This window comes from Notothenia rossii (assembly GCF_949606895.1).
Source record: "Notothenia rossii genome assembly, chromosome: 7".
NCBI classification, from domain to species: Eukaryota; Metazoa; Chordata; class Actinopteri; order Perciformes; family Nototheniidae; genus Notothenia; species Notothenia rossii.
In genome coordinates this window covers 75102352-75245407 of record NC_136905.1, presented here as the reverse complement: position 1 = coordinate 75245407, position 143056 = coordinate 75102352, and the positions used below count along the sequence as shown (strand labels likewise).

Genomic DNA, 143056 nt, shown 5'->3' with positions numbered 1-143056 from the left:
TTATGTATGTGAGGTCATGTGCATGTAGGCCTATTAGACATAAGTCAACAGGAAGTTGTGTTTTATTTTTGCCGCAGCAGTTGGAGCTGCAGCAGAGGCGGCTGTGATACACAGCGCATGGAGGCAATTAAGATACTTTAACCCCCCTTCGCGCCTGATTGCTGCAATTTGTGTCAAAAATAGCATCCCAGTCATAACTCAGTCAAATCAGAACACACAGACATGATGCCCATATTTTTTGATTCAGTTTGACTTGCACTCCCAGAGGATATAATTATTTCCCTGACAGGCATTTGTACATGCATTGGTGAATTGTTAAACAGACTGATAATAAGTAACTCTGTATGCTTTAACTGGTGTCACTTTAGCAAAATGTGATATTGTGGCTGGCTGTGTCCACGGTTTCCTGACTTTTTGCTAAGCTAAGCAAACCCTATTCAATCAGTGGTATCAATCTTCTCATCTAACTCTCCACCAGAGGCGAATAAGCCAATTTCCAAAATGTCAAACTATTCCTTCAAAGTGACACGGCTGAAGAAAAGATCATGGCAGTTCCTTGTAGTCGCATTGATTCCTCCCAACTCAGAGCAGAGAGGTCTGGGCATTTGGTGTCGACTCAGAAAGCTCTGTCTGCCAGAGACGAGGAAGCTAATTTATATAAGAATGGGATGGAGATTAAGACCTCTGAGGGTATTATGGATTTGGGGAATTAAGCATAATGGATTTCATGTAGGGCTTTCTTTTACGAGTCCCCCGTTGGAGAGAGGTACGCGGTCTTGAGAGCAGATCTGATTCATTCCACGGCTGGAGAACTGGCACATGCACGTACCAAACGCCCCTCATTCAGGAAAAACACACATGCACACACACACACACACACACACACACACACACACACACACACACACACACACACACACACACACACACACACACACACACACACACACACACACACACACACACACACACACACACTCGTGCACGCCTCTTTAAATGCCCGTTTTCATATAAACAGCAGCTCCCCAGGATGAGCCATGGCTCTAAACCCTCTGAACTAAAAAGCCTTTTGTCATCCCCAAATGTTTATTTATGAAGATGTTACACTTCTATTTCACACTGCTCTGGTTTTTCGAAACATGGATTGGTGGAAATGATCAAAATGACAAACAAATAAAACTCACAATGCGATCAAACACTGTTTGTAATGTGGCACAGAGAGGATTTTAAAACAGTGGAAAGTTGTCACGGCTGCAGCTATTTGATCTTTCGTCACAGCAATCCCAGGTTAAACCACGGAATGATGGCATTTATGTCACAAACCAGAGAGGAATAAAATATGGCAAGACATGTTTTTGTTAACAGCCTTAAAATTGTCTTCCCTACAGCTATTCTGTAGATAAAATATTAAAAGTACAAAGGGTGAACATATTGATATGAATACCTGTCACAAACTATGGCTTAAAACAAATGAATGTACTGCAGGTTTAGATGTGTATGGGTTTCACATACAAATATCACTAATACACTTTGAATATTACTATCAATTATGACTTTAAATTGTATTACAAACTAATGCATACTGATCATTATAACACCCACTCCCACACACACACACACACACACACACACACACACACAAACACACACACACACACACACACACACACACACACACACACACACATTCACACAGTACTCAGAATACAAGAGATAAGGGAGAACTTGCTTGGATAACGTCTCTTCTTCCCACCATATTATCCTCAATTCAAGGGTAACTCATGACTGTGATTTATTAAACAACTGTTGAGCTGTCTTATCACTTTTGGTTGTTTAAGGATTTGTTTAACAGTGAAGTTTAAAGCACTATTACATGTTTTTTCGCCTGTTAGGGGCTGAGGAACAAGCTGTGAATATATATATATATATATATATATATATATATATAAAGTTGACATAGCGAACACTTTACAGCTTATTTTACACATGCAGCAGACACTGGGCAACGTTTTGAGTTTGCTGTCTGGCCAAAAGTCTTCAGCCTAACAGAAAAAACATTTTAATCCTTGCACAGTTCATAGTGTTGCATTCAGTTTTATGCTTTTTATGGTTTTATGATTTCTCTCCTGAATTTGTATCAAACCTAAGTATTCATAGAGTTCCTCACAAGGCATGTGCAATATTTTGTAATTATGGTTTTATGACTTTTATGATTTCATTCCTTGTTTTTTATCATGCCAATTTATTCCTATCTTTTTTCCTTACAAGGCATGTGCAATATTTTGTAATTATTAGTCATGACTTTTACGATTTCTTCCCGGCCTTTTTTTAAATGCCAACGTATTTATATATTATATCACAAGGCACATGCAGTATTTTTATGTATTTGTCCTTGTTCTTACTGTGTCCGCTGTACTGTCTTGCTGTTTAAGTGTTGTTAGTTCTTTGTAGAGCTATTGCCCACACTAATTCCCGCCTTTGGAGACCATAGCATGTAACTGATCTTATATATCTCTTTACTGTCGGGTATTTTTATTATATGTAGCACTTTGGCTCGACCAAAAACCTTTTTAAAATGTGCTATATAAATAAAAATTAGATTTGATATTATCTCAGTTTTAACTCTAGTCTAGCATGAGGGAAATAGTCATTCTTCAGCTGATAATGCCAAAGTATACATATCTTTTTTGACACATGCACACAGCTGGGCGCTAACTTTGTCTTCATTTTATTTTCAGGTAGTGTTCAGTAGGTTTATCAGAGCTTTTTTTTTTTTACAGAAAACTGCTGCCTGCTGCCTTTTTTACACTGATGAGAGCCATAATAGTGAATCATAAGTAGTAAAATCGTCGGTCATAAAACCAAAACAATGAGCTGCGAGGCGCTGAAAGGGTAAAGCTCAGGGGAACTGCAGTGATTACTGTCCCTAAAATTACATGAAGTCAGTTGACCAGTTGTTAATATAAACACATTGATCGGTGCAGCTTTAAAGATTTAGTTTGTGTGTTTGATGGTCCACTAACTAATGTGAAGGGAGAGCTGCTGTACATAACTCCCGCTGATGTCAATATTTTCAGTCGATTCACTTGTTGTTATATTATGATGGATAGGTTAATAAAATAGCAGCAAACAAAACAACACTCTTATTGTACTCTTGCTCTGAATGCATTTTAAATATGTCCCTCAACGCCTTTGTGTCTGTGTGTGTGTATAAGAAAGACTTCTTGAAAATATCGACTTGTTTTGAAACTGGCTACATTGTCTTACTCTCTATTGTGTGCCATAAAAAAGTGAAGACCGAAAGATATATAAGAGAACCTTGAAATACTTTGATCTCAGTTTTTGGGCAAAGGTTTTAACACACAACCTTTACAAACTTTATATGTACAAAGGTTATATTACTACTCATTTCAGGGTTATAGTTCTGTCTTCCATGTTATTGTTTTCAGGCCCTGTACATTCTTGACAGCTTAGGTTCATCAGGGCAGCACCCAAAGACCTTTCTATAACAGATCTGGGAATCAAAATGTGTGAACTTTGCTTCGTAGCTGGGTAGATTTAGATGTTTGATGCCATCGCTCTGGTGATGAAAAAGTAAAAAGAGGTCCCAGAATTCCCCTCTGTTCACAGGACCCATAAATCACTTTTACGCCCCTGTACACACACACACACACACACACACACACACACACACACACACACACACACACACACACACACACACACACACACACACACACACACACACACACACACACACACACACACACACACACACACACACATATACACACACACGCACACACACAATCACACTCCCAGTTTCAGAGCGGCACTCGGAGGGAGAGAAGATGTTGCGGGTTATCTCAGTGAACGGGTGCCTTCCCCTGGCTCCCAGCAACACTCTCCAGATAAACATGTTGTTCCAAACACTGGTTCAACACACGGCGTCGGATGGAGATTAAGACCGACTTAAGTTTATCATAAATGAAGTGCAAAGTCGACAGTTGTGTGGCCCACTGCCTCTCAATACTAAAACCACCAGCTGAGGTATTTAGAAGGTGATGGGAGCTGAGCAATTGCAGCCACCAGGCTTTCCTGTGCTGAGGTAGCGCTAATCCTCCGCTGCTGGCTCCCTCCTGACGGGGGAGGAAACAAGTCCAAACAGCAGGGAGACACATTCACAAATCTGAATTTATGGTACGATCCACACAGTCTTATAGCGAGTTTAGAAAGACACTGATCCTGAGGCTCGTTGTAACTCAATTCAGCGCATAATTCTCATAAAGTGAATATTAAAAAAGCGGAAAATTGGATACAAAATAATCAATAATAGCATAGTTACATCCGAGTGAAAACTAAATAATTTCAGTGATGAATGATCAGCAGGTAATTTAAATTTCCCCGCATTTTTCACTGCAAAAAAACCTGAGGTGAAGGGTGGACACTTTTATGGATGTGCGTAGGCTTAGAAATGTGGGAGAATCTTCTTCTATTTATCCTAAAGGGTATTTCTTTGTGAGAATAAAAAAAAATCAAAGACTTTCATCCATACTCTCATTATTCTGTCTGTTCTCATTCTTTTACACACAAACCTTTAAACTCATATAAATGTGCCTGATATAAAACCACACACACACAGACACACACTTTGAAAACTGCAGCACAAGGCCTGTAGAGCTCGTGTGATGCTTTCAACGTCGAACAGGCCCACTCCCTGCCATCTTAGTGTCTCCACTACTGCTTACTGCAACGGCAGAATGACACAGACACATATCAGCTTACTATAATAACACCTAGGCAACATGCCGATTTATCTGCCATTTTGCTTCACAGCACTGTAAATATGTATTGTCATGTTACACTATGGAGGCACGGAAATCTTCCTCTTCTGACCGTAGCTGTTTGGCAGACATGTAATTGAGCTACGAGTCTTCTCAGAGATCATGTGGGTGGCGTCGTGTGCCGGAGAGCAGACACAAAGCAAAGGCGGACATAAGATGTGTGGATTCACTATGTCTGCCTCACACCGCATACTGTAAGTGCTTCCTTCTTCTCTGCGTCTCACTACCTACTCCAACGATCCCCTCGCTCACAAATTAACAAGTCCTCCGGCAGCCTTAAGCCTGGAAACACACGCTCGCTGATCTTTCTCCCCCTTCTTTTTATCTCCTCCCATCCTCCCCTTAAATCTCCCTCTGTCCTCTTTAGTCCCTCTTTTCCCTACCTTCTCATCGTCCTCTCCCTTCCAGAACCCTCCTTACCCTCCCCTCTCCATCTCACTCTCTCCCTCACACGCTCTCTATGCCTCTCCATCTCTTTGTAGGTATTCCCCTTGCTGATGTTGTCCATTGAGAGCCAGTGATTGTCTGTGGGTGAGAGCACAGCAGAAGAGTGGAGCCGATTACTGCAATGCAGAGCAACCAAACAACATCACGGCTCTGCACTCTGCAGCACCGCCGGTTTGCATGTGTGTTTGTATGTACATATTCAAATGGACTTTGTTTACTTGTGCATCTGTGTTTGTGTGAAGAAAGGGTGTGCACATCTGCAGCACTTGTGTTTATGTGTGTGTGTGTGTGTGTGTGTGTGTGTGTGTGTGTGTGTGTGTGTGTGTGTGTGTGTGTGTGTGTGTGTGTGTGTGTGTTTGTTTGTGAGGGATGACCAGCTCTACCACAACTATTTGTCATGCCCAAACACCAAAGCTTCTGCAGCGATGCACCATGACTTTTAAATAGATCCCTCTTCACTGACATCAAACTATGCCCAACTGTGCATTTTTAATACCCCACATATGTATGCAGAGAAGAATATGGTTTCATGCCTTCACACACAAACACACACACACACACACACACACACACACACACACACACACACACACACACACACACACACACACACACACACACACACACACACACACACACACACACACACACACACACACACACACACACACACACACACACACACACACACACACACACACACACACAAAATGGATCTGCTTTTCGCAGCCCAGGCAAAATCTATTATGCAAAATGACAGTGTTTTAATCAGGCTAATTGTCCAGCTCCTTGCCGTGTCTCTGCCATCACTACTTAACCGATGCCACAGCGGCACTGTTTTTTTTGTGTGTTTTTTTAAGGAATAAACGACACGGCGGTGGAGGAAGAGCGAGAGGCAATCTAAACCACAGAGGCCCACAGGCGTTTGAAGTCTAAAGACTCTTTCATCCTCGACTCTGGGAAATGAATGATTTTTTTTCACACAGTCACAGGACAGCTCTGACAGGACCCAAACACATGAACCATGGCAAAGCTGTCAGATAGTTAAACACCAGCCTAAACACACATACACACGCATACAGGGAAACACAAGTGCAACATTCATTCGCACACACAGTTGGAACGAGTCCAGAACAGAAAGTGTTGCAGAAATCGGGCGAAGGAAGTGAGAAGGAAGCGTTAAAAAGCAAGAACGAGAGAGAGGAGAGGACGGAGAGAATGATGCTATAATTAGTCGTTTGTTGCTTTAACTGGCATTTAGTTTTAACTGTGCTTCTTTGTCTGTAGACACAATGGGGCTGATGTGGCATGAGTGAACTACACAGCTTAGAGGATTAAGGCTGGACTGAGGCTGTGGCGCCACACTCACTCTCTTCGTCACGCTCACACACAGACACTCAACTAGCTGCACACTCACACTTCTTAAACACACACACCTACAAACAAAGGCACACCCCTCTGAATATACACACACAGTCCTGCATGTGCGCACACACACACACACCCACAGGGGGATTATCTGTGCAACAGAGATCTGAACACTGAGAGTGAGGAGGCGTCTGAAGAAGTGCACTCATCACCGAAGGATGGAAAGAGCGCAGCAGAAGGAAAGAAAAAAAATACACACTCTCACACACACGTAGACACACTTTAGCGCGAGCTACCTGTGTGTGGAGCAGCATATAGAGCAGCTTCTCTCTGCGTCTGTCCTGAGAGGCTGAGCTGACAGCCAGAGCAACGAGAGAGGAAGAGAGGGAACGGGGAAGCGAAGACAACAGTGAGGAGGAGAGGAACAAAAAGAGGAGAATATAAGAAGAGAGCAAATCAAACCCAGAGATGAAAGCAGAGAGAAGTGAGCTGGAGAAAATCATTAACAAGGAACAGAGCAAAAGGGAGATGGAGCAATTCACGACCTTGGCCTCGAGGCCACCAGCACCACATGTCCTTAATTTACAAATAGATTGTATTGATTCTATAGCATTAATGTGGTAGATTTCACACTATTAACTTATATCTCCGCCTTTTAGTGTGAGAGGAGCCCTGCAGGCTCAGCTCTCATCTGATCTCTGAACACGCTGCGTGGAAAAGCTCACAGGCTTAGCATACCTCAGGCGGTTTTTTTCATGTTCTTAAAAGCATGGAGACAGAGAGAGTGAGTGTGCATTTATGGGGGTCATGGCATGTGTGTGTGTGTGTGTGTCAATTTGTCACACAGAGCTACCATTGCAAGGTTTATTTTTTACGTAGCACCCTTTATTGTATTTCGTGGGTCGGCGGTAAGAAGGCTGAACCAGATGCAGAATCATCCTATACATTAATATAACATGATCCCTTACAGGAGAGCTTCAACACGCAAAAACTAAGAATAAATATATTCACAACTGCCTCTACTATTGGTAGGAGATGAAAGCATAAAAAGGTACCTCCGTAAAAGATAATAATCGATAGTTGATAGGAGTGTCTGTCTTTTTTTGGACAAAAAAAATGCCTTTGCGTCCTGCAGGTTTTTTTGTCCATTGTTTTTTTTTTGCCATTCAATTTTCCTCTGAGAAATAATTAAAAATCAATACAGTAGCGTCTGTGCCGTTGGTCCGATGAAAGAAAACGGGGAGCAGAGGTCCACGTGGCCTCATTAAGTCTGGCTGATTAAGAAATCCAAAATGCATCCATTGCCACAAAGTCCTTCTGTTTGTCGGCTTTCCATTGCCTTGCATTAAAAAAAAAAAATCTCTGTATCCTTTCATCCAAAAAAACAGAACCTTTTCAAAATGTCACACAGCAACCAACTATTCCTGGATTTGTCCCTCGTCTAGCCCTGTAGAAAATCAGCTGGAGAAGCAAATTAAGTTAACTGGATGAGATGAAAATGAACTGAACTGCATACAAACAACTCCAATAATTGACTGGGTATATTATTATTTTTGGCTCATCCAGGGAATGCAATTATTCGGCGACTTTGATTGGTTTCAGTCTCAGTCGTCCATCAGCGTCCCATCCGTTGGTAGTCAAACCTCTTTGTTTAGATAAATAGATCTGTATTCATAGAAAAATAAGCATTGACCACACTGCTGGCTGTTCATTGCTAAGGCACTTGGCTGTTTTTAGTCGTTTCTCTCACTCTCGCTTTGTCTCTGTCGCTTCTCCATCTTACTGTGCTCCACACCTTCTGGCTGTCACAGTTTATGACTCTGTGTTTGATGTTGCAAAGAGCCGATATCATGAACACTGACGCCCACCAGCACAATGTCTCCTGCTCATTGTGGCGAGTAGAAAAAAAACAGAGCCTCGGTACTTTACGATTGTGAGGCGTAACAGAGAGAAAAGATTCTGTAGTAGCTGCAGCTGAAGTTTGGCCTCCAGGCAGAGATCTGGGATCAGCTAATCCTTTGCCAAATACCAACCTATACGCCAGTAGTGGGGGGGGGGGGGGGGAATACAAAAACTGACCTCAGCTTGTTATCCAGGAATAAACACGTGTGTGGTGTAGTCCCGCTCTCCCACAGGCTCCTCTCAAAGCCACAGCAGCCTCTGTACAGGAGTCATTGTTACTGATGATTCATCGCCAGAGGGGGAGATGATGAAGAGACAAGAGAAGAGGGGTAGCAGGAAGAAGAGGAGGAGGAGGAGGACGAGGGGGGAGTTTTAAAACTGGTAGGACCTGTCCAGCACCTCCATGTAGTCGGGTGTGATCCTCAGTCTGGCTCTCTGATCTCCCACTCCCTGCTCGCTCTGACTGCTCCCGCCTGCCGTGGAGCTGCCGGTGGAGACCACCAGCGTCTGGTCGAGTCTGGCTTCCTGTTTGGAGTCTTGGGGGTGAGGGTAGCGGGGCGGGGGCCTCGCGTACCTGTCTGGCAGGTCTCTGAACTCGGGAGCAGGGAGTCTGAAGAGACAGTTCACCAGTTCCACCTTAGGGGTGGGGCCTTGGCTGTCAATCACCGTGGGGCAGAGCATGCCATTCCCGTGGAGACCGGGCAGGGGTCCCATCGCTCCTGTGACGGTGTTGATGGGGGACGAGGACGCCTCTAGAGTCCACTCCCTCTCCTTCTCCGCTGCCGGGCAGTATCTTCCCTCGCTGTCTTTGGAAGCTGCAAACTGTGGCCGCTGCTTCACCTCCTGCTCCTCCTTGTAGATGGGGTTGCTACACATGTGGGGGGCTGCGGCCGGGCCGGGACCCTTTGACCCCGCCTCCGGGGGAAGGATGGTGTCGTAGACGTGGTTGTTTTCGGCCGCGGGCAGGGGCGGCGTCTCCGGGAGGCCGTGGTGATGGTGGTGGTGGTGGTGGTGCGTCTGCTCGGTGAAGATGCCACACTCCATCTGGATGCCCGCCAAGTCTACCTCTCCCTGGCGGCGGAACGGCAGCTTGTCCCTCCTCCTCAGGGCGTAGGCGATTAGTGCCGCCGCTGCGAAGAATGCCGACACAAACAACACCAGCAGGCTGAGCACTAACACCGAAAGAGGGATTGAATCCTTCCCCGGGGGGATCAGGGGGCCCAGCCCGGAGCCGGGGTAGCCCTCCGACACGCCGCTGGCTGCCCCCGTGGAGGTGGCTGTCTGCTCCTCCAGCCCCTCGTCCTCCGGGGGCTCCAGCTCGGGACACAGCAGCTCCATGGAGAGGGAGCGGAGGTCCACTCCTTTGGTCTTCTCTGGGGAATGGCAGACCACCTCTCCCACCACCACCACCGCGCTGAGACCCTCCAGCCAACGCTTCAGCGACGCTGCCTCACAGGTGCACTCCCACGGGTTCTGCTGCAGGTCCACCTGGAGAAACACACAGCAACATAGCGCTTTGTCATTGTGTAATGCTCCACTAATTAACACTCTGCCGTGCAATGCAAATTCATGAATCACTTTATGAATGTAAACAAAAAAAGAGATAATATATCTGAGATGCTTGTGATATATCATGATGTAGAGCACAGATATAAGTAACTTTGTAACCGTCTTGCGTTGAAGAATAATCCAGCAGCTGGCCCTCTAATAGGACGACAACAAGAAAAATGATGTGTTCTGCTACCTTCGCTTTTCAGCAGCCAGAGTATATTGAAAATGAGTTTTTCTGCATTTGCATAATAGAGTACATCTCTCCACAACGGCCAGCATTTTTTAATTATTTTTTGAATAATGCAGGTGTGGTAAAGTACTGATTAATGTAAATAATGTCATTATAGGGTCATCAAAATATTGAAGTGGTTAGATTTCCTGAATGCCTGCGCACAGGCACAGTGTACTCTCAATAATGAACAACCGAGTAGTGACCAATTCAACTTGTACCACTACAAGTGCTCTCTTTAAAACTTGTTCACACATGGAGCGGGTTATAGGAATATTTCAGTTTAAAATAAAGGCCACTCAGAGTTTACATAAGTGGTTATTGACAAAACTGGCAGGCAGGTTTTGTGTGACGAGTATCACGGCACTTTGTTTTTAACAATAGACGAGATGTAATGATGCAACTCTCCCCTGTGCTATAATCCAATAGGTACGGGCGTAAATCCATTTCCTCATTGCAAGCTATTGATTGCGTGTCCTAAAAACAAACTCAAATATTCACTTTGCCACATTTTGAAAAGGGTAAAGTAGATTATGCACAAAGGGAATCACTCACATCTCATTGCATTGTCTGCAGAACTAATCTGTTCCATATCTTTAGCAACGACATTGGCAATGAAAGCTGATATTCTTTCTCTGTCACATTTCCAAGAAGCTTGCACAAATGTTGTCATGCTAATTTGGTTAGGCCAACTCCCAGGCTTGCAGAAATAGATGGATGCCTTTTGAGATGATTCAGCACTGCTGTTGTGGGAGCAACTGTATGACTACTTCCCCATGCATCACGCTGAACAACAGGACGCTCCTCCACTTTATTGGAGTAAGCCCACTGTGGGCTTTTGTGTGGCTTTGATAATGGCATAATTGCAACTGGAGAGTGAGTAGAAACAATACTCTGCCGCAGTTTTAACTCTTGAACACTTCCACTATATAATAAAAGGTCCATTGAAAGCGCAGTTTTCCGTGTTTCAGAATCATTGTGGCACTGTTAATCAGCTTGAATGAACACAACCAGACAAGGTGACATTTTGAATAAACAAGGTACGACCGAAATGTCAGCTCGTTTTAACTTTTATAACTTTCATAACGACAATCCTCCATCTGGTGGAAATTCTTGAAGCATTTTATTCCAGGTATTGTTTGCTTTCACATAGATCCCAGGGGCTCTATACCCCTTCTCTTTTGCAAGCATCTGTCCAACATGTCTAACACCGTTTACAATTTATACGCCTGGTCACCTAGTGTGCGATTTGCTGTCAACTTGTCAATCAAAGCTCTGTTTTTAACGCAAATCATAGACCCTCAGTTGGCCCGACAGGTGCTGGTGGAAGTGGGAAATTTGAGTGCATGAAACCATGTTTTTTGGTAAAAACTAAGCTTTTTAGTGAAGTCACAAACAGTATGTTAATGGCACTGTATCATTATCACAGTAAACATGACATTCTTGTGGTTAAAGCAGCCACATGAGTCTTGTTTAAAATGTTTTCGAGTTAAACATTCACTCTTGTGATGCTTCTTGTTATCATATTCAGAAAGAAATTCATGAGAAAAACATTAAAAAAACCTCTTTTGTCAGAAAATATATTCATGCTGATTTAAATAATGCCATCAATTTTGGATGGAAACTGCCATGCTTCAGCCGCTGAGGAGTACATTTAGCTCTTGTGGGTTCTTATCATTATGACGAGATCAAAGATCACGCAATAATTGTCCAAAATGTACTTGAAAGCCATAAAAAGAAAATCACATCATGAGAGAAATTCAGGATTTTCTCAGCGAGCCATCTGTCATATAATTGATCACTTTGCCCAAATAGCAATATCCTGTCAGTCATCAGAATTGCTCCAGTTAGTTCACAGAAATATAGTCAATATAAGCAGGTTTTGGAAGTTCTGGTGCAGGGATTTTGCTGAAGTCTCTGGTGAAAAGACGGCCCTGAGCTTCAGCTTGCCAAGCCTTGTCCATACTGATGAATGTGTTTCATTGTCTTCTGAATAATACACAGAGCCAAAATGAAAAGAGTGCATTAGAAAAGAATCTGCAGTATACGCTAAAATCTATTTTTCGAAACCAGTCTTCATGGGATACGTTATACATACGAAGCTAGAGAAACGTTTCAAAGCAATTCACTCACGGACCCTTGCTATGTTGGATTTCACCTGTCTCTGATGTTGAGTGCATTTTTCTATTTCTGAAGTGTTGTAATTTATTTTCATAGTGTACTCACGCTCCCTTTGCCTGCCTCGTCAGCTTCTACCTCAGATAGTGATTTCCCACAACAACCCCTTGGGAGGGGGCATGAACTTGTTCTATCCAGCGGTTTGTGTTTCATGTAGGTATAGAGAGAGAGAGAGCGGTAGTCATAGCAAAGAGCAAAGAGCAAGAGTTTCTGGTCAATTGAGGCTATTGTCAGTAGAGAAATTGGCATCTCTGCCTCTGTGTGATTGCCGAACATCAGTGCAACATGGCGAGTCTGGAAAGATACCCTTGATCTTTTATTCTGAGGGAAAACAAACACTGACTTGTAATGCTGCTGTATCATATATCTGGACTCTGTGTTTGAAGTGTCCCGAAAGATGCTTTGGGAAGTATTTAGACATGACTTGACAAGTGTGTATACCGTGTTATCTGCAGAAACATACACAACTGATCCACTAACAGAGGCCGGGAACATTTCAAAGTAATCCATTTTTCACAACTGCTATTATGTCGGTATAGCGCTGAACAATACGCTAATATTACAGTGTGTTCCTTCTGTATGCATGTTTTAAATACTTTATAGCATTGCTGTGGTAACCTGTTTTAACACATCCTAACATGCATTGACTAAAATCAGTCACAGCACTGCATGTGAAAACTTTAAATGGTTTTGTCATTGTAAAAATACAATTAGAAACATTTATCTCAGTTAAAATGCGTTCAACTTCTAATTCAACATATTGATGTAGAAATCAAATTGCAATACTAAGTGCAATATTAATCATGTCTATATTATGCAACCCTAAAGATAATTTAAAAATTATTAATTGAGGTTATTGCCATACGAGTGAGAAAAGCCTGCCTTATTTTGCAGGAAAAATCCTCTCATAGTGAAACATATTGCTGTAAACTGGCTCTATTGGCATTTACTCAATAATACCATCTTCCCTCCTGAAATAGAAAACACATTAGTATGCCTGCCAGATGACTGGTCAGATTCCTGCTAAAAGCCGGGTATTTCAGGGGGCTTTTATTGAGGTAATGTATTTAGGTCTAAACACCTGTGGTGGTCGGTTTTTGCTGCGCTGTGCACATTCAAGTGGAATACTGGCTGACTTTATGAAAAAATGTACGAGTTGTTTTCACTGCATAAACATATCCACTGGTTTAGAGTGTGTAAACAAACCGACTGAAAATAATGGCCAGATGTGAAGAGGCAAGGGTTGCACTGACAGGTAATCTCTTAATAGAATTATTAGATATGATCTGCTGAGGACGTTCACAGTGTTAATTAACTCCATTACCTGGCTATCAGCTGAGTTTCAGACTTGAATCAATGTTAATATCATTAAGCACATGCCCTTCTCAACGTCATTTGAATGTCCTGGCTGCTGGATTGCAACTTGAACAGCATTGCTAATGCTGAATAATAGCTTCAATAGCAAAACTCCTCTGCTAGTCTGATAACAGAAAGTAGAGTTTTAACTTTCACATAGTAAAATGTATTAAAACTAGAATTATAAACCAGTTTTGTCAAATATGCATGTCAAAGACTATAGTGTGTTAATTTTTAATTTGCTACTCCTTAATATTTGAGAGTTTAGTTGGCTGTTAGTAAAAAACGGGAACGTATCTATGTCCCCAAGATTAATATCCTCTTAATATTACACATTAATATTAACATCCTCTTAATATTACACATTAATGTCACATTTCAAGGGTCTTAGGTTCCCAGCAATGTTCCTTGAAGTTACATTTAAAATCACCAACATACTGCTTTTTTTTGGCATACTGATGTTACACTCCTTGAAACCTTTGGACTCTTGCAATTGTGATAGATTTAGTCTTTGAAGTAGTTTGGTTTTCTTTTGACATTGATACCTCCACAGTGACTCAGGCCATTTTCCCAATTGCTACCACACTGGAAAGGTCTATCTCCCTTCACGCATTTGAAATTCAAACTGCGATGAAAGCCCATACCAATTTATTTCATACAGTGTTATTTGATATCACGAATATGGGACCATGGAAACATAGGGATGACCCCCTGAACAAAGTAAAAAACTAGACGATTTAACAACAGTTTATAAGCTTAATGACTCAGCAGCCTTCCACGTGAAACTGACTTATAACATTTTTATTGTTTCTGTAGCTTTGACTGTCTTTCAATAAGCTTTTAAACAGGAAATTACGTACTATGCAGCTCTACTGCGGAAAGCCAATGACTGGGTGAGTGACATTGAATGAATGTGATTGAATTTAGTACCGTCTGTTTAGCGCAAAGATTAGGGAGCGGTGCATATAACCCCACATAGGCCCCGATAACAAGCAACATGATTTCTTTTTTTTCTTAACTTTAAACTAATTAGATATAATGTAAAGCAGGGTCTGAAATTAACATAGAAATTGCTTCAAAACACATTAATATTTCTTAATATAAAAGGCATAGGAATTACACCAAGGTGGCAGGCGACCTGAATATCTTTTTCCGGCCTACGTTTACCCTGTGTTCGGCAGGTGGCAGGTGTTAATTTCATTCCCTGATGTAAACAGCGATTTTGTTACCTATGAAAACAGCCGGGGTAGCTGTTTCACTGTTTCCAGTGTTTATGCCACAGTAATAAGCTGCTGGCTGCAGTCTCATATTGAACAGACAGATATGAGAGTGGTATCATAATTCTCATCTAACTCTTGTTGAAGAAAGGAAGATAATGGAATAATGTATTTTATTATATAAAGCTTAAATATGCTAAAGACGGTGTTAAAACTCTGAATGCCATAGTCATGTATCATATAGTTTAATGTTTTAGCAATATAAACGGGATGTATAACAGAAATCCTGACATGGTTGCTCATAAAGATCCATGTTGCAAAGTTCTCACTTCCTCTTTCGAGGAGATTAACTTTCTATGCACTTTCGAGGACAACATCTGTTTTGTATTTCCACGCTGGAAGTGAACAGTTAACCACAGCACACAGTGTGTGGGTCACACCTTTTATGCACAGTCTGAGTAAAAACCGTAACCTTTTAACATTCTGCAAGAGAGCAAATAACTGTTTGTTTCCAAAATGTCAAACCATTGCCCTTAAAGATTAGTTTGTATTAAGTCAGATTAAAACAAAAACGTATAATCGGGTGATTACGAGTTGTGCAGTCCTGTCAATCTGGCCCTCTGGTGAATCTGTGTTGTTTGTTGTCTTTCTGCAGTCTGCATTGTTTCTCTATCTGACATTATTCGAGGTGATATGTTGCTGTAGGCAAGATTTTTCATTACAGATGGCAATAATGAGAGTGAGCTGCTCTACACAACATGTGCATTTACTGAGAAAGCCTTGTTTATATGAAGTGAACATGTTTCTAGCATAGACTCATATTGTGATTCACCTTCATTTTGTAACATTCCCATTATTGTTGTTTTTAAAGGTAACACTATTTACAGTAGCTCTTGTGTTGCAATTAATTAACGCATTTCATATTCTCTAAAACTGATACAGCAACAGAAAAACAGCAACATTATGGAGGTCTTTTTCAAAATAACATGGATGTAAGTGGGTGTAGCTGATAATCCCGCTCTTGATGGTGGCTTTGACTCTAAGCTATATGAGCTACTGCTTTATGAGATTTTTTTTACCGCCCCTGTAAACTTCACCTTGCTCCCATCTGTGTTACTCTTTGATTTCACAGTGCAAACTCTGGCTCTAAAAACACACGTCGGCGCCCAGAAATCCCACTTTCCGAGCCTCCAAAAGGCCAGCAGTAAGTCACAGGTGATATCATTGTCACATTATTTTTCTACAGTCCATGGACTGCGCTAATATGGCTTTGTCAGAGGAATAACAACCCTGGTAAATGAATGAATTCAATTACCGTGCTGCAGATTTTGAGCTCAATGGTGATACAGCTGGGCTTTATGAATATGGCCCAGTGCACTTCCATTTGGTGAATGCTTTAATGCTCTTGGTCTTCAGAGGCGTATAGCGGCACAAAAACACAATACACTTCTACACGGTTCCTCCAGCTGCATAAACCACCGTCGTCCTTCCCCTGAGCAAACATTTAGAAACACCCTCTGAACTGCCAGCCTCACCCACACTAGCTGGGATTGGGGATTTTTAACAGAGAAAAGTAAAACCGGAATTCACAATGACATTCAGGCTAATCCACACCCACCTTAGCTAATTCTACTCTGGCTGCCTAAGAAAAGCCTGGTACAGTAAATTTGCTGAAGTGAGAGGAGGCAGGATGAAAAATGTAATACCTCGGTCCTTATCGGCGCATTGTGTACAGCTACAGTCCCATAATTCTGCAGTTAAGTGTGCGAGGTACGGTCTAACACAAACAGTGAATTTACCACAAACTATAGTATGAAAAATGTTTTTTACAAAAAGGTGCCTTAATTACAACCATGCTCAAAAACTTGAGGGGTTCAGCTTTCTCCAGTTTAGTTACTGATTTATTAAGACCACTTATGCAAATCGAGTCAATTGCAATTTTCCAATTAGAATACCTGAGGCGCAACCAGAGTCCCACATGCCACAGCAGCGCTCTCAAAACAACAGACGATGCATGATGGCTGAGGAAACTGCAGCTGTGCCAGAGGCCAGGAGATCAGGAGGCTGACAGAAGTTTCAGAAGATTGATTCAGCTTCTTCTGTTTAGTTCATCGAGCTGTGATAATATTATGTGTCTCGGAAATCTATTAGTTCTTTTAATCTCATCGGCTGACATTCAAAATAAACATACCCTTCTATAATTAGGCCTATTTCAATCATCTCCATGTTTCACCCTGCCACTGTCAGTCACTAATGAATGCCTGTTATTTGGCGTAAATCTGCTAAAAGCTTCACGCCAGGTATGTGAGTCATTTACACACCAGCAGGTTAGCAGATCGGGATCATTTCTGATTGGAGCATCCTCCTGCAGCCAAACCCCCTCAATTGCTCAGCGAATAAAGTTGAATGTTTGTACCGACCTGTCGCAGTCCGGTGAGGTGTTCCAGCACGCCCTCCATAGGAAGCAGCAGAAGATGGTTGTTTCTCAGATTGAGTCGAGCCAGATTAACTCCAGAAAACACACCGAGCGGGAGGCTCTGCAGCAGGTTGGCGTTTAGGAACAACAGCTGCAGGGACGGCATGGAGTTGAAAGTCCCAGGATCTATCTCATGGATCTCGTTGTACTCGAAATAAAGGTACCTTAAAGAGAGGAAAAGACAGTCACTCAAGATTAACTGTGGAAAAAGGAGGAAAAGTGGTGGAGATGTCATGTTAAATAAAACGATATCAGCAGTTCATGATATCTGACATTAGAGAGAAATCAATATAATATCACACATTCTTTGTGTTGTATAACAAAGTAGTTATTAATTGAAGCACAGTATGAATGTTCTCGTGTTTAAATCGGTTTGTTTTAAAGTATAATTTACCTCTCCTGCATCTCAGCATGATAATAGCATAATTGAATATTTACGTAAAGAAGTCACAACAGAAATGTGATTTAGTGTGCACTTTTCACTGCTGATTACCTGATCAGTGTCAAAATGAGATTGTATAATTTTCCACTGATGACTTCTCACACTAGTCTTGGCAGGCCTAATCATTATGTCCAATTTAAGGCCTTTTTCAATTTTCTCGAGATTTCAATAATAGAAACTCAGTGGGAATTAAGAGAGGCATTAAATATGACGGTAGACTTTTCTTTGCATGCTAGTAATCAAATATACTTTGATTGCTGTAATAAGTAATATGTTTAAATTACTTATAGAGTCCCTAACAAAGGCTAAGGAGAGATTAAAGGAAGACTTTTTGAACATCCCGAGGGAATCTTTATTATTGAGAAAAAGTCAAATGAATATGTCTGAACCTCATCTTGAAATAGAGAGACAGTGGAGCTGAAAGGCTAAATGATGTTTTTAATACGATCGGATTTGCCAACTAACCTTCTTTTTCTTAAGGATGAAAGTTGACCTGCTGTCAGAATCAAACACTCACCGCTCACAGAATAAATAGACTTACTGACAGATGATATTTGCTGTATACATTAATTGAAGAGGATTTAACTTTGTAAGCCTAATCTGACAATGATACATATATGCATCACTGTAAGCAAATTCCTGGCACCATCCAGACGTCTCACCCCCTTATTAACACTTCTGTATGCAAATAAGGAAAAAAAACATTCATTTTCCCGTTGTCACTCATACACCTCGAGTGAAGCATGCCATCAGTCAGCGTGACAAACTCCTAAAAGAGAAAGGACATCTCTTCATTTCAATCAAATCCCAGCACAATGGTAATCAAAATGTTCTGCTCCGTGCGATGCCTGTATCGCAGTGAAATCAATTTCCTCAGATTTAAAACAAATATCTAAATACCTGAGCTGACATGTGGTTAAGGTTTATGAATTACTTTGAAGTGCGATGAAGGGGAACGTGCTTGAAATGCTATGAGTGATGTAAAAAGACTAAGAACAAAGAAATCCTACCTCAGATCCTGCAGCCCCAGGAACATGGGGGGGCTGAGCCTCTCCAGGTTGTTCCCGTTCAGGTAGAGGCTCCGCAGGCTGGTGAGGCTGGAGAAGGCCCCCTCCTGGAGGTACGAGATGCGGTTGTTCCCCAGGTGAAGCAGGTCGAGGCTGGAGAAATTCCAGAAGTCCGTGCTATAGATCCTCTGGATTAAGTTTCCACTCAGGTACAGCTTGCGGCCGTTGAGGGGCCGAGGTGTGAGCTGGGAAACGTTGAGGAAGCCGCTCTCCTTGCAGTTGACGGTTAGACCCAGGTCGGAGATGTGCAGGTTGCAAGTGCAACCCAGGGGACAAATGATGGGGATGGGGGGTCGTGTCTGATAGCCAGCCACGGGGGGATTCTGGTTGGGCATCAGACCGCGAGCTGTGGGGGATGTCCTGGAGGGTCGAGGCCTTTTAGTGGGCCTCGGTTGCCTCTCTTTCCTCTCCGCTGAGGAAGAGGAGGACGAAGTGGAGGAGGTGTGCGTGTTCTGGCGGCCGTGGACCATGGAGGAGGGTTTAGTGGGCCGGACCCGCCCCGGATGGGAGTTGGGTTTAGAGTTTGGGGGTAAAGGTTGGGGCTGTGATCCTGCTGATGGTCCACCCACTTCGGCTTGTATCTCTTTATCCGGGAGGTCAGCGCACAGCTCCTTGCGGGGAATTTCCCTCAGGTCCTTGCCGTGAAGGTGAAAGGGATATTCGCAGGTAACGTCCCCAACGACAGCCGTGTAGGGGATCTGACCCAGCCACTGCTGGAGCTGCACCGCCTCACAGCCACAGTTCCAGGGATTCTCCTCCAGCTGCAGCTCCATCAGGGAGCGCCCGACGTACTCCAGGGTCCCAGCATATGCCAGGCTCTTCAGACGGTTTCCCCGCAGGTCCAGATGAGTCAGAGACACAGATCTAAAACAGAAGGAGGAGGGGGATAGTAAGCTAGGTTAGATGAAAGGACAATGTGATGTGTAAGTGAAAATAATAGTTTGACACTTTCCGCTGCTAAGAACTCTTTCTATCTGATGATTAATCCGTCTTTTATGATACGAAATAGTTTGCCACAGAAACATGAGTTCGACAAAAAGTACAGACTGGCTAATTGTGTCTGACGCAGATATTTCTACAGACCCGTCCCTGCATAATGTAATAACTTTGCAGAGAAATAATAAGGAATCTAACCTGAACAGATGAGCAGGCAATATGGGTATCAGGTTGTCGTTGAGGATGAGAACCCGGAGCTTGTAGAGGAACCTCAGAGCACCGCTGTCGATTCGTTTGATCACGTTGTAGTCGGCCTGCAGGTATAAAGAGAAAATGTGATGATCATATAATTGCTGCAATTGGAAAAATAGGCTGAATGCAGCAGGAAAAGCTGAGGCACTCTGCTTTTCGAAACTGCACAGATATCTTAAGAACCTGCTAGCGAATAACTCTCCTATATTATATTCTTATCTTGGGGCAAATGTGTCAATTATCCCGTCACTCATGTGTCCTCAACATGGTTTATCTACTCCAGCCTACCTGGAGGTATTCCAAGGCCTCCAAGCCAGCGAAGGTGTCGTTTCTGAAGACCTCCAGCTTGTTCTCGTGGAGGTACAGGCGTCTGAGTTTGGCCAACCCGTTGAAAGCTCCCACTTTGATGTCCTGGAGTGCATTGTTGCCAAGGTTTATCGACACTGCGTTGCCAAGGTGCTGAAACCCGTTACTATAGAGACGCCTCAGAGAGTTCCTCTGGATGTTGAGTTTAAAAGGGCGGACCCACGACTGTGACACCTGAATGATTAATTAGAGGTCTGATTAGTTATCTTATTAATTACATGAATCCAACAGTTAGAAACAGCCATAAGCCACATTAGAGACAGGATATTAGACTTGGAGATACGGTATGATAATGAGATAAATGTCAGCGCAATAAAGTGCAGAGCAGTGCAGTTCCACGTGACGGACAAGAACGAACAGTCGTCATACCTGGCTGACATTAGTGAAGCTCCGCCCATCGCAGTGCACGTGCAGCACGCCTTCTTTGACCTCGCACGTGCACGGCTCGAAGCACGGCTCGTCCACTTCCTCCTCCGAGTTGTCCACCAGAGGAGTGTGTGTGGAGGTGGGGGTAGGGGTGGGGGTGTGTGACGCCCGGGACATACACACACACCCTAGGGCCACTGTCAGAGCGACCCACTGCATCCTCCTGCTTCTCCCTCTCAGCTCAGCAGCCTGGGGCTAAAGCCCGGCATCGGCCCCTCACCGCACTGCGTGGAGCGACACGGCACATACATTCACACACACACACACACACACACACACACACACACACACACACACACACACACACACACACACACACACACACACACACACACACACACACACACACACACACACACACACACACACACACACACACACCGGTACATACATTTACACACACCCAAAAGACACACACATGCACACATGCACACACACACACACACAGACACACACACACACACACACACACACACACACACACACACACACACACACACACACACACACACACACACACACACACACACACAAGATGGGCAAAAGGACAAGGGAGGCAACAGCAAAAGTCAGTTCAGGATGAATCAGATTGATGATACATCAGAAGCTTACTAAAGCAGTCAGAAATAAAAGTTAAATGGCACAGACCCGAGCGCCACGGGGAAAGAATCACATTACATCGGAATAATGATGTATAGGCCAACTGGAGGCCACAGTATGCAGTGATATGAGCAGAGCCATGGTAAACATATGTAAGATGCATTAAGCATAAGAAAACAAAGCTTTGGATCCACAGGGCTCATGAATGTGTGGAACATTGATATAAAAACAACACGCTAACAATCCCTCAGCTTCTTCAACACTGCTTTTGCATTTCAAATTCAAATACTGACATTAAAAATCTCAAAACAAAGGTAAACATGTGGGCTAGGTCACCTGTGAATCACATGGTACCATTTTCAGAGTGGCTTTTTGGACAAGTGAAGGGGGGGGGGGGAGGTTGTAATGAATATATTCATCTGTACTCTCAAATGCCCGGTGAAGCTGAAATGTCACGCATGTGTTGTTCTAATGTATGCAATATGAATATGGGCAGATGCAAATCAGACTCATAATGCTTCTCTCTAATGAACTGCTCCATTTAATAAGATGAATGGCAATCAGAGAACAGAAGGAAGAGGCACAAAAAAAACCATATTATCAATCAGCAGAATATGCTAGGTTATCAACAGCCATCGAGTCCTGTCATAATCATTATTGTGGTAATGACAGTGGAGTGAAAGCGTCGCTGCGAATCCAAACTCTTCAAAATGTTCAAAAGGGCTGATGTGAAGGCAGCGAGATGACGGGCAGGAACATGAACTGATGCTGATGGTGATGGTGATGGTGGGGATGCCACTGCTGTAACAACAACATGAGAGTTGCAGTGCTCCGTGGAAACAAAAAACAAAAACAAAACTGAGATATGAGTCTTGCATGGAGTTATTTCCTCTCAAGTCTTAATGGGATCTAAATTGGATAAAGCATCTCGATCTGCTGTTGAACACTGTCATGCGAAACGCAATAATGATCATCATGGTATGGTAGCTGTAATCATACAGCAATAATCTAGCATCAGCGAGTTAGACAAGGAGGCAGCAGTGAAAACACCACCGCCCGGGAGAGGAAGAGCAATCACAGAGATGATTATGACAAGGAAAAAAGATGAAGGGGAGAGGTGAAAATTAGGAACAAGGTGAAGGAATGGAGCAAATGAGAGACAGACAGATAAAGGAAGAGTAACGGGCAGAGAGTAGGTGCAAAGGAAGAGGAAAACGGGTGAGGTGGGAGAGAGGAGTGGGATTGCATAAGCAGTAAGAAGTCAGTCAAGACTGCCACTCAGGATGAGAGCTCACAGTGAAACAGCTGAAATCTGATATTGATTACATCAAAGCCCTCCTCTCGCCCTGCACACAATGTACGCCTAGCTCACAGAGAAAACAGCGCCGGAGCCAAGTTACATGTGTGTGCGTGGTGAAAACAATGTGAGAAAAGGTCAAACCATATCTTAAAAGTGTGCTTTCAAAGCCTGCCAAGTACAGAAACAGGTAGCTGGACACGTGAGGATGAGTGTGAGCTTTCATAACAAAAACCAGAGCAGTGCTGCAATACTTGTTGGAGTTTACAACAATTAACAAGGAGAGGCATAACAAAAAACATGTTTCCTTCTTAACACGACAACAATACACCCAAGTGTTTTAGAGCATTTAAGCTTCAAACACAAAGAAAACAGGACAATCTAGGCCAACGTGCTCAATAGTGTTTGACACATTGGAAAACGATACAGAAAACAACCCATTCACAGTCCCAGTAGGTTTTCGTATTTGTCAAAGGAAATGCATTGTTTATTACTGGGCCCGAAGCCCCCGATATGGAGGAGATCAATAGTGAGTCCAGACAGACCACTGGGATCCCTCCTGTTAAATTCTGCTTTGGTGGATGGCTGTCTCTCCTTAATAAAAAGAAACAGTCAACACTCAAGGTTCTTTCTTCAATCAGCCGAGTGGACTAGTCAGCAGTCGGCATAGCTCTGCATCATTAGGGCAACAAGAAAGGAGAGGACTTATGTGTTGAGTGGTGACAGCACAGCAGAATGTAAAACTCGGTCCGTCCATCTGTCTGTCTGTCATGTCCATCTGAAAACAGGCCGGACACAGGTGTGGCTTCTCTCCCAGTGTTTCTTCAGACTTTTCCCCCCTCTCTCTTCTCCTCTAGACCTGCACACTGACGCAAGCGAACCAGAGAGATGACGGTCACCGCTTATTCAACGCCATATTATTCATGTCACATAATTCCAGTGTCTACCTCTCCGTCCTCTCTGTCCGTCAGAACACACAGAGCCTCAACCAAGCTCCACGCTTTTTTACATGGGCCCCTGCTCCCAGCACAGACCCGCACAGGCATATAGCAGCAGCATCACACATCAAATGCACGGGGCTATCAGCCTGGATAGCCCACAGCCCTCCAAGAAAATCAATTAGCCCCTAACATTACAGCACACACAAATTGTAATAGTTAGTAGAATTAAAGCATGACCAATTAAACAGCCTAGTCATTAACAGAAGCTATTAAGACATTTACCAGGCTATGTATGAAAATCCTTGGCAGAGTAACGCAATCCAATTGCATTCCCCATTGTCTGTCTCTCCCCGGCAGCCTCTCTGATCCACACAGCGACGCTTAGCAGAGCAGGGATGCGGGTAATACTCACTCAGTCCGCCGCCAAAGAATTAGGGAACGACCGAGAAAACACTTTAGAGGCTGACTGTCGACATGTCGTTCACATTCAGCCGCACTCTTCTCCCTCTCTCCTCTCCTGTAGCGGCTCAGGCGGATGGGGAGGGAGGGGGGGCAGAGCACGGGGAGGGAGGGGGGGACGTGATAAGACTGCAATGAGGTGGAGGATAAAAACCGGGAGAGAGAGGGAAAGAGTGAACAACAAAAAAAAGAACCCCGATTGGCTTTAGGATGCAGGTCCGCTTCTCCACAGTGCAGCCCGGGGAAGCTGCGGCTCTGGACCGCTGGACAGGCGGGCGATATACGCGGAGTTGTAGCCTGCGTGGAGAAACGGAGAAACCTCTCTTCATCTCAAACACAACTGGGTAATTCATAGAGGATAAAGGAGAAGAAGAAGAAGAAGAAGAAGAAGAAGAAGAAGAAGAAGAAGAAGGGGGGACAGACGGGGCCGGAATTGATCATGCAAGGCGGCGCGAATGTGTTTATAGGCTATGAGGCGCGGGGTGGCTTCCTCCAGTTACTTCCTCATTTTTAAACACATTACAGAAGACAATATTCACACACAATGGGCCCCATAAACTTTCTCCTCACGTGTGCAGTGCCCCGACTGTTCAGCTATACCGAAAATAATTTATAATCTCATTAGTTTATTCATCTCTCCTCTTGCCCTTAAGCAGCGACGAATTTCGTGAAAACCGGTGTGTGTTACCATGGCGACTCGTGCCAGCTGGAGCAAGTGAGCACGCAGTCGGGAAAAAGGTGGTGACTTTTTATGAAGAAAACAGTAGAGATTACAGGGACGCCTGGTCGGGTGCATCAAAACACCTATCTCGCCAAATGGAGGTGGGCGCAACAGATGTCGTGGAGATTTAGAGCAATGAAGCCCACCATCAAAACTGAACGCATGCTGCCCAATACGTGCCTGCTGCTACATCAATACTGCCTCTAAGTGGCAGGTATGCCCCCTTGTGAAGTCTAGGGGTCCCGGGAGGACCAATAGCAGGGTCTCCATCAAGGACACCATGGTGCCACGGTGTTAAAAACAAGCATTCAGAAGCGTTCAAATATCAGTCAGCCGGTTACATGGCTATAGGAAAAGATTTAATAACAACATGTCTTCCACATTACTCTGCCGAAAGTTCAATTTTCAGTTCAATTTCACATTGATTTCAGCGTGCATTAAGGTGAATCACCTTGAGGAAATGGAGAGGTGCATCTCTGCCTCACACACTCTCTCTCTCCTTCCTCTCACACACACTCTCTCTCTCTCCTTCCTCTCCCTCCTCTTCCTAAACCCCCCCTGTACCTCTCCCTGCAGCAGTGGAGGGGAAAGCTCTCCCTGGAGATTCCTATCTGAAACAACAGTAACAGAGACGGTTCCAGTAATATCAGGAAGATGTAGATGATGGTTATAGATTTCAGGGCTCTCAGGTGCATTAGGCTGTATTACAGCTTCCCCACAAGGCTACTTAATGCTCTCTTGCAATGGAAACAGGATGGCAGTTGCTGGGCATGTATGCACAACCACATGTACACATGCATTTATGTAGATTGCCTATACGGACAAATGCATACATTCAAGTCACTTCAAACATGCAGGGTTGCAGCTGATGTTTAAAAAATATTTTTTTTGGCACTGAGGTCAGCTCTGTGATTGGTGCTGCTTGATCTGTGGCAGGGGTAATGTGATCCCAGACCTGAGGCTATATCGTCTACAGTGGCCGTGACGGAGTATCTGGGAGAAAAACACTCTCTTTCCTCACCGTAGTGTTGTAGTTGAACCGTGGAAGCTCCCTAAATTAAGAAAACAAACGGAGAGGAACTGAGAGAAGATGGTTATCAGGCACCATCAGATACCTTAGCGTCTGTTCTCCAGGGGCATGAGGCGCTCCGGGCACATAAAGCACTTTTTTGGAGCATTGACGGCGCCTCTAAAGTAGGGGATCTATTTATACTGGCCTAGTGCTGTCTGTGGAGCTGTACAGTGCTGAAATGGATGGGGATTCATGCTGTTTCACTTCAGCCACTTCTCCTTTCTTCCTCCTCCGCTTTCTGCTTCTCCAAAGCCTTTTCCTTTCTCTCAACTGAATTATTTCTGTCAGATCATACGCAGATTTTTTCTGTTTCGTTCTCCTTTATTCCTTTCTCCATTCCCTTTTCCCCTCTTTACTTTCACTTTGATTCTCATGTGGGCTCTTGTCAATTCCGATTGGTTTACACGCCATTCTCTCTTTGATTTCCTCCCTTTTGTTTTTCTCCCCCTGCTCACTCCTTCTCTTCCACTGTGGACACATTGCAGGAAGTGGTGGTCATCTCGTTTTTGCAGCTCTCTCCAATTATGCTTTTGTTCCCGAGACATCCACCGGGACTGGCTTGCATGCGTGATTGCACACACACTCCAGACTTGAGGACAAGCAGACAAACTGACAAGAGCAGGAACGTGGTTTGCTCCACTCCCCTGCCAATGCATGGGTCAGAACATCTCCTTAAAGCTGAACGTTGTTCACATACTGTTGCGCTGTCCCTTAACACGTGTTTAGGTTTCTTTGGGGCCCTCACTGCCCCCAGTATCTAGTTACTCAGTGGGATGAGGCAATCAGAGAGGCAGACAAGGGCATCATGCACTCTGTGGGAAAGAGTAGAAAGCAAGTGGAAGAGAGGAGGCTGGAGAGGGAGGGAAGGAGGGAAATAAAAGGCTAGTTGTGGGAGAGAGTGAAAGGGAGACAATGAGCATTGGGAGTTTGGGGCTGGCTGAGATGTGTGGTGAAGGGAGAGGGGAGAGGAGCCAACAGATAGAGGGGGTAGATATGGGGGAGGAGGATGGCCAGGAGGGCAGGTGGTTCTGTCATTAGCTGCAGATTAAAGCAGAGGACAACTCCAGAGGACTCACCTCTGATTCACACAGTGGTACTGCAGGCAAGGACAAGCCTCCCGGGAGACATGAAACATACACACACACATGTGTAACACTTGCTCAAAACACAGTAGTGATTCACAGGATTACCCAGAGGCTCATGAACACACACGAAAACACACACAAGCATAGGCATACAACACCCCCTCCTCATTTAGCATACACACAAGATACGCCGTGACTCACAAGAACATGCTGACTCCCACACACATGCCACATACAAAGAGCCATGCAACATCGACATGCACATACACACATGCACATCGTTGTGCTCATTAATCAAATCCCCGGTTTTAATTAGGATTCAAATCAGTTGCTGTGGGAACCTTGCCCCCTTGGAATGGTAAGGTACAGACTCGATGCTGCTGCCTCTAAAGTCTCTCTCGGAAGCTGACTTGAAGGGGACAAATTCATAATACCTACTATGATTCAGCTGGCTGCATTCTACATTGCATTTTCACACAGACACATTTTTTTTTTCTAGAGAAGCCTTAAGGTGCATGATCTGAACTTCAATTTGAGCTCAGTCATAAAGAGGGGCACAAAAGTGGGAAAAAAAGGTGGAATTACGACAGCTCATGTAGCAGCCGCGACAATTCCATGTACATTACCATGAAAATACCATGTGTGTTGGCATTAAAGGGGCCCTTCATGGTTCGCAGGGGATGGCCAATCGATCACTAACACGAGTATGCCATTGTGCTCTGAAAGTTTTCACGTGGTGAGGCATGTAAAAGCACTTTCACACAGTTCTAATAGACTGCTTATCTTTGCTTTTTACCGCAGCCAGGCAATTTCAGCCGAGCAAACGACTCTGCACTCACACCAGGGCTGCTACAGTACACCGGGTGCAAGAACTTTGCTCTGAAAACATCATTCAAAGTGTTCTCACAAGGGCTCCATTAGTGATCAATAGGATATATTTGTGAGAATCAGCCCAGTACTTTCATTTTCTGTCTGACTCCTCTAGAGCTAAGTCTAGGAATCAATATGCTAACATTTCTGTTAATTTGAATCAGACTGAGGAAATATTTATTCAGTGACTAATCAAGCTCTATTTTAAGCAGTGTGGAGGTTTTAGTGATAACAGTGTCTCATCTTGCATGTTGATAGATCTACCATTAGCTTATACAGAATGCGCTCAAAGCTCCAACTGTAGTGGAAGCATGCCGCCTTCTTTCGTCCCGAGAGCCTTAAAAGCAGGTGAATTAAAGGAGGGGAGGATGCCAAGTTAAAGCCATTAGGATACGGGAACTCAGGCGGGTGTCTGGCTAGCCGGTTGTCATGGCTGCGGTGTTTATCACCTCTTTCTGCCGACAGAAGCCCAGGGGAAAATCAGATTGGCTTCAGACAGAGAGAGTTGGTGAGTGAGGGGGAGGACATATTGGCACAGCAGAGGGGTGAAATGCCAACACGCTGCAGAGCTGAGGAAGGGCACTGGACAAATGTCAATGTGGCTTATTCATGATAAGATTTCAACCATTTGACTATGATTTAAGGTTTACTGACATTTTCAGATGATCATTTATCAAATTCAGCAAACCTTATCTAGTTTTCGTTTACTCGCCTTCGGTTTAGCCACTTCTCTGTGCCTAAACTCAATTGTCATCTGTTTAAAGAACCTACCGTTTTCTCTGCAGTCCCCCTCCCAACCATTTTTCAACACCTGTCTTACTTTGATGTCTCAGGGGACCACTTTGAGTAAGGGCATTTTTACATTTCAAACACCAAATTCTGTGGAAGAAATGCAGATTGTTAGCCATTTCAAAAAAATACCTGGAAGCATTTAAAATTCTCAAAATATAAGTGGTAAAAATTTGCCTAACACCCCTCGTGGCCTATGTGTGCCACCTAGCGGACCCTAAACCTATTATCACAGCGTGGTGCCTCGTACAGGTGCACGCGGAGAGGTGGGGGGTACAATCTCACTGTGGCTGCCATGTGGCTAGCTGACAAGACAATTCACATCCAATCCACTTCTGACCTCCTATACTGGCTAAGGAGATGAGGGGAGAAATTACATTTACTGGCTATGACAAGTGGTCGGTTAAACATTCTCAATCTAGCAGTCATAATCATAAACAGATGGCTGGCAGCTGCTGGTAACATCAAGGTGGCTACTTGTCGCTGCCGCTATTTGTCTGTTTCTCTGCAGCTATCACAAATGAACCACTCCTGACTGGCCTGCGCGCACGTGTTAGCACCGAATCCACGCCCCATTGAGCTTAGAACCAATCGGAGAGAAGCCTACTGAAGCTCTGAATCCTCTCAGCCAATCAGAGTGTTCCTTGTTGAGGAGACACTAGTATTCACATACAGAGGCCCTTATGCTGTAAACAGGAGCGAAGGTATGGATATATTGTTGCCTCACCGGCTTCATGAAGTAGCTATTAAAGTTTCAGTTCGGCTTGCCTTGAAACAGACTGTTAACATAATGTGTTAAAGGCTATTTTAAAGAATATGTGTACGAGTTTGTTTGCACTAAGTTGTTTGGTTAGCCTGTACTGTCTGTAGCAAGCATTACTCTTTCTCTGTATGTATAGGATACTTCGTGGCAGTTTTTACTCTGCTTCGTGTTGGTTTTGTTTTGCTGTGTCGAGTCTTGCTGTGCATATTAGAGGTTCAGCATTAGGTTGGGCTGGTCTGCCTGGCTGTTTTTTTAGCTGACAATAAGCTGAATAGGGCGAAACCACCAGACAGCCTGTGTGAATAGCTGTATTGTGGGCGCTGGCTGCTGTGTGAGTGAACCGTCTAGTTTCAAACCTATAGGCCTCTTCCACAGAGGGGGTCCAGGTTACTCTGTGTTATTTCGGTCCCATTGGTTTCTGAGCTTTCATTTTGACGATACTCATCCGTCAGGGAGGCTTTTCACCATAGCTCTGTTCAGGCTGACACGGTGTGCTTCTGTGCTGAGGAGAACATTACCGGTTAAAGCGACCTGTCCTGTTGTTTATGGTCGCGCATTGCTGTCAGCCCGCAGTGCAAAATTCTCATCTTCTGTGCTGAAGATGCCGCAGACAAAGAAATCCAGAATCACCCCAGCCTCGGTCCAAAGTGGAGCCACCGTAGAAGATGCTGAGCAGGTGTCCCGGGAGCAGTGCCAGGCTGCAGGGGACGGAGGAGGAGAGGACAATGTTGGAGACAGCGAGATCATCAAGTCCCCCAGTGACCCCAAACAGTACAGGTAAAGCAACTTAAAATCATACTACATGGGGCTATCCTGAGTATTATTCATTTTACTTTAACGCTGCTAAATGATTATCTCCTCGATTCTGCCCTTTATCCTCCCTCACCGTTAGTAATATGATTAACATGCAATGATGCACATGCCAGGCTCAAATGTTCTCATTTTCATTAATGTAAAAGAAAATGACCCAGATCCACTAACCCAGATCTAAAAATGATGTCTCGCCTCTTATCCAGCTAGATCCGTACACTATTATTGTAGTTTGATGGGATGATTTCATGCTATGAGCACACGCCAGTGCCTCAGGCCTCTGTGGGCCATTCACAGAGAAATGTACTGTGGAAAATCATAGTAGAAGAGTGTCCTAAAGGATATGAGATTCACTCTGCAAAAAGAATCTGATTGAACAGACCCTTCAGAATAAGTAAAAACAATAAATGCTGTAACACTGGTGAAATAAACACTTTTGTATTGCTCTGTATGCTTTGAACTTTCTCCCTACAGATATATTGTGCTAGACAACGGCCTGCGAGCTTTGCTCATCTCAGACTACAGCAACCAAGCACCGTCCGAAGGCGACGACTCAGATGAGGATGAGGAAGACGACGAAGAAGAGGAGGAGGACGATGAATCTGGAGATGAAATGGAGGAAGAGTTTGAGGAGGATGACGAGGAGGGGGGCAGTGATGGAGAAGAGGATGGCGATGAGGGGAAGAAGAAGAAAAGATGTTCAGAGAAGCAGGTATGAAGTGTTTTATTTTGTCGGTTCTGTTGAATGGATATCCTTTCACTACTGTGCCTAAAACACCCAGGCTTCAGCTTCTTAAAGGATATGTTTTTTTTCATTGTGGAAAAAGGACACAAAAAAGAACAAAACAATTCATTTGTTAGTTTTATGTCAATACTAATTTCCTGCCCCGTCTGTAACCCTCAGCTGTATTCCCAATCATTCCTGTATAAAGTTTCATAAAGAAACGAGGCCAATAGTTCTTTGGAAAGCCTGGGCAGTTTCTTTTGTAACCAACATTAATAAAAGTAGCTTACATAGTGCATTTATTAGAGGCTATTTTTAGACACAAATTTGGTGTGAATATTCACAGCAACATAAGGGTGTATGTTAACCTGGTGCGCCAGATGGTTTGCTACACAGAACCATCTGAGAAGCCGTCATTGGAAACTGTTTTAAAAAGGTCAAGCACTTTCAAAAACTACTTGGCAGGTGATCGAATGAACCATCTGTCCATCAGCTTGTAGAGTGAAAACATCTTGCTCATAGAGTAAAGGCTTTCGTGTCGTTCTTCGCTCTTCTTTCAACAAATATATACTCACTAGTTATGATATAACTGATGCTGTTGCCACATCTACGCAGACCTCTTTAGGAGCCAGCATTGATGTTTTAAACACTCGACTTTCCGTGTCGTCACATCAAAGCGCAGCTCCTCACAGGACGCTGACATGAACCCCTTACTTAAAACCTGATGAGATACATTTTTGAATGATCTTGCGAAAATGTAGCTGCTATGCAAGGCAAAGTGTACAAGGAAATGATTCAAAGTTAACCACAGTGCCTCTTGTTAAGGTTTAGAAGAAGGATTCTTATTCAGATTATTGTATTGTCCATTCAATTTACATTAAATGGACTTAGGTAATGTCAACCAAAGCAACACTCACCGTATACAGCACAACATGCAGTTCAGACACAATTCACCCAAATATTGCATCATAAAGATATTCTTAATCATCTTAAACATCTCACACAGTGCTAGTGTTTGGCTCATCCATGTCTTTTTGACTGTTTTTAATTCACAACAAAGGGGTTTGGTACAGAGAAATAAGCTATATATATATATCAGACTTTCTAATCACCAGACTTAGGCTTTGAGTTCAGTGCCAGACTCAAACATGACTCTATATCCTGTGTGTGTGTGTGTGTGTCAGTCTGCAGCAGCTCTGTGTGTTGGAGTGGGAAGCTTCAGCGACCCAAATGACCTCCCTGGCCTGGCTCACTTTCTGGAACACAGTAAGTAATCAACCAAGGACGGTTTAAAAAAAGGAAATTCTGATTTAATGTTTTGCATCACATTTCAAGTGAAGTCCTTTGTCTTCTTTTTAATATCACAAATCAAAATGTACCTCCATATCATTTAACATATAAGCAGCTTTTGATACTGACAATAAAAACTCTCCTTTTTGATGTGGGCGGAAAAAGGAAACATCAGGGAAAGCGACCATATTTAATGCATTCCAGGAGTTGTTTTGTTATTTTAAATTATTCAGTTTACCCTCTTTTCCTTAACCTGATTTGTCTGCTTCTACTTCAGTTAATAATTTCTCACATTTCCCAGCAAACCCTTCACCATGCAACCTAAATTAGGTTAGGAAAGGAGTTTTTCCTTTGAAATGCAAAATATCCTTTGGGTTGCATTCCAGTCTACTCACAGTGGAAAAATGGTTGTATTCGTCTCTTCTTCTGATGTATTTGTTGAGTATTCATCCTAAATGTATTATTTAATAAAGCATTGGTCATTCTTTAATGGACTGTTTTGTCATCAAAACTGTCACCAAATGAGAAATCAAATTCACCGTGGGATATATAATGCAACACAGTTTTTTTTGGCCAGCCTTCCACATAAATAAGAAAACCACAAATGCGAGTCACATCACGGAGGAGCTTTGGTGGATTTCTTTGTTTTATTTACAACTGTTATCTTCCCTCCCCCCTACTGTTTTTTTCGTTGTGTCCAAGTGGTGTTCATGGGCAGTGAGAAGTACCCCTCCGAGAACGGCTTTGATGCTTTCCTGAAGAAGCACGGTGGGAGCGACAACGCCTCCACCGACTGCGAGAGGACCATCTTCCAGTTTGACGTCCAGAGGAAAAGCTTCAAAGAGGCTCTTGACAGGTGAGGGAGGTTTCCAGTTTTTATTATCTTCCGCGCAGTTGATCTTCAGAAGTGGACTCCTGGAGAACCGTCCGATGATTTTCAGATAAACCAAATACACAGGAGACTCAAACAGGGGAGAAAGTAAACTCCAAAGAACATGTTAAAACTGTTATTGCAAAAAGAGATAGCTTTCTCAAACTTCATGACGAAACCCTTCTTGGTAAAGTTGTACTTGCAGAGAAAACACACTTACCAGTTTTGAAGTCTTTTGGACAATGAAAGACTTGCTTATCATTATTCCATCCTACTGGGACATGTCTCCATGCTTTAATGTTCAAAAGGCTCTTTATTGTTCTCCTACTGCCTGTGCTGCAGCACCTCTTTTCACCCTCTGTCTGAAACCAGAGCCCAGTCTGCTCTGATTGGTTAGCTGGTCGGCTCTGTTGTGATTGGTCAAAAGCTTAGAGATGTCCCTTATCCTTATTATGTACAATTTGTTGAAGCGCTAGACAATAGAAGCCTGAGTATTACATATTGATGTCACTAAGTAACTGAAGTTAGGGAGGGGGAAGGGAGTGTGTGGGAGAGAACCTCCCTCTGAAGGAACTTTGGGATTTTAGCCTTTTCAGACCATTTACATTCACAAAAACCTATATAACATACTACAGGCAAGAGAACCCCCCCCCAAAAAAACTTAACAGGGCCCCTTCAAACAGCTGATTTCATGATCGATAGCCCAATAAAATGACAGTCGGCAAATGTATGTGTGAGCATGTATGAGAGGAATAGCTGGCAGGATGAAGGACAAACTAACTACAAGCGTAAAAATGCTAAAATCTGATTGAACTTTTACTAGAGCTGAATGAGATATCTGTTACTTTGCTCTGCTAAATTGATGCTGTAATGTTTCCAATACCTATAAAATACAGTTTAAAACAAATCTGCTGAAAACATGTCTCAGAATCTGATGAATCGCAGGATATGGTGTAACACGGACTCCTGATGTGACAAACAATACAGACTCAATCAGCCGCGCAGCATCCTGGAGTTGTCTTTATCTGTCGGCATCTGATTGCCTCAGTCTGACCTGTGTCCTTTATCTCTGGCCTGCATGAGGCCTCTGATTATATCCTCTCTGTGCTTTCCCCTTCTTAGGTGGGCTCAGTTCTTCATCTGCCCTCTGATGATCCGTGATGCCATCGACAGGGAGGTGGAGGCTGTGGACAGTGGTGAGTCTTGGTTTCTGAAATGTTCACCTTTTTGTATTTGGAGTACATCTTTGAAACCTCTGCGTAGCTGAGCTCTCCTCTCGCAGCTCTTCACGCACATCACCGTCTTTCTCTGTCGTCTCAAATGTTTCTGCCTCTCTCCTCCACCCTGTCAGAGTACCAGCTGGCTAAGCCGTCAGACTCCCACAGGAAGGAGATGCTGTTCGGCAGTTTGGCCAAACCTGGACACCCTATGGGCAAATTCTGCTGGGGTGAGTTGGTAAACACAACTACTGGGACACACAATACACACAGGGCCTCCTTGGGGTATGTTCAGCAATAGCAAACAGGAGTTCTAAGACTGACGCCAAGTTCCCTTTTCTTGCTGATATCCCAGCATTTGTAAACAGTTTTTTTGTATACAGTGTTTTAACGTTGAATTGATTGCTTACTTTTGACAACACCAGGGAATGCCCAGACGCTGAAGCAGGAGCCAAAGGAGAAGAAGATCAATGTCTATAAGCGGCTGCGTGCTTTCTGGAAGAAACACTACTCTGCCCACTACATGACTCTGGCTGTGCAGTCCAAAGGTCAGGAAAATCCATTACATTTATTATACGTGTAGAAGAAGCCTTATTAGAAGAATGACAGAAATTGAAATTGTTTTTTTTTAATAATCCCATACAAATAATGAGTTAATTGAAAAAGCAATCTGTAGATTAATAGACAATTAAAACAATAATTACTCGCAGCTCTAATAAGGATTCATCCATGTTCAGCCGACTGTGGTTGATCATTCCTGAATTAACTCAAATTGCGATATTTCTCAGAAACATAGTCGGAGACAGAACATCTAACACGTGTCTTCAGCCTTCACAGAAAATATCACACGGCTAATTAACTACTGCAGGCAACTAAAGCAATGACTGGTGTTGACATTTGTGCAGAGAAAAAAATCCTCCTCACAACACAGCTGACATATTTGCCTTCTTGTGTATTCCGATTGGGACCTTCTGTGCTATATAAAATCCGTCTTCAGCTCACAAATCTCAAATGATATAAAGGTGTTATTGTAATTAGACCACCACCATTTTATTTGTAGGTAATAAGGAAGTATGACAACTGACCAAATTACAACTTGACACAAGGTTGAACTACAATCAGCGAAATTTGAAAGGAACTGCCACCGTATACAGCAGTTACTGACTTGGGTTGCTCTCAGGCATTGCACCCAGCTGTAAACAACAGATATTATTATCTTTTGTGAAGTGGATACAGCAAACACTGCTTTTTTTTCAAATTAAGTGGACAAATCCCACTCTATTTTGGTCACCACTTGCTCCTGAGGCAACTCTCTTCCTCTTTAGCTGCTAATTGCTCCATTAAATTCACCAGCGGGGCGCTAACTTTGTCTTTCTGCCGTTCGATGCTAGGCAGGTACTGTACAACGTGTTTTTCTTTTATTCTGGCTCAGCCACGGCGGGAGAAAGTCCTGATTAGAACGGTGAGACTGCAGCCAAACGGTGAAGTTGCCAGCCGCAAAGCAAAAACAGTGAGCTGGACGACGCTAACACACACTCAAGTGCTGAGGGGAACTGCATTATTCTCTGTATGAGAAATTACTTTCACACAACCCACTCATTTGTTCCATTGTTGATATAGAAATAGTGATTTTTAGCAGCTTTAAGTTATTATTCCTTTAAGGGTTCAGCCCTTGTATCTAATCAACTAGGCATAGAAACTCCTTGAGCAATGTAAGAGCAGCCGCTGTATCCATTTACAGAGCAGACAAACAAACTGGGCTGAAAAGACTCATTGCGTCGCATTGTTTTATTAAAGAATAAAGTCAATAATTGGCCTTTTTCCATCATGCTGTGAGCTTTCGATCACGATCTGAACTCATGCTGCGCGCAGGGCGGGAGTGTTTTTCCTGGAGCAAAGAGTGTTTGCACAGAGAGCAGAGATCATTTGTTCAAAACATAATCTTGCATGAGACAGATCCAAACGACATATTGATATGGCTGCTGATACTGTTAGTATCGATAGCCCTGCTGTAGGAGAGTGCTCAGTAAACAGGGAGGCTTTTATCAATCAGAAACACATGCATGCATCCTCCTAGTAATCCCTGGGTGTGTAATTTGAGTCCCACGCAGGATGGAGGGACTGTACCAGTTACAATTAAACAGCTATATTGAATAACATATTTTTAAGTATGTTGGATTACATGATGTTTTGTAATGCATTGAATGGTTATTGCGTAAGAAAATGCATACTATCCTAATGTACCGTTATGTAAAGTATGTGAACCCTTTGGAATTACCTGGATTTCTGCATAAGTTGGTCATAAAATGGAGGAAGCCACTGCTTTCCAGAAAAAACATTGTTGCACCTGGATATATTCTGTGGACAGATGAAACCAAAGTTGAGTTGTTTGGAAGGAACACACAACGCTATGTGTGGATAAAAAAAGGCACAGCACACCAACATCAAAACCTCATCCCAACTGTGAAGTATGGTGGAGGGAGCATCATGGTTTGGGGCTGCTTTGCTGCCTCAGGGCCTGGACAGATTGCCATCAACGACGGAAAAATGAATTCTCAAGTTTATCAAGACATTTTGCTGGAGAACTTAAGGCCATCTGTCCACCAATTGAAGCTCAACAGAAGATGGGTGATGCAACAGGACAACGACCCAAAGCACAGAAGTAAATGAACAACAGAATGGCTTCAACAGAAGAAAATAGGCCTTCTGGAGTGGCCCAGTCAGAGTCCTGACCTCAACCCAATTGAGATGCTGGGGCATGACCTCAAGAGAGCGATTCACACCAGACATCCCAAGAATATTGCTGAACTGAAACAGTTTTGTAAAGAGGAATGGTCCAACATTCCTCCTGACCGTTGTGCAGGTCTGATATGCAGCTATAGGAAACGTTTGGTTGAGGTTATTGCTGCCAAAGGAGGGTCAACCAGTTATTAAATCCAAGGGTTCACATACTTTTTCCACCCTGCACTTTGAATGTTTACATGGTGTGTTCAATAAAAACATATTGTTTGTGTGGTTTTAGCTTAAGCAGACTGTGTTTGTCTATTGTTGTGACTTAGATGAAGATCAGAACACATTTTATGACCAATTTATGCAGAAATCCAGGAAGTTCCAAAGGGTTCACATACTTTTTCTTGCAACTGTATGTCAATAAAAGACTGCTTTTTCTTTCAAATGAATTGAGTAGTTTTTAAATATATGTACCGGTAAATCAAATTTGGCAGTTTAATGGATTTTAATTACATTTGACTACTTTCTTCCTTAGGTATGTAAAAAAGACACCAGTAAAAAGGTGCATTATTAAGTACATTAAAGTTTATAACACAAAGTGGTGGCCTTTCATCACTCCGTTGACCACAACAGATAATAGTTGGAAAAATAATAATGAATTGTGCCTTCGTAAATGAAGTCAATGCTTTGAAACAAACACACTGCATTTCAGTGAGAATTATTGAGATGCACTTGAACTCTAATTAATGCTCCTTCACCGGCTCTGTCCTTTAGAGACGCTGGACACTCTGGAGAAGTGGGTGAGAGAGATCTTCAGCAAGGTGCCGAACAAGTGAGTATAGGAGAAGAGGCTCTCAGTCAGCGTGATGATGGGCGGCTGCTGTGATGTAGATTGAGTCTGAAAATCCTTTGAGACTTAGCTCAAATTTAAATGTCAAGCCCTTCTCCGTCTCTCTCCCAGCTCCCCCCCCCCCCCCCCTAGCATCATACACCTGAAGGGTATAATTTCTCCCTAGAGTTTAATCATTTCGTTTTTCTCAGAGAAATCCACTTCTGTGCGCTTTATGAGTCACTGTCTGTGGCAGGTTATCTTTTTCAGAGAATTCCCATGCATATCACGGTGCTGCGAAACCGTTTCACCTGTTTGGGTTGATAACATTTCTCTTATCTATGCTATATATTTAAGCAATAACTCTTTTAAATGAATGCAATTTATCACGCTCAAAACAAATGAGAAGTTAACACTCAGGAGCAGAAGCAAGGTGCTTTTTATGTAAGTGTTAATTGCGAACAGTTTTAAACTAAACGTTTTAAATTATCTCTAGCTCTTATCTATAAAAATAATTGGTGTAATTACCAAAGTGCTCTCTGCTGGTTTTAAAAAAAATACAAGCAATTCGATTTTTAGTCTCATGAAAAAGCATTATGGTGCGTTAAGACGTATTAAGTGACATATTGGTGTTGTTTAATTGTGTAATTTACTGTTTCTGCTTCCTATAATAATTCTTCTTTTGTGTTTACAGTGCTTTGTCCAAGCCAGATTTCTCTGACATGCCTGATCCTTTCGGCACAGCAGCCTTTAACAAGCTCTACAGAGGTACTGAGCAATCCTGTTTTCTATCTATTCTTATCTCAGACTTGTCTCGGTTCTTGTGCCTTTTTTCTTTGAAATAATTGAGAATTTGACCTCTAGCCGTGCTGTCATGTTTGTTTTTGTTGTCCGCCTATCTATGTGGAAAATTAATATAGACGAGGGAATTTGACCTCTAAAAACCCTTTTTTAATTGGAGCAATCTGGAAATTATCATTTCTTTGGTTGAATGTGTGAACACTTGCAAACTAATTAAATGCTGCAGATTTAGTTTTACTTGTTTACAAGGCTCAAATGTTGAGGAAACACAACCGAGCAGTAATATATAGTAAGCAAAAGTGAAGTTATCCTTAAATCATGCTGTTTCCTGTTTGTTTGTAGTCGTCCCAGTCAGGAAAGTCCATGCTTTGAATATCACCTGGGCGCTCCCCCCTCAGGAGAAATACTACAGGTGAGCCGCATACTGTACATTTATAATACACGGTGCATGCCACATGAATGAAACATACCTTACATTTCATCAACGGTTTGTTTCTCTTTCCTTTCAATGTCTTCGGTCTCCAGAGTGCAGCCTCTTCATACTGTATAATCAGAATTAGACCAGCCATACTCTGCTCTGTTTGTAAAAGGAGTGCATCAATGTGTTTTTTGTTTCTCCTTTTCATGTTGTTCTTCCCCCCTCTTTTCAGAGTGAAGCCTCTCCACTACATCTCTTGGCTGATTGGCCATGAAGGCACAGGAAGCATCCTCTCAGTGCTCAGGAAGAAGTGAGTGTTTTTGCCTCTGTCTGTTTGTTTTGCTGATTTGAGGGCTCTCCAAAAACCCAATTAAAAGGTCTTCAATTTGCCGGGTATACATGACACTGGCTTTTCTGAGCTCTAAGTGCTCGAGCCCAATCTTCAAAGTATACACTCTGCCAGCCCACTCCACAATGCGATTCATACATCCTCCTCTCTGGATGTGGATGTACGAGAGCATTTCAGCCTCTTGCTGCTAAGTGGGAAAGTGATGCGACGAACCCCTCTGTAGTCCCACAACGCCACGATCTCACCCAACGCTGCCTTCACCATCGGCACCACTTGGAGAGTTTGATGGAATATTCCTATTCACCGTGTGTGCTCATTGCAATTGTTGATAAATGACAACATTGAAACTTGAGTGTACTCGTTGTGAATTCCCAGGCGCGCTAAACTGCGGAGGCAGTAGAGACGCTGGTTTTATTGAGTTCAGATAATCATAACGCCGAGGGCAGAGAGGCTGGACTGAAACTGGGCCATTGTTGTACCCTGCAGTAACGTTTTGGGGAAAGGTCTGCCCTTGTGCAGTATATGTCCATTACACACACTATTTGCTGCACTACTGAACAGATGCCTAAAAGTAGTAGTATGCTGTATATGATTATTTCATTGTATTCATGGAGTAGATCAAGTGGAAAGTGTAACACCATAAATGTAGTCTTTACCTGGTTTTGAAGGTTGCGTTACGGTAAAGTGATCACATTTTCAGAATTATTTTTTCTAGCTATTTAATTACTCAACCCGCTTGGTCATTAAATCAACATTACTGATGATTATTTTTTAGAAACCTCATTTTTTAAATCACGTGAAAGCATCGATGAACAACCTTAAAATATTTTCAAAATAAACATAAAGAAATATTTGCTGAAAAGATTTTGTACACAAAGATTTTCTTCATAGATTGAAGGCCAATACCGGTGTTTCTGCAGGATGGGATGAATTTATATAATATAATTGTTTACTACACAGCACTGGTTTGAGTTCATTTCAGTGCAGTCAGTGTGAAACTTTCAGAGATCAGAACTGGCTTGGTTTGATCCATTGCAGTAAACATCTTTTCTGCTTGTTTGGTAATGCAGTGCAGCTGTTAAAGTGCACCATCAAACCACTACAACATGTCTTTATGCAGATGGAAGCAGACATGATGTGACGAACAACCCAGCTCTAAAACATCTCAAACCCCTGCACGTTGTTTCTCATCCTTTTTTTTTAAATAACACAAACCCATAAACGAATGATGTGTGTTCTTCATTCTGGGATTTGTAAAGCCACGCTGAGTGCCTCAGTGGGATCGCAAAAGTGTTTGTTAAATTGTCTGCCATCAAGAAACATCAAGTGCCATATTTTCTACTTACTGGCCTCCTGCACATATTTCAACTCCTAATGTGCATTCTCTTTCCAGTTTATGGTAGTCAATAACTTATTTACTGGCAGTAAACACGTGTTTCTTTAATTAAATGCTGTGTGTCTGTAGGTGCTGGGCTCTGGATTTATATGGAGGAAACAGTGAAACAGGCTTCGACCAGAACACCACCTACTCCATCTTCTCCATCTCCATCACTCTCACTGATGAAGGTTTCCAAAACTTCTACGAGGTAAAGAAAGATCGCTTTTTTATGATTTGTTTGCCCTTTGGAGCCATGGAAACACTTTGACACTGAACAGCTAACAGTTTACACATTAATCTTCAGCCAATATCCCCACCACGGCCCCTCGTAGACCACCACACACACATATGCCCTTTCTCAATCACGAGGATGCTTGCGTGGTAGCACATGTCTTCCGAGTCACTTGCTTCAGAAGCTAGGTAAGAATCCTTCCTGGCAATTTGAAAACGAAGAGTGGAACAGGCGAGCAAGTGTGCAGGTGTGCGTCATATGAGAGGTCCAGCCTTACATTTTCCGCCACAGATTTGGGGAAATTGGTCCGTGCGCAAAGCATTGTGGGGATTTTAAGGACGCGAAGTCTACCCATGTGCAGCCTCGAAATTACCCCCAAACCAAGGACGCGGCCTCGGTGGAATTCCAAGTATGCTGGAGATTGGAACAGTCCTTCGGCGGCACTCGATGACGTAGCATCCTTAAAATATTGGCTTGGAAGCCAGTTTCCTCGAGATTGAGAAACGGCCACAGACTGTGCAATAATACTGCCTGTGAATAGAAAACTTTGTGAAATATACCCTCAAGCAATTTAAGCTTTAACGGTACCAGCTACTTCTATAATTGTAAATGGACACTTTAAAACATATATAAATACATACTACTGCTGCTGCTACTACTAAAATAGGCCTACTTTGTTATTTTTTAGTATGCAGGTCTATCCTCTTGACTTTATCTGCACTATACTTCCGTTGGTGAAAACGTAAATGTTCCCGTTGCAGGACGATTCTGATATTGCATGATCCAAACCATTTGTGGTCAGATCAAAGTGAGCCAGTTCTTCACACTGGTCTCAGTATAAGTTGCATGCACGAATGGACCCAGCTGGTTGTTCTGTTCTTCATTTATACAACAGGTATTCTAAGGGGAGCCATCTGTGTTATCAGTTGCTATGACAATGCATGTGTTAAACAGGCAGTCGCCTCTCATCCAATAGGAGCAAGGTTGTCTGATAAAAAATAAAATAAACACACTCGCATTGATGACTGCGGAATACACGCTGCTTAAGCCTTGAGGATGCGGTTTCCTTTTTATCTAAAGCACTTTAAAGAAGTAGCCCTGATTCACTTAATTGCCAGGAGTTGTATGAAAAGATTGATACCACTCACATGTCTCTATAATTACAGTTGTCTTTACTCGGTGACATCCACTCATCCATAGCAATTATTTTGACATGCGTCTCTTCCTCTATTCTCTGCTGACAAACAGGGAACTGTTGTTCCCAGTTAATAATAATGACTCTTTATTCACAAAGGTAGAGGTGGCATTCTCATTTACATGTTTGAATCTCTAAAAGGGGCAAATAGACACATTACTTCCTATTTAGTATTATATGTGGACACCTTTTCAGTGTAATTGTCCCAGCTTATTCTAATGACTGTAATCAAAAAGTCTTACAACAACTTTGGCAACTATCGGTGTTATCTTTGTGGTTTTTCAAAATGCAAAAATACGTTTCACTTAAGCTCCATTATCATGGTGAAAAAGAGGAATTTTACAGCCATTTTTACAAACAAAATAATTAATTTAAACTAAACGATATTCTTATTTATGTGTGTAACAGGTGACTCACCTGGTGTTCCAGTACCTGAAGATGCTGCAGACACTCGGACCACAGCAAAGGCATTTACACACACGCACACACACACACACGCGCACACACACACACACACACACACACACACACACACACACACACACACACACACACACACACACACACACACACACACACACACACACACACACACACACACACACACACACACACACACACACACACACACTCTATATTCTGGCTTTTTTGGTAGGAGGTAGTTAATACCGCATTATACCAGACAGGTTTATGTGTTTGGTTTGTTTGCTCTTTTAAATAATATTTAGCTTTATTATTATGATGTTGCTTTAAGCAGTATTGATGTGGTAACGTCTGAGCTCCTGTCTGGGAGGCGTGAAGGTAATAATTCAGTCTGTTTGTTCATGCGTTCAGAATATATGAGGAGATTCAGAAGATTGAAGCCAACGAGTTTCACTACCAGGAGCAGGTAAGAATCCAAACATCACGTGCTGCTGTATTTGAAAACGGTGGGACTAACAGCTATTTAGTGAAGGGTTTGTCTTTACCAGTGACAATGATCTCTTCTTTGTCAGAATGACCCTATAGAGTACGTCGAGGACATCTGTGAGAACTTGCAGGTGTTCCCTAAAGAAGACTTCCTGACCGGAGATCAGTTGATGTTCGAGTACGACCCGACAGTAAGTAGTTCAGCAAATGAATCCTTTCAGGGTTTTATTCTCAAATAGTCCTTACTTTAGAGTAGGGGAGAGTTGGGTAAGTTGAGCCATTTTTAGTTATGCTGTCCTCTAAGCAAGGAGAAATTACACATATTAAAAATGAAAAAAAAACACCTATAGTTCAGGATGTATAATATCAATGGCAATGATAATAATTAATATTTGATCAAGGGCAGTGAAAATATTACTTCTTAAAAAAAAAAAAGAAGTCTTGTGGCTCAAGTGTAGGGGTAAGTTGATCCAGGTCAGGGGATAAATTGAACCACGGTTCAAACCTGGGCATACCTGTTCAAACCTGGGCATACCTACAACAAATCTTAAAGGTAATTATAAACAATAAATAACAAAGCAAATACAAGCTTAGTCTTTCAAATATTTTTAATATAAATTCCGATTGTTTTTTTTTTAACATGTTGAAAGGAAAAGTAATCATACAAATGGTGATACAATTTCATACATCTTACCAATGAAACACAGGGTACATTCAACTTTAAATGTAGCCTACAATGAGCTCGTATTATCAACTTGGCCTACTTTCATTAATTTCTCCATTGGAAAAACTGGCTCAACTTACCCCAAGGCCCATGGTTCACTTTACCCCATAGCCACCATTTTAGAAAAATAGCCTAGCATTAAAATTCAGAGTCATCTTTAGCTTAATGATTCACATGGTTTAATACGCTGCCAACACATCAACACATACAATATGTGTGTTTAAACTTGGATACTTTTTTTTTTTACATGACAGCTGATATAGCTGACATCTAGAAAATGTACTTTGACAAGCAAAAAACGTTTACTCACCAGACCACAATGAGTATCTCTCTTTCACAGGCAATGAGAAATGTGGAGCTTGCATAATTTCTGGTCACTTGATTACAACTATAAGGCGTTGCCTGGTTACAGGGGGTGGTTCAACTTACCCACTGGCTCAACTTACCCCCTTCTCCCCTAGATTTTTTTTTTAATGAAACGCTTCACTCAAATGGAAAGAATAGTATGTTTTCTTTTTGATATGTTAATGATTTCTGAGCTAAAATTCTTTGTAAGCGGAAAAATATTTTCTAGAGTTATCTGTCTTTTATCGGTGATTTTTACTTTGCATCAAACGTCACTGTCAGAAGTTAATTTGCATATTTTTCTGAGAAGACGGTAACTTCTTACGTTTTTGGTGCTTGTTATGGTGATTGACGGCTAAAATTGTTTTCACATAAACATGTCATTTGAAAAAAAAAAATTCTACTTTTTCCTGGAAAGTTAACTTTACCTGTTTGTGTGTGTGTGTGTGTGTGTGCAGGTGATCAGTGCAGCATTGTCCCTCCTCAACCCTGAGAAAGCCAACCTGATGCTGCTGTCCCCAGAACATGAGGGCCATTGTCCCCTCCGGGAGAAGTGGTTTGGCACTCAATACAACGTGGAGGGTGTGTTTCTGTGTGTGTGTGTTTGTCTACTGTCGGTGTAACAGCTCCTTCCCACAACGTAGGCATTCAGTGAATACATTGTCTTTTTCCCCCTGTGTGGTGATATTCAGGCCAGCCGGCAGCAGAAATGCCAACATTTATCTCTGTCTTTTAGCTGGCGAACAATAGTGTTGGGACAGCGCTTCAATAAATAAATAAAAAACAATCTTTCATTTGAGTTGGAATCAAATGTTAAGGTCACTCAATTCCAAACATGAATGTGAACTTCATATAATATTTATTTTTATTGTATTATTTTTCCCTTCGCACACACAGACGTCCAGCAGGAGTGGATGGATCGGTGGACCGGAAACCTGGAGCTCAGCAGTGAACTCTCACTTCCTGTCGAAAACAAGTTCATTGGTGAGTGATCAACTCTCAGCACTACGGGAGGGGGGAGTTGTTGTGCCCCAAAACTGCTTTGAATATCTGAAAAAGTGTCCAATTAGATGATCATGAAGAATAATTGATACTGCAGTTTGTGCTTTTGCTTGCCACACACACACACACACACACACACACACACACACACACACACACACACACACACACACACACACACACACACACACACACACACACACACACATATATATTCAAACGCACACCTTGAGCCCCTTATCGAAGCCTCACGGATCCTTCTGAGGACATTCTACCATCACCTCATTTTATTGTACGTTACATTTTTTATTTTTAATACAACTGATATTTTAATGGACCCTAAGCGAGTGGAAGAGCAAACCACTCAGCACTTTTATTATTACAACCATTAGTCACTTTAAGAGGCAATTTCCTTCTTTTTGTGTGAATTGTATGTTGTTCTGTGCATGGCGAGTGCTGTTTTATTTGCCAGTGCCAAAGACACATTTTATGTAAATGTAGTGGAGTCAAATCTGAAAAAAATAAGAAGATATAGTCACCAAACTTGGAAGAACATCTCCTGGTACTAGGATGGGTTAAAAGCAGAGAACACATGTCACTGTGTGTGCTGTGTGCTCTGCATGTGTGACCATTAAAGAGGGTTTCATCCCTCCCATTCTCTCTCTATTGGGTCAATATATTCTGTCATGGTGAACTTGCTGTTCCTCATGTCATTTAAATCCAGTCTGTCGAGACATGTTATATTTTAGGGGGTCATCATTTCCGCTCAAACAAGGCACCTTTGGTCAAATCCTGGCCAAAAATGTAAGAGCCGATATATGTTGGCATTGTGCTCTGTTTCTACATTGTGTAAGGCCACAGCACATTGCCAATTCTGATCAAATGTGGAGAAATTATGCATGTTCACTCATTAGCCCCAGGGTTACTGAATCATTTATTGATGTGGGGACATCGTTGTACAGTTTTGACATCCAGCTGCACATTTATCCCAAAGTGGACGTGTTAAATTGTTGAACTCACACATTATTTATGAGACTTCACCGAGCTGGATTATGATGTTTTATTGTTTATGTGTATTTGTACAGCCACTGACTTCACCCTGAAGCCGTCTGACCGCCCAGACACTGAGTTTCCTGTCCGGATAGCCGAGAGCGACAGGGGCTGCCTGTGGTACAAGAAGGACGACAAATTCAAAATTCCTAAAGGTGTGTGTGTGTGTGTGTGTGTGTGTGTGTGTGTGTGTGTGTGTGTGTGTGTGTGTGTGTGTGTGTGTGTGTGTGTGTGTGTGTGTGTGTGTGTGTGTGTGTGTGTGTGTGTGTGTGTGTGTGTGTGTGTGTGTGTGTGTGTGTGTGTGTGTGTGTGTGTGTGTGTGTGTGTGTGTGTGTGTGTGTGTGTGTGTGTGTGTGTGTGTGTGTGTGTGTGTGTGTGTGTGTGTGTGTGTGTGTGTGTGTGTGTGTGTGTGTGTGTGTGTGTGTGTGTGTGTGTGTGTGTGTGTGTGTGTGTGTGTGTGTACTTGTGGGGACCTAAATCTGTTTACACAGTCACGTGTGGGGACTGGCTTCCCTTATGGGGACAAATTGGATATCCCCATGAGGGGAATCATTAATTTTAGGGTGAAGACTTGGTTAGGTTAAGGTTTAGGGTTAGGCATGTTTTGGTTAAGGTTAGGATAAGTCTCCAGGAAATGCATGTAAGTCAATGTAATGTCCCCTGAAGTGATGTATACATGGTGTGTGTGTGTGTTTTGACACTTGTTTGTTCTTGTTTTCCTGCTGCAGCATACATCAGATTCCACCTAATCTCTCCTGTAATCCAGCAATCTGCCAAGAAGTAAGTTCAGACTCACATGTGGTCTTGTGAAAGTAGTTAGTTTTTTGCTGTAACACTAATTAACACCTCTTTCTTTTCTGCCGTCGTCTGTTCCCTCTTTCTCTGCTCCTTATTTAAATCCCCTTCTTCTTTCCGTGGCTTCATTCTTCTTTTCGTGTCTCTATTGCATTTCTTCTACACTCTTGCTTATATCCTTCCCCTTTCCTTCCTTCCTTCGCTCCTTCTCTATGTTTTTGTTGTCGTTCCTCTTGATTCCCCTGCATCTCACCCTTCTCACCTACTCTACCGTTCACTCCCCCTTGCTATATTTCCCTTTCCCAATATCTTTTTCAATTTCTCCTTCCTCCTAATTACCCAATGACTCTTCTCTCTCTTTCTCTCCATCCTCACCCCTGTCCTCCCTCCCTCCCTCCAGTGTGGTGTTGTTTGACCTGCTGGTGAACATTCTCGGTCACAAACTAGCCGAGCTGGCTTATGAGGCTGAAGTGGCGCAGCTGGAGTACAAACTGTCGTCCGGCGAACACGGCCTGGTCATCAAGGTTAAAGGATTCAACCACAAACTGCCTGTAAGTGAATGCAGCTGGACAAACCCCACACACACACACACACACACACACACACACACACACACACACACACACACACACACACACACACACACACACTGCTCAGAGAACTGATGCTCAACACAGGATAATCAGATTTTCTATAAAGACAAGATAAAAAGTTGGGAATAATTGTTTTAGTCCCTAATCACACACACACACACACACACACACACACACACACACACACACACACACACACACACACACACAGATTGAAATACCGTCATATGAATACAACCAGACACTGAAACTGTCTTTCTGGCAGTGTACTGTATTTTGAAGTTTTAAATTGTGCAATAGATATACTATTTGATAGTATTATATATCCTTTGTGTGTACTAGATCCAGACTACTAGTCCATATGTATAATAAAAAATCTTATTTTGCCATATGCTCCATATGAACGACTTTTCTTGCCTTGTACTTGTTGGCTGCATGTTTATAACTTATTGTAGGTGGGTAAATTAGCTATTTATGCATCTTTTTTATTAAGCATAATTCAAGTGTCTCTAAAAGTGGCTTTTAGATCATCTTAACAGACATAGTCATCATTTGCCTTTTTTAATTAATACAATTGTGCATGTAGGATATTCTCGCTCTGATATGTGTTACACGCTGACAGACATTAGTTGGTAGTTTATTGGCTTTATGGGTGTCCATAAAACATTAAAGGAAAGGTTTACCTTTTTTGGGGTAAGTTGAATGAGAAGATTGATTATTTTCTCAAACATAAAACCACTATCAATTAATCTTTCTTTTAAATCGTGGCCGGAAACCAAATAAATGTATTTTCAAAAACTAGAACTATTCTTCCCAAAGATGTATTTCCAGCTACTCTTGCTCCTTTACTCTAAATCCACTTTTCAGCAACAGTTAGTCCGCTTGCACACAGAGGTGTTTGTATCGTTGTCACGCACTATGGTGAAGATGCTGATTCTTCATTCGTTCTGTCTTCAGCTGCTGTTCCACCTGATCATTGACCACCTGGCTGATTTCTGCGCCGCCCCTGATGTCTTCAGCATGTACATGGAGCAGCTCAAGAAAGCCTACTTCAACATCCTCATTAAACCGGAGAAGCTCGGCAAGTGAGTTGTTTACCTTCTGTCTACTGACATTTCAAGTTTACCTTAGGACTCAATTTCAAGTCTATGATGCCTTCTAGTGGTGAGTCGTGTGACGGACCTGAATGGTAAAAAGCTCCTGCCTGTGTCCTCTTTTCCCCTCTCTCTCTCTCTCTCTCTCTCTCTCTCTCTCTCTCTCTCTCTCTCTCTCTCACTCCTCCCCCTCTCGTCTTCCTCAGAGATGTGCGTTTGCTAATCTTAGAAAACTCTCGCTGGTCCATGGTGGAGAAGTATCAGGCTCTAACAGCCGGTCTCACCATCGAAGAGCTGATGGAGTTCAGCCGTAGTTTAAAATCGGAGCTGTACGCCGAGGGACTGGTGCAGGGCAACTTTAACGGCACTGTGAGTGGATGGCACACACAAGTAGATTGATTAACGACAACAATACGCTGATTAGCTAACAAATTGGTTAATGTCCATCTCTGTACGTGCATCCATTGTTTGCGAGTGTGCTCGACGTTGTTCTCGTGCTTTGTCTGATTCCGTCACCTCTTATCTCTCACCTGCTCATTATCCTTTATTGTGTTTCCTCCACAGGAGTCGGAGCAGTTCCTGCAGTATGTCACAGAGTAAGGGCGGCTATTACACTGAAAGCACTCCCTAATGAAAACACCAATACTATACAATCACATGGATTTGTTTGCCGCCATACAGAAGTCATTTTCATTAGCTTCGGTTGTTCACTCTATGAATCCCCTGTAAACTTTATCCTCCATTCCCTTCCTTCCAACGTCTGACCTCCTTCCTTTCTTCCTCTCCACCTCACCTCCTTTCTTTCTTCCCCCTCTTCCTCGCTCCCCTTTGTTCGCCTTTTTTATGTTCCCTGTCAGTAAGCTGCAGTTCTCCAAGCTGCCAGCGGAGGTGCCGGTGATGTTCAGAGTGGTGGAGCTCCCCATGAAGCAGCACATCTGTAAGGTCAAATCTCTCAATAAGGGAGACGCCAACTCTGAGATCACTGTTTACTACCAGGTACACACACACACACACACACACACACACACACACACACACACACACACACACACACACACACACACACACACACACACACACACACACACACACACACACACACACACACCCCTGCCGCTCAACGGTCCTTCATATCTTTCACTCTCTTCAACATGCTCTCATTTGTTTGACTCACGCTTGTTTATTTATTCTTTTGATCTAGTCTGGCCTCAAGCACCTGAGGGAGCACACGCTGATGGAGCTGCTGGTGGTGCGTTTACTTTTCTACATCCATGTGTTCTTTCACCGTCGTTCCTCCGAGCTTCTCTGAATCGTTGTTCTCTTTCAGATGCACATGGAGGAGCCCTGCTTTGACTTCCTCAGGACCAAAGAGACTCTCGGGTGAGGGTGGTTATGTTTTAAACAAAGCTTTGCCTCTTTTTAAGAACTGTAATTATATGTTTATACTTTATTTTAAATATTATTTATAATTTTTAAGAAATCATGACAATGTTTTACTGTCAATAGTTTCAACTGTTCATTTGGTTCATGTTTACATTTGCTTTTATTTGTGTCTTTTAAAAGAATAATTATATCGTTTTACTTTTCATATCTGTCTTTTTATGTGTTTTTGTTTTTTGTGAAACACATTGTAATCATTAATCATTCATTTTGCATATTTTGTTCAAGGCAAGAGTACAAAACGTGTACAGCAATTGTAATTCTCATAACTTTTTACATTTGTTTTGAACCATTTCATGGTTTTATCAATTCTTTTAAAAGTGTTATTTATTTATTTTTGCAAATTGAAGACATTTGAGTTATTTTGTGGCTGAATGTCTTTGTCTTTATAAGGGACGTTTATTTATTAATACAAAATTATAATTATTATGAAGGTTCAGAGAAAAACAAACCTCATCTGGTTGAAGGCGGTTCTTAGCTGATGTAAAACGCTATTTACATTTACCACATTTCAAACGGTATCTTCTAATGGTTTAAGTGTCGACTACCTGCTAGAGAAAGTCAGGTGGGACTTATCTTTTGGAAACTAATTCAACTGAACTGCCTGGTTAGTTATTTTTGATCCGTCTCTGTTCCGTTTTTGTGTTTCTCAACACCTTTTTATTTGTTTCCGTCTCCTTTGATGCCTCCCTCTACAGGTACCATGTCTACCCGACCTGCAGGAACACCTCAGGTGTTCTGGGTTTCTCTGTCACCGTGGAAACACAAGCCACAAAGTTCAAGTGAGTCTGCAACACAATCATAACCTTTCATTTGCCCGAAGGCAAGATAAGATTTATCTTAACCGCATTTCCCAAAACCAAGGTATAATTTATCTTACTGTTCGCCCAAACCCAAGCTACAATCCATCTCTCTGGTCCTGGAAGGAGAGCAGCGGTGGATCTGATGAACGACTAAAGGAATCAAACGCACCCTATAGTGTATTATATATATCTCTTACCTCTCGTGAACTCTTTTTCTCAGTACGGAGCTGGTGGAGTCAAAGATTGAAGAGTTTCTGGTTTCATTTGGGGAGTTGCTCGATGCGCTGACTGAGGAGGCCTTTAAAACGCAGGTGTGTGTGTGTGTGTGTATTCATGAGTCTGTTGCTCCTTTTTATCATGCAGAAGCAGAAAGGTAAAGAAAATCATAGTAAAAGTTTGAGAAATGACAAAAGTGTATTTACAAGTTACCTTGGTGATGTAATAACACATTTCTTTAAAATGTTAGACCCACTTGTACTTGCTGTTGTACTTTAAATGTTCAAATAATTGTGGAAGTCAAAAAAGTAAGTACAAACTGTAATATTGTGTGTGTGGCATGTTTTTTTGTACAGGTGACCGCTTTAGTGAAGCTGAAGGAGTGTGAGGACACACACCTCGGGGAGGAGGTGGACAGGAACTGGGCCGAGGTGGTTACACAGCAGTTTGTCTTTGATAGGCTCAACAGAGAGGTGAGAAACACACACACACACACACACACACACACACACACACACACACACACACACACACACACACACACACACACACACACTTGCCAAAGTAACTGTAATTTTTACTAATTTTACAAATGTTTTTAAATTGAATTATTATTTTATACAAATTATCGCCGTTTTCCATCGTTTTTCATATTATTTGTTTGAAGGCGTTCGTCCTTTAGTTTGTTCATTCTAATCTTCATTTATAACAAGATAAACAGACTGAAATGTGGGGGTGAAGAGTCATCACTATGAACGTCTCCTGGCACGATCACTTTATTCACTGTTGATTTAAAGTTGGCGTTTTTACCTTTTTAAATGAAAGGCACTTGTCATTCAGTCCAAGTGTTTGATCCATTGGTGTTTCTGTGTGTTTAGATCGAGGCTCTGAAGCAGATGACCAGGGTGGAGCTGGCGTCCTGGTTCAAAGAACATCGAGGGGAAACTAGCCGCAAGCTCAGCGTGCATGTAAGCAAAACCTTTGATTTGTATGAGGAGAGAGAGAGAGAGATGTGATTTGTATTGTATTTTTGGCGTAATGTCACAAAACATGAAATGTGTCCCTGTCTCCTAAAGGTGGTGGGATTTGGTGCTGAAGAGAACGATTCGGATGGTGGTGGTGGTAAGAAACAAGAGGGAAAGAAGGACAAAGAGGATGATGTGAGTGGCTCTACGTACGGCGAGGTGTCGAAGGTCACCTTCCTTCCTCCCTCGCCCAAGATGGCGGGTACGGCTGCCATCATGGACATCCCTGCTTTCACCGCAGGTCTACCTCTCTTCCCCTACCACAAGATACTGGAATAAACTCTGCTCGGACTGTGAGACAGACAGATGGCTGGGCTTCGCCACGTTCAGAGACTTATTAGTGATGCAGACACTTAATATGTGGAGGTGAAAGAAGGTTGAAACTCTGGACCGGGACTCTGGAGCCCAGCTGTAGTTTTTACCCACACTGTGTTTAGGCAAAAAGCCAAGAAATGATGGTGGTTTTCTTTTAGCTAAGTAATAATCTATTCTGCTTTCTCAAACTCAATTATTTTATATCCTAATACACCGAGTGTGTAGGGGCACTCTATCTATTTCTCCATCCCACTCTGACGGAAAATCTTTTCAATCAAATTTTCATTTATTCGGTTCTCTGAGCTCTGCTGCCATTACAACTCAGAATCCCTGTCTTAACCGCTGTTTGTGTAGAATTCCTGACTGAGTCTAATACCCTTTTTAAAAAGACAAATCAACTGTGAAACTGCAGAAATGCTGAGTCCTTTGAACTCCAGACGTGTGTGTTCGAGTGATCGTGTGCTGGATTTCAAGCTCTGCTGTGCCCTGCTGTTATAAGCTGACCTGAATCATGCCATGGTATAACAACTGCAAAGAGAATAAATCAATGAGTGATGAGTGAATGAATACATTAACATGCTCACTACAGAAAACACTTGAATCTATCAAGCAGAAAAAGTACACTGAAACTTGTGTAAAGACTCATTTTAATTGAATCATTTTCTTTATCGATGCAACAATGTGAGGAATTCATCAACACTGTTTTGACAGTTTGCATATTAACTTTTCTCTAATTGCCAGTTTATTTGACACTTCTGCCATTTTTTTTATGCAAATCTCATTAAACAACATCACATATTGATAGGATCCACTTTGTGACAAACATGGACGCTATTTTAGAGTGTTAGCATGCTTGTGAGTCAGTCTGGGGTCACTTGTTTAATTTATACAGGTTTAATTTACGGGTATATCGTATATTACTCACAGACTCTCTCTGCTTTCTTCTCCCTGAGGAAAAGGTTGTTGCAGCTGATATTGTGTTGGGCTTGGAGACACTCTGCACCTTCAAATGTAATTAAAAACTAATCTGTAGCCCAGCACAGCAGAGTGTGTTAACAGAATTGACTAATATGTCCACGGGGAAGACTCACACTGCAGCGAAGGCTTCACCTGCAGTGGCCCCCCCACATGAAGTGATAACGGTGCAGCTGTAGGCCTACGATGGGGGGGCAAACCAGCGAGTCCACGGACAAAGCTGTGTGGGTTCTGCAGGTTAACTGTAAGCAAAAAACATAGACAAAAAAACATGTAACCTATTACATACATTTTATCTAAAACCATTTGAAAAGTACTTATTTCCACAAAAAAATGGAACCTGGGCTCATAAGCATTAGTGAGGTCTACTGATGTCCTGCTTTCACTTCAGGGGGTTTCATGTTAATGGAAGAAGGGGCCTTGCTACAATGTTGACAGTACAATATATTGTCCTAAGTATTCTAAGCCCCAACAAACGCCATATTCTCTTAAACCTGCAGCAGAAGCGAGCTTTAAACACAACTTTTGACTTGTGTGCTAATTATGGTGAACTTGTTAGCAACCACAGCTATCTGAAGACACATCAAAAGCATATTGAGTTTAGTTTTTTGCCACCTGTCGAATGCAAGTGGACTCTTGGTAAGTTGATTCACTCGTATTGGTTTCTAACTACTAATGTTAATGCTGAGAAGAATAAACAATGTGGTCATTTTAGCTACAATATCCCAAATGCTAAACCGTGTTTGCTAACTATTTGTTAGCTTTGTCTCTGATGGCCGTTGGTCCTGGACTGCTAAGCTTGCAGTTTTTAGATGTTTCTCATTCATTTTTCAATTTAAAAGTAAACCAGTATCAAACGTCCATGGGGCCTAGTTGAAGGTAGTTTCTCCTTTTTGAAGTGTTTCCCTTCCTCTTAAATGGTGTTTCCTGTAGCAGTTCTGTCAGGTTATGGCAACGTTTCTCAAAGTGTTAAAAAAAGTAAAGTAAAAAAAATGCATGCCCCCGGACCCCCCTAGACTAGAGGATGTGAGGTCCACCCCCAAATAAAGCAGGATAAAATAATTAAATGAAATACATTTTCTTTTAGTAAACACTGAAAACTTGTCCCACAGACCCAAACAGCACACAAAGGTTAAAGGTAAGCATAATAATGTTAAAATGTGCTAAATATATACACTACATAAAAGAGGAGTAAAAGTAGCTCACGACTTGTTTTATTTTTTTTAAGTAGTTCTCATCCTAAAAAAGGTTGGAAACCCCTGTTATAGACAACCCGATATCACGGCAAGACGTGAACATGTGACGATTTACCATGCTGGGAGACGTGAAGATGTCACGATTTCGCCCCTTCAAACGTGACAGTTAGTTACACGGTATTGTTAACCCATGTTTTGTTTATCACCGATGTATTTTGTCATACACATATTCCTTCACATTTACATTTTAATTTGCATTAAAGTATTTCGCGAGACCTTCTAACATGTTTTTAAATATAACTACGATTGTAGTTATATTAAATTAACATGAACCGAAGTTGTTGCCTGGCAACTCAATCGCACAACGTCACGCCCGTTAATTCCACATCTACACCTATGTTCATGTCTTGCCGTGATACCGGGTTGGTTATAGAACGATACATTTGATAATTTTAAACTTGGCCTACCATTTTATTGGAGCTATGAGGAACAGGTGGGGCTTGAAAAGGCCCATCTGTTCAAAGTGGGGAATGACAGAAAAAGTTTGAGAACCACTGGGTTATGTTTAGGAGTTGGAGGTTAACCTACATTTTAACAAACAAATGTGGTTAGTTGTGGAATTACAGTTACTACTGTTTCTCAATGTACTTGAGTACTATTTTGTCATACTTGTACTTCAGTAAGTCCAATTTATTGCTACATATAAGTCTACTTTTTACTCCATACTATTTATTTAGCCCGCAAAGTTACTTTTTACATATAAAAACATACGTGATGCAGTATTAAATATTTAGCCTCCCAGTTTTTGAAAAAATATTTGACAAACTGCAATATTAAAAGGCTCTTGCTTCTAAGCAGTACATGGATTTTAAATTTATTTTTCAAAAGAGCCCTGTGCATAATGAGTACTGTTGATACTTTACTTGAATTTAAGACCATATTATTTATACTTTTACTTAAGTAGAGTATCTGAGTTCACCTCTGTATGTGGTTAAGGATGATAACATACTTTGGCCATATCTTGCTTTTGTGTTACAGCTGGAAACGGACAGAAAAAACCACTGTCTAGCCTTAATGAGTTATCATTTTGGTTTCACCTGAAGTCTGCTTCAGGGGCTAAAATCTGTAAATAACGTTAGCCGAGGATGACCTTTTAAATGTAGCTATTTTCCTCTGAGAGATGTATTAAAATAAGATGCAGTGAGTTATTAGTGCACTGTAACAAACATAAAAGTATAGAAATGGGCTTATAATGTGCTTTTCGGGCCTTAATGACACAGTAAAACATTAAGAGAAACATTAAAGGGAGCCCAGCTAAAAAGAAGTAAAACCTATGGTGGGATGGATGAAGGTATTACTCTTCTTAATGATACAAGGAGGAATTCACTTGACAAGTTCTGGGTATATGATAGCAATTTGCAGTAGTGTACAGTCCCTCAGAGCTTTCCTAGTGATGACAACCCAATTTAATTAGCTTTCAGTTTATTGTGATGTGAGCCTCAATGGTTGATCGGCTGCCTTAATCTCCTCTGTGGAGAATACAGGATATTAAAGAGAGGACACTTGGCCTGCAGTACACCCAAAAAAATACTGCAGTTTTGATTGACAAAATGGATTCTGTGAAGGAATAGAGACACGTTTAGTCCTCTTTGCACTGCCTGTTCATTTCTCCTGTTTGTACTACAAACATCATCAAAGAGGAAGAGGAAACGTGCATTTCTTTGAAGGCCGAAGAACATTCCTTCACTTCAGAATATCCCTAAGAGTTGTTTTGATGTTTCAATCTGGTGAGCTGTGAGGCCACTAAGCTAATTTAGTGACTTTATATACAAAGTCACATACTTTTTAATGATTATTTTGCCTTTTTGAGTGTGTGTTAAAGAGCTTTCAAACTTGATGCAAATCTGACATTCATCTTCGGTTTGTTACTTCAGAGTTGAAGCCTTTCTTTATGTGATATTTCCATGATTTTAATCCTTCTGTAGAAGCGCTGTATACAACAAAGGGTTTATTGAGGAATAAATCAGCTTGTGTTTTTACTAGTATACCAAGATTTACTGTAGCTATATTCTCCTTCCTGCCATACTGCAGCTGTTAAGTGTGTCTGTTGCTGGCAATAAAATATCTGGAGCTATTTTGACCACCTTCTGTTTCAGCAGTAAGTAAATAGATTTCCTCTAGCCCCCAATCATTAATAACCTGCATTATGTATTTGATTGCCCTTTCTGCATTTACAAAGAAACTATGGGGCCATGCTACAGTCTGAGGCTGTACTTAAATTAATACTTTAAACAAAAATGCTAAAGTCAGCAGGCTAACATGCTCACATTGACAATGGTAATACTTGGATGTTAACGTTGTAGCAGTACTTCAGTACAGTTGCAAATTATTGATGATTAGTTAATGTGTTGGCATCGGAAAAATAAAATGTTTAATTGAGAAACATTTACTTGCATCCAACTTCAGGGGATTATCAAAGTTGGTAGGATCTATCCTCCCGGAAACACGAATTATAGGTACAAAATGTCATGGCAATCCATCCAATACTTTATGAGATATATTGGTCTAATAAAAACCTTCTCCATTTGTAACAAAAATAGAAAAAAACAATGCATGGCTCATCCATACATGCCCTGCCGGTATCTGTTCTTTTGAGGATAATTAGATGTTTTCCTTCCCCCATTGTCTCCCTGTGTAAAAAAGCAGCAGTGTCTTGGCACTTGTTTAGCTCAGGAGTTCATAATTCAGCCTTTGGAGTATTTAACTCTGTCACAAGTAGTTTTGCGAGTAAATGAGTTAAGCATGCGCTGCCAACACTGGCTGGTGGTTCTGCTAAAGGAGGGGCACAGTGACTTTGTCCCAGGAACGAGTGCTCAAGCTGTGTTTTCCTGTCACAAACCATTCTCTCATTCGCTCTCCATCTCCATATCTTAGACAGAGTACATACGCAAAGAGGAAGTGTATCACAAATGCATGCAGACAAGCCTGGCCATGAATCAGAGCAGATTAGATTCATTCAGCGCGCACACACAGGCTCTCAACTTCACTCTGTGTAAACTTCCCACTGCTGCACTCTGTGTCATTCCTGTTGTCATCCTAATTTCATCTGAGGAACCCTGCCAAGGCAATAATGAACTCGAGTCATGAGACAGGGGCCATGCTGAGTGCTTGTGAGTCGTTGTGTGTACGCGTGCATGTGTGTGCTTGTGTTTATGTGTAGCCCAGAGGAAAGGTAAAGGAAAAGACGGCGTTAAGGAGAGGGGCTTGCCAGATTTTCGGATGTTGTTTGTGTGCTCGGTGTGTGTTTCTGTGTGGCGTGTATTACATCCTACTGGTTTTAAATGAACCAGTGCAGTGGGATGTATCCTCTAAGCTGCTGTAATGTGTCGACTCCTTTATTCAATTTGAGCGGTAATCTCAGAACCCCCTACAGGCCTGCCTTCATCAGCCCCCTGCTACAAAGCTAGCCTAACTTAGCCGGAGACACTCAGAGGTGGAGAAATGCGAAACAGATGAGCCCTTTTTTCTGGATCAAGATTATACTTAAACAAATGTAGCCAGGATTAATCTCCTCATTATATGGGTATTAGGGTCAAGATGGATCTTGTTTGCATGAGCAGTTTGAGAAGGTTGGCTCCAGCTGCTCGAGGGAATTAGAAAGATGAAGATATAATGTTGCAATGATTGGGGAAATAATCTTTTAGTTACATGAATCTGAGGTAAGGTGATGAGTGCTATTGTGTTTGCCCTTTTCTCAAGTGAGCTTCAGCACCATGGACAGCAGCTGCAATCACTTTCATTTCAGACCTTATGCCATAGATCACATGTGTCAAACCCAAGGCCCGGGGGCCAAATCAGGCCCTCGGTGGATTTAATTTCATCCCGCAGGATAATTTCTAATTACTATTAGAGCTGGCCTGCCGGTATATTGCACGCACACCTTCACTCAATCCTGAGGGTTTCCTCAGCTCAGAGCCTGAGCCCAAACATTGATGAACTTTCACCAAAGATGAGATGCCAAGTATCTGGCTTGAACTAGCATCACAGAGCAGCAAACTGAGTTTACATGGATGTTTCCTTCTGCACTTTTTCTCTCAAGACAACAGGGCATGTTTGTTTTTTTCTTTGAGGGAAATTGTTTTTTTTTAAGCTGTTGTTGGCCTGTGGAGAAATGTAATCATAAGAAATGACTCTGTAAAAGCTGCAGATAGAGCCATAAGAAATGAATGCAACTGATTGTTTAATCTTTAATGTTGTTTTTATAGGCAATAATTTAAGCTTTGTTAGTTCCAGGTTTAATATGTGCAATAAGTTCATTTCAATAAGTTTTGCAATAAACATTGAACCAGTCCGGCCCTCGACTAGTACCGATTTTTTTATTTTGGCCCACTGTGTATTTGAGTTTGACACCCCTGCTGTAACTGATCTTATAGAGACACAGATCTGTGTGTTTTAGAGTGACATCACTATGCAAGACTTGCCCATCTATTGGCTTATCTCAAACACATTGTAAATGATAGGCTAAGGGGCGGTACATATCTTTGTGGCTAACCAATCACATTATGCCATCGAAAAATAAAGCACTTTTTAAACATTAAACCATGTAAACATGTCACAGTAGAGGCAGGATATACAAATATGAACCTGAAAATGAGCACAATAGGGCCCCTTTAATGGGTCAGCACTTTCATCAGCTAAAGTGTCATCTAGAATTGTATATCTTTTAATACTATATTTTAATACTATAGTGGAAAAAAGGGCTGTCTTTAAAGTCTGCAGTAGTAAATGTTAATATAAATGCCCCTCAAACTTTTTCTTAAAAAGTCAGAGGTTAGCTCAAAACCCTAAAAGATGAAGTGCACGTTAAACATCTGTCGGAGAAATGTAAACATATGGCAACCTAAACCATGGCTGAAAACTGGTCTAAAGAGCATCTGAAAACAAACAAACATCAATAAATAAGACGTATTACTATTCTAAAGAATGTTATGTTTAGAATAAGCAGAGAAAGGCATATTTGTTTTGTTTTTTGCAATACCTTGGAGTGTGAGATGTGGGCATTTCTTCAACAGAGAGCCTGGTTCTCAGTGGCTTTGACTTTGCTTAGATTTTTATTTTCTAATATGAACTTTTAACTTTTATTTTTTAGTTGGTAACTTGAAGTACCTATACATTGGGATTGGGATTACAGTCATATCTTTAATTAACTTCGTATTTTTAAAAAGCTTCTTATACTAATAGGAGTTTTTAGCCTCCTTAAACTTATCCATTATCCACTAGTTCTTACCTTTACTGTTTTTTTTTCTTCTGTAAAGATATCTTAAAAACGCATGAAATAAAGTGATTTGCATTAATTTGGTTGGCAGGCTGAGAATTACCTCCTCTCTAAGACTTATAAAACTTACTGAGACAGGTTGCTCGTAGGGATTGCAGAGTCAAGGAATAGTTTAACTTTAAAGAGATCAAGGCTTTGGATGTAAATGTGGACATTTCCTTCAACAAAGGCACCACTACCGAGTGTGTTATTCCATCAGCTTTACGCTTTCATCTCCGGATGGTGACGACCCCCCGTGTCCACACCATCCACACCAGCACCATCCCCTCCCACCCTCCCGGTAAAGTGATATCACACGGTGTTAGGCTGTCACTGTCGCTCACACCGCTGCTTTTCCCACCCCGCCCCACCGGGACCGGCGGCAGCGGGGGCCACACCGCCCCCCTGGAGCCAGCCATGCCGAGCCGTGCCACTCTGCAGCCGGACTGCCGCCTCGACTCATCCGTCCCCAGCGCTTCACAGAAGAGGAGGAGGATGCCATGAGATTTCCCATAGGCCCTCACTGGCACCTGGTTGTGAGTGAACCGGGGGGAAAGAGGGGATAACCGACGGCGGATAATGACGCGATGGTTCCGGTTGTAGAGCGACCGCAGGGGGGCTCCGAGCGTCTTTAATGACCGGTGCTGGAGAGGATACCACCGGACTTCATTGTGTGCGGAACCAACCGCACTTGTAGAAAAAAAAGGTTCCCTAACAGGTTCCTGAGATTTCCTTCAACCAGAAAGGTAAGGCTTTACAATCTGAGCGACACTTCACGGCTCTGCGTATCAATTGATCCGCTTTAATTGAGTGTGAATGATGCTAATCAGATGCCGGATTTACCTCAAGCCACCAATACAGTTTAAACATCAGCTATGTTTATATGACAACAAGTATTCACTCTCATTTTAATCCGTCGATCATATTGTAGTTTCACATTGCTTGCACCGGTCATGAATTGGTAACACAATCTGGACAGGTGAGTATACATCGACTTGAGATGGTTTTATCTCAGTACTTTATTCCTATTCATGGTAATGCGATTCACAGTAAGGTGTTCATGATGTTTAAAGAGAAAAATAGAATAAATAAAATGTTTTAAAAATAACATTTTAGAGTTTTTGAGGATTCATAATATCTGTACTATCTTGCATTATGTGTATGGCTGCTTTTATACTGATTTACATTTTCAAATGTCTGCTTTTAGAATTGGATATATTGTGTTAAATGCAACTATGGATAACCTTTCGTAATGGTCACTGACTGAAAAGTAATGAGAGATATAATGGTTTACTGAATGAATGAGTGAATGAGTTTATGATTTCAAAATAAAGGCTAATTGACTGTAGATGCAGCTGACCACATCCCCTCTGGGTTCAGAGGCGTCTCAGGGTTGGTTACAACTGATGTCATGTCTTTTTTTTTTCATTTTCCCAGGGGGCTTTGCAGCACATTCGAGGATGTTCTCCCCCAGATGGTGACTTCTACAGGTAAGTGTTGCACTTGCTTATTTGTATTATCTCTCTTTATTCTCCCAGACAGGTTGCTCATCGTGTCTCTGATCTGTGCACCTCAGGGATATTGCTCTGGGCAAACTGTGTAGCTGAAAGTATTCACTCTAGTCTCAGCTCTTATATTCTCCACTGGGATCTCTGCAGCTCATTTAGATTTCAGTGGTTTCTCCCTTCTTTTTGGCATTATCTGCACCGAATTTAACCCCTGCTCGCTCCACAAATCGAGTTTCTCACGTATCCGACCATAAATCATCCAGAATAAAGGAGTTGAGTATGACACTCCAAACACAAGAGGAGACGGGGCATGTGTGTGCGTTGTCAGTCATAAGGAAGAAACGGATGACTGAATCCCGTTTATACTATTTGAAAATGAAATCATCCACTTTTCCTCCCCCCTTTTTCCTCTCACTCCTTGCTGTCTTTGTTCCCTCCTCCTCCGGCAGCGGGTGTTTCTGTCCTAGATGTGGATGTGTTCCTCTCCTCACACGCTGAGATGAGTGCTTTCAGAGGCAGACGAGGCAGAAAAGTCTCATTTTTACTACCTGGCTAAATTGCCCTGTGATGGAAAAATATTGTTAAAGGAATGATACTTGAATAATTGAAGAGCCAAGGCTTTAAAATTGCAGGGACACACTGTGATTTCCATCTGAAAGTTAGGGCCACTCCAACGAAATATTCATATCATTATTTAAGAATGGAGACACATTCAGGAGCCGCTCAGGTACTGCCACCCTCTCCCCCATCTCCCCCTCTCCCACTCTCTGTTATCTTATCTCCCTGTTTCCCATCCATCTCCTGTTGTAAAATCAGCTCCCAGCTTCTCTATTTCTTCCCTATGTAAACGGATTAAAACTCATCCGCATAATGACTCTGTCTCTAATGTCTTTTTGCAGCTTATAATGAGTTCCAGCTTCCTAGATGATGTTCTAAATACATCTTACTGCACACTCACAACGTTATTTGTATTCTATTTATCTGCAGTTACACTTAAAACATAGCGCTATTAACACGCCAGAGGGATTTCCAGGAGACTTTCTAATATTTATAACAAATTACAATATAATGGGAATAAAATTGCCGAATGGATAACCTAATTAGCTGATTGACAGAATAGTTGCCAGTTCATCTTTAAAGGCCTTTATCAAGAAAATGCCAAATATTTGCTGGTGCATGTTCTCTAGGTTTTTTTAATTTCTCTGTTTTATAGCGTTGTTAATGGTTTGTCAATGGAAACGGTAGCGAAGACAAACAAAACACTTTAAAACACCACTTATGATGGCCATGTTTCATTATTTTAGGACAAAGCTGGAGTCAAAGAAAACCTTGAGAGCATTGAAAGGCCTATATAAATAAAATGCATTATTATTATTATTATTATTATTATTAGCTCAGAGTAAAGATTGGAATCAAAAAGTTTAGTCAATCTGCTGTTTTGTGGTGTGATCTTTTGTCCAGGCAGCCTCAGAGCGATGAAAAGTCTGAGGTGTCCGCATATTTCCCCCAAAACTTTAATGATTCCTTATTTTTCAGACATGGTAGATATAGTTCGCTTTTTGATTAAGTTTTATTTTCAAAGCCTCCTCCTTTTTCCTGGCATGAGAGAAAAAAGCTCTTAATTCCAAAAAACGAAATCATCACCCCACGTCATCCCACGTGAACCTTTTAATAGAAGTTTTGTTTTACCTTTGATTAGGGATATTTTGGATGTGTAATTGTGAATGTTGGATGTGTGGGTGTATTTGAGCCCGTTGCTCACCCACACACGCCTTTGTCTGTTTCCGTGCGCTCGCATTTAGCTGACTGCTAGAATTGTTTCATTTCCCACAGAGAAAACAAATTAAAATATGACACCTCTCTCAGCTGCCTCTCATCTCCTGCTTTCACCGTGTCAAGAGATGACAGAACTGCTAAGTATAGTTCTGCGAGTGGAGTGTGAATCCTCTCCACCTCTCTCAACAGTTCCAACATGATAAAGGTTGGAACTGAATGATGTTGTGGTAGCTCGAACAATGAAATCATGACACCACTTTGTTGTACGTTTTGTGTATGAAAGAGAGTGAAGAGCAACAAGAAAAAGCACAACTGTTTATATTTGAGTTGTGTCCGGGTGGATATAATCACAATATTTATCACATAGAGATTTAAAAAAGATCTCTCATAGTTATGTTCAGTTCAGTTTATAGAGTAGTGTATTAAAGGTCCCATGTCATGGCCATTTCTACTGATCACAATTCCATTGTTGAGTTCTACTAGAATAGATTTATACTGTGCAATTTTCCAAACTCACATTGGTTTCTCATTCAGCATCTCTGTATAGTATGTGTATTCACTCTCTGTCCTAAACGGCTTGTTGGAGCTCCTGCCCCCCCCTCCCTGTGAGCCCAGTGTGCTCTGATTGGTCTGGACGTTGCGAGGCGGACAGTTTTCCGGGTCGGCGATACAGCGAGAGCAAGCGAAACTCATCCTGAGCACACACAAACACTCACAGCCGAAGTAAAAAAAAAAACTGTGGCTTGATATTGAGTCAGAAAAAGGTTTATAACGCTGTGAGAATGGGTCTGCGGAGAGCATTTCTCTGCGATCCCAACTCGTCTATTACCAGCGTTCAGGGAGCTCTATACAAGTCAATGGGGACTCCCTGTTAGTTAGCCAAGGGATCCTGGTGTGTGAGGTGCTCCGTCGATTGGTCCATTTGGGCCAATCCGGTCATTTGTTGTTGTTTGGGTATTCACACGTCACAGAACCCAGGAAGCAAACAATGGAAAATCTCCAACGAGGCGTTCTGGGGCAGCATAGACTGTGTTAGAGTTTTATTCGCTACAGGGTGTACTTTGAGGGTTTGTGACTCTGCAGACCGTTTACATGCATAAAAACCTTCATAACACACAAGGGGACGGCTAATAACCGGAAAAGCATGACACTTTTTTAAGAATTTTAAGAATAAAATGGAAATATATTCTCATTTCAAAACCTCCTCAGAAACACAGAAGCCTCCTGTAGGTTTACGTTATTGTGTTTATGCCACAAGATATTATTATTTTCAGACCCATTTCTTCCACCAGTTTGTCAAAATGGCGAATAGCTCTAAACACAACAACAAGGGCTGCAACTAGTGATTACTTATGTCAATGATATTTCTCCTTTTCTTACGTTTCTAAAAGCCCAAGGTGACGTTCATGTTGCTTCTTTTACGTTCAACAGTACAAACCTTAAAGGTATTCAATTTGCTTTCTTTCGAGTAGGAAACGCATCAAAGACTTACTTCTGAGAAGCTGGAACCAGAGGATGTTTGCCAATGTTGCCATGAAAAACATTCTATAATGAATCCGTAGCTTTCTAAATAGTTTCCAATTAACTTTTGGCTTGACTAAATGATTCATACATTTCATTCAGTTTTGTGGGCTACTGTAGCAATGATGGAACCAAAACTACTGATTGGCTGATTTTCACCATTCAAGAGTTGGAATCAGTAGCTCAGTAATAGCTCAATCAGTAATCACCGACCCCCCCACTTTCAAAACACTGATCAAAACACACCTCTTCAGACTGGCTTTTAATCTGTGAATTATGCTGTGTTGCTGTTTTAATGTTATCATGTTTTATCAAACCACTGTAAAGCGTCTTTGAGCACCTGGAAAAGCACTTTGAAATTAAATAATTTATTATTATTATTATTTAGCTATCTAAATAGTTGCTTTTGACTAAATGGTTCATTAATTTCATTTAGTTTACTGTGACACAAATGCTTCAGCTACCATTGCTATAAAGAGGAATGATGTAACCACAACTACTAAGGGCATGCAGCAGAAATCTAAGCTAGGTTATTGGACGATATTGACCGTTCAAGAGTTGTAGTTGACTGATCCTCTGAACAAAATGTTTTCCAATGCACATGTTCATCTTCTGTAATGGCACCAACTACCTCCACCCACAGAGCCACTCTCTCTTTCAACAAACCAGTGAGCATTGCTTTAGTGCTTTGAATGAAAATCCCTGCAAATCTCATGGATGCACATTTCCTTCAGCCTTTTCTCTTGTACATGTCCTTTACTCACTGTTGCTAGAGCTCACTGTCAGACGCTCTCTAACCAGAGTCTCCTGGCCACCTGGGAGGAGAACTCTTAATCACTTGGAGGAGTTGTTGTGTTGTAGAAATCAGATCCCTCCTCTGAGACTGCCTTCAACCCGTCTCTTTTCCAAGTCGGCATCTGACAGGGATTTACAGCAGATCCTCTAACTCCTCTCAGGCCGCAGTGTGGTTTTGTGGTTGAAGAGTTGTGCATGCGTTTGTTTTCGGAAAGCTCTGAACCCACTGAGTCAGATATGAACTGGGTTGGTTAAGATACTCTGACAGCGTTAGAGTTTCGTCTCCAGACCTCTGTCGCTTGGCGTTTCTGTCTTTCCAGTCTGTTGGTAACTCTCTATAACCCGTAGCTTTACCCCCACGTTCCCTTTGCAGCTTCACTTGGTTGCATGTTATTCAAAATCACCTTTTATTTCTGGTCCTAGAAAAGAGATTGAGATTGCTTTGTCTGTGTTGATAAGGATCAGCGTTTTTATGCATACATTTGCCAAAGTGGCTTCATGTTTGCATGTCATGAAAGGGAATTGAAATGATGTTCAGTGCGGTGAAAGAAGAGGATATGGCAAAAAGAGTGAAAGGGATATTGGCAGAGTAAAGGAGAGACGAGGCAATAAGAGGACTGAAGAGAAGATAGTGAGATGGAGAGATGAAATGGGGGACAAGAGTGACTTCACATCGCTTTTAACGACGTTATCGTGGCCCGTGGTGGTGTATATAATTTAGTACGGTGACGTAATGGAAGATACTGCACCGAGAGAGAGTGGCTCACATGCTCGTTTCAACACACACACTTCTCTCTGTGATAACTCTGTCTGAGATTCATGTGCATTCACTGGAAAACCTAACACTGACCTTATCTTATATAGCATTTTGAAGGGCCACGCCCCACTTACCTTGTGTTTTAGTTTTATTGAGAAACGAAAGAGACGAACAACAAAGAAACCTCAGGTTGGTTTTGACTGTAGATAAGCTGGGGAACAAAACCAGAACAAACCATTCATCCCGAAAGGAGAATTTGTTTCAACCTTTAGGCTGAGATTTTGCAATCACGTCAAAACAAAAAATGTCCCACTATATTTAAACCATTTCATTAGACAGTGAGACTAAAATCAACTGCAAATTACAGCCTAAGGAACCTCGCAGCTTTTGGGAAATTACATTGATACACTAGTAATGAGAAAGAAGCTTGTTCTTTTTTTTTATCATTTTAATTGAGGTGATTAAAATGTTGTTCTTGAGAAATAACTGGATGTTTTACTTAATCAACTTGAACAGTAGATAAACATAGGCGTCGAGAGTTGTAATTACTATAATGGCAGTGCTTAAAATGAATAATTCTGCCTGAGCTCAACCATATAAATGTGTCTAAATTAAGGTCAGAATCATGTATTTTATACTGATATATATGGTATTTCTCTCCTGTTGCATTCATATTCTGGTGGAGGGTTTATTCAAGGCACACGTATTTTCTGTCACACTGCTAATGTATTGCTTTCTGTGAATAGACCTGTTGATAGGCTCTATTTGAGGCTAGACACTACATTTGCTGAGTGCAATAGAGATAATTATGTTTGCAGACGGTTGACTTTGTTTCATTTACACCCTTTCTGCTCCTGTGTGACTCTGCCAATAAGAGCTATTTACCTGTGATGCACAGCAAACACTGGCAGAATGAAAGGATCCTAAACATTGTTTCTGCAGGCATCTTTTCTTGTATTTACTCTGGCTTAGTATCCAAGCTAAGTCTGTCAGACATCTTATGTTCTCACTACTCATCAACACAAGTTGCATGTACGTTTGAGTAAACCCATCTTTACTGTTTTGTTTAATTGCCCTATCCGTATCCAATCCAAGAGATCAAGTGAGGATAATTATCCATGCAACTTTGAAAGCTGCTTTTGAATCTGTCACAGTCAACAACAAATGGCAGCAGATGCACGTACTAACCAGATTCAGTATGCTGAATATGCGCTGCACATATGCACACATTATACCGGCCATATGGCGAGTGTTCACAGTAGCTGCTGCTGCATTCAGCATGCTAATCCATCCACGTCCTGACTGTCTGTTTGCCATCCAAAATGGAATTTAGTCACACTTTGCAGCTGCTTTTAAGATTCTTGTAGTGAACTTATGATGTATAATTGAAGCCTATATGGATCGATTACGTTGTATTACCAGATTCCATACCGCATGAAACCCTGGATGTAACAATTTATGAGGTTATTAGTATGGTTCCAGCTTCTTAAAGTGGACCTATCATGCTATATTTGAATAATATAGTGTAGGACCATACCTATATAAGGCATATTTATACTTTTTATTTTTCAAAATACCAAACAGATCATGCATTTGTGAGAACAGCACCATCTACAGGCCTGGCATATGTACTACAGCGTCTCCAGCGCTTTCGAACGGCAATGTCCGTGGCTGCCTCCTCCTGATTGGTGGAGTTGGCCCAATAGCCGTAGCGCCACTTCTGTGACGTCACAGAAGTGTTCAAATCTGGATCAGTCTGTATCAGATCCGTTGCAGCCCCTTTTTAAGAGATTTGGGTATGGAGGAAAATAGAGAGGGTTGTGTTTTCTGACACTTGGTGAGTTCCCTGGAACACCGGGGACACATATTCATGTATAAAAGACGTACAAAAGTGCATTTTGAATGATAGGTCATGCTCCTTTAAGTGTGAGAATCCTGCTCAGCTCTTTCATATATCCTAACAAATTGAATGCTTCTGGGATTTAAGACCATTGATCAAAAGCAATAAGCAGTTTGAAGTATGTCTCTTCATTAAAGCTGACAGTCAATGGAATGAATCACTGGTTATTCTTCACTTTTTATGAGCGTTTTAGCTGAAATCAAAGTAAGATCAATGACATACTGGGTTTATATCAAATAAAAGGGATAGTACAGTTTCTGTAAAGGAATGATTTGTGTGTATGAAAATAATCAGCAGCCCTTTAAACCAAAGATATTGAAGTGACTGTTATTTTGTATATATTGATTGTTGCGCTTGTAGGTATGTCTTAATGTGTGCATATGTATAAATGCTGATTGTGTATCTATAGGATATACATATTTGTATACATATGTTTATATATATTTGTATTCAGGATTGTGGGAAACGGTATTTTGATCTCTCTGTCTGTACACACAAACTGAAAGATTGACAATGAAGTTGACTTTGACTTTACTTCTGTCTTGACAGAAGCTTCTTCTTTTCCTACTGGAGTTCCAGTGAGAGGATGTTATGAGAGGAACACCGCTCAGGCTGACATGGTTTCCTATCTTCTCACACTCCTCCATCTCTGCACCTCCCGCTGTCTTCTAATGTAAGTGTGTATCTTATATCATCGAAGATCAGCTGTTACTGATACTGCTACGTGTCAAATGGCTCTTACACTAAGCTCATGTAATAATAACAACATATGTTAGCCACAAGGATAAAAAGAAGGGTGTGATACCACCGGCCAGCTAACCAATCAGAGCAGACTTGGCTCTGGTTTCTGACAGAGGGTGAAAAGAGGTGCTGCAGCACAGGCAGTATGAGAGCAATAAAGCATGTAGAAATATCATAGCAGAGTCACAACATACACATATGAGCCTAACATGTTCTCTTTAGTATACATTGTTGTAACTTGAGCTGATTTGCTTGCAGAATGCTACGTTTTGATTGTTCTCGGATTTCTCAGACGCTGAGCCAAGCCGTCTATCAGCAAATCTTGCATAATCATGATTGAATGATATGATAATAGAAATGGTTGCGCCACCCCATCATATCTTTCTGTCATCATGAAAACACCACATCATGGATGGGTGGAGGAGAGTTTCACAGACTGTGTCAGAGATCACTGAAGCTGTTTTGTGGGTTCACGGTTGTTTTCTACTTTCATTTATCATCCATCCCGAGGCCTTGAGCCATCTGATAACTGCTGCATGAGAACCATCTACTGTACTTACAACATGTTCCATCAGAGGAGGTTACATCAGACTTATTCAGCCTACATACATATCTTTGCGGGCATTATAGAAACCTGTTGTTTGCAGATTATTCTGCAGTAAAATTGAGTTGAATCTCGACCTGCACATTCAAAATCCTGAAGTCTAATAATCTGATTCACATTTATTTCCCGCCCTTACATCTCCCACCTTTTACTGCTTGCCTCTGAAGGGTTTGATGGAGAGCTGGTCGAATGTCAGCGGGAACTATCGTTATATCCGGAGGAATTCTCGCCGGAGTGATACTGCTGTGCATCGTAGCAGTGCTCTGTTACTGTAGACTCCAGGTATCCATGCGTGTGTGTGTGTGCTTTAGTCATTTAGAAGCAGGACTGTTCAGTATAAATCTTTATCCACCGATGACCTTTAAATAATGTGGTCAGCATTTCGTCATGAGAAATGTGTTGTGGTTGAGGAACACAGCAGGGATTCCAGCCTTAATCCTCCTCTCTCCTCTGCAGTATTACTGCTGTAAGAAGAATGGTTCTGAGGTGGACGTGGGCTCTGTGGCGGGAGCGGACCCTCTCTCTCATTTCCCCTGCAATGCCTGCAACGCCCTCGCCATGGACGGGGCCGCCATCACCCCGGTGTCTCTGGATCAGCTGGAGACGGGAACTCACCACAACCACTGCCCCACCTGTTCCCCCTACACCCTGCGCTCTGGACTCTCTAACAGCCTGCGTAACGGCGGGGAGCGTCTGGGCTTCCACACATACTACGAGAACCCATCTGTTTCTCTGCCGCTGAACGCCCACCCACAGGGCTCCTCGCCTGTGAGCTACTACAGTCCCACGGACGAGTTTCCTCCCCCTCCACCACCTCCACGCTCCTACAGCACCGATGTCTGACCTCTGCTGCTTTCTAAACTTACACTCACATAGAAAACCTTTCTCGGATGGATTGTGGAGGGTTTTGATGCAGCACAATGACAAACATTACTTCACATGCTCACTTCTGCCACAGATTTCCTCCATGGGGGGTGACCCATAAACTGAGTCCACTGACAGAGAGGTAAAACGCCCATGGGGAGTTTCAGTAAGCAGTATAAACCAGAGATAGTGGTACATTACTCTAGTAAAACCTCATTTTGTTTCACACAAGGCCAAATCACACGCGTTAATAAAATGTCAATGTAAGTGTAAAGGTACATGGATTGATGCGTAATTTAAGACACTTTTTAAGCTGGTCAGGGACATGTGTGACCATGCATAGAGGTTAGTGGGAACACACAATGGGCCCCAAAGGCAAGTCAATGTTCATATGTAGGTGCTATGGATGCAATTCCCCTAAGCCATGTTACTGACTTATGATTACAATTTTAACATTTCAAAATTGCACACTTTCCACACAAAAAAACATGTACATTAATTTGCACTTTTGCACCATATGATTGGGATAAAAAAATCTATGATGTCCAAATTAAATGTTTCTGGATCTAATTTAGTAGTTATCAAAGAAAACGGAGGGAATAACCTTGAAAGTGAAAATGCACATAAATATAAATTGGCTATTTATTATTAGTAACTTCATTCTTAATACAGAGTATGATTAATTTGATGCCTGTTCACACTTTTATTCATGTTCAGCTGCTCTACTACTAAAAACACTTCTCATTTACGCTCGTTATAAATTATGATCAATTAATTTGTGTAAAAAGTGAAGTTGAACACGGTGACTAACAACAACCAAACAATTTAACAAAAAATCAACACCAAATAATATGGATCTTTTGGGATACTTAGACAGGAAATCCTTATTAAAGAAGTGGAATTTACAGCTCCTGCTCTAATTGCTATTATTAACAAATGACACATAAGCATGCTGCTTAAGGCCTGATTTTATTTTTTATAAACTTTTAGACATTTCACAAGATAGTTTAGCCCATCTCTGTTAAAAAGCTTACAAATACCTTCATCAGTAGGAACATAGAAAAGGTGACCCTGTTCCCCCGACATCAAACTGTCTCAATCATTGATTGATTATCAGTTAACAGAATGACAAGCTTCTCACACACTGATAGATGATCCAGCTTAATACATAAGCATTATAAGTCAATAGCCAAGGTGGCTTGAATTAGCCACAGAAATCTTCTCTCTGCCTGTAAAGCATGAGACTGTCATTTGTATTTGTTATTGTTTAGAGCCAGCCATAGTTTTTAATATAAATGGAGATTAATAGGAGTTAGCTGCAGTCTGCTGGGTCTTCACAGCCTAACTACGTGTGATAACATTGCACAGAGAAGGACCCCTGCCTTGTTAGTTTCTGTTATTCTCCCCTGCATTGTTCCCCTCTCCCTGTGCCGGATTTAACCGAGAGGGTCAATGCTAATATGAGAACCCCCCCCCCCCCATCCCTACTGTACATGAGGGCTAACAGTTTTTCTATTGGGTGTTGTTGTTTGCCAACCACAGAAACTCCTAATGGAGCCTAAGTGTTGTTTATCTCCAGAGGAAACACATGGAAAGTGAAGGAGAAACTAGAAAAAGTATGAATTCAGTTAGCTTTTGTTTTCACTCCTGGTTAATGAAACTAGACTGCTAAAAGGGTTCTGCAGTGTCTTCCATTAAAGTCGATGTATTTAACCTTTGTCATGTTTACAGATTGAGACAAACAAAAGGAAATCAGATGTTAGAGGTGTTGTAGGCAGAGAGGATCGTGTACTATGCTTTGTTGATCTTGAAGCTTAAGTTTTGTATCTTATAAGTCATTGTATCTGCTATACAGTACAGTACAGTAACAAAATGCCGTGTTATTCCACAGTATATGCCTATCTATATATTTTTAAGGAGTGTTGTAGTGTTTGTGAGCAACGTCAGGGCTTGAGTGTGTTTTAGTGAGTTTGTACCAAATGTGAGTTTTCCATGCTTTTTAGTTATTCTGCCATCTTGATTTTTCTCTCTATTAATATCTCAGTACAAGACAGAAATTACACGATAAGAGAATGGAAATGTACATTTGGAACAGAAAATGGACTTAAAGTTAATTAAAATGTGTATTAAAAAATACAATGGTATTTAACAGATTATTAGTTAGAAAGGTATAAAATATAATTAATCTGTATTTTCTAACACCACATTGTTTCACTGAGCTGCGAGCTTTGTTACCACATCTCCATACTTTCCTCACCTCACTTTACCTTGTTATTCAGAGGTTTGTGCGAAATTATATAGATATAAAGTATATGTAAAAATACTTTTCTGTTAATTTAGACGTCCACCCAGCATTGGTGTTCACTGCCACTTAACAAATATACTCACTCAACAAATGTGGTCCCCATATCTTGATAAAGGGGGTTTATTTGTGTGACTACCACCGTTGCTGTATCAGAACTAAAGTGTTATTTAGATTTTCCCTTTTCTTTGTCTGACTGTTGAAAATTGTATTTTTCAGAAATTTTCTCTATGAAACTAGAACAAGTTTGGTATTCCCTGAATACAAAATCCACCACGTTTCACAATATCTTCCTTTTTTTTAATGAGGAATAAATGTTTATATCTGCCTGGACTTTTTTTCTGTTTGGTCTTTGCCCACAGTGACTCAGTCAATAGATGCACGTGATGTTGAAATCCCAGTTTCTGGTTAGAAATAAGAAAGAAAAACACCTCAGATGTAGCAGGAAGTGTTGAAAAACCACAAGGGAACAACACTTGAGTAAAATTCTAAGACGGAAGTGAAAGGTAGCTACACGCTCGAAGAAAGGGAAGTGTATAACTTGGAAAGAAGTGAAACTGATCTGTCATCAGGGGGAATTAGTGAGAGATTTCAGGGAGAAATAAGGAGAAACTGCACCTGTGAAAGTAAAACTAAGATATGGAGGAGGGGTGGGAATCCTCTTAGTTATTCTGCATTCATGTGCTGGTATTTCATCACTTTACCTGCTGGACCCGTTTGTTCTGCTGCTCAGCTCATGATAATAATAGACCGTCAGCTTTGTGTCGTGCACCTCAGGGTGAAATGTCCCAAATACCACATGATTAACTCCGTCATTAAACTCCAGAAGTGTTTACCTGGCAGTTTCACACAGCCTCTGAGCCAGCTAGTATGAAGAGTGTGGACTAGTATGACAAAATATTTGCATTGTGGGAGCTCATCATTGCCAAATAAATCAAAAATAAATCCTTTGAGAGGTCAGGATCATGTTTGTGTGTGTGTGAGAAAGAGGGAGAGGTATAATAAGAAAGGTGAGCACTTTGGGTGTGTCCTTCATTCACACACACACACTCAGGTCTTATATAAACCCTGTTGAACCTGTTACTGCCCATACACCTGTAACACACACTTCTTCACCTGCTGTAGGTGGCTCTGACTGCTCAGTATTAGGTGCTTGTCTGTAGCTACACTTTACCTGTGGGAGTATCTCTGTCACCATTCTTCACCTTTGGACTGTAAGCAGAGTTTATTTGTGTCTGGAAGACTTGGACTTTATCCTGATTATTTCCTGGTCATGCTCACATGCTGGATCGCCTGCATCACAGCGAGCAAAAACAACACGACTCCATGTTCCTGAACTCACTCTAAATCTCTGATTCACACAAGAGATAAAGCTGGATTTTCTATTTGTTTTAGATTGTGATTGAAAGCTCTTTACCTCTGAAGGTTGTGATTGTCACTGTGAGTGTTAGCGGCGCCTGCACATTGAGGCAACATGATGGAAGAGGTGTCCATGACGATGGCATACGATGCCGACACTTTGGAGCAACTGAGCGAAGAGGAGATCCTGGCCTGCCTGGTGGAAGAAACTGGACCAGAATTCACAGTAAGACTCACTTACAGTCACTTTTGAGATCACCACATCTAACCGTTAAGCAATTGGCTTTTTGGAAGTATGAAGAACTTTCAAAGTCAAAATGAGAGTAAGACTAATTTAAAAAATGATCCACCCTGCTGCTCCACCATTTATAACATTTCTTACAGATCCAATACACTGTAACACAAAACCCATTTCACTGCATGACAGATGTGTTATTGTAGATAGAAGGAAATGAAGCCTGAGTGTTCATTTTTGATATTTGAGATATGGAAATTGTCAATTGTCAGGCTCATAATAAATATCCCCCTCCTAATACTCCTTTATGTTCCTAAATGATCCCTCCCCATGTGCTCTATCTTAACTCGCACTTATCCCTATCTTGATCTCTTTTCTGTTTCGGGGGCCTGTTCCACGATTTGTCGCGCTCAGCATCCGACAGCAGATCTGTTTGAAGGAGATAGCTTTCTCCAGCTCACTCAAATATGACTTTGCTGTATTTCATCAGCCTCTTCTCTCTCCCCTCAGGTTCCCTCAAAGAAAGAGAGCCGGCTTCAGCTGATGGATGATGAAGAGCCTTTGGACAAATACCTCGTCAGAAATCCTTCACTCACCACAAACAGATACATTAAAGTCATTCCAGTGATAAAAATGTCAACATTCTGTTTATCCCTGATGGATTTCCCTGTGTTTTTGCAGAAGGAGAACTATGTGTTACAGCAGACGAGCCTCCGTCTGGAGCAGGAGAACGACAGCCTCGCTCACAGACTGATCACCAGCAAGATAGCCTTGAAGAACGCTCTGGACCAGGTACGATAAGACATTTCCCTTCACCAAAAGGGTAAAAGGGTTTGCTTTAAAAATGCATTATAACCTCCTGAAAGTCATTACTCACCCTCTCAGGAGACAGCCAGAATGTGACCTTAATAACACTTTCCGGCATTACGAGCAATTCAGTCTGCAGTCGTATTTATGCTCAAAATGTCAACCCGTCTCCAAATAACTGGCCAGCAGTACCAAGCATGCCGGCATTTTATCTAGAGATATGATTTCAAGATTGTTTACTTATTGCTTATTCTTCATGAAATGGTTCTTTAAAACCCTGAAATGGTCTAATGTGAAGATGTAACAATTGCAATGATTGTTTCATTTGCTTAAGTCTTCTAAATACAGCATGTCACAAAAGCCTGGAGAGAAAAAGAACAAGATGGACGATTTATTTAATTATCGTATATTTATTATCGTAAAGGGGGGTTCGTAAGTTGTCTTGTGAAAATGTTCTGTACATGAATATCTGTTCCATGGATTTGACTTTGGATTTTAACTGCTGTCCGTCAATGTCCTTTTAATCCTTTAATTTTATTTTGTAATCAGTGATCTCCAAACTTTGTGGAATATGCACAGGATTTAATGACGGCTACATTTTTTAATCAAATCGAATCCAGTTTTATTTATATAGCACATTTTTTGTGCATTTTTTGTGCTGTACATGCAATAAAAACACGTTACTACGATAGCAAACAGAAGACAACAAATTACAACAGCAAAAATAAAAATCACACACAGGGAAATGTCAGGAGTTATGCTCCGCTCTGACTTCAAGGCCAGAGAAGAAGTGAGTCTTAAGTGTAGATTTAAAAAACCCTAGGGTCTGGGCCGACCTCACATGGAGGGGCAGAGTGTTCCAGAGCCTGGGGCCAGCTGCTGCGAAGGCTCGGTGCCCTCGAGTTTTGAGCCTGGTCTTGGGCACTAACAGCAGCAGCTGGTTAGCCGACCTTAAAGCTCTGCCTGGGGTGTAGCGATGGAGGAGTTCAGCAACATAGGCCGGAGCCAGCCCATTTAGTGCTTTAAAAACAAATAAAAAGAATTTAAAATCAATTCTGAACCGAATTGGAAGCCAGTGCAATGAGGCCAGAATTGGGGTGATGTGGTCACGCTTTTTATGGCCAGTGAGAAGACGTGCAGCTGCGTTCTGCACTAGCTGCAGGCGTCTAATTGTCGCCTGGTTCATACCCACATACAGAGCGTTGCAGTAATCCAGTCTCGAGGTAACAAAGGCCTTATTAACCCTTTCTAGGTTTTTAACAGATAAAAACGACTTGGTCTTTTGGTCAATAGTTGTATTTTTAAAAAGCAGGTCTTGACTACGGTGCTGACCTGCTTATCAAATGTAAAAGTGCTAGTGATGGTCACTCCAAGGTTCGTGACAGAGGGGAGGATGTTTTCATTGAGAGAGCCCAGAATATCAACCGGAGAGGCTGGAGGTTGGGGTCCAAAACAGATGACCTCGGTCTTGCTCTCGTTGAGGTTGAGGACATTTTGGCTCAGCCAGGATTTGATCTCTGCTAAGCAGTCCATCAACGGCTGTAATGAGTTGACATTTGAATTGAAAGGCAGATAGATCTGTACATCATCGGTGTAAAACAATGGAAGGGGATCTTGTGTTTTGTGAGAATTGAACCTAGGGGCAGTATGTACAGTAGAAAAAGGATGGGGCCCAGAATCGAGTCTTGGGGAACCCCACAGGTAAAAGGGGCTTTAGCAGAGGAGAAGGTACCTAGCTGCACTGAGAAGCTACGGTCTGTCAGGTAGGACCTGAACCATGCAAGGGCAGTCTTTTCAATAGAGAAATGTATTGTTTTTGTTGAAAATCTGAAGGCCTGATAATCTAATTGTACTGTAGTTTTTAAATTGCATTTCTATTTTCGTTCCGTAATTGCATAGGATAAGCATTATGGATGAAGCCTGCATCTCTTTTGGCACTCTATATTGAAAATGATTTCATACAACACAATGACGTTACTTCCAACACAGAGTCTTTGCTGCTGACCAGAATAATGTTAATTTGCAGGCGGAGGACCGAGTGGACGAACTCACCAAAGACCTTCTTCAGACCAGACACCATCTGCAGGCGACAGAAGAGGAGAAGAGATGGACAGAGGAGGAAGCTGAAGTGGTACGCCTCTTTATAACATCACAGAGTCCTTACAAGGTTGATGCTATACTTGATATGCATGAGTAAAGGATTTCTTCTCTTCTTACAGGCGAAGGAAGTGTTTACAAGAGAGCTGCAGAAGACTGAGCAGGAAGTCAGGAGGTCGTCTGGTGTCATTGCGGACTACAAACAGGTAGAGAGAATCAGAAAAATGAGGCTGTTTGCATTTATGAGATACTTCACAAGAGGATATATTAATAAAGAGTGCTGCCTAATGCTGTTGATCCTCTTTTCTGCTCAGATCTGCTCTCAGCTGACAAGCCGTCTGGAGAGGCAGCAGGCCGCCCACAGAGAAGAGTTAGACTCACTCAAGGTGAGAATCAAACTGCTGTCATGCTTCCTAATTTTAAACCACCTTTTCCTCTGTCATGCTTCCACTTGAACATGTTGTGAGAATTAATTTTCCTACCCTCTTCTTCACTTTCTTATTTGGTTTTCATCGTATGTGTGGTAGGTAAGTCTGGACACTGTTTCACATCATGCCTATTCTTCTCCATCTTTGCAGAGTGCAGTGAAGGCTTGCTCACGCTGTCGACACCTCGTAGAATCAGAAGCAGCGATTGAACTCCACGGGAATACTGAACCAGGCCAGGAAGAGGACGGCACAAAAAAGGAAGAGCAGAGGAGGGTGGAAAAGGAGAAGGAGTCCCTCTGGGCCGAAGTCAAGGAGCTGGAGCAGGAGTTGGCCAGGACCAAAGTCCATATGGTGGAGTCCAAGTGCAAGATCCAGGTCAGAGCAGACCATCAAACCATCACCTATAAATACACACAAACACATCTGGTGAATCTAAGCAAGCCAAATCCAGGTCACATCAGTACAGTCTACCATGCATTGGCACTTTAATATCTAAAAGAAATGTGAATGAAACTTCAAGGAACATATTTAATGTCTGATAAAAAAAAACACCAAAAAAACCAAATTGTTCAAACTCAACTCAATAAATAGGGATCTGTATATTCATTAAGGTTTGCAACAGAAAATAATTTTGTATGCCTGACATCAATGTGACATCAATGTGAGGCATTTCCAAATAAATACAGAATATAGGGTTAGGGTTAGGCATGGATTCCTGCAAATATATGATGGACACTTTCATCCCATGTTGGGGCAAGGGAAGTGGTCAGTGCAATTAATCATTATTACTTTTGGCCATTTCAATACATACAAACATCTGTTTTACAGTACTAAAACTGCATGTTGTGTGTCGTTTTTCCTTCACCAAATACAAATAAATGTTTTTGGACGGTCTAACTAATGCACAATTAAAACAGATTTTAACATTGAGTAATTATTATGTTATATGATACTAAAACATAAATTGGAAATTAACTTATTTTATTAAAAGCACTAAAGACAAGACAAAATAGTGTACCATTATCGAACACATTCAATCAATTTAGTGCAATAACGTGTATTTTGTATTCAAAACTTAAGAGAAATAGAGAGAAATACAATAAATCAAACAGTATTGTTGCACAAAAAATGTATTTGTGATTAATTTATTTGCTGCATTTCTCACATTCTCATCTTTCATCCTCGTGCAGGAGCTGGAGCACCAGAAGGGAATCCTGGCCAACGATCTCCAGGAAGCGAAGAACAGCTGGATCAGCAAGGCCTTCACCTCCCTGCGGACGCCAAGCGCAGGGGGGCTTCACAGCATCAGCTTACCCAGAGAAGGAGCTCCCTCAGTGGTGTGGAACCTCCGCAGAGGCTCCCTGTCTGAGTGGAGCGCCAAGAAGCTGTCGTGGCCTCACAGAAACAAACAAGAACATCTCTAAAAGCTTGGACTGTGAATTTGCAGACTGTTAAAAGTGGAAACAATTGAAGGATCAGACCTCAGAGTATTTATTCACAATGTGATGTGCAATGTGTGGTCAGTGTGTAGCTGCTGTTGTGTACCATAGGGCAGTGTAAAGCATGAAGGAGTATCTGAAAGCACATGCAGGTGCTGTCAAAGACATTCTCTATATGTGTTGAACACTTTCCAACTATTGAACACACGAGTGCATTTGTTCCTTTGTAAATCAAATGTGCCATAGCCTATGAGTTATTTGTACATAATTATGTTCTTTGTAAAACAACATTAAAGCAGGTATGACTTAAGAAAATGTTTGTGTATGACGTAAGGAAACCTGACTCATTATTAGAAACGAAACACTTCTTTCTCAAATAGCTTTTTCCTGCAATTCACCACGATCGATGTTCCTCTTTCACTTAGACGACGGCTTTATAGTGCTGATACGCCGCTGCTCAAACACACAGAAGGGAGTCGGCAGCAGCAGCAGCAGCAGCAGCACTTCTTTATCTCTGAACTTTGACGTGCAGAATTATATACCTGAGCAGAGCAAAGAAAGAACAGAAGAGAGTAGGCGATATCTTGCAAACGAGGGTTCACTGCTCCATTTAGAAAGCTTTTTCACTCAGTAATATTGTTTCCCGCCGGAAGCACTAATGGCTGCGATTGCTGGCAGAGCGTGTGTCACTGTGGTTCTGCTCTTGTGTGTTCTTGGAGGCCAAGCACTGGACCTGCTGATGGAGACTACAACACCAGGGAGTGAGTACCAGTAACATATGCCACTTGTTATTTACTTGGTGGTGTGTGTTTGCATGTGCTTTCAACACATGTCATTTAATCAGGAGTCGTAAAACAGAAAGCATAATTACCCTTTTGTTGTTACTTTTACCAAGAGCTTTGTTGCTGCTATGTTGCACTGCACATGTATTTTTTCACATGCAGTGAATGGATATAGTCATTTTGTGAGGCTTAATGGGATTTTGTTTACCTTTTATTACCATATTTCCAACCCTGCAACACATTTTATTTATCATTCAATTGCTATAACCTTTTAAATGACTAACAAACTAACAAAGAAAAGAGGGCAAAGGCGTGCTCTTAAAACACAACTTTAAGAAGCACATAAATAAATAGTTTGTTTGCTCATTTTATGACTTTTGTTCTCTCAGATTCTCCCTCCACTCCCACAGTGCGCTGCCGGTGTGCGAGCTACCCCAACGTGACTCTTTGCTCCTGGCCTGAACCCCCCCATCACCCACCAACTCACTACGTTGCCACCTACAGGTAGATCTCACTGCTCTGCTCCTGTGTGCTGACCTGCACCACTGACACCTTTTAGTAAAAACAGACTCCTGTCGTTAAGTGTCGCTAAGGAGCTCATTAATATGTGTGTTAATGTGTTTGCCAGTGAGAGACACAGTCAGTCGGTCACCAAGCACTGCCATCTCATCCAACCCGGCTCTGCGTCCTCTGATGTGATTTCAGCATCGTCATCCTCATCTGATCGGGTACCAGCTTTATTTATTTACCTTTGCAGCAGACACACTGAAAAGGGTTTTTTCCAAAAGCCTGATTTTAGTCAGAGTGAAACTATCATCCATCAATGATTGTAGTAGAAATCTTACTGTAATGTTGATCCAGACACTTTTACTTCCATGTCCTTACTTGTCAAAGTGTTTTTTGGAAAAACCCCTCTCACCTTTTAAACAGAAGCTGTAACTCACTAGTTTCAAGTTTGTCTTGTGAGTCTGAGGTGAAAATGATGTCATTAGGGGGGAAATAGTTGGTACTGGTTTCTGGAAATCACGCATTTTTTGTTGTGGGAATTATTTTCAACATCTTTCTTGCACGAATCTACAGTAAATGTTATCGTATGTTTTTACCATTACATTTTAGATTTTTAAATGATACAAAAATAAGCTGTCAGTGTGCCAAAATGACTAACGTTTACTAATTGAAACATGAAAATATAGAAATATATAACCTTATGATTTATAATCTTTTGTTTTTTATTTATATTTTTTAGCTCTGGCACTGCCACATGCCCAGCCTGAAGCTGCTCACTGACTACATCATCAACGTCACCGCAGTGTATTCTGGGAGCAGCAGCTTCCATCTTTCAAGCTTCATGTTGGAGGATATAGGTGACAACTGACATGATTAATAATCCGATCTAAAAGAGAGTAGGGAGAGTGATGAATGCACCGCCGTGTGATACTCAATATAGCTTGATGTGCATATTGTGAAGACACTTGTGGTTAATGTTCAAGTCTCGTTCTCTCTGTAGTGAAACCGGACCCCCCTGTAGACGTCACGGTTTCCCCTCGTGACTCCAAACGCTTGTTGGTGCAGTGGTCTCCTCCCCCTACCTGGGCTCACCTGGACATCTTCCCTCTGAAATACCAGATCAAGTACCAGCGGGAAAGCAGGGGCATCCCACAGTCGTACAATGTAAGAAACACCATCATCAGCAGTAACAGCAGAAGTGTGAAACTACATTATTACACACACAACCACAAGGAAGTTCAATAAGGTTTTTTTAGGTAACCTCAACACGGTTTCAGAAAGTCCCTTCGTCTGAAATCCTTCTCATTTCAACTAAGCTGTAATTTTTTTAAATGTAAACGGTTTAATATTGAGGCAATAGCTTTTCAGTAGACATTCAAATAAAGTAATTATTTTAATAGTGTTAAGAATTGTGATTGAACAATTACTTTTGAATAAGAAATGCTGATTAAAACACATATTTCTCCTTGTTAGAATGATGATTGAATGAATACTCAAATAGTCAAGGACTAGTTTCCCTATTTGGGAAAAACACTTATTCATGTTTGTGTTAACTAGTGATTTTCAGAAATGGTCCAATGGTTAAAACCAAGTTTTTATTCTCTATGTGTAAGCTAAGGTAACCAAGGCTGTAGCTTCTTCTTATCTTACCCGATGTATAACTCAGCAAATTATTTTGTATCTTAAAGATGTCAAGAACGTAACCAGTTTATTTAAAAAGAGGCATTGTGTCGTATTTTTAAAACACTATGCATTTAACAAAGATTATTTTTATAGTAATATATCTTTAATTTCCTCCTCCAGCTGGGTCCGATTGAGAGCAACTGGGTGGTGCTGAAGCTGAAACCTGGAGCCTACCTGTTCCAGGTGTGTGCCAAAGAGCTGCTCAATCTGGGCGAGTGCAGCGACTGGAGCTCACCTGTAAAGATCACCATACCAAGAACTAAATAATAGAGACTCCTTCTCACTTCCTGTTCTGTTAAACACTCTCCTTTCAAGCTATGAGTGAAGTTAAGCTGACAAACTTTAGACAGGGTGCATCCAATGCAAATTCAAAAGTTATTTATATTTTGTTTTATTTATAAATGAATAAATGGACATCATTTCTATTTGAAATTTTATTTTTTTATATATATTTGTAATACTGTTGGTTTGAGATGTTTCCCTTTGAACAACTGATACTGTAACACTTTCTGGTAATTGGTTAATACGTTTTTTACATTAAACTTTTATGCATTATTTAATATTATTTATTTATATATTTTAGTCCTTACATGACAGCTCAACATTTGTATGAAAAATATAATAAAATCAACGCATTCATATTGAATCCTGTCAGTCGATGACTTGCACCACGAGTGGGGTGACGAACTCGGAGTGTCTGACACCCATAGAGAAGGAGGGGGGTTTAGGGAGGTGCACATTAAACTTTTCCGGGCTGTAGGTGCCGGGGCCGGGGATAGCCGAGGAATAACTGGGTCTCTTAGTCCGTTTGTGCATGGAGAAGGAGGGCTGGCGCTGGTGGTAGATGTCGGGGTTGGTGGCGTCGTATTTGGCGGGTCCGGGGCTCTTGGAGAGGTCTTCAGACGGAGCTCCCACCTTCCTCCGGCCTGAGAAGCTGTAGCTGGCACTCGAGGGTTTATTAGGGACCTGGCTGCCGAGCAGATTAGGGAGTCTGTAGCTGGAGTGAAGGAAAAACAACACATATTAACGTTGTGCTTCAGAGAGTTCTCATTTCAGCTATCTCTGATTTAAATGATAAGGCTTGCAATATTCTGTATCTCAATACCTTCAAAGTCCAAAGCTAAGCTCATTCGTTCCTTCTGAAGACGGTCTTTAAAAACAACAGCTATTTGGCAACCTTTGCATTGTAATTCTGAGCAGATGTTTCTCATACAGTGGGGCATTTGTTGTTGACGCATTTTCACTTGCTCCTTAATCACTTTGGGAAACTCTTTAGCATAATGTTTCAAGGTACAAGGTTATTCCTTCTGTGCTTTGGTGAATGTTGAACATGATCTAGTTTACATTTGTCTGTTATAAAATAAAGAACCTATAACTCATATAAAATCTGATGTTTAATAAAACATCTACTTCCTCTCTGAGTTTCCCAATGACACAACGCGTATTATATTATGTGATACAGTACGATCCGATGCGATACGATACAAATACTTATATCGCGTCACAATAATCTTCATTTGTTTATGGGCTTCCTCCCACATTCTTGTCCAGCCTCTCCAACCTTTTTTTGCATCGTACAGGGTAGTCCCATAGACTTCATCACGAGGGTTACGTTAAACTACTTCTCCTGACCTTCTCCTTTACTTCCACCATCATTTCTACCAACAGACGCTAGAGGGACTTGTGGAGAGTTAAAACCATAGTTTAAAGTGACAATATATGTGAGATTGACTCAAAATAAACTACCATGCCCATGAGTTCTTTAGCACAGAGAACCAAAATCATGTCCCACCCCCAGACTTTCCTCAAATGCCTGTGTCCTGCTGTCTTCACCTGTTGGGTGCCGGGACAGGATCCACAGAGCGGTATCTGGTGCGAGAGCCGATGGTGAATGAGGGGGGTCTGAGGTGAGAGTTGAGAGGGGGAGCCTTCTCTGGGCTGTAGGCCCCCGGCCCCGGAGTCTGAAACACCTCGCCTTTAAAACAGGAATAAAAGTCAGTTTGGAAAAAGTTCCTTTCTTTGTTTATTTTAATTATAGTGTCCATAGAAATCACAACATTCCATAATCCTGGTATGATGTTTGAAATAAAAATACCTAATTTACATGATTACACACGTAACAAATGAAACTACTTTCTGGACGATTTACCCAGTGTTCAAATGTATATATGGAGCTGTACATGTCCATACATACTAAATCATTGTCCATGGGAAAAGGTAGTTTCCTTGAGAAATGTTTGTGTGAATTCTGGATGTTGAAAAGGTGATGCCACACTGACTTAGTGGCTAACATGTTTAAGAGGTATACAGGTAAGAGATAAGATAAGATAGTACTTTATTGATCCCAATTTGGGAAATGTTTGCGTTGCAGCAGCATGAAAAGACACTGCATTGTACAATAAAATTTCAAGACAAGAAATAAGCAAGAACGTAGAAAATATACAGTGGGGCAAAAAAAAAATGTGTCAGCCACCAATTGTGCAAGTTCTCCCACTTAAAAAGATTTGCAAATAAATTCTTTAAAAATCAGACAATGTGATTTTCTGGATTTGTTTTTCTCATTTTGTCTCTCGTAGTTGAGGTGTATAAAATTACAGGCCTCTCTCCTCTTTTTAAGTGGGAGAAATTGCACAATTGGTTGCTGACTAAATACTTTTTTGCCCCTCTGTACATGTTGAATATATATTTTCTACGTTCTTGTTTATTTCTAGGTAGGAAAAGTTGGACAAATTGAAGTACGTTTGATTAGTGGGAATGTCATGAATAGTTGAATAATAGCTACAGTAACATCAACCTACATCACCTTTATTATCCCCTGTGCTCCTTCCCCTGCCAAGCATGGAGTAGGACGGGGTTTCCATCCGGCCAAAGCGGGTTAACTTGGCGTCAATGTGGTACCTCGGTCCTGGGCTGGAGTCCACAGAGACCACTACAGGAAACAGATTGCACTTAAGGTCATCCAAAGTCTTATTTAGTCCTCGTCAAATTAAGAAAAAACTATTCCAGACGGGTATCAAGCATAGAAAAAAAGAGACATTAAGGATCCTAAAAACTAGTGCACTTAGCAATATGACAGAAAATGAATATCTTACAACTCACTGGCGCTGCTCATGCGGCTGTGAAAGGAGTATGCAGGGCTGCTGGGCTTGGTGAAGTCATGGTTGATGTATCCCACCGTCGGGGGCAGAGCGTAGTGTCCGGGACCCGGGCCTCAAGGAGAGAGGAGGAGGACCGTGATGAAAATGATGCAACAGACCCAGCTCTGTGCAGCAGTATGGCACCCCCACCCATTTTTGGCTCGGTCTGAATTGTCTCTGATGATTTCCATATGGAGCTCTTTCTCTTATTTTCTATGGTCATGCTTTTTAAAGTTCTTCCTCAGCATGTTTGGGAATGATTTCTAAACAAAGTAGACATCTCAAACAAGTATGGAGCAACGGCTGTATAACGCTGTGAGAGAATTCAGAGCAAAAACCAGCTCAGCTTTAATGTAATCCATGTGGATGCACACACACACACACACACACACACACACACACACACACACACACACACACACACACACACACACACACACACACACACACACACACACACACACACACACACACACACACACACACACACACACACACACACACACACACACACACACACACACACACACACACACACACACACACACACACACACACACACACACACACACTGACCTCTTTCTCTTGCAGAGATTATCGGACGTTTCTTCACTTCCTGCATGCTCTGACAGCCTCTTTATTCCTTCTTCTTCTTCTTCTTCTTCTTCTTCTTCTTCTTCTTCTTCTTCTTCTTCGTCCCCTTGTCTTCCTCGTTGGTTCCTCTGTCACTTCAGGCACTTCCTTTTCTGCCTGTCTCTCTTCTTCAGGTGATTTGCGGCCTCCTGGGCTGAATTAAACATGACTGTGAGGTGAAAGAAACCCTACCTTCATCGAAGCCCTGGTTACACCCAAACTGCTCTCCACCTCCTTTTCCCCTCGTTCCCCTCAGGACAAAATGTTTCTACAACCAGGGCCAACAGTGGACTTTGTCCTAAAGAGGAGAAATAGAGATCTTTAACAATTCATGTAAAACTCAATTCAGAGCTAAAATGCTCCGTTTAAAGTCTAAAGCACTGCATCGACAGTCATGTCAGCCACTTGCAATGAAGTTCATTTGTCATCCCATTATGAGCATTAGGTTACTAGCTGACCCGCAGTAAGTGTGATGAACCGCTCAGCTATAATATGTATGCTGTAACTAATAGCATCTCCCTGCACATGCTATTAAAAATGAAAGGACTTGTTCTGATCTTGTGTTTCAGGAGGATATTTAACAAGCTCAACGCTGCTGTAATGTAAACCATGCACTGGAGATTATTACGATTTGGACAGCTTTTTTGCAGTTACATTTATTTTAGATCAGTGCAAAATCTCTAAAAGATGTATTTCCTGCCAAAGAAGCTGGTAAATGTAGTCACTGCATGCCAAATGACTTTTTCCAGGGAGGAAAACAAACAGGCTTTTTAGTATTGAATTAGCTCTTGGGATGTTTGTGCCTATTCTCTTCTATTGGCTGATTAATCAGGCAGAGCTAAAAGCCAACATGTATCAGCACTAAGTACATCTACTTTTCTCTTCAATATTACTTACTACCCTGTTGAACATGATAGAGACTATTTGAGAATTATTATTATTATTATCTTTTTTTTATTTTTTTTTATTATTTTTTTTTTGTACTTTGTTATAATTATTATTATGAGTGAGAAAAATATATATATATTATTATTATTGTTGTATGTTTTGTTTCTGAAATGTTCAATAAATTGACTAATTCTTAATATATTCATTCCAAGACTTGAATTCAGAGGCAAAGAGGGTTTTCAGGTGAATAATTTAAACAACTCTTGAGGCACTGGATAGGCAAAACATTAAGAGATACATACAGAGAAATACAGAGAGAGGACTGCTGCATAATGCCAAAAAGCACTTTCATATATTTATTACAAGCGGAAAATATAAAAGCCTTTTTATTGCTTTAAGTATTTTAATACAAAAACAGAAATACGATATGGACTAACTAAACAAATAACACTTTATTATGAGAAAGTATGAGCCTGCCATTTTTCTGCAAAGTTTGACTTTTGATATGTTAGTGATATTATCTGATCATTCTTCTGTAGTTTTACTTAGTATAATTACAATTGCAGAACCTTGTTAGACTAATACTAATATGTGTTTGATCTGTTGAATATGATTGATAATGCATATGCTTACTTCTTTTAAATCCATTAAAGGTCTCAGCCATGCCCTTGCAAATAGAGTAAAAATCTAACATTCAAACTAAAAGACTTTAAATCAAAAGCCTACATTTCTGTGGCTATGAGTTTTGGACCTAAAAAGGATTTTGCAGCAGAAAGGAAGATGATTGACAAATAGCAGCATCTGAAAAGTGTCAACTGTGGCAGAAAAGCCCTGCGGAGAAATAACTTTCGGCAAATACAGAGATGTTTGCTTTCCGGCATGAGAAACGCAGTTAGAAAAACGACTACTTGCTCTCTCATACTACTAATTCTTCCCCTGAACACAGAGGTAACTAAAGCCTTTAGAGCAGAGTTAAACGCCCAAGTTAAACCTGCACTGGTTAAATATTCAGCACCAGTGACTCTCACAGGTTCGGTAATAAGACTCTTCTGTGTCACCAGCAGGAGATGAACACTGACAGGAAACACAACCGCTGTCTTAGGTTTTTCCCCAGTAAACAGTGAGACTGTGCAGCAAACATCATCCCATCATTGTTGTGGGACTGGTTTGAGATGCAGCCTGGATTCATTAGGGGAGGTATTTGTCATGGATGTCAGCTTTTTGTTGCCCTCTCCAAGGTTTTCATTCCTGGTTGTCTGTTTTTCTTGTTGTTAGCAGGAGAGCATTCACAGTCCAATGAAAATATTTGGAAAGTTTGTTTTGCATCAAAGAATAACTATATATTTAGGAGCAGATAGCTCCACCATGTGGTCAGCAGTTGTATGTGTGTGCTACTTTATGGTAATTAAGCTTTTTTACCCTTTTCCACCTACGCACATGTTCACACTTTTTGCAACTCTAGGAAATTAAATTGCAACCCCTTTCCCATTGTTCTAAGCTTGCTAAATAATGATAAGCTTGGACATGATTCATTAACACATGTGGTACCTGATACCATTTTTAAATGGCTCATACTACAGGACCTTTAATTCAATGTGATCACAATTTGATTAATCCGACCCATTTGAAATATTGCACAATATATCCCTAAACATTTTTGGTATTTTAGATAAGTAAGTAAGGATTTCTGACAGAACTCACCCTACTTCCTTATAATGTGGTTTGAAGTAGATCTGGTTCCAGTCACAGTTTCAATACTTCTAAACATTTAAGTCACAAATGAAAGGGTGTCCCTTTGTCTTCAGGGTTAAGATGGTGGATGTAGAATCCATAGATAAAGAGTTATTCATAAATAATGTAGAAAATGACTGACTATATGTTGGATCTTTTTCTTTAAGGAGCAACTGATCTAAGTCCCAGGTTCTTTTAGCATTTTGCTTATTTAGAGGGTGGAATGAAGAGAAAATGTAATGCCATATTCATCTTCCTTTTGTCTTATAGATCGCTGTTCGGAAATATTTCATTTCAGAAATCTGACTGAAATCCCTGCGGCAGTAAAAATGTTGAGCAGCATGGCGTACCTTTTGGAGCAATGGAAACATACAGGTATTACATATATATCCATACAGCAGGAGCAGAGGTGCGTTTATCATTGTGTCGCTTTAGTGTGCACACAACTCATTTCCAAACCGTGTGTTTCTGTCAACATTTTTATAGAACAACAGTAGGAAATCGAAAACAACTTCAGTCATTGATATTTTTTTTTACTAACTAAGCATAACTTAAGACATAAAACATAACTTTATACAGTTTTAAATATGCTGGTACAATTCAGTACAAAAATAAAAGGCAGTAAAACGTCTCCATACAAAAACACCATCAGTCACACTGTTGCTCTGAAAAACACATGAATGCTGGGTGAACCAGTTTGGCACTTATAAAGCATGGTTTAGAAATACTGAATGATAATTAGTTGCTTTTGCCTTTTCCAACAGGACCACGGTGAACGCTTTGATTTGCAGAATCCACAGACGCTGAACAGCCACTAGATGGTGCTTTGGATCCACAGGTGAAGTAAAACAAAAAAGGTCAGAATACTTGAAGTTGTTTGGACAACACTTGTAATCTGTTTTGATAACCTTTGTGCACATTTAGAGCAGATATGCGGCAAACATCTTTAGGGATGTGTGAGTTTTCCTGTTGCGTGGTCCTTTGAGAAAGCAGAGTAGTCCACATGGTGTCTTGCTAATGATGAAACCAAGATGTCCGTAACAAGTCCACATTTTCAGACAAAAAAGTGCTCATGTTGACTGGAAAAGATTAAATAAAGAAGAAAATCCCAGTTTTTTTCATTTGATGTCCTCTCCTGGCCGTTATTTGCACAACATGTCCAGAGCAAATGTCTTATAATTCCCATATACGAATACAATCTCTCTTCCTCACACACATAGACAAAAACACACTCGCTCAGTTTCTTGTTTTTCTGCCCGCAAAGGCAGCCTGTGCTAGGATTTATCCCCTTGGAGAACCTAAATTAAGAAGACACAATCTGTTACAAGTCAGCCTTTTTAAAATACAAAACAGTTTTTTACTTCTGAGGATCCATTAAGTGATGCTTACCTACCTGGTTGCGAGTTTTGTGAGATTTCTGCATCAGCACTCTCCACTGGTCGTACAGCTTCATGGACATGCTGCTGCAGCCGTAGGCGTGTTTCCGCACCCAGCCGAAGAACTGCTTCAGCTCCCGGCGCAGGGTGGAGTTTGAGTCCCCGCTGGACTTTGAGTCACATGAGCCCGACATCAACCGCTCTGCGTGAAGGGAATCAAAGGAAGGAGAGAGAGGGAGAGACTTTAGTTAGATTGGCTTTGGTGTTCGGGGATGACATTTCTCACAGAGCAGCAGGGTTGCTATTGGGGATCTACATTCCACTACTGCAGAGTCCTAGAAAAGACAGGCAAACATGAACATTAAAGGATAGAAAGCAAAGGAGAAGATTGAGAAATAGCTCCAGCTGTGTAGAGTTCTGTATGTTCTGTTTGTACTGGTGATACGTATACCAAGAGCCATGAACAGTTCAGGCAACGACTGCACACAAACATAGAAGACCTCTCATCTAAATCTGGTACTTTTGCCAAGGTTCATGGGAAGTTCTCGTAAATCCAAGTGCTTTAATACCCATGTTATGTTTTCATAGTCACAGCCCTAGTTCCTTACAGTTGTGATAACAGCAGCAGGTAGCCACGGTGAACAGCAGGACTTAAATCGTGTTCGGGGTTGATCTTTAAATTAGTTATTTGTATAACTTTAGTGTTGCAACTACAAAGTTACACAATCAAAGTCTGGATTGACTTTGTAATGTTTTGTTTGGCGATAATGTAATTTGTTTTGGTTAGGATTTTTTAAATCTGATTTTACTGATGCATCTGCCACGAATAAATCTGCCAATACAGAAAAAAAAAAAAACTGGAACAAAGGTAAGGAAATATAAAACAGCACCATCTTCGTAATTGAAATGTACTTAAATCTCACAAAAACTGAGATCACGAACAAGAAAACACAGTGTGAGACCTGTGAGTGTGTGTGTTTCAGTGTGTGCTCACCGCTGTGGGGTGTGGATGCAGCAGTAGGATGGCTCCACTCGCTCCAGATCCCAGCTTTGCGAGAACCGTAGATTCCCACGGGATTACAGCGAACCTGGAGAAGATACAACATTATTAAAACTGACTAAATCTCAAGTACACACACACACACACACACACACACACACACACACACACACACACACACACACACACACACACACACACACACACACACACACACACACACACACACACACACACACACACACACACACACACACACACACACACACACACACACACACACACACACACACACACACACACACACACACACAAACATCGTACCTGGACAAAATACACAGTTCCAGGTCTCAGTCCAGCCAATCTACAAGATGTCTGATTCCCAACGTCGTCCATCACCTATTGGAAAAAAAGAGCCAAACACAGAATAGTTGGAGGTCTGACAGCAGTATTAAATACCAATGTGCGCAAACTTAAACACAGTGCAGAGTCAAGATGTAGAAAACACAACCACAAACCATGTACAGACCTAAACATGCATGCACACCACATTGTTTGGTGACTCCTGATCAGCGTGTTTATGAAAATGTTTTAATGTAATCGTGCCTGCTGGGTAAAAATCTGCTCTCTGTTACTTGTTACAGAGCTGGATATGCAGAGGAACAACACTGAAGAGCATGTACATGTACATGTACTCAATGCATACAGTAAAGAGAATAGATAGAGAGAAAGAGACGCCCAGGCACTGCAGTTAATTATCTTGTCTAATAGTCCCCACTTTCTCTCTGGCATTCAGTCTGTAAACACTTGTTAAGAATGACTACAACAGAAAACAGAACATGGAAATTACTGGCATCAGAGGGCTAATGATGTGACGTGGGGAAGCCAAATCGGCAGACGTTACCGCTGAGCGTCTTTACAGCCATATTGAAGGCATTAACAGCTGAGATGCATCCCTCCATTCCTCAGCATGACCTCATGATTAGGGCCGGTTCGGAGGGAAAATGGCGTTTTGTTTTCACCACCAAACCCTTAAAGCCACTTGGATTTAAGTCCCTCTCTCCTCCCTCGAAACGGTCTCATCTCTCCGCCACGTCTCTCCACTCCTCTTCTTTTCTTCTTCCACTTTGCGAGCAAAGACTTGCTTATATTACATCTGTGTAATTCCCCCTTAATTACAGGAGAATCTTCACTCGTACCCAGAGGACTCAAATGAATCCTGGGAAGCGCCATCTGCACGGCTGAAGGTTTTAGACTGTATTTTTCATTCATTAAAAGTCTGAACAGAGGTATACACAGTGGCTCTGGCCTGTGTTTTTCTCATGATCAAAACCTGACTGAGATTTATGGCTGATGAAAGTTTCTGAACTATTAACCCATCTGGCAGCGGAGGCCTCAATCAAACTAGATTAGAGGTGATTACAGCATTAGGATGAGAAACAGCTGCAGTGATATATCTGTTTGTGTGTACGAGACAAAGAGAACTGATTTATGTCTTTATAAGTGTGTGTCCTTATACCTTCCAGTCTTGGCTGTCCTCCAATCTGTAGCGGATCTGGTATTTGGCCTGAAACAGGAAGTCTTTGAGGGCAGGCGGGGCCTCCCAGCGGACGCTCAGCTGGTCCTCGAGCTGCCCGACGCGACTGACAGACACACCTGATGGAGGGTCCGTGGTCACTGCAGGGAGAAGAGAGGAAGAGGTTATTAAGTAAGTTGATCTAAAGAGCTGAACATATGATTACAATCTATTTGGTTCCAACATAACATTTCCTAGACCAAAGGGTTATTCAAGGGGCTGTAATGAATCCTCAAGATCACTATTGCTGAGTGAGGAGAATGGCAAAATGGTTTGTCCACCAATCGGAAGATCGATGGTTTGATCCCAAGCTCTTGCAGTCAACAAGTCAAAGTGTCCTTGGGCAAGATGCTGAACCAACAGCATGGCGTGAATGCGTTGCTGTAAAGCGCTTTGAGTGGTTGCATAGGTCAGTGTGTGGGAGAGAAGCTCCCTCTGGGTCTATACAATGTCCGAAAATTTTTTAAATGTTCAATATAATTGGATTGGATGGATTTCATAAAACAATGATAAACCAGTGTGTGACTATAAGGACATAACCAGAGCAAAATCTTCAATGTACAAACAATGACTTCATGAGAGGCACAAACTGGAGTAATTTGTAATTCATTACATCCATTAACAAGTATATTTCTATGTTAAGACCTTAATGATAAACTTCTGGTGGACAGATGGCCATGATTATTATTTTCAGCCAAACATTCATAGCTTAGGGGCTTCTTTCTACATTTCAGTGTTTGCAGGGTCAAGAAAATCGGCTCAATAGAAATGTAAATCGGAAGGACTGATGTCTTCATGTGTAGCAGCTCACTGAAGGGTTCAGGGTTGGCCGAGCTTTGTGGTCTCCTTATAGTTTTTGAAGAGTTGGACTTGTGTGAGCTGGAAGAGGCTTTTTCATCTGACAACGATTATCGTTTCGACAAACAAACATGTGCTGACAGACCATTATTTTAACGTTTTGTTTTTGAGATCGTTTCAATACCAAATACCAGTTCCTTTTTATAATGTCATCCCTTACCATAAACAAACAAGACTAACCCAGAGGAAATAGAAGATGGGAAAGATTCAGTGGAAAAGTGGGAGTTGACACGAGAGAGTTTTAGATGTTTCTGGTCCCCAGCGTTCTGAGGAACGGGAGACTCTCTGAAATAAAATGCGTAACTGCAGGCGTGTCTGTACTCTTGGGTGACTGGTGGCATGCATTTTCTTTCATCTTAGAAAAAAGCTTATTTTTAAAAGACAAAAGTTGAGAGTAAAACTAAGAAGACTAAAGTTTTAAGTACTTAAACATCTAAGTACACTGGGGACACTAATTGCCCAAAACAATAACAAGTAAGGGAAAAATGCAATCTGCCGTTCATTTTTCAGATGAAGAGATAAAAGAGTTGTTAAAAAAACTGAAGACATGGTTTCAATTATTCCTGTGCTCACAGAATGGAGCTTCACAAGCCTTATTGGACTGTCTTTGCCCCACATTCTGTCTCTCAGGCAACAAAGAGGCTCCTTCCGTGCCCTCTGATTGACTACGCTGCAAACCAGTAGTGCCTGCAACACTCTGTTATAGAAATAACTAAATCTTCTGCCTTCTTTTCAAAAAACCTTGAATCTACATTTTTGCATTTCCTAGACTTGAACATCATTCAAAGATGAGACACACATGAAAGTGCTATTTGTAGTAAAGATCAAATACCATTTCTAATGTTTCTATTTGACTGCCATTCATTTGGGAATCATAATAGCACAGTGCATAATAATACCTTATCTGCTGATGTAAATATGGATAGCATTCAGATATTTATTTTGAGATGACAACATAGTCTTTCACGTAATTTTTTTAATTATTACTTATGTATCACAAGCAAAAAGCCAAGATATTTGAAGATAATAAGACAATTAACTTACTTAAAATGATCTCATCCTTGGCTGCTTTTGATTTCTGAGGAATACTTAGAAGATTATTTAGTTATAGAATTAATTTTTTATTTGTTGAATAATCATTTTAATGAGCAATTAAAGGTGGGGTAGGTAAGTTTGAGAAACCGGCTCGAGATACACTTTTTGTTATATTCCATGGAATGCTCTTAACATCCCGATAGCAATGAATATCTGAAGTGCTTTGACAACAAATCCATAAAAAAATGTCATCTGTGGACCAATCATTTTAGCCGGCCCGGCTAAAGTAACTGGATGGCCTACCTGCCTGTCAGCCTTCCATCTGTGCACAAACTTATCTCGTGCCCTCATTGGTCATGTGCGCGTTCGTGTATGTTGGAGGAGGGGCTCTGTAAGGAAGTGGCAGATTTTTTCCGGCTGTGTATTTTCAAATTCTAGCGCACTCGAGCTGGTTTCTCCAAAATGACCTACCCCACCTTTAAGTAATTGGTCCACTGTTCAGTAGAAGTGCAGCGTTCCTATACATCTTGTGCATTTAGAGATGAATCATTGTTAACATACATTATGTCATTGCTCATCCTCTCGGAGTCAGAAACCCATACAAGTTGCCTCTAGTCTCTCGGTGCCCAGGTATCCCCGTGACTGAGGAATGCAGAGAAAACTGGAGGTGTTTTCGCCTCGCCTTCATAACTGATTGGACATGACCGTAGTGACTCACATCACCTCCACGCAGGTGTGGCTGCTTTGTTTTATGACCTGCTACTGTTGTGGAAACTGCTTGCATGAGAAGAATGGCCAGGGAAACCTGAGCGAAACAAAATCCCCCGCACACACACACACAAGTCCAGAATCCGCCTACACTGTGTTTCTATACCGTTACCAGGCCCTGCCCTGCCCTCGGGGTGTGTAAACAGGTGTGCGTGCATACATTAGGGAACGGAAAAAGGATTACAGTTTGATGGACGCTTGTTTCCTCACCGGTGACGTGTTTACCTCGAAAGCTCTACATAGCTCTCTGTACATTTCCCCGGCACCGTTATGAGCCTGTTGAACCAGGTGAAAATCTCCCAGCTAATCATGTTCTATTATTTCAGGTCCAAGTCTTAAAGACTCAAAGCCCAAACTCCTAAGGCCTCGGGGGTCTTGGAGACGGGATTATGTTCAAGGATCAGTGTGGAACATTCCAGCACCACAAAAAAAAGGGGGTTAGCGAGTGTTTTCTGTGTGTGTCTCTGAATGTGTGTCCGGTGAGCATGAGTAAAGAGAAAATGAGCTCATCAAAGGAGAGGGTGTTCCCATTCGTCACACACCTATGCCTGTCCAGGTGTGTGCAAGCATGTGAGAGTGTGTGTGTGTGTGTGTGTGTGTGTGTGTGTGTGTGTGTGTGTGTGTGTGTGTGTGTGTGTGTGTGTGTGTGTGTGTGTGTGCGTGTGCGTGTGTGTGTGTGTGTGTGTGTGTGTTTTATGAGATAATGAGCGAAGAGAAGAATTTTGATCTTGTGGTCCATTTGCTTAAATCGCACTAAGCTAGGCAACGGACATCATAACAAAGCTTTAAAAGGGAACACCGCTCAGTTCATATCAGCGTAAAGCTGGATGAGAACTTGTGAACAACCTTCTCTCCCAAAAAACAGAACACAATCCAATCTACTGTCTGTAGGAATAAAGGGGATGAATCTGTAAAGTTTACATTTTAAGAGCAGCAATATGAGGCTAAAGCTGAAGTTAATCATGGTTACAATAAATCTGAGGGGTCACGAGATGAGAATTAGAGGCAGGAATACACCACTTGACTTTTGTGTTTTTTTCCTTAATTCCACAATCATTTTAAATTAAGTTCTGAGTTAAAATTATGCACACAATCCTATTTGAGTGTTTTTTCATTCAATAGCATAGGATAAACCTTTAAAAAACAGGGATAAAGCTAGCCTGGCTGTGTGCAAACTTGCTACTAGCCAAGAATATGTCTGGCACCTAACCCCTGAATAACCACAAATTGTTTTTATTACATTACATTTTTCCAACTGATTAAACAACAAGCAAGATACAACATGTTAATCAATAATCTTCAGAGGCGCTTGAAGGCGTTATTTTTCATGTTTATCTAGCTTGTTACCCCTGCTTACAGTCCCGATGCTAAGCTAAGATAATTGCCTCTCTGCGCTATGATGTAGCTACGAAAGTAACACAGTGACAAGAGAGTTAATGAAAGTAATATGTCTAACCATTTCTTTGAATCAAACAATAATAAGATAAACAAACTTAATCTTCAAACGTGTGTAAAGTTTCAACTTATTTTAACGTGATAATTTTATCCGGCTAACATCATGCTAGCATGGAGAACCTGTTCTCTAAAGAGCTTCTTTCGTCAAAAAATCTTGAACTCTTGTTTTCTTTTTCTCACGTCGTGTGAAACCAAAGACTAGCAACTACTATGAGACGGAAAAAAGAGGAAGATCACAAAATCCCTCTCTGGTTGTACTGTTAACAAGTTGACATGTTTAAGCTGTCACAAGGAGAAGCAGGTAGACATTTCTCTGTTTTTTTACAAGCCTAAAAGCCTAGAATCCCCTTTCCTATATTATACCCTAGAGGCTCATTCACACTGGGATCTAAGCTGTAAAGAAACGGTAAAAGAAACCAGGTCAAAGTTCACTTTTTCTCACACTCACCCACGTCTAGGATGTCGAGTGTGATGACATCGGAGGCGGCCCTGCCCAGCTGGTTGGAGGCCTCCACCCAGATCTCGTAGGGCGTGAAGAGGTGCAGGTCCCGGGTGATGCTGCAGGAGTAAGGCTGCGTATGAGTGTAATCCTCACACTCCTTCTCCTTGCCATACCACCTGGGAGCAAAACAGAAAATACCTCAAATAACTCTGTACAGCACCGATATCATGCAATACGTAATTTATTGTATAATGTGTTACCAGTTAAGAGCTTATCTGTCACAAGTGGTTTTATTAAGTCCTTATTTACACTAATCTGACCGCAGCGAGAGATCTCAATGTGGTTGAAGCGCCTGTGGGCACTGCATGTCAGGTTGTTTTCCTTTTAGTGCTTTCAAATTGCTGATTTAACTATAATAAATGGGAAAAGAGTTTACAACCGCATCTGAAACTCATTTTTCAAAATGTATCGTTCCCAGATGAAAACCTGTTTTCCCTAAATCTCATGAAATGTGACTTTTCTACTGTCGAAAAGCTTTCACCCTCTGGCAACAATGATGTTATTTTTCTTAAAATACGATCTGTCAAAGAGATATGGTATTTCGTCCCGTTTCCAGCTCCACTTTAGCTTGTTTCTGGGGCCTTTTTGAGGCATGTCAGCATCATAAAAACCTGCTGATAATTTTGATTTTAACTGAGAACGTTAACAAGTTAAGCCAATTTGAATAAACCTGGTTTTGCTTGGTTTTGGCTCAGTCCTAACCCCCTTTCATTTCTAGGCCTATGGCAGAATCATATACTATATATTAGAGAAAGTATGTGGTACTTATTCAAGATGTATGTGTGTGATATGTATATGCTCTGATTTGTTGGAGTTATGACTGAGAAAAAGCGGAATGTTTTTTTAGCTCAACCATCAAAAAGTTCTTGACATTTCAAAAAAATGCTGTTTTTTAAGATAAGGAACATAATTATTTCTCACAATGAGTGTTTTCCGCGGTGTAGCTGTAGTGTGTGTTTTTGTGTGAGTGTACCTGAGCTTGTACTTGAGTGTGTACTGTGTGCTAATGTTAGTCTCTCCTTTCCCTCCTGGAGCCCAGCTGCATGTCAGGTCTTTGGTGTTCCTGGACCAGCAGGTCATATTGACCGGCTTCTCTGGAGGCACTGGGACAGAAAGGGGGACATATGGGGAGAAAGGGGAAGAAAATAGAGATGACAGAAATGGTGAGGAGGAAAAGGGAGAGTAGAGCGAAGAGAAAAAAGGAGGGAAGATGTAGGGTCATTAGTGTACAAAGTTACGACCAGCCATTACTTCAGCTCCTTCCTCCTCCTGAGTGTAATTCACCCATTATTGATGTTCCTTGCAAATTGTGTGTGTGTGTGTGTGTGTGTGTGTGTGTGTGTGTGTGTGTGTGTGTGTGTGTGTGTGTGTGTGTGTGTGTGTGTGTGTTTCTTCATGGTTACGTTTTTGTTGTATTTCATCTCATCACCTTTCACAGTCTTAGGAATGGCCTGTATTTTTATGTATCTGGGAAGAGAAAGGGCGTTTGTAATGTAGGAAACATTTTCAGAGAGAGGCTGCTCTTTACTTTTTACAAGGGGGTTGTTTAAATGTTAAAGGATGCCTTCAGTTTTATTTATTACTTGGGTCTTAAGCCATTTTTAGCATTGGTATTAAGTAACTCATTTTCAGCGAATAACCATAGTTCTTGAGGATAAGGACTGCTCATGGAATATTTGAAGACATTTTGTTGACAGGAACACCAAATAAAGTTAACTTTAATAAAACGACTAAGATCTGGGAGATGCAAAATATAATTGATTATTCTCATATATACAGACATTGTAACATGTGTCTTTGTGAAAGGACCCCTGCCCTGTGAGCTATTGTGCGAGTAATGGACCACACAGGTGGCCAAAGCATCACACAGTGATGCACTGAGGGAGGCCTCTCACTGGAGGCAGGAATATAAAACATAAAATACAGCACTTAAAAAAAGAAAAATCTGCCTACTGCTTCCATGTTGCTTCCGATTTAAATTTCATTCTGCTGTTCTCCTCTTTATTTTCCCTTTTTAACGCTGACTAACAGTGGAGAAGAGACAAATGCAGACAGATATTCCTCAGAGATACTGTACATTAGCCAAATACGTAAACTAAAAACTGAGCTCTCCATTGATGAAACAGGGCTGAATAACCATCTAAACGTACTGATAAACTTCCACTTACTTCCTACATAGAGGCAGGACCCGGCCAGGATGTGTCCCTTGTGGTTGTGACAGACCAGGTTGTCGCCGGATGTTTGCCGGGAAGCGTTGAGTCCGGCCAGCGTCACACTGAGGTTGGTGGGGCTGAGGACTCTGTACATGGAGCCGGGCAGCGGCTGACCGTTGAGCGTCCAGAACAGAGAGCTGGCGTGGACGCCGAGGTCGGGGTGGACCCAGCAGCTGGCGGTCAGCGTGGACCCCATGCGCAGGACGGGGTCCTGGGGATAGATAACTGCTACATCTGGAGGAGATGGATGAAGACGGTTGATGAGCACCTCCAGGAAGGTTACACGAAAAGGTCAGTTTCAAGGTTGGGTGATTGGAAGGATATATCGCCTATTTGTTATTTGCTGAGTTTTTTTTGTGCTAATTTAATGGTCTTCCTCTGAGGGACAAGTGCGAGCTGCTGCCCAGCAGGCAGACAGAGGGGAAAAACACATGTAGAGCCAACAGATTTGCACATTTGATTCTGGGAATGCAGTAAGGTTTTTTTCGACAAAAAAAAGATTATTGTTATAATAGTGTAAAGTGGGCTAACCAAGATGGTTTATTCAAAGTTTTTCTCTGACGAGTCTGAACTAATTGTGTTCTACTCAACTTTGTGCACTTTGCAAGTTTATTTGTGATTGTGTTGGATCATTTCTGCTTTTTTTCGTCAACTCTGGCCTGAGTTTCTTACTCTCATTTGACTCACAGCACTGAGTACTGATATTTGACTGCCTTTCTTGTGGTCTTTGGTTTTTAAACCTGTAAAACAGTTCAAATAAATAAAGGCTACGTTGTGAACACATTTTACAACTAAATGTTAAATTACTGAAGTGGCAAACTTCAAGAAGAGTTAGAGATTAACATGTGGGTTTTAGCACGCTGATACTCATGTATTTATTAATTTTGTGTGAGTTTTGAATGACTTTTTAAATTACTATTCCTGTGTATGATGGTGGATTTGTAGGACTTTGTGTTGTTACGGTGTTTGTTATTTGTTCTCCGGTCTCTTATGCAACAGCAGCTCACAAGAGAGGAGATTTTGAGAGTTTATTTCTTGGGATTGGAGGCTTTAAAAAAAAAAAAAATGCAGCCCACCTAAGTAGACGGCACAATGAAAACAAAGTAAGTGAGATGATTTCTATGCATTAACGACTGAGCGTGTCAACACTTTGTCAGACCAACTAAAAATCTGCACCCGGGGGCCACGTCTGTTGGGCTACACGCCACCTGACGCTGACAGAAACTGTGTGGTCCTCAATGGAGGAGCCGCCTTTGAAGAACTGCACTAATATCAATATCAAAACTCCAGCTGTGACAAAACACATTTATGCACGCACACAAGAACAAACAAACACATGCACATTGGCTTTGTCACTGGATACGGCGGGCTTAATAATATGCTGATCCAGCTGAATAACAATCAGTGTTTATGTATTCCAGGCGCTGGGGATGGGCTGTTGCCCCAGAGCGGGGTGCGAAGCCCCCTTTTACAACACAGCTTAAACACTACAGTGATGCACACAATTACTACTGTTTATTGTCTCTGCTTGACACACTCACTGGAGGAAATGGCTTGTAAAATATTATTTGTTTGAAGAAGCGGAGGGTGCTTGAAGCTCAGCGTTAAACTCTGTGACAGTGGAGGATGGAGATGAGTTGAATTGAAAGCTAGAGAAGTTTTTGTTTTTTGAGCAAGAGGCCTCCGATGACATGTATGACTAATTATGTGGAGTCTTTGGGCACTTTTCTTTATGCTGTCTGTCTTCAAAGGTCGTGACGTCCCCTTCGGTTCTAGAGAACTATTTACTCTTCACTCATCCATGTTCAAAGTATTTTCTTTCCTCTGTCTGCTGTACAATAGCCGTACATGTGGAATAATTTGAGGGGCCAGTGAGGACGAGCCAAGTGGAAGAAGTCACGCAACATTTAGTGACAATGAGCCGTGCATAACTATCTGAAAGGAGATCGAGGAGACGGTGGATATTTTTCTGTTGTTTGATTCTCCTTAGCTAACATTTTAGGTATTTAACTGTTGCTCTTAATGGAAAGAGGAGAGATTATCTTGTCTGGCATAAATCAAATTAGTACAAGTACAGGCAGGAGAGATGGGACATGAAGAAGTTAACTCAAGGTAAACTTTAATGATTTTATGTCTTTCAGAGTCAAATATTTGTTATTAAATGATCAAATCCAACATCGATACCTCTTTATAGCCTATGCTATAAACTCAAATTAGATCTAGCAACGGGTACAAATAAAGTTAGTTGAACCTGAATTTTATGGGATCATGAGCTGCATAAAACTAATTATATGTTGCTAAGAAAATTCCACATTTAAACCGTTTAATTTCTGTGGCATTTGTTAACCACAGCACGCTGAGTGAAAGGAAAGCACCCTCCATTATTACAGTGAATAAAACAGTAATGACCAATTAGGCCCTGTAATAAACAGCAGGGCAGCTTATGATCAAGACCCATTGTCGACTCTAAGCCCCTGGAACTATGCTTTCTTTTATTAGCGCCTTTCAAACAGGATGAAGAACAGGAGATCCTCTCAGAGGAGCTGCTCTGTGCCAGTGAGCTCACCATAAAAACTAATCCAGCCACTTAACAGGGGAAGCGGACATAACTTTGATTTATTTACGTTACCGTGCATTAAGCTGCCGGTTAACATTCTCCAAAACCCAGGCAAATGATGTCACTGTTTTGTTGCGCTTCCTAAAGCCCCCATGTGTTAAACGAATTATGGCCCTTGACTTGTTGAAATACAGCCTCCTGGGAGGGCAGCTTTCTCTGCAGGGACACAACCGATATACTTCACCAGGAGCACATCAATAACAGGAGGTGTCAAGTGGACAAAGTGGCATTTTTCTTTTTTGTTGTGTCCACAAATAAACCAGAGTGGATCCAAGCAAGTGCTGTTCAGGATCAGAAGAGTTATTTGACATTGGAAACGCATTTTACATACAGCATTACCAAAGAGGGGTCAATGTGAGTCTTTTGTATTTACACAAAGGATTTACATATTTTATCCTCCTATGGGAACGCTTTATATTTATTATTCTTATTGGATGCATCATTTAAATATAGTATTACCAAGAAGGGTTCAATGTGATTAGTATGTGTTTCTATACAGGATTGACATATGTTATCCTCTTATGGGAACCCTATATCTTTGGTACACTTAGTGGAGGTAAAAGGTATTTTTATTGTTTTTAATAATGTTTAATATCACTATAACATCCCTACACTGTGTTTATAAGAGCTTTTATTCAAGGTGTTTACAGAATAATATCCTTCTCAAATACTAATTCCATCCCATATGATTTTAATTTGGTGTCCTATATGGCCCTGGAGTGTTTACATTGACTCACCTCCACTCAAAACGGTATGTTTTCCTTATCCCATATTTATTCTTGCTATATTTTTACTGCCAATGGTTGTAATTTATTGTTTGCACAGACTATTACCCTCATTAGTTTTGTATTGTTGTGGAAATACATTTTTGCATTTGTTTTATCTTTAAAATACTCCGTAGTAGAGCAAGACAATGTCCCACAGAGTTGTTTACAGCCAGATGTTTGAGTGACACATGGATTAAACTGGTATTAATGGACCAAAAAAGGGCAGCCTGTTCCCAACCCATCAAAAAACTCTTCCCCAGCAAGACCCTGAGTTTGCGCATCGATGGACATCTGTGTGCAACTTACGTGTGGACAAGGAAAGCACGCCGGGAGTGTGCAGCATGAGGAAAACCAAGCAGATATCCAAGACGCCTTTCATTTTCCCCCAGTTCGTCTTATTTCTGTCTTGATCCCTCGTCCTCGTGTTGTTGTGATGTCGCCTTTTTCCTCGATCCTGGGTAGAAATTACGCACAGTGAGGAAAAAACAGCACGGGTTCAAAAGCTAAATGCTCCGGATATTATTAACAAGATAACTCTCAGGAGCGAAGGAGCGCACTAGAAAAAGTGTGACCCGGTGGAAAAAGTTCCCCGCTGAGAAGCCATGAGGAAAACAAGTCCTCGTTAAAGGCTAAAAGCGTGAGTTTACCGCGTCCTGTTTGCAGTCTTTTCGCTTCTCAATGCTTCCTGCAGCTAAATCATACACAAGTTCATACTTTTTAAGCCCCTCCTCTCTCTCTTCCCACACAGTCGCCAGTCATTTCCCCCTCTGTGCGTCCTTTCCCTGTTCCTTTTTTTCTACCTCCCTCTTCAGTGATGGGTAGGGGAGTCAGAGCCATTCACTTTCACTGAATCACTCTGTCTCTGTTACTTTCCATGCCTCAGGTCTCTCTGCTCTTCAGTTTTTCTCCATGAGAGACTGTTGAGCCACTAAGTTTTACAGAAAAAGGAATCCTAGAGTGGCTTAATCTTAATCTTTTTTGCTGTTTATGCAGAGTGACATAAACCATATTTCTCCCACACAAGAAATGTATTTGTACCCAGTTTGAGTTATGATGATTCCTCTTGTAATGGTCAGTTTTGACCATTGGCATGATATACTTCAATTTCATGAGAAACAGGCTACTGCTATGTCCTAATAATGTTTTTGAATATCTACTGGCCTTCTCTGTGTGCTCCTAATGTCATTTGTGTTCTCAAATTCCTGGAGGATGGACATTTATTTTTAAACTAATCATATTATCAACCATCCCTTCTGATATTCTATCTTCTGAACTTTTAGTTTTTGCAATTCACAAAAGTGTAGGTAGAATTCAGTCAGCTGTAGGATGATTTACAAACTCATTTAACATGAAAATAGTAAATACACATTCCTCCTTTTACAGATGACTATTATATACAGTCCATTGCTTTCTCGCTATATTCTTGTTATCTGATGAATGTTCGAAATGACGCTTTTCTGCTTTCCATTCTTTTTACTTGCTCCATAACAGTGTTAGCAAACCACATATCAAAAATACTTTTTACCCTTCTTTTTTGTCCTATGGTGGTTTTCTGTTTAACTTGCACCAGTTTAAGATAACATTAGTCCAATCTATGTTAAGGAAATAGGGAAAGCTGGTTGCTACTTGGCTGCTTTGACAAAAACAACAGCGTCACAATTTGAGTTCTATTGTAAAATGAAAATGGCACTATTGCTAAATACTGACTGAAAAGCATGTCAAAACTTGAAACCCCCAAACACCCACATCCTTGCTCAATCGCTGCACATTTATTTTATATTTATTCAACACGAATGTTCAGTCTAGATTACTGTCTTAAAAAAACTATAATACAAATAGTCCCATTGACTGTCTAAGGAGTGATATTATTAGACGTGAAACTGGAAGCGCATTTCCTTTAATTTGGATTTGATGCTATCTTAATGGTTCTTTCTTTGCTCATGTGATATCCTTCCACAAAGTTTCATAAAAATTAGGCCGGAAGATTTTCAGTAAACCTGCTGACAAACCAACATACAATCTTGACCTCTTTGGTGGAGATAACAACCACATTTTCCTTAGAAATATGAAAGATCAGATAATCTGTCAGGCAATCAGCAGTCATCCAAGAAATCATGAAATAATATTCCAAAGCAGAACAAAGGAAGAAGGGCAACTCTTTTTCCACAGAGGAAGCTCTTTATCAACAGAAGACGGAAGTTGCCCTCAGGCATCCACTGAGTGAAAGCCAGTCAGCATCTCAGTGGGAGTCTTTTGACGCAGGATGTGTGTCACTATATCAGCTCTAACAGATTCTGGAGACAGGCAAAGAGCAGGGGGAGTAAATACTATCACATCAGGTCAAAATGGGATTGAGAGAACCACATTCGGGATCCAGAGTGTGTCAGGAGAACAGACACTCTTTTCAAGTCCATCAACTAAATGGGTTCTGTGACTTATATTTGACTAATGGTGGCCCCAGACGTACACAGATTAGTCCTGGTAGTCCGGCGGTGAGTCAGCAGGAGCCGGGCAGAGCGTGAGCCTCACAGACACGGTGACCTTCGGGTCCCGGCCTCCAATGTCCCCCTTTCTCCTCACTCAGAGGGGACTCTTGTTCGAGGAGCAGTTCCCGCTCGTGCCCTCCTGCAGTATGTCGTCCAGGAAATGTGAAAAGAATTTCATGACACTGTTGTGGCTGCCGTGTCACTTTCCGGTCATCCGGCATTCACAGTGTCTTAGCTAGAATAGCTGATTTATGACGGACAGCCACCACCGTCTGCGAAAATGTTGTGTCACTGTCTCAGCTTGTGTGTTTTATGCTGCTATTGTCCTCCATTTGTGTGCCCAGACACACACACACACACACACACACACACACACACACACACACACACACACACACACACACACACACACACACACACACACACACACACACACACACACACACACACACACATCTTTCACATTCATGAAAACTTGCACACATGCATGCAGTCAAACACACACATGCACAGTGCCATTTACTGTAAATACCACATCTTCCAACCAGACAGTCCTTAATGCAAACCACCACAGGGAAAAGCAGAAGACAAAGTGTTGAGAGGCAGTGAAACGCAGTAAAGATGGTGACAAAGATGAGACAGGGAAAGTCAGAATGATCAAGAGATCAGTTAAAGTGGGGCTGAAGTTAGATGAGGAAGTCTGCTTTCTGTAATAATGCCAGTCATGTGAGGACAAATGGCTCAACATCTCTTTGGCTGGAACCACGACATGAGAAAACAGGCTCAGTGTTAACCGATGGCACATGTCGGACACATGTTGAATACATATTTTTGCCAGGCAAGCAGTGAGAGAGGGCAATGTCACTCATTCAGTGGATCCATTATATCAACAACTATTCGATGGATTGCCCTGAAATGTTGTGCAGACACCCATGGCTCACAGATGATAACTATTTAGGTCTTATGTCTCACCTCTGTTGTTAGCATGCTAACAAGCTAAACTAGATACATATCAGCTCATGTTAGCATGGGCATTGTGAATTGGCATGTTGCTGTCAAATCAAAATTAAGGAATGCTCCAGAATGCTATTTTAATTATAACATTTCTTTTCACCCTCTGTCGGAAACCAGAGACCAGTCTGCTCTGATTGGTTAGCTGACAGGCTCTGATATGATTGGTCAACCGCTTAAAGGTGTACCGCCCCTTAGCCTCTCTCGTACAATGTGTTGGAGCGCCATAGAAGCGCGAGTGTGACATAGTGATGTCATTGTGCTAAGGAAATTAACAAAGGAGTCCAATTAACACATTTCAGGCAGGGGGGGGGGGGGGGGGGGAGTGTGTGGGAGAGAAACTCCCTCTGGAGGGAACTTTGGGATTTTAGCCTTTGCAGACCATTAACATGCACAAAAACCTGTATAACACACTACTGGAAAGTGAAACCCCTAAAAGAATAATAGGGCCCCTTTAAAAGCCACATTGGGTTTTAAAGAGTCATTTATGTAATGTGTGCCTTTACCCAGTTCTACATGTCATAGGGCAATTTGTGTAAAATGAACACACATATAGAGCATATCCCTACAGTCTCCTTAATGTCTTGATGTAAATAATTTGTTGAATGTCTGCTAACAAAGTGGATAAACAGCTCATCATCAGGACACTGGGAAAACTCTGAACATCAAACCGGGGAGTAATCAGAGGGATGGATGCAGACAAGACAAATAGAAAAGAAAATACAGTGGGTAGACAGACGAAGACATGGAAGAAAACGTTTGAGATTGGGTTGTAGACAACAGGAGAGCCAGAAGCCACCGAGACAGAGATATTTGGAGTGGGAGCGGGGGCAGAAAGAGGGGGGATACAGAAAGAGAGAGGGAGTAATCAAGGAGAATCAGGACATTTCCTCTGTAATACCCACAGGCCTCAACTGAGCCCCAGCTCCACAATCCTCGCTGATTGGAGAGAAGGGTTTGTTTGAAGAGGAGGTCAAGACCATCAGTACCTTGTTAAGGAAAAGTTGTGTCCAGAGGAATGAAGAAGGCTGACTCCTTCCTGAGGAATTCATAGGGGGATAGTGTGCGGTGTGTGTGTGTGTGTGTGTGTGTGTGTGTGTGTGTGTGTGTGTGTGTGTGTGTGTGTGTGTGTGTGTGTGTGTGTGTGTGTGTGTGTGTGTGTGTGTGTGTGTGTGTGTGTGTGTGTGTGTGTGTGTGTGTGTGTGTGTGTGCAGAAGACAGAAAGAAAGCTGCCAATGTTTTTAGGAGACAATGTTTTGTGTGTATGTGTGTGTGTGTGTGTGTGTGTGTGTGTGTGTGTGTGTGTGTGTGTGTGTGTGTGTGTGTGTGTGTGTGTGTGTGTGTGTGTGTGTGTGTGTGTGTGTGTGTGTGTGTGTGTGTGTGTGTGTGTGTGTGTGTGTGTGTGTGTTGGTTTAGTCACCAAAAAGGAGCGGTGGAGAAGAGGAGGTGGAATCAGATTGTGATTTAAGGAGGACCCCATCAACCCCCTCCTCACATAGTTTCTAAAGCCAGGATAGAAGCGCTGGCATTCGCTGCAATAATGCATGACAGATGTACATCAACCGTGCTAGCTCTCTCTATCTCCCTGTCTCCGTCTCTCTTTACTTCTGTTTCTGCCTCCTCTCATCTGGACCCAATGCGTTGTTGGTGATGGGCATCACGCATCAAGGCATACCACTCTTTAAAACTGAGAACGAGAGGCGATTACGGTTCGTTAGATGAATCCTCCCGTCATGGTGGTTTAACAGTGACTCTACAGGCAGTGGATGTTTATAAAAGATGGCATGGTCATCTCTTTGGTTGTTTTACTTCTGTGGATCTGGTCAAATTACAGGCATAGCCACCTGTATTTGTCTGAAGCAAAACTAGATTCATCATTTACATGAAATTGCAGCACAAAGAATAAACCTCATGGACTCAATAATCTACATTATTAACATTACTGTATATTTTTGTTTCTCTGCATCTTATTTTTCTTATATTTCATCCATTTTAAGTTATGGAATTACAAATATTTTTGATATACTTATAGACCTCCTATGAAAATCTGATATTAGTATAACAGGAGTGGGTTTAAACTATTTTTTTGTGCAGTATAAGATTTTAAAGTAGCCTCATAATTATCCTTTTGTTAAATTCAAAAATGTTATTCCTCTCTTCCTTAGTCTTTGAAATAACATTCAAGTTCAAAATGCTGTGTGAGTAACAAATACAAATACATTATTATTATTAATAATAATAATAATACATTTCACACTTTTTTTTATTATTTATTATGTTTTTTTTATTTTAGTATGAGCTGTGCTTTTCCTTTCCTAGTGAAACAAATGTTGTCTCGACTCCAAGTGACGCAAAGATTTATTTTTCAGACTTCGTACATTTCTCATCAAAGCCACATAATAAATTATAAAACTATTTTCCCAGGCTTTGCAGTACGCCTCATCACTTCTACGTGGTTTTCAGATTTGCTTGTACTTCTGTTTTCAAACAGCAGAGGGCAGCACATCACAGAACATCATGTCAACTTCGCCCTCTCTTGATCACAACAAAACAAGGTATTTTTTTCTGGAAAACCGTACAGGAGTTGTTTTATGCAGTTAAGGAAAATCTGACGCAGATAATAACATAATCTTCTAAACTCTACGCATGTGAAAGGAGGGTATTTCAAATAATAAGTGGCGGGATTATTGTGGAGCTGAGGAAAGGAGAAAGCACGGAGGTCGGTGCAAGGAGAAGTGAGGAGTGATCGCTGTGACATAACAATGTTTCCAGATTTCTGCTGTGTCACCGTGCAGTTGTACTTTCTTTTACTACTTCCTTGAAGCAGTCAATGGAATTGGGCTCAATTACTTTGCAAGAGATATTCACATAGGTGGTCATCTGCAAGTAAAAAAAAGATGATGTCCTTATAAATAAATCCTACATTCAGTTTCCAGTGGTGGACTGTAAACAAGTGCAAGTACAATTGTTTTATATTTGAACTTTGTGCAATAGGATCTTAATGTTTTTTTCACCACTGCATTTATTTAGCATGTTATACTTCTTATACATTCAGGAGATAATGATTCACCTTGAAAACATGTGATTAGTTAATATGTGAAATAGTACATTAGCAACATTTTAAAGCACCTGCTAATTTAGTGGGAATGCTGATACAGCATTCCAACTACTTGTTCTTCTACGCACAAATTCTTTATTATTATTATTCCGCCGGGTTATTTTGTCCCTCCTCTGCTCCCACATTCCACATCGCAGAAACTCCGTTCAAACATCAAAACGTTCAGCTCGGTCGGGAATCGATTGCTATTAATTTTCTCATTCATAACTTTCATAATTCCCGAGATATATCCCATAATTCATCACATTTTTAACATGGAAGTCAATGGAGAAACTCTTCAGACTTGAAAAATCTTCATGCGACTTCAACTGCTAACTGTTCCTTCATACTTTCACTCAGAAACCTCATTCCAACTTTAAAGTGTTACACATCTTTCTGACATTATTCGTGTTACACAGCTTTTAAATCAGATTCATACTTTTAGAGATATTAAACATTGTTCAGACCTTGGTAAAGAGGCCTTCTTCAGATTTTAACTTTAGTGTGTATTGTTCAGCTCGTTAAGGCTAGAGTGCGTGACGTCACAGCTGGTGGCAGCTTGAAAATCGCCTTCATATATTTTTTTAAACCTGCCATAATTCCCAAACCCTACACTCCTGAGACATAATTGTTCATGAAAAACGTAGGAAAAGATCTCAAAAAAATTCAACGAAATGTATCTTGAGGGCATGAAGTGACAAAAACGTTCAACATGTCTCCATTAAGGCCAATTGTAAATTCAGCGTGATTTTTCTTCACAGCAGCAACCTTTAGTTAATCTGTCAAAAAGGCCACATTATTGACCCGAAACTAAGTACCCAAAAAGCACACTTCAGACGCTCAGGGTCCTTGAGATGCTTCACGCGTTGAAATTTCACGGATATCTGTTACGGTTCTTCAACAAAACGTTCACATGTCACTCGGATCAATGGAAAGGCTCCCCTCTCACTGATTACTGCACATCACCATGGAAACCTTTGATCTCTGGGCTCAAGCACAGGTGTTTCATAACGTTGTTACCTCAAACATAAACACCTGTGTGTTGGAGATATGACATGATGATGTCATAACTCCAACTGACAAGCTCAGAACGCCACCAAGCATCACATGACGGTTAACACTGTGGCCCTGAACTGCTCTAAATCAAATCTGATGTTACATAATGTGGTGTTACTATGGCAACGCATCCCTCGCCATAAAACACGATGTCGCTGTCTGGAAATCTGCGATCTCCCCATATGCCGTTTCCATGGAAACACATCCCTTGCCATAAAACACGATGTCGCTGTAACTCCAATGGACACTGTCCGATCCTCCCCAAAACTTCACTTGGATATCACCGGTCCATGCCTCAACAGCTCTACGATAAATCTGACATCTCACCATATGCTGTTTCCACGGAAACGCATCCCTCGCCATAAAACACGATGTCGCTGTAACTCCAATGGACACGGTCCGATCATCCCCCAAACTTCGCTTGTATATCACTGGTCCATTCCTCAACAGCTCTACGATCTGAGATCTGAACATAGGCTGTTCCCATGGAAACGCATCCCTCTTCAAAAAACACGATGTTGTCGTAACTCCTATGCAAATGGTCAAAACAGCACCAGACTTCAGATAATGGTTAATGGTCGAGCCATCAACATGTCTATGTGCCAATAGTGAGTTTTCCTCAAAAGCTGTTGCCATGGCAACACATCCCTTGCAATAAAACACAATATTGCTATAACTCCTATGAAAATTGTCAAAGAGTGCTCAAACTTCACATGTGTGCTAACAGTCCAGCCGTGAAGACATCTACGTGACAGTTTTGAGATTTCTTCAAATCCCATTGCCATAGCAATACGATGCTCGCCATGAAACACGGTTTTCTCATAACTTCAGTGAAAATGCTCCAAACGGCCAAAAACTTCACAGGCTTGGTAACGATGCAGCCATGAACACATCTAAGCGTATTATGGGGTTTCATCAAATGCCGTTGCCATGGCGACAGATCACTCTCCATCAAGTTAGTTAAAAAGTTTGCAGTTAAAATATTCTGCTGCTTTTCCAAGCCTTTTTACTTTCTTTTCTTCTCTTATCGGACATTCAAGCCCCCAGTGTTCATGTATCATTTCAATCTAAATTCTTGACTTTCCCCTTACACATTACATTTCAGCATAGCAGTTCAGCGTCAGCTTTTCAGCATAAAGCATTCCCACTAGCCATTTCTTCAGAAATTGCATTCTCTAGTTTGTAACTAATCCTCTTTGCATTTCTTTCATTTCATATTATTAAGTGAACAACAAAATAATATTCAGAGAAAATATTTTATAGGTTTGGTTTCATCTAGCTAAAGCAAGCAGTCACAATGCAACAGGAAATAAATATGAAACATTTATAGCAGCAAACACGTGCAGGCTTATTCCCGCACATGTGCTAACCACACCTTCAACTATTCTGTCACAGAATGACTCATCACATTTGAGTCACCGATGTGTGCCTGCAACAAAAGCATCTTACTGTGAATGAGACTGGTGTCTATTGTTTGTAATTTGAGAGATTTATTGCACCAGGAATTCAGCCTACAGTAGCTTTGTGTATTGGGTTTGTGGTTTGTGTGAAATGCCTTAGACATCTGATTCCAAAAGATTAGGGATACTTAAACAGTAGACACGTATATCTGAGTGAATTGAAGCATCAATATAAATTGCATTAACAAAAGACACAGTGGATTGGCAGTTTACTGATGATCTTCCTGCAGCCATTAAAATATGCAGGAGCTTGTAGAGAAGCACCTGGGAGTGTTACTGCGTCACTTTCGATATGATACATCCCGTCCTGCATCATATCTGCAAGTAATTTAGTTTTTATTGGTGTTAGTGGGTGTGGTATGAAAAGAGTGTTGCCTTCTTAAGGTCACCTTCGTTGACCCCTTCAGATATGTGCTGCTTTGCAAAATGAAAAAAACACCCATCTTTAGTGCAGCTGCCACAGGGAGACAGATAAAGATCTATTTAGGGAACATTCAGAGGAGCATCTAAATCAAGTTTGAAAGCATTCATATCCCAGATGAATTAAGCACACTATATGTCAGAGAGAAAATCACATATAATAACAATACATCTTTATTTATATAGCGCTTGATACACACCAGCTGCAGCTTAAAGTCCTTCAACAACATGGCACGCATCACAGATTAAAACAGAAAACTGAAGTTCACTTCAGGTCAAACGGTAAATCCTTTTGGCACACATGCGGCATAGAAGCATAATATAACACTTTAAGGAACACAAGGAGGTAAAAGGTATGATAATAAAAAAGAACAATCAAATAAGTAATGATATCTCACGGGACAACCCTCAGTAAAATAAAGAAAGACATAACACAAAAGGAATAAATTCAATAAAACATTAAAACCTATAAAATAAATAAAACAGTAAGAAAAAAAGAAGAAAAATTAAGATTAAATGACAAATTAAAAGGGGATAAAACTATAAAATAAATAATATCAATAGAAATCTATAAAACCTATAAGATAAATAAATAAAGCAATATAAAAAGGACTAAATAATACGAATAATAAAGATTAAAAGGGGATTTCGCTAATTAAAAACTAAATCTGTCTTTCGCTGTCATTTAAAAATGTCCACTGACTTTGACTAGGAGTCATGGCCCATTATCACTAAAATGTAAATGTAAATGTAACTGCCTCTTATCAAGAGAACAGTTGATCACATTTGCCTGAGTTTTGAATAACTGCTTGTCATTGTTTCACGAAATATTGAGGAGGAGGGGAGTTTATCGGTTGCTGTTGCAAGTCATTTATTCACAGTGTGTTCAGAGCTGAAGCTGTGTTTGTTTTTAAAACTTAGTCAAACATGTTCAGCCATCTGCCAAGGGTGTGGCTTGTCACCTCTCCTGTTCTTTGAGATGTCCATGGACAGGATATTAATGCAGCGTCTAAAGTATAGCTGCGTTTGATGTGGTCGGGAGGAGCTCTTTAATGTATGGCACTTTATGTTTGTGGTCCCATGAAGAAACCAGCTGAAGGGGGAGAGGCAAACACATTGATGAGTTTATTTATTTTGGTAAAAAATGATCACACAGTGTAGCACAATGGAGATAAGCCCTTAAGCTTTATTTGTTCTTTAGACTAATCTTTTTTAATTCAGGTGTTTTCTAAAGGCAGTTCTTTGTGCAGGTTGAATGTCAGGCTGTTTAACACGCTCATTCATTGAATCAGTAAAGTCAACACAAAGGGGATTATTGATTTAGATTTGGAAATAGACCATGGAGAAGAACAATTTATCATTAAATCTAATCCTGTGGAAACCATGTGTCTCCATGACAGCAACTTTTCACTGACTAAGAAACAGATACGTTTTTGTTTTTTTTAGCTTTGAGGCGATTCATTTTTTCCACAACAATCAACTTGTCTTTACAGTATATAGATCATTCATTTTAAGTTAGGATATTTTCCTCAGCCCATAAAAAGGACAAATAATCCTTCAAAATCTTAAAATTTGCTGATACAGGATTTCCATCTGAAAGTGTTAATGGAAGACCATTGATCTTGTAAATATTTGTCTGACGAAAGGATTCAAGCCCAGTTGTTCACTGCTTCAACTCCATCGCATTGGTCTTCATCAGCAGGGAGGTTAATTTTTTTTGTCTGCCTTTATCTGTCCCAATTGGCTAACCAATAGATTAATCAATAAAATGAATAGTAAACATATACAATGAATTCTTATAAGCTAAATAAATGAATATTACAAGTCCAAAAGGAAGTTGGAAGACAGGTACGCAGAAACACATATTATATGACCCTACCCCTTTATTATAACTTAAATATTGACAGTAATGTTAATTATACACAGTACAGTTCAACTATTTACCTTAATGTTAATCAAATATAAATTACGCCAATCATTTATTTTAATATGCTTTAATAGTCCACTTTTCAAAGGCGTAATTATGGCAATGAAAGTCCCAGGCTCCATCAATAATGCAACAAAAAATATATGTAAGACATAAAAGAAATAAAAAACATTACAAATATTGCAAGAAGATACAGAATAGACATAAAATAGTGCAAGAGAAAGTTGAAAGACCAATGTGGAAGCAATGCAGAAGATATATGTGCATGTAAAATAGAATAAGGTGAGCTAATAACAGAATGTAAAATTGTTTTTTACATTATTTGTTAAGAATACAATAAAATAACAAACTCATTTTAACCAACAATGTTCCTCAGGGCAGACATGCACTGGGCAGATCCGGACATTGTTTTATTTCTCCATGAATCATCAATGGCACTTCTTAGGAACTGGTGTGGATTTCCTCTGGAGTGTGTGGGTGTGTTGAGTGGATGAATAAGCGGGTGTTTCCTGGAATTATCCTGCTGTTGTGTGATCAAACACTTATATAATATTTCATGCATCACCAGCAGCAGCCCTGCTCTGGCCGAGGTTCAGTTTCAGTTTGAGGAATGCTGCCCCTGACTTGTTGCCCTGTAGTTTTCTGTACATGCGTACTCCTCCCCTCCCTCACAGTGTCAGCAGTGTAACTCCAGAGTTGCAGAGTCATGTTGATGCACAAATTCCTCCCCACTAGCAGCACCACCATGTCCACCGCAGTCTCTGGAAGTCAGCCCACAGCGACGCAGAGCAGCAGCGACACGCACAGCTCCGCACATTCACACTTTTAATGTGAAGCTGCTGGTTTCCTGACAGCGCGTGAAGCTTCAACCAGCACCCGGGAAAGCCTCCTGCCATCGCGCAGAAAACTCCCCGAAGTGACTCCCGTGTTGTTCTCATTATATGGAGTTTAACAGCTGCTAAACTGGTGCTTTTTTAGGTGAGTTAATCTGTTTTTAAAGTTGGTTACATGTGCCGTGTGCACGCGCCCTTTGTGGGAAAATCACTGTAAAATGCAAACATCATTTTCGTGTGTGTAGGGTTTTTCCGCAGCACTCGTGGCGATGTTGTGCTACTTCTGTGGATAACAGCAGTGTTTCTGTACACGATATCCCACGCTAATATATCCGGTAGTTTATACTTTTGTTGTCGATCATTCGGTTTGTTTCCTCCGCAGTGCGCAGACTCATAAAGAGGAATTGAAACTTCTGCTCGTTGTGTTTTGTTCATGGTTTGTCTGTCATTCATATAATGAGAGTCTAACGCTTCTGGAAAATCCTCATTGAAAATAACGCTTTAAAATGCTGAAACAACTAGTCATTTGATCTATAAGTCGATTACAGAAAATGGATACTGACATCAATGAAATGATCGATTAGTCGTTTAAATCTTTCCCTGGTTTCAGCTAATCACATTTGGCAATCTACTTTGCCCTCCTTTATGTCCCTGGGAAATGTAATCTTGGGATGTTTTGGAAACAAAACAAGCAACAATTGAAGATTTTGTTTTCAGGAAACCAGCAAGCTTCTGGCTTTTTATAGACAAACCTATTAATTAACACATTTATACAAAAATAATTGTTAGTTGCAGCCCTAGAAGGATGCAATTACGACTGGCACTAGCATTTTAAAATCCATGAATTTTATGAATATATCCTTGATACATTTATTGTTTGGTCTTTTAACAAATCAAAAAAGTAAATATAAATTCCAATAGAGCCATATTGTGACATAAAATGGTTTGTCAGACCACCAATCCGAAACGCAAAAAGATTCAAATGAGTATAGCCTACATTTAAGAGGATGAAAATCATATGACCACAAATAATCATAATTTCAAAAACAAGTCGGTTAAACTATAGCTGGAAATTCACTGATTATTGTTTCTCGTGGAGTAAACTTTATATCTTTGGGCTTTCAGTATTTAAAAAAATATATAGAACAATTATTTATAAATCATTTAACAATAGATTTTTGTTGCGTTGTAATTGTCAATATATCAATAAATCTGGTTGTTTCAGGTTAGGTCAGGTTATTTTACGTTGCAGTTTTTAGTGCTCATCCCTTAACTGAAGTTTCTTACCATCAGAGTTCTTCAGAGGAGGCTTTTTATAATTTAATTCCCAAAACACCAACTTCTATATCATTCAATATCCCTTAAATATGTTTGATCAAAAAAGCGCTTTTTTCAGAGTAAAAGTGACGTGTCATGTCATCAGAAACCTTTGACCCCATTTGAAAGATGACAAGGCAGAAGAGCTTGTGTCACTTCTGTTACGAAACTGCTCAGCACTTTTTTGGAAAACATATTTTCAAAGGTTAAGTAAGAGTGTCTTGACTCCTATACAAAGTCCTGCATGTTGGACGTTTAGGTCCAAGCTGACTGCACATGCTGACGTGTTCCCAAACTGCTGTGCTCTGCGGTTCGCCATCTGCCAACAGAGACTGTCTGTAAATGGTTAACTGCCTCGCTTTTGTTTCGTATTAAAATTCTGCACCAATCCGGGCCTGTGATTTATGAATAACAACAACAACACATATTTAGTTCTGCTATAATTCCCATTTCTTCTTATTTAGAATGTGCTTAAAGTGAATATTGAACCTAATGAACACCACATTCTGATATCATTTAACAAATGAATCAAAGAGGCACTTATTATCTGCATGGTCTTCTTCTCACTTCCAACCAGCCATTTGATGAAATAATATAACAAACCCAATCAGTATCACCTGTGGTGCGAACACTCAAGTCATTAGTTCACACACACATTGATAGCTCATATAAATCAATAAACTGCTCGAACCAACCGCTGTGTTCATGCAAGCTTAAGCAATGCCTCATATGTTAGCCAGGCCCTGTGCACAGTGTTTTCGCAGTAATTCTGTTAACCCCCTTAAAGCCTGATCCGGAGAGTTGGACAGGCTGATATATCCAGGCACAATGGCCCTTTATGGAGACTGAGATCTACCGTATTCATGTTGCTTTTAACTCTACCTTCAGTTAAATCTTAGGTCATTTCACTCCTGTCATGTCTCTCCTTTTTTCTTCGCTCACTGTACAGTATATTGGCATTAAGAGCTCCCTGTTTCTGCATCACTCTCCCTCCCTGTTCTGTCTCACACTTATGGTCATATGACCGGCAAACAGGCTGTAGAGTTAGAGGCGAGGGTACAGAGTCGGTTGTGCAACTCTGCAAAGCTGCAACCAAGAGAACAAACTAGCAAAAACCTCCTTGGGTTTTTCTCAGTAAAACACCATATCTGATAAATGCTGGTGATACAGAAAAAAATAACAAATGGTTAGTTATATACTGTCACTTTGCTGCAACTCTAAAACGGTCACTAGTAGGATCGGTGTGTTTCTTTTTCATGCTACAATTAGATCAACTGTTGTTATTGATTGTAAGAGAGTCTAATGCAATCTTACAGGCAGAATAACAGGGGGATTTTCTTGCCCTCCAACTCCAGAGCTGATTGGTTCGGCCTCTAGCCGTAGCAGCGAGTGAGACTCTGAGGAATGCAGATATTTTCATGTTTGCTGGATTTGTAGTGTTTTCAAGACTTGCTCCGGACTGACTTCCAGCAAGGTACTTTTGTAAAGAAATATGATCTCTTGACTTTCGACCACCAGTGTTTCTCCAGTGCGTTCTTTTTTGGTGTTTACTGAGTATTTAGAAACAATTTGCCAAGGAAAACACACTGCAAGTTGGACTTTCTACGCTGGAATTAGTTGGAAACACTTAAAGCATTTCCATTAAATATAATAATATGTCCAAACTTAGAAAGTATAAATAAGAAATAGGCGTAGGAATTTGAGAACTATTTGTTTTTCTGGATCACTTACTGTCACAATAATTACCTTATTGATTAATGGTATGATATGTGGATGAGATCTGGATATTTCCTGGTGCTTGTTTGTTATAGGAATGTTCATCTAAATGTGAAGGTAAGGTGTCATTGACAAAACTTGATGACCCCCTCCCACTTCTTCTATCGGGTTCAGATCGAACTTCCTGATTGCTAGTTTGATGCACAACGGGAAAAATATCAACCTATATTCACCTTGTTCTCGCTCCTCCTTCTTGTTACTGACAACTCTAAGATTGGTAACGGAGTGGAGCGCGGCGCTTACCTCCAAACTAACCGGCAACTACCACGACCCTCGATAGTGAGCACTCAGAGAGCCCATGTTGTTATGCTACTGGATCATTAGCCTTGTAAGCAACACTACTGGCGGCAACCATACTTTATAAATCTTATAAAGAAATTTAAAAAACAATCATTTAGGACCCGACGACATTTGAAAGGAAACTCAATTTAAAATCATAATATATTTTCATTACAGAGCAATTATGTATAGGATTTTTAATATTGCATTCGAATAACATTGCTAATGTCCTATGTTTATTATCATTATATATGAGTCAAATAACATTGTCTTAAAAGTCCTAATCAAATCTCAATTATTTCTCGGATATAAGGGTCAACAAAAGTAGTTACATGGTCTACTAATAACTCTAATCAGAAACCTTTACCAGAAATCCTACCGGTCTTTGTAATGCATTCTTTATTTGCCTTCTCTTTCAATCAACAACAAATGTAGTAGAACCCTTGAGATTTAATCAGAAATAAGATAAGGAGTGTTTGGAAATGTTGCTGCGGTTGGTCAGCTTAGTGTCTGGCAGGAGTTCCTTCATACCTTGTGTTTCTTTAAATAGTGTGAATGTGTGTTCTGGATATGGCCGCTGTCTGCAGTCATTCCTCTCTGACTCAGACACTTTGGCTCTATTTGCAGTCTCCTGTTTGGCCAGGATCTTTGAAGAAAGGAAGGAAAATAGTTTGAACTGGTCTTGATTAACAAATTATCAAGTTTATGTTTGAAGGACTGTGTGGGGGAAACTTCTGAAGCAATTGGAGTCAGGACTCAAAGAGACACAATGGAGAGCTGGAGCTTTGATGGCAACCAAACACTGACGGTCTATTTGGAGCTTCGGCCGGAGAATTCACATAACATGTCACAGGGCCACGAGTTGACCACATGGTGGAGATGCCACAATCAATTCTGAAGAACCCTCCTGTAGCTCCAGGTTTGAACTAGTTCAGAGTGTAATAATCAACATTCTTCAATAGATAGACCAAACAGCTGAGGACACTGAATTCTGCATTTGTTGTCGCTTATGGCTCGGGGTCATCTACACCCCGAGAAGGATGTGTTCCAGGCGTCCCACGACAATAACTATCTCTGACAGAGAGTTGCCCGGTCTTAAACTGGCAACATCAACAATATGCTCGGGCAGCCCCTCCTTATGGGAGATAACGGCTGCTCAAGCTGCGTCAGAGGGCGAAGGAGGACATGCAGGGCAAATGATTCCCCAACAGGCTGATCTAGCTTTTTCAACTTCTGACTGTTGTGGCTCTACTGGGATTGATTATATATTTCTGGTCTATCAAAAAAAATGAAATTAGATATAACCTGTCAAGTGAGCATGTTAAAAATGCCGTACAATATCAAATCTGAAGAGGTGACATTTGGTCAGAATACAGCTTGTAAGGAAAGCCTTTCTTACCGTATATCTTATGTTATGACATTTTATTTACTGAGAATATGTTTTAAAATAAACCATGCTAAAAACAGAAAGGCCATTTCCTTGGGCACAAAGCTGCATCTTTCTTATCTGTTTTAGCTGCAAGGAAGTGAAACCTTGAGTTAGTGACGCTCATACACCCACACACTCACACACGAGGGGGAAACTTCTTATTGTCATTTGATTTCTGGTTGCATTAGCTTCTTCTCAGACCACTAAAAGTCTCTCAATGTTCTTAACTAACTCTGTTTTTTCTTTTTTTTGCAGGATAAGCAACACAACAGAAGTTAAAGAAATCTCTGCCACCATACATCGGATTGTGCAGCTATACACATTTGCCAACCACTTCCCCTTTTTTCACGTGGAGCAGTACATTGCAGAGGAATCTCTGAAATGTCAGAATGGATGACTTTCAAAAGCCTGAAACCTGTCAAATCTGGATTTACAGCGATTTAACGATGATGGTTTGACTTGTGCTTTGGGAAATCTCTGACCTTGACTCAAAGGCTCAGTCAGTCATGTTGGAGCCTGGATCTGTGGACGAGGGAGTATTATGTGGTTCACCATCAGTCTGCAAGTTTGTTTACCCGCCGTATCTGTGCAGGGAAACATTTGAGCTGAATGTATTTTATGTGGCAACAGGTTTTTTCTCTGGACTTCTACCTCTACCTGCTGGTTGTTTCCAGGATCACCAATGGATAGTACCGGTAATCCGTCCCTAATAATTAGGACATTTCTACAAACTGAATAAATTAGTGTGTTCAATTTGAGGCAAAATGGAGGAACAAATGGCATCAGCTCAGAAAGTCTAACCCCAATGGGATAAGAACAAAAAACGTTACAAGACTGTAAGACTGAGGTTATTACTCAGAAACATTGGACTACCTCTCTCCCAGAATGCATTGCCCCTTGAGGAAGAAACGGCCCACACGGGACTCTGATTTCTCGGCCATCGCCGTGCCCTCGATGCAAGGTTCAGGTTATCTCGACTACAACGTCGAGACCCACGCTTCCAGATCTCTGGAGGTCATGGAGGAATTCAGACGGCAGGAGATGCTGTGTGACCTCGTGCTGCACGTCACATACAAGGAAAGGACGGTGGACTTCAAGGTGAGACAACTAATTCATGCCATTTTATCCGATTCTTCTTCGAGTTTTCTGTTCAAATTCTAAGTAGATTTGAGTAGAAACACGGTGAGATCTTTGAAGAGATCAGGTGCACATGGATCCTTCAGGTGTAATGTGATTATTTGACCCTGCCTCCTTCAAAAATAATCCAAGGTACACTGTGGGGGTTGGAGAAAGAATGAAGGGTAAAATAACGCTTTCAACTGTCAATGTCATTTTAAATACATTATTACTCAGTAAAGACATTTTAATTTTGCACAAACCCTAAAATGTGAGAAAGAAGACTTCTACTTTTACCTGTTTGTGAGACAGTATACTATCTATGTGTTGTATTTTGTGTAAATACTCCAGCACCTCTTAAATCTCACACTCCACTTCTATCTACTCATATTGTAACTGTGATTCTTATGCAAAAGAAAAGACAACAAAGTAAAATAGGAATTTGACTGTTTGTGATTTTCTATAGATATTGTGGAAGCATTGTTGTCAAGAATTCTACTGCCAGAATAGTATGGGGCCCTGACACTGACTTCATGTAGTAAGAGCTTGTCAAAAAATCACAATTCAACAATACATAGTTTTGAGGTTACTGTTTAGGCCACTGCCTGCAACATGCAGTTTAATGTATTTTAAAAGTGAATGCAATGTTCCTTTTTAACCTAATAAATAAAAAGACATGTTCCCCAGGTTCACAAGGTGGTGCTGGCCTCCTGCAGCCCATACTTCAGAGCCATGTTCACAAGCAACTTCAAAGAGTGTCGCGCCTCGGAGGTCACTCTGCGCGATGTCTGCCCCCAGGTGGTGGGAATACTTATTGACTTTGCCTACACCTCCCACATCACAGTGGGAGAGAAGTGTGTGTTGCACATTCTTATGGCTGCTATGAGGTAAACATACAGAATCAAACAGCAGCACACAGTATTTTCTGTATTCTGATGCTCTCTTTTAGGATCAAACACTTATTTGCATCTAAAAAACGTTTCGGGAAAATTATTATTATTATGATGCCATTTCCTATTTCTTTTTTACAAGGTATCAGATGGAGGACGTGGCCAAGGCATGCTGCGATTTCCTCACTAAGCACATTGAGCCTGCTAATGTCATTGGCATCGCCCGTTTTTCTGAGGAGATCGGCTGCTCCGAAATGCAACAGCGGAGTCGAGAGTATATCAACACACACTTCAGTGAGGTGAGGCGCTAATACAAAAAAAGCAAAAAGACTCCTGCCATGTTGTTCTTGTGAGCCAAAGCCCCTGACAGGCATAGGGTCAGTTTTAAAGCTGTATCATTGTGTCTTCAGGTCTCACAGATGAGGATTGTTTTAACGTGAACAGTAACGTATCAGGGGGTAGACATCCGGGCCAGCAGATTTTCATTATCAGCAGCCCCATTGTAACCACTGGCCCAGAGCATTCGTCCAAAAAATCGACTCTAATAATGAAGAAAATGAACACATTTGTTGCAATAGTAATTTATGCACAAACTACTTGACTACAACATTTGAATCATCAGTTCTTCCTCAATTGTTCATATTTGGTTTATTACAATAATTATATTGTGGTCATTGATAAAAATAAGAGTATATTATTATTTGTATAATACACTTTCTGCCTTCCTTGCATTATCAGGAGTTAGAAATGTAATGGCTACGTAATAGATTAGATTAGAACCTTCATTCTCCTAAACTGCTGGGACATTTCTCTGAAGCCAATACACCTTTTATATGTTCTACTCTTCACTTACTTGTCAGCATAGGTCGGCATTGATGTACAGAGCAGACAAAAGACCTTGTTTATATCATCATATTGAAACCAACTCCATCGATCAAGCCGGTGTGGCTGAAACTTTCTCTCCCTCTTCTTCTCATACTCCCTGTCACTCTCCTTTAACTCCTCTGGTGACTTTCTTTTATTTGAAGATTTTTTTTGCCCGGCATTTGTCCGGTCACCGGTGGTATTAAAAACATTTTGGCGAATGGTTAGGTTGTGTGAAAGTCTGTAGTGAAGGCTCCGCAGCAAACAGCTGTTTGCTTCTCATCCAACAACGAACCGACTCATGAAACACTATGTTGTAGCGTAAAGAAACGAAACAATTTAACAAAATTGCTTGTCAAAATACCAATACCACAGGACAATGTGATTTTATGTCTTACTGTTTTTTTTAAACCAGTTTTAGTGGCCCGAGTGGAAAGAACGTTATACTGGCCCGGGGGGTCTAAATAGCGCTTCCGGGCCAGCGGGCCATTTATAATGTCTTGCCCTGTATTAAGTCACCAAAGAAGCTTTAGAGATTTACAGATTATATTCAGTTTTTTGCACAAAGTTAATTAGTCACGCCATAGCATTGGTTGCTACTCTGCTTTATATGTTGCTCTTGTGTTTTGATAACTGTGGGAACAGTGCAGTCACCAGTTGTCAGGGTCAGGTAATCGGTTGCATCAAAGTACTTCATGCTTACTTTTTGCCAGAACATTGCAATTTTTTTCCCTTTCCCAGGCACCTTTTTTGAAATCTTTCTATGTGAATGCTACATCTGTGTCTTCTACGCCTACCTACCAGCTCACATTAATCCTGGAATAATACTTTGCATAAGAAAATAAGATTCAGTAGTCAAATGCCTTCATGTGACCGTGCTCTTGTGTCCTAGGTGACGAAAGAAGACGAGTTCTTCAGCCTCTCTCACTGCCAGCTGCTGGAGCTCATCAGCCAGGACAGCCTCAAGGTGCTCTGCGAGTCCGAGGTGTGTTGCTTTAAAATAACTTATTGAAACACTGGCAGAAATCTAAGATAATTTTGCAGTCATTGTGTCGTTCTGCTCTTATTTCAACTTTTATCTTGTTTTTTTTCTCTTTATTGTTTCTATTGGTTTTTTAATTGCTTTGGTAAAGGCATCATTTAGCTCCAATTGAGCAAAATGTAGAAGAATAAGAATCTTGCTTTGGTGTAAATGGCGCATGCATAGACAAACAAAGAGGAATACGTTTTAGAAAGTAGCACATGTATATACATATATATAAATGGTCAAAAATGTAAGTAAAGTTAAAATATTACAAATACTATAAAGTGGAGAGGTAGCGTTGAACAGAAATGTGTGTCCAGATTTGCTCACATGTGGAGTCATGTAATCATCTATGTAATAAAGTTAATTAATAAGAGAATTAGGTCTTTTTTTTAAATGAAAACATTTTTACCACAATACAGAAGAGTTAGAAGTCAAGGAAACTTACAGTTGGTGATACTGAAATTGTAAATTTGGAGTCATTATTTTGTTCTGTGTATTATCTTATTTGTCACATAACAGTCATCTAATGCTAAATAGGTTACACGTAGAACCTACTGTATGCTGTTTGTCTACGTTCTGAAAAGAGTGTATCTAGATGTAAATAACAAATCACATACTGTATTAAAATGTCTAATTAAATCCATGCCAGGTGTATAAGGCCTGCACAGACTGGGTCCGCTGGGATATGGAGGGTCGAGCCCAGTACCTGCACGCCCTCCTGAACGCGGTCCATATCTACGCCCTGCCGCCTAAGTTCCTAAAGAACCAGCTCATGTCCTGCCCCATCCTCAGCAAGGTAAACTACAGCCTTATGTTATGTCTGGATGGTTATGGAAATGAACATATAAATTACATGTGTGCTTATAAAGATTGACTTATGTCCTTTATTAATATTTATTTCTGGAAAAACTTTTATATTTAAAAGTTGTGTTAATCATCATTAAGTTACCCACTCATTTCTGCCCTTTTTTTTATATCTCCAGGCCAATTCCTGTAAGGACTTCCTGTCTAAAATCTTTCAGGATATGACATTGAGGAAGCTACCTCCTGGCCCTAATCGCGGCACCCAGCTCATCTATGTGGCCGGCGGGTAATTATGAGGAATATTGTCCTCCACATCTTTGCTTTGGTTACACTCTTATTGGAAGACACTATTTTAGACCATAACGATCAATGTAGACATATTTCTTATACTGACTAATGAACATTCTTGCTAGGCCTTATCTAATGTGTCAGACTGGGGGAGACTAAAACAGTTATTAAGATTGTTTTATTTTTTAATTTGTGTGTTTTGACTGACGTGATTGATTTAGTCATTGGCCTTTCCTTGTGGGTTTTTCTCTCATGTGGACTTACATCTATAATCAGATACATCTGATATGAACCATTTCCTCTCTGTTCAGATACCGGCAGCATTCACTGGCCTCAATGGAGGCTTATGATCCGCGGAGGAATGTGTGGCTAAGGCTGGCTGACATGGGGTCTCCATGCAGTGGTCTGGGGGCCTGTGCGCTGTTCGGCCTGCTCTACACTGTAGGTTGCACCAGCAGTTTCACACTACCAAAGAAACATTATTAAAACATTGCAGAGACTTTTACTTTCTGAATGACACTCAAAAACATGATTATGCGGATACATAATGAAATGTGAAATATAAAACTGGGAAGCTTAAGTTCATATCTTTGCAACTTTCATGCCACTTTTAACAGTTGCCTTGTGGTGAAAGGTGCTATAATGATAAACCTGCCTTACATGTAATTGTTCTCGAAATATTTTCCTAGCCCCATACCTTTGATCCAGTTTATCAGTTTGTACTGCCCTCACTGAGCAAAGGCCTGCATGCTCTCAGTGTTTTATCTCCTTATTCCTGCCTGTTGGCGCCAGCTGGTAGATGTGTAATGGTTTTATCTTGTTATGCACAATGTTGATTATTCTCTCAGAACCAGCTAAATACATAGGTCTGGGGTAGAGATCTTCAGAATTAGTTTGGCAACTGCTGTGTCACCTCGTGGCTCCAGCACCTGTCTTGTCAGTTCTCTGGTCGTTAACTCCATAATACACCATCAGTGTTTGGCCTCCAAGTTCCAGCCCTCCCTGAGTCTCTCTGAGTCCTGTCTCCATTGCTTCAGAAGTTTCTATCACAGTAATATCTAAGACTGAAATTAGTTGACCCACTTTATTTTTTTGTCAGACCTAAATGGACTCAAGTTTGTTGGGCACGTGTTTGTTTTGACATAATCTGTGTTCAGGTCGGAGGCAGGAACCTGTCGCTGCAGAACAACACGGAGTCCAGCGCGCTGTGCTGCTACAACCCGATGACCAACCAGTGGAGCCAGCGAGCCTCGCTCAACACCCCCAGGAACCGGGTGGGGGTGGGCGTGGTGGACGGCTGCATCTACGCTCTCGGAGGCTCCCAGGCCTCCACACATCACAACACGGTGGAGAGGTGAGACGTGTGCGAGGATTCATTTATTTAACTAGGCTCTCGAGATGTAATTTGATTTTAATGACATCGTATTTACTACTATGAATGCAATGAGCACGCATTTCCTCACACATTCTTAGATTAAGTGCATTTACCTCAGTGTAAGTATGGGTAATGGCATGAGAGAGATGAAATGAATAGCAACCTAAAGAGCAGTCAAAAAGTTTGCAGGTATTCCACTTAGCCTAATTAGACAACATCACAGGCTCTTTGAAAACATGCTGAGACATTTACCAGGAATGTCGATCAGGCGGGAAAAGCTTTAAATCTTTGTTGCTGCCACCATCAAACAGGGAGACGTTTTAATGCTGTCATAAATCAGTTTCAAATCACTTCAAATCAAATAGACTCGAGACAAATTACAATCGTACTTTTGGCTTTTTTGAAATGTGCTTCAAATGTAACATCAATCCCTTGTTGTATTGAAGGGTATAGATTTCTAAAAGGTGCTGGTAACAAGAGAAATATTAGAACTCATCAGAAGCCACTGTGATGTCTTTTCATGAATAGCTGCGAAATATAATGAAAGATGATATAACTGTTGGATTGAGAACTCAATGTGAAACGCAACAAAGGAGATTAGAGCATTTATAGTAACAATGGTTTGCAGAAAGAGTCTCTGCTCTTGAGGATTCATGCTGAATGAAGCCAATCAACACGTAAGAGATTCAACAGGGAGTGATACCTCCTTGTTCAAATGTGCTTTATTGGGATAATGTATTGTCATTTATCACTGAAATCTGCCTTGCTGCATGTCGTAATTTCAGGGTTCAGAGCACAGGGTCCGTGAGACCACGTTGACTCAAGAAGTAACTTGCATTTAGTGCTTTTTCTCAAGGGCACTTTGCCAATGCTTGAGGGTATGTGATGTAACATCAGCCGCCCTCCTATCAGCGGTTTACAGCTGGAACACACCCAGTGCTGAGAACTGATCTAACCATTAACCAGGGAACAAACACTCATTATGCAACTTGCCTCATCACGATCCCACATTATTAGGATTTTGTTCAGTACTAAAAAAATTAAACAACAGTTTCTTGCCGAGAGCTGGATGAGAGTGTTAATATATCTGTAATATCTGCCCGTTAAATATAAAGCTACTGCTAATAGGTGGTATACCTTTACCCAAAGTCAAAAACAGCCATTTGGGCTCCGTCTAAAGGTAAAACAAAAGCACCTGCCGGCACCTTTTTATATATTTTTTAATTTAATTTGTACAAAAAGCTCCTCTTAAAATGTCCCCTTGTGGTTTTACTTTAAGGGAAATGTATAGTGTGTCACATAAACCCCCATAAAATCATCATTTATTATTTTGCCAGTCAATTTTCATATGGATAGAATACAAAAGATATATGCTAATCATTGGCAGTTTGCCCTCCTTCCAGTTTCTATGCTAAGCTATGCTAACTGTCACCTGACTGCCTTTCACGGACAGATATAGGTGTGGCGTCAATCCTGTCTTTATCTCTTAGCACGAAATCGATTAAGACTATTGGGAAAAAATGCTCATCCTACAAGAAGATATGTTGAGACATGTATCTTATAGAATGAGATGAGACTAATCAGCGTGTTATCTTTCTTGTCTCCGTCTGCCGGCAGTGATTTAACAATTTCTTTGGCTTCAAATAAAGCTTGTCAATAGTTGCCAAACATGGACGCCAGCTTAACCTAATCCACTTAAAGTTGACCGGCTCGTGTAGAAGGAGAACGTTGCCTTACTCAGCCACTGCCCTTTGAATGATTGAATGTTTTGGAGCACTGACACATGAATTAGAATATTTGTATTGACTCATATTTAAGGAATGTTAAACACATACACTCACTGCACAACTGCTGTTTGGTTTTCAGGTGGGATCCAGAGTCTAATCGCTGGTCCTTTGTTTGCCCGATGTCGGTGGCTCGTCTGGGGGCAGGAGTGGCGGCGTGTGGGGGGGTTCTGTATGTGGTGGGGGGGTACGATGGGCAGAACCGCTGGGACACTGCTGAGAAATACCAGCCCGACACCAACACCTGGCAACAACTGGCCCCCATGACGACTATACGCAGTGGACTTGGTGAGTGTGTGTGTGCACTCCTGTCTTTATGAGATCCAATCTGATTGGACAAATAAGATATGTTTATGAGTTGATAAATGAGCTGCATATAGACTGGTTTGAAGATAATTAAGTGGTATATTTTTATTATTTTTAATAAAAATTATACAGAGTAAGATAATCTGAAACTTTTTTGATCAATCATTTTTATAAATGTTTTATGCAAAAATGACAGAAAATGCAGTTTTTAGCCTCTCAAATATTAGGAATCCCTACTTTTCTCAGTTTTTATATCATATATGTTATGATATATATTTCCGATTGAAAAAACAAGACATCACTTTGAAAATCTTGCATTGACATTTCCCACTACTTTCTGACATATAAAGCACACGATTATTCAATGTATCTAGGGATTAAAAGGCAGAACAATTGACATGATGATGTCAATTGTGATAATGACAATAATTAATTTGCTGCCCCAGTACGGAGCGGTATTGATCTTCTCAACTAACTGTAAGCAAGCAAATTGAATAAGCCACCTTGCTGAAATGTCTAACTAAGTTCCCTCTCTGGTCTTTGCAGGGCTGGTGTGTCTGAACTCTCACCTCTATGCGATAGGAGGGTATGATGGGCTGAGCCAGCTGTGTTCTGTGGAGCGTTACAATATAGCCAGGAACCAATGGGAGCCCAGGGCCTCCATGCAGTACTGCCGCAGTGCCCACGGAGTCACGGTGCATCAGGGACGCATCTTTAGCCTCGGTCAGTTACAGCACCGTTCATAACACAATAAGGCTCACACTAAAGTCATTTCACTGAAATAAAACTTGAAATGTCTCTAATATATAACACAAGACTTGCAGTTCAGATCTTTTGGATTGTTGCGTACATGCATGTAGAAGCAACAATAATACAGACTTGTTAGTAATTTGAATGAAATGATTCTGACCTGAGCTCCTCCAACAATGCAACATATAAAATGAAATACAAAATAAAAAGTAGTGCAAAAAGACTATATACATGTCAATAGACAGTATGTAAAGAGTTATTAATATATGAGGCGAAGGAAAATTCCAAATATCAGATTGAGATAAAAAAATCAATTGAAAATCTAAGAGAAAAATGTACCTTTTTTAAAAAACGTATCAACACTCTTTTTTATAGATAAATTGCTCCCTAAGGGGTTTATTTACAGCACCATTAAACATGTGGCTTGTGTGTCTCTGTGTGTGTCCCTCCAGGAGGCTTTAACCAGAACGGCTTCCTGTCCAGTGTTGAGTGTTACTGCCCAGACAGAAATGAATGGACGTGCGTAACCAACATGCCCGTCGGACGCAGCGGGATGGGCGTCGCTGTTACCATGGAGCCCTGTCCCGGCAGCCTGCCAGAACAAGAGGAGGATGAGGATGGAGCCTCGTGATGAGTACGAAATCTGTTGAAGTCTCAAGTATTGAATACAAGTGGTGCTGCTTTTCAAGAGAGAGTTAAGTGCATTCAATAAAAAAAACATTCCAATATGAAAACTCCTCACACATCCCCGATCTCATTTGTATCGTCCCCTTGAAGTACTGCAGATGTAGATTATGCAGAAACGCTGAAAAGGACGAATATTTCTACATCTGCTCGGGAAAACTGTTAGCATGACAGTGACCTCACAATGAACAAGGTGCTACAGATGTAATCATGGATAATGGTACTATTTAATTTAGTATTATTATCTCTCACCTGTTTCAATCACTTAGTGTTTTTAATGGTAAATGTACAAAGTGAATGGCCTTCAGTGTCCTGATTTCTAAATCCTCACTCTGTGTTGTATCACTACCTCTTCTCTGTGTCTCTGTCTATTTGAGCACTTTTCTGATTGTGTTTTCCTTGTTTTGTGCCAACACAGTTTCACAGAAAACTGCCATTGTTTGTATTGTATTCATTTTTGTTTGTTTGTATGTGCATTCACAATATTTAATGTTGTGTCTCTGAAAATAAAGTTAATCAAATTTGTATTTCTGCACCATATATGTTCATCATTGTAACTCAAATGATGTCATTGTGTTAGCAAAGTGTTTTTACTGACCTCTGGTGCTCTCACTTATTAGGAGTTCCAACATGTAACAGCACATGTGCGACCACTAGATGGTGGGATAAGTCAAAAAACAGCTGTACGCCACCACATGAACATATGTAATTTTTCGATGTAAAAGCACCCTAAAGGAACTCCAAGCTTAAAAATATAAAAGCAAAACAACCTAAATCTGTCCGATCTTGACAAACAGAAACATTAAAATACATAGAATTATTCATAATAATTGATAATTGTCCATGTTTTGTTGAGACAGAATGATTACTCACAGCTACCTTTTATTTAAGCAGTGTTGAATGATGACAAAGGGTACTTTAGTGGCTTCAGTGTTAGTCATCAGCCGCAGACGTCACTTTGTGTGTTTACTTATCTCTCTCTGCACGGCTGCTCTCCATCTCCTCCATGGCTCACCTGCAATTATCCCAGCAAGCCGCCAACGAAGACAGTTCTGGACCGAGCAATTATTGAAATGCATGTTGAGATTTCTTACAGAGAAGAGTGAAGTTAAAATATGCATGTTTACCTTATTGCTTTGCTGAAATAATAGATAGGCAGGCGATTGTGGTTTGTTTGTTTGTCTCCATTTGAATGCATCTCCAATTTCAGACTCTTGTACATTGTGAGCGTTCATTATTGACACAGCGACCTGTTGGACGACGTGCAGAGATGACGATGATGAAGAAGTAGAAGAAGAAGAAGCAGCAGAGCTCTGGTTGTGTGTTCGGGGCCCCAGAGAGGGAGAATGAGCGGAGGGCTCTTACTCACTACTTAAAGCCCCACATAAGAGCAAGTGACTCACATGGTGAACGCATGACGCAAGCACCTCACACATGGATACACGAATACGTCCGTTCACAAACATATTTGTTCTTTAGCTGTCACACACGCATATGTGTGTGTGTGCAAAACAAAGCTGGCTGTCTCTTATTCACAGGCTGTGGAAACAGATTTGCCTCAATGCTTTCATTGTCTCATGAGGGGGGGGGGGAGAGGACTACAGAAAGAGATGAAGCACTGTACAGCGGAGAGGTTTGCCTTCCATGGAGAATCAGTGGAGGGAAATTAGTTCGCACACAGATGTAGCTGTTGTATAAGTCCGTCTTTTGCATGCTCACTGCTCCTAATGCCGAGCAGTTGCACATCCTCAAGAGGAATAGTAGGAGAGAAGAGGCAAGGCTGAGAAAGACTGATCCCTTCTATGAAAACTGTACATTTTGCTTTATTATTTATCATGTGAACAAAGATCTGACTTTGGTGCTTAGTGTTGGACACTTACACCAGCAGAATGTTGGCCTGAGAAGTGCAACAGAAGATCAGCAAGTGTTTATCTTGAATGCTTAATTTATTGGATGTTATATTAAAATGTATGGCCAAAGGAAGTGATCAAATCTAAAAGAGCTGATCTGATATAGAGCTTGCAACTACGCAGCATGCAAAAATATGCGTGTAGGGATTAAAAAGTCTATAGGAGCTTAGAAATACTAAAAGTGACGTATGGAGTGAATTTTAAAACTGTCTGGCCTTTTTCAAGTCTTTGCAGAGTAAAGGAATCCTAAAGGGGCAGTCTGAGTATTACAATAAGTGTCATCATGTTGGTTATGGCTTATTCTGCCTTATTCAGATCTGCAGGCAGGCAGGAGGTAGAGTCCAGCCTCTATAGGATCAGAAGAGGTGGGGGGGCTTTAACACCGGTGGGCCTATAGCTGGGTTTGTGTAGGTGTGACCTTGGGAAGTGATGACCTCATCAACATCCCTGCCTGCAAAGCTAATCTGTTACATTCTGAAGGATGCTCCGACGATGGAGCCACCCATGAAGGTGACATTGGTGAGAGGTGCTTGTGGCGTGGCATCCCCCCCCCCCCCCTCCAACGAGACACGCACAAACATATTCAAATAAGGAAGCATGTGAGTAGGCTACTATGTGAATGCCAATACTGTACCTGACTTAGTCACAGAAGAAAGGGGAAGAACTCTAACTACATGAAACTTTATGTAAAACTGTAAAGGGTTTACATCAGCTGATCGCCCAGACGCATCCAGCAGGTGTTGCAGCATGATGGACGTTAAAAGGTCAGACAGCTGACCCTAAATAATGCCAGATTTCTGCTCTGTGACGAGCAAATTAAACACTTTTTCTACCTTTATTTTCCAGGAAATGTTGGAGTTAACTTTCTCATTCATACGCAGCACCCAGCAGGTCAGGGTTACACGCCTTGCTCAAGAGTTTATTCACCCTCAGAGCTCTTGCTGACCTGGATTAAGTGTTGCTAACATGTATCACGGTGTCAATTTATAGCGTGTGCACAACTATCTCTGCCATCCTCTCTGTCAACAGATGCCCTTGAGCAAGGCACGTCCAGCTGACGCAGTGGAGCTGATCAGTGAAGAGCAGCAGAAGACAGACGGTTGAATGTTTGTGAGCAAAATGAGTGGGAAGCAGAGCATATGTGCTCAGCAAGAGTACCGCTGCATACATTTTAGAAGCAGTCTACACATTAATTAACACCACAGGGGAAACAAATTTTTTTTTGGACTTATTTTATTACATTGATCCTGATATATTCATTTGACTTGTTCTGCAAGCTTATATTATAAATAAAGTTTCATTTGAATATGGGACCTTTAAGGCTCGCACACGGATGTACATGCACGAGCTCACACGCACACATATGCATGCTCAGAACTGTGTATGCCCCGCTCTTGAGCTCCACATAAGCCACTTTTTGCGTGAATAAGGTAAAAGTATCGACATTCATATTATCTGCAGGAGGTAAAGAAGTAGTTTATGAAGTTGACTAAAACCATGAACATTTAATTATTCTCTGCATAAGTATGTACTTTAAAAAGTCATATTTGCGTAATCTGTTTACTAAAACGCATACGCTTATTTAATCAAATGTCTTCACATGTTTCTAGGGATGTCTGTGCCTCTCACTAGTGAGTTCATATTGACCATTACTTTGAAAGACTATCTAGCATCATTATGAAATTCCTCTAACATTTCTGCAGTGACATAAAGTTTGAAGATCTTCTCATTATATAGTTATTATAATTATATGCAGGGACTGCTGTTGTTTTGTATTAGTGATCGGAGCCTGCCTGTTGTGAGCATGTAGTGCAGCCGACTGGTCTGTGTGTTCACTTCAACTGTGTTTCTCTCAGACTCGGAGGAAAGCATGAGTGGAAGGTTTCAAGCTCCCCTTTCACTGAATTGATTCTACTATGGGTCCTCCAGAAACACGGCGCAGACACACGGGTGAATAGAGCTTTAATGTGTGCCTCATGTTCACCCTTCCTTACACTTTAAACAACCTACGTTCAAAGAATATAAGTTTAAAATGTTGGGATACAATTTTCGATGCTGCTAAAACGTATGCATTTGCAAGTTAACGCTGCGATGCCGGAAATGCACGTTTCCAGCTCCCCCCTGTACCCAAAGATGGTATATTCCACAATTTATTCCAGGGAAAGACTGACAGTTTTTTGGGTCATGAAGCAGCTGTTCAAGTCAGTGGTTCGCCCTCCCTCCGCAAGAATAAGGAATTAGTACATTTCAAATTAGATAACGACAAACGTTGGTGCAAGAACAGAAAAAGTATGACATTTTGTCCGTGGCACAAAATAAAGCATTTAAAAATGACAAAAAAACATTTTATATTGATAATAATAACCTTAAATTATCACAGTTAAAATGTTAACACAGTAATATGAACAATGTGTTGTGTGTGTGTTTTTTATATATATTTTTGCAGTTTAGACAGTACAGCTGAGTAAATAAATAGAGCAAATTCCTTTATAAATTCTTGTGATATTAAAGATTGAGAGCTTAGAGCTCCCTTAAACACACAAACAAATACACGCACACACTCTGGCAGACCTACTATAAAAAGTGGAGTTAAACAATGGTGCAATTACATTTGACCCCTCTACAATAAATACAGTCAACTTTAGGTTGTGCCTCGGCTATCCATTGGCTTTCTATAGGTTTAAATTAGAGTTGTCATTCTGGCCCTTTGATAAAGGTAGACAATCCAAAGATCTGACTGGACTTAGCTACTCAACCTGGTTAGTATAAATTTCATGATCAATATATCTCAGAGTGCCTTTTAGATGTGTGCATAGTTTCACATTTAGAAGGCATCCGTTTGGGCATTTTACCTCAATACTTTATGTGTGAAAATGTGTGTCTATGTCTACAGTATGTGTGACTGACTTTGTGTATAGTGCTACATTCGTGATTGTTTTTGTGCATGTGTGTGCACATGCGACGTGGGTCAAGCCCCTTAGAAACAGCAGCAGAGGTTCTCTGCTTTTAAGTGGATTAAAACTCCAGCACAATCCCCAGGGCCAGCAGGCATTGGACAGACTGGGTGTAGTTTAGATGAGGACTTAAGACTGATTATCTCTCATGCTGCCTTTGTTTTTCGCTGCTACTGTTGGATAATACTGTACAGTATAGAACATTTCTATGCTGTACCTATTACTAGTGTGACTGGTATTTGTTGTGTAAATGAGCATGGTTGACGTTTCAGCATGTGAATTGACTATTTTTCCTGGGTATACACTCAGCTCCACTTTGAACGTCACCAACTTTGTCGTGCTGCTGCAGTGGAAAGATTCCTTAGCTCTGAATGTATACCTGCAGAGTGTTTCTGTTTAGTCTGCCGTCATGCAGCCTGTCTTATCTGCGCTATAATATATGAGCTCCTGTTATGGTTTCCCTGGACCCACTGTGTCACTCCCATACTTCTTGCAACGTGTCAGCACCAATTAACCAGGTCAATATTTCTGTGTTCCAGTTGTGGCAATTCTGACCCTTATTCAAGTTTGCATTTTGATGTGTCATATTACACATATGCATACTGATAGTGTACTTCAGTTCAAAGCTATATATTATATATTTTACTCAAGCCAAAAAAACAAAATAGTTAATTATGAATTATCCCAAACATATAGGTTAGCCAGCCATAATAAGGATTACATTCACTTGGCCTCAATGTTCTTTATCATTTGTTGTTGTTATTGTTTATTGTTGTGAATTCAGTGGTTGTTTTCCTTTGTGTGACCTAACATGATCTATACAACCTCTATAATCTTCTTAGGCTTTAAGAGGCTTGGAACCAATGAAATAAATAAATGATCCCGTTTTTTTTCTTCCACTTCCACAAGTTGAGAAAGAAGGAAAAGCTGTTGTCGTGTTAAGAGAGCATCACTAGGTTTGTGAGGGAAATGACAGTAACAGTGTATAACTGAAGTCACATACTCTACAGTGGTAATGCTTTGGGGTGTGGATCTGCCTTGTGAAATCACATTATCTGCCCTTACTCTGCTCCTGCCTCCTTCCCTTACTGTCCACTTTATACAACACAACAAAGCAGAGATTCTATCAAATTAATTTGTAAGGAAGTAATGATTTTCCTATTCAACAAGATAACAATGTCTTTGGCAAACAAAAATCTATTTGCTAACGATTCTGGCTGCATACTTTGTTTTACCTCTGAATTTGTTTTGGTTAATGCATTTCTTTGTGTGATTCTTTGTGGCCTTAAAAAGCCTGAATCTGCATAATATATTGAATTAATTTCACCAAACCGTAAGTTATAATTGAGTTCATAGGTTTTTGTGTACGTCACAAATTACAATATTTTACGTATTTTCAGCTAAATGCCAGTTTGCACGGATTGGCAAGTCTTTGGTATAACGTTGCAATTAAAATGTGGTTGATAATCCAATAGTAAAGAAAAAAAACAGTAAAGCAATAACATGTTTTGCGCATTTGCCCAAACATTTATGCGAATATGAATGACAAAGACAGTCCCAACTGGCCAAAACATGCACATTTGGCCACCATATTGAACATGCACTCTTACGCACCAGTGCACGTAACAAACCTCAGTCCTAAACAAGGCAATATATAGCATATCAAAGTTTCTATGACTAAAAGTAGTTAACAATCATGTAGTCTGTGAAGGAACCTGTATTGTACTTACTACAAAGGAAGAACAATTGAAAACACTGACAATGTTGTGGATGTCTTTATGTCAAAGTTATGTGTGTGTACGTCAAAGTATAAATATGCCGACACATACGGACATGTACAGCCAGAGCTTGGTCAAACTGGTCCGGTGTGTTTTTTCTTAGAGGTGAACCCAAATGGAAAGGGTTGTTGATTCATGCTTTAACGCCCCTAGCTACAACGCTCAGGCGGCAGCTCGCGCTTGCTTGCGAATTTAGCAACGTGTGAAACCGATCTTGCGTACAGGCCAAGCGCCTTTGATGACCACCTTTCTAACTCAACATTGGATTACATGCATTTGTTCCTGTGAAAGCCTTGTGGAATTTGTTTCTTAATACCTCAAAGGAATGGGGGACTCCACTACTATCAATTAAACTACTAGAAAAATAAATAGGAATCTAATCTCATGAAATTACGACAGCCTAAAGCACGATTATTTCATGAATTTCTTGCAAATTATATTTTGAAATGATAATGAGATGACATTACTCAATAGGCCATAGCTTGTAGCGTAGTTTGAGATTTCTTCCTCTAATGTCTCCATGTGTTGCTTGCTGCACATCCGATTAAAAACTCACGTTAGCTTGGCAGGCGTTTCCGCTCATTTCAAACGTTTTCTGATAAGGGGAATCCAACATGCGACATGCTGAGTTTCTTACTGTGTTAAGATAATTATGACCAGAATACAACTTGTATTTTATTGTGGTGTTCTTTTATTTACATGCAATTTGCTTTACTGTCATAGAATTAACCAATGTAATGCAATTATACTGATTTAATAGTGGTAAATACATTTGATTATACAATTTTACATTGTGATGTTTATGGTAGATTAAGATTCTTTAGATTTGAGAATGACACAAGTAGCATGGGTTTATAACATATCTCTGGTTCAGATCTTGCATGCTGCACTAATGCTAATCTGTTTCACTGCCAAATTGCCAGTTAGCTAGAAGTTGGTAGCTACCACCTTCTGCCAACGTGTGCAGAAAGAAAGCCCCTTAAGCATCAATTGCGTCAAATGTTGAACAAGTTACATTAGATATTGGATAGGTTATACATGTTGTATTGATAAAAAGTTAGGTGGTGATCCAGTATTTGCTGATTAAATACATTTGGAAGAAGTTACAGTGGTAGCATAATGCATCCTATACCAAACGTTATTATAATTGAAGAAATTTCCACTTTCTACAACACTTCTGGTCTAGTACAAACTTGTTTGGACCTGTATAATTTCTCTGCTTGGAAGAAAACACATTATGCAGTTATACTGAAGAACATGTTCCAACAATGTGTAAAATGAACCTCAGGTAGCTGGTGGCAACATTGTCTCAAACATGGCCGCTGCTACATTAACTTTCTCAGTGAATTAATCATCTTGTCAATATCTGACCACAGGATTGAGCAAATAGGAATTCCCTCCATTATTATAACTGTGGCCACTTGTTGACTTCTTGTAGTCCTTTGTGAATGATTTGTTCCATTATGGAGAAGCTGTATCTGTCCATCTCCTTCCACATGTTGGTTTGGCACAAAACACTTTTCAGTCTTCTCAAGAATATAATTTCTAGTAAAGCGTTGGCTCTTCTTGATATTTTTTACCAAACTGAGCCTCAAAACTCTCCTTCTGGCTCACGACACATCTGGTTTCCTAGGACACTTGTGGTTGCCTAGGAATGATGTTAGGTTTTACATGCTGATGACATCACCCTACCCCCGATCCTCAGGGTTGCCGCGGCTCTAGAAAAGCAGGTTTAAGTGGCCGAAACAGAGTGAATTTTAGCGTCTGAGAACCAGTTTTTATCAAGGAAAATGTTTGAAATATTCTTAAGAAACCAGCTCCAACACCAGTCCCTTGTCGATGGAAAAGCCTGAGGGATGAAATGGGATCAGGCCCCACAGAACCCTACTGTGTGTGTGTGTGTGTGTGTGTGTGTGTGTGTGTGTGTGTGTGTGTGTGTGTGTGTGTGTGTGTGTGTGTGTGTGTGTGTGTGTGTGTGTGTGTGTGTGTGTGTGTGTGTGTGTGTGTGTGTGTGTGTGTGTGGTGGATGCATGTGTACCTATACATGTGTGCATGTTCAAGAGAGTATGTGAGCATGATTTTATGTGTGGGTGTGGATAAAAGTGTCTGTGTGTGTGTGTGTGTGTATGTGTGTGTGTGTGTGTGTGTGTGTGTGTGTGTGTGTGTGTGTGTGTGTGTGTGTGTGTGTGTGTGTGTTATTATACTCCCGCCAGCCTCTAATGGGGATCATGTGTGGAGTCAGCAGCACAGACACACGCAAACATGCTAACCCCCACCCCCCATGCACGGTCCGCATTAACACGCTTGTGCACGCACGCACTCAAACACACACACAAACAGTCAAGCACATACACACACATGCACACCACTACACACACAGAGCATGCCTCAGTCAGCGAGTTAAGAACAACTCCTAGGGGAGGTAAAGCACCAGTTTGTGTGTGGGTGTGTGTGGTTGTGTGTGTGTGGTTGTGTGTGGTTGTGTGTGTAGCAGAACACACACTCTGTTTCAGAAGGATGGGGGTTTGGGTGAGAGAAGGGGGGTGTAAGGAAGGCGGAGGGGGAGGGGAGGGAACGAAAGGAAGGAGGGGGGTGAAGAGAGAAAGGAGAAAGATATGGGCAGTGAGCACAGGCAAAAGGATGGAAGGGTGTGTGTGTGTGTGTGTGTGTGTGTGTGTGTGTGTGTGTGTGTGTGTGTGTGTGTGTGTGTGTGTGTGTGTGTGTGTGTGTGTGTGTGTGTGTGTGTGTGTGTGTGTGTGTGTGTGTGTGTGTGTGTAGAAAAGCAGGGAAAGAGAGGGAAAGAAAAAAGGAGAGGGAGAGAAAGCAGAAGATCGACAGAGGATGGCTGAGAATAAGAGAGAGAGAGACAGAGAGAGAGAGAGAGAGAGAGAGAGAGAGAGAGAGAGAGAGAGATTGAGGGGCCCCGCACAAGGGGGAGAGGAGGCCCTGCAGTTTTAGCCGAGGGGCGAGACAGTCAACAACACATGTATCTAAACCTTCGGACAAACCTCTTCATCCAGGACAAAAGAGAGTTACAGCTGTGAAGCTCACAAACCTGCTCTGTGTGTTCTTATGTTCAATGTCTTTCCTGTTGACCCCATGTCTGATAAGTGTTGCCCATGTGATAACTGATGGGGATCTGCATCAGGGGTTTGTTCAATTGATTTACTGTTCCACATAAAATTAATGTTCAAAGTATCGTGAATACACAGAAAAGCGCTTCTAAGTAATGTTCTAACAGGCATGAACATCGAACTGCAAACAGCTTTGGGCGATCACAAAGTCTGAAACACTTCCTTTTTTCCTTGGTTGGCTTTTTTTCAATATCAGGATGTAAGTTCGGTAAGCTCACTGCTCAAAATCTTTATTAAACTGTTTCCATTAATAATCAAATGTCTTATCAATTTATGCTTAGATTTATGTAGGTTTAAAAAGCAGCAGATATACAGTATTTGCATTCTTCTCACTGGGTTCTGATGTCTACTACACACCTCACTGAAACCTAATTTGGTCGGGTAAGCTCACTTATTTCGAACTCTATACCTCCAGACATTATTCATTTTAAGTCTTGTAGTATTCAGCCTGAATAGTCAGCAGCACAGACCTCATCAATTGGACTTGAGGCAATTGATCAGATTCTGAGTATCCTTCTGGAGCCAAAAAAGACTCATCGAACTTTGTTTTACAAATGTATTAGTAAAAGTAATCAATCATTGCACACTTGTGACTTGTAGTGGCCCTATAAGTCAGACAAAGCTTAACTTGAAGTTGTGTTCCTGTCCATATGACTTATATAAAAAAAAATGTACTCTGCTTTTACTTTTAGCTCTGTTTTGATCTCCACCAACTCCTGAGGTAAAATCTTGCACTTTATCTGCCAACTCAGATTTGTTTACCTGCTGCTCAATTTTTCATCTGTTTGGTGATGGGCAGGTAGCCTACCGTATATTGGGTTAAACAACACTTTTTTGCTGAAAAGAGCTGCCATTAGACTGAACCAATAGAGGTGAAAATCGCTCCATAGAACTAAGGAGAACTGGGTCCATTTGTGTACTCCAAACAAGTACACATGTTGAACTAGAAAGGACCTCCGCCATGGCCAAATGCCCTATCCCAAAATGTTAAGGAAATTGAAAAATAATTTGTGTATCCGCCCTGTTATTCGAACCTGCTCAAAATGTTAATGGGTTCTTCCTCGGTCCGTGCTTCACTCCTCCACTGACTTTATCAAATCTGTCCTATAGTTTTTTTTCTGTAATATTGCCGGAAAATAAAACAAAACCCAAAACTCATCTTTCCTGTAGGTAACTACAACTCGGATACATTTCTCTGATAGCAGCAGTTTAGGCCCAGGGGCATTGTAGTGTTTAGCTATATCAAACTAGACTTCTTAGAAACAAACTGGGTTTACGGTAGAATTCAATAGTGTTTTAAACATAGAGGTTGTCATAAAAAGAGAATACTTTTAAATGGGGAGTTACTGTGAGTAAAAAAAACATCCATCCAAATGTGTGTCTTATGTGTTTTTTTTCATTAGGTGCAAATTATATTCCTAAATTGTCGTTACGAAAGGCTACAATTCAATACTTTTTCAGTAGCAGTTGTCAATATAATAGAGCTGTTACTGGACTTTTAACAGCAGCATTGGTCACTTGAGAACACACAGTTCTCAATCTGAGAAGGTGACAGAAAAACAGCATCTGATATTACTCTACTAGTTGAAAGAAAATAACATCTGTAGACTGTCTGGGCAGCCAATTATAGCACCGCACACTCGTGTTTGTGTCTCTGATAAAAAAATAGAAACAAAGGTCTTGTAACCGTTCAAACGTTTTCAAGAGGACACGCAATCTGGATCCAATTTGACATGCAAGTTAACATGTGTTTCAGTCGCGAGCTCTCAGGTCAAATGTAAATAAATGACTATAGAGCACTTAATGTTGTGAATTCTCCACACAAAAGAAACAAGAAAATCACTAGTCCTTTCTTTTTTTGGCTTTGGCTGATAGGGCTCATTTTTTATTCCGACTGCAACAAGATCATATAAACAGAGATTGTGGTAAAATCAAAATGTGGAAGTGAATAGTGGAAAGCCCAAAGGAAACAACATAAGAAAATATAAGTCTCAAATTAGAGACTTAACTTGTGAAAAACAACATAAAAAACAAACACATTTAATTGAATTTTCACCAAGCTTTATTACTGTTGTTCATTCATGGAAGTATGGGTACACAACAAGTTAACTCCCCATTAATGTGGCATGGGCACAAAAACAAGGTTATATAATTCATTATATATTTATATAATGAATTATATAACCTTGATAATATAATAATAATAATAATAATATAGGCACACAGAGGACATATGACTTGTGTTTCTCTTCAGAAGCCAATCACTAATGTATTAAGTATAAAAAAGTAACCTTGTATATACTCGACCTATATAATATCTTAATGCACTAATGTCTTTGGACCACGGCATATTTCAGGGTCATTGATTGGATGACAGAATAAGCAAGTTTCAACATAGTCATCATAGTCATAATATAAACACAAAATATGAATATATTAAAATGTGATATGAAGCCAACATTATTTGTGATTATGTTTTGGTCTCCATACTATCCGTCAGCTTTTGTTAGAAAGAGTTAGAAATCAGGAGGTATACGTTCTTGTGTCTGTGTGTTAAAGCATCAATATTTTTAGACCTATTATTCATGAATAATTTTAAAACTATTTTCCCATGTTTTTTTATCATAGTGACTAATATGGAAATATCTGCAATTTAATCCAATTTGGCAATCGCGCCATGCCATTCTACGTCCAATAAAAGTGCTTATTCTTGCCACTGATAGACTCAGATTGTGACTAAGTTAAATTATTATTAATGTCTGATAGCATTATGGAAAGGACCCTATAGAGAAATAAAAAAAATACTTTACACTTTCAGAATCAGAATCGGAATACCTTTATTAGTCCCACGGAGGGGAAATGTGCGTAGTTACAGCAGGAAAAAGAGCCGCAGACAGCTTAATGTTACATATGTAAAATATGTAACATGCATTAAAAAAAAAAAGTACTAAGTTATGATATAATAAAAAATCAAAAGTTTTTCCCGCCACCTGGGGGAAAAACGCATCATCTGCAGGAAATAGCGTTTGAGGCAGTTGCGGCGCTAGAGGGTGGCTACTTGGGCTCAAGCCCCGGATGTTTTCTGAAAAGACCCGGATGTTTCACTTAAAAGAATAAAAACAACAAAAAAAAAGTTTTTGTTGAAAACGTCTCGGGAGTAATGTGCAGTACCGGAGTCCACCAGAGAGGCAGCCGCTGCGGGACAGTAGCCTGCGTACTGCGTAGCCTTCCCTGCCCTGAAGAAGAAGCAATCCTTCCTAGAGCCTGACGAGTTTTAAGCTAATAGCCTAAAACAGTTATGGATATTAGAAAGTTATTTTCATCGAAGCAGGCGCCACAAGCTGCA

At 41.0% G+C, this 143056-nt stretch overlaps 8 protein-coding genes across 16 annotated transcripts; 5 read left to right on the top strand and 3 right to left on the bottom strand.

The window, feature by feature from the left end:
* Positions 1-7542: 7542 nt before the first annotated feature.
* Positions 7543-24839, bottom strand: LOC307045937 (SLIT and NTRK-like protein 3). Of its 2 annotated transcripts, none has more exons than XM_079691989.1 (7): positions 24178-24839; positions 21001-21281; positions 20554-20805; positions 20212-20327; positions 19021-19941; positions 17513-17732; positions 7543-10049 (listed from the first exon to the last, which is right to left on the bottom strand). In XM_079691989.1, exons 2-7 carry the CDS (start codon positions 21214-21216, stop codon positions 8934-8936), a joined length of 2841 nt encoding a protein of 946 aa, XP_079548115.1. In that variant the 5' UTR covers positions 21217-21281; positions 24178-24839; the 3' UTR covers positions 7543-8933. The 2 variants fall into 2 exon arrangements, with proteins under 2 accessions (XP_079548115.1, XP_079548116.1); XM_079691990.1 differs by having other exon boundaries at positions 24308-24839.
* Positions 24840-28516: 3677 nt separating this feature from the next.
* LOC307013697 (nardilysin-like) lies at positions 28517-53367 on the top strand. 3 transcript variants are annotated; one of them, XM_079641233.1, is made up of 32 exons: positions 28517-28610; positions 30221-30431; positions 30939-31176; positions 32373-32454; positions 33181-33334; positions 34472-34545; positions 34701-34796; positions 34992-35114; positions 38071-38128; positions 38820-38893; positions 39269-39338; positions 39577-39654; positions 41159-41279; positions 42907-42965; positions 43333-43387; positions 43494-43598; positions 44935-45058; positions 45374-45460; positions 46564-46683; positions 47257-47308; positions 47724-47874; positions 48874-49001; positions 49217-49379; positions 49575-49606; positions 49868-50006; positions 50212-50259; positions 50338-50390; positions 51149-51232; positions 51474-51564; positions 51826-51942; positions 52348-52437; positions 52546-53367. In XM_079641233.1, the coding sequence occupies exons 1-32, from the start codon at positions 28532-28534 to the stop codon at positions 52771-52773; spliced, it is 3384 nt and encodes a 1127-aa protein (XP_079497359.1). In that variant the 5' UTR covers positions 28517-28531; the 3' UTR covers positions 52774-53367. The 3 variants fall into 3 exon arrangements, with proteins under 3 accessions (XP_079497359.1, XP_079497361.1, XP_079497360.1); XM_079641235.1 differs by lacking the exon at positions 28517-28610 and adding an exon at positions 29430-29595 and having other exon boundaries at positions 30256-30431; XM_079641234.1 differs by lacking the exon at positions 28517-28610 and adding an exon at positions 29430-29595.
* Positions 53368-60670: 7303 nt separating this feature from the next.
* LOC307013948 (protein FAM163A-like) lies at positions 60671-73390 on the top strand. 2 transcript variants are annotated; one of them, XM_079641590.1, is made up of 5 exons: positions 60671-61040; positions 61732-61784; positions 69101-69224; positions 70064-70178; positions 70353-73390. In XM_079641590.1, the coding sequence occupies exons 4-5, from the start codon at positions 70086-70088 to the stop codon at positions 70737-70739; spliced, it is 480 nt and encodes a 159-aa protein (XP_079497716.1). In that variant the 5' UTR covers positions 60671-61040; positions 61732-61784; positions 69101-69224; positions 70064-70085; the 3' UTR covers positions 70740-73390. The 2 variants fall into 2 exon arrangements, with proteins under 2 accessions (XP_079497716.1, XP_079497717.1); XM_079641591.1 differs by lacking the exons at positions 60671-61040; positions 61732-61784; positions 69101-69224 and having other exon boundaries at positions 69888-70178.
* A 779-nt stretch (positions 73391-74169) lies between these two features.
* Positions 74170-79755, top strand: LOC307046593 (rab GTPase-activating protein 1-like). Of its 2 annotated transcripts, XM_079693035.1 has the most exons (8): positions 74170-74647; positions 75167-75232; positions 75338-75448; positions 77490-77594; positions 77683-77766; positions 77875-77946; positions 78139-78363; positions 79179-79755. In XM_079693035.1, exons 1-8 carry the CDS (start codon positions 74537-74539, stop codon positions 79410-79412), a joined length of 1008 nt encoding a protein of 335 aa, XP_079549161.1. In that variant the 5' UTR covers positions 74170-74536; the 3' UTR covers positions 79413-79755. The 2 variants fall into 2 exon arrangements, with proteins under 2 accessions (XP_079549161.1, XP_079549160.1); XM_079693034.1 differs by having other exon boundaries at positions 75167-75448.
* Positions 79756-79904: 149 nt separating this feature from the next.
* On the top strand, positions 79905-83013 carry ebi3 (Epstein-Barr virus induced 3). Its single transcript, XM_079693038.1, has 6 exons — positions 79905-80188; positions 80599-80713; positions 80838-80937; positions 81456-81573; positions 81717-81880; positions 82520-83013. The coding sequence occupies exons 1-6, from the start codon at positions 80086-80088 to the stop codon at positions 82664-82666; spliced, it is 747 nt and encodes a 248-aa protein (XP_079549164.1). The 5' UTR covers positions 79905-80085; the 3' UTR covers positions 82667-83013.
* On the bottom strand, positions 82774-86180 carry odf3l2a (outer dense fiber of sperm tails 3-like 2a). 2 transcript variants are annotated; one of them, XM_079693037.1, is made up of 5 exons: positions 86113-86180; positions 85499-85609; positions 85203-85328; positions 84233-84374; positions 82774-83396 (listed from the first exon to the last, which is right to left on the bottom strand). In XM_079693037.1, exons 1-5 carry the CDS (start codon positions 86156-86158, stop codon positions 83051-83053), a joined length of 771 nt encoding a protein of 256 aa, XP_079549163.1. In that variant the 5' UTR covers positions 86159-86180; the 3' UTR covers positions 82774-83050. The 2 variants fall into 2 exon arrangements, with proteins under 2 accessions (XP_079549163.1, XP_079549162.1); XM_079693036.1 differs by having other exon boundaries at positions 84192-84360.
* A 3073-nt stretch (positions 86181-89253) lies between these two features.
* Positions 89254-103712, bottom strand: crlf1a (cytokine receptor-like factor 1a). Of its 3 annotated transcripts, none has more exons than XM_079640745.1 (10): positions 103670-103712; positions 103262-103409; positions 99527-99805; positions 98332-98461; positions 97305-97474; positions 92684-92841; positions 91489-91563; positions 91159-91252; positions 90182-90366; positions 89254-90086 (listed from the first exon to the last, which is right to left on the bottom strand). In XM_079640745.1, the coding sequence occupies exons 2-10, from the start codon at positions 103332-103334 to the stop codon at positions 90063-90065; spliced, it is 1188 nt and encodes a 395-aa protein (XP_079496871.1). In that variant the 5' UTR covers positions 103335-103409; positions 103670-103712; the 3' UTR covers positions 89254-90062. The 3 variants fall into 3 exon arrangements, with proteins under 3 accessions (XP_079496871.1, XP_079496870.1, XP_079496872.1); XM_079640744.1 differs by having other exon boundaries at positions 103603-103703; XM_079640746.1 differs by lacking the exon at positions 103670-103712 and having other exon boundaries at positions 90178-90366; positions 103262-103656.
* An 11232-nt stretch (positions 103713-114944) lies between these two features.
* keap1a (kelch-like ECH-associated protein 1a) lies at positions 114945-130461 on the top strand. Its single transcript, XM_079640659.1, has 12 exons — positions 114945-115390; positions 120302-121144; positions 121850-122049; positions 122195-122351; positions 123809-123901; positions 124593-124739; positions 124927-125033; positions 125347-125476; positions 126193-126389; positions 128277-128482; positions 129047-129223; positions 129703-130461. Exons 2-12 carry the CDS (start codon positions 120932-120934, stop codon positions 129879-129881), a joined length of 1806 nt encoding a protein of 601 aa, XP_079496785.1. The 5' UTR covers positions 114945-115390; positions 120302-120931; the 3' UTR covers positions 129882-130461.
* Positions 130462-143056: the final 12595 nt, after the last annotated feature.

Bases quoted from the DNA above. Each gene is read 5' to 3' on its own strand.
- LOC307045937 (XM_079691989.1), bottom strand. From the start codon at position 21,216: ATGCAGTGGGTCGCTCTGACAGTGGCCCTAGGGTGTGTGTGTATGTCC. The intron at 20,806-21,000 runs GTATGACGACTG...TTAATCATTCAG, and splicing joins GCTTCACTAATGTCAGCCAG to GTGTCACAGTCGTGGGTCCG. The intron at 19,942-20,211 runs GTTAGATTCCTT...CTTCTGTTTTAG, and splicing joins TTGCCTGCTCATCTGTTCAG to ATCTGTGTCTCTGACTCATC.
- LOC307013697 (XM_079641233.1), top strand. From the start codon at position 28,532: ATGGCTGCGGTGTTTATCACCTCTTTCTGCCGACAGAAGCCCAGGGGA. The intron at 32,455-33,180 runs GTAAGTAATCAA...GTTGTGTCCAAG, and splicing joins GGCTCACTTTCTGGAACACA to TGGTGTTCATGGGCAGTGAG. The intron at 51,565-51,825 runs GTGTGTGTGTGT...TTTTTTGTACAG, and splicing joins AGGAGGCCTTTAAAACGCAG to GTGACCGCTTTAGTGAAGCT.
- LOC307013948 (XM_079641590.1), top strand. From the start codon at position 70,086: ATGTCAGCGGGAACTATCGTTATATCCGGAGGAATTCTCGCCGGAGTG. The intron at 70,179-70,352 runs GTATCCATGCGT...TCTCCTCTGCAG, and splicing joins TCTGTTACTGTAGACTCCAG to TATTACTGCTGTAAGAAGAA.
- LOC307046593 (XM_079693034.1), top strand. From the start codon at position 74,537: ATGATGGAAGAGGTGTCCATGACGATGGCATACGATGCCGACACTTTG. The intron at 75,449-77,489 runs GTACGATAAGAC...GTTAATTTGCAG, and splicing joins TGAAGAACGCTCTGGACCAG to GCGGAGGACCGAGTGGACGA. The intron at 77,595-77,682 runs GTACGCCTCTTT...CTCTTCTTACAG, and splicing joins CAGAGGAGGAAGCTGAAGTG to GCGAAGGAAGTGTTTACAAG.
- ebi3 (XM_079693038.1), top strand. From the start codon at position 80,086: ATGGCTGCGATTGCTGGCAGAGCGTGTGTCACTGTGGTTCTGCTCTTG. The intron at 80,189-80,598 runs GTGAGTACCAGT...TTGTTCTCTCAG, and splicing joins GGAGACTACAACACCAGGGA to ATTCTCCCTCCACTCCCACA. The intron at 81,881-82,519 runs GTAAGAAACACC...TTCCTCCTCCAG, and splicing joins GCATCCCACAGTCGTACAAT to CTGGGTCCGATTGAGAGCAA.
- odf3l2a (XM_079693036.1), bottom strand. From the start codon at position 86,158: ATGCAGGAAGTGAAGAAACGTCCGATAATCTCTGCAAGAGAAAGAG. The intron at 85,329-85,498 runs GTGAGTTGTAAG...TGTTTCCTGTAG, and splicing joins CAGCCGCATGAGCAGCGCCA to TGGTCTCTGTGGACTCCAGC. The intron at 83,397-84,191 runs GTGGGACATGAT...CCTTCACTCCAG, and splicing joins CATTTGAGGAAAGTCTGGGG to CTACAGACTCCCTAATCTGC.
- crlf1a (XM_079640745.1), bottom strand. From the start codon at position 103,334: ATGAAAGGCGTCTTGGATATCTGCTTGGTTTTCCTCATGCTGCACACT. The intron at 92,842-97,304 runs GTGAGTGTGAGA...TTCTCCCTGCAG, and splicing joins ACTCGACATCCTAGACGTGG to TGACCACGGACCCTCCATCA. The intron at 91,253-91,488 runs GTACGATGTTTG...TATCTTCTCCAG, and splicing joins GAACTGTGTATTTTGTCCAG to GTTCGCTGTAATCCCGTGGG.
- keap1a (XM_079640659.1), top strand. From the start codon at position 120,932: ATGCATTGCCCCTTGAGGAAGAAACGGCCCACACGGGACTCTGATTTC. The intron at 123,902-124,592 runs GTGTGTTGCTTT...AATCCATGCCAG, and splicing joins AGGTGCTCTGCGAGTCCGAG to GTGTATAAGGCCTGCACAGA. The intron at 129,224-129,702 runs GTCAGTTACAGC...GTGTCCCTCCAG, and splicing joins GGGACGCATCTTTAGCCTCG to GAGGCTTTAACCAGAACGGC.